At 48.8% G+C, this 144,179-nt stretch overlaps 1 protein-coding gene across 1 annotated transcript; it reads right to left on the bottom strand.

Moving 5' to 3' along the window:
• Positions 1-45,438: 45,438 nt before the first annotated feature.
• Positions 45,439-127,600, bottom strand: LOC138301577 (olfactory receptor 10A4-like). Its single transcript, XM_069242093.1, has 3 exons — positions 127,493-127,600; positions 108,738-108,799; positions 45,439-46,405 (listed from the first exon to the last, which is right to left on the bottom strand). Exons 1-3 carry the CDS (start codon positions 127,598-127,600, stop codon positions 45,439-45,441), a joined length of 1,137 nt encoding a protein of 378 aa, XP_069098194.1.
• Positions 127,601-144,179: the final 16,579 nt, after the last annotated feature.

The raw sequence follows: 144,179 nt of genomic DNA, 5'->3' as shown, positions 1-144,179 counted from the left end.
ACCCCGTATTTCTACTGTCTTCCAAAAATTCACAAAGGGATTTGCCCACCCCCGGGGCGACCCATTGTATCAGGCATCGGATCCGTTCTAGAGCCCCTTTCTGTATTCTGTGACGTTTTTCTCCAACCTCTGGTGAAAGAATCCAGTACTTATTTGAAGGACACGACTCATGTGCTCAACATTATTGAGAACATTAACCTATCTAATGAAGCAAAAGCCTTAATTACACTTGACGTAGAAGCCCTGTACACTAACATCCCACAGGACCTGACCCTACAAGTAGTGGAAACAGCCCTACTCGCTAGTACATGGACATCCTCCACCCCAGTTCATTTCATTATGCAATGTGCTACTCTAGCAATGAAAAACAACTTCTTTCAATTTGAAGACTCACTTTTTCACCAGATTCAAGGGACATCAATGGGTAGTACCTTTGCCCCCAGTCTGGCCTGCTTGTATATGTACAACTTTGAGAAGCTTTTCATACTACAAACAGCTAATCCATTTTTCAATAAAATTGCCCTATGGAAAAGGTACATTGACGATATTCTCATTATTTGGAGTGGTCCCTTTGACGAAATTGAGGCATTCACTACTTGGATCAATTCCCTTGATCCTTTTTTGAGATTCACTGCCCACTCATCCTTCTCACAAGTAACATTTTTGGATCTGGTCATTAAAATTGACAACGGCACACTTATCACCACTACTTTTCATAAAAGCACAGATCGTAATAGTCTACTTGTATACAATAGTCATCATCCAAAGGCATTGCGGGATAACCTACCATTTGGGCAATTTTTGAGGTTACGACGTAACTGCAGCACTACACAGACCTTTGACACCCAATCACGAGATTTGAAATGCAAATTACAGGACCGACATTATCCTAACAAGATTATTAATTGTGCTTACAAAAGAGCACGTAATAATCATAGGGAAGCTCTGTTAAATTCAACACCGAAAGATCCAGAAACACGTATGACGTGTGTTTCCACGTTTACTCCACTATCCAACACCATCAAGAAGTTGATCAATAAACGGTGGAGTATACTACAGAGTGGAGGGACAACAATTCCTAAACCACTGTTTGCCTTTAAGAGGTCAACTAATATACGAGACATACTGGTTCACACCGACCTCGTATGTCGAATCCGACACAAAAACAGACTACACTGTGGAATCTACCTCCAGTTACGGGTCATCACCCATGTGGCTCATGTAATGTCTGCCACCTTACTAAACATCTTGATAGCATTGATCTCAACTATTTTGGGACTTGGTACCTGAAAAAACACACAAATTGTAACACACGACAGTGTATTTATTTAATCTCCTGTCCGTGTAACTTACAATACATTGGGATGACCACCCGCCCTGTTAAGTTACGAATCAATGAACACCGGAGCAATATCAGATGTTCCCGCGTCACCACTAAGCTCAGTGCACATTTTTTGGATGCTAAACACGGTCCGGATGATATGTGGTGGATAGTACTACAAACACTAAGACATGACAGCAGCAATTCAAACCTACTGTTTAAGATTGAACAGAAATTGGTCTTCCGATTGAAAACCCATAAAGAAGGACTGAATGACGACATACCTTGGAACTTATTGACACCTTAGACTTTAGAGACAACTATGGGTCTCCGTATTCCGGTCTTATAATGTTTTTGTTCGATAGACCAATACCTATCCGTCTTCTACCTTATTGGAATGCTTCTTTTCAATACTCTTTAAAGAAGTCCCATCATTCTTGAATGTTCTCGCTCACTTACCCTAGCTCTCAATTTTCCCCCTTTTTCAATAATCCTTTCTTTGAAAATCCTTTAAAAAATATTTTTTTTATGACAATAAGCTTTTATTATTACTACTGGACCAAAGTACTGCCTCCTCTAATCCAAAACAAAGAAAGGGTAATTTTAGGAACATTTCCACCGCCCTGTGCCCCTTCTCACATATTCTTATAACCTTTTAGAAGATGGCCCCCACTATTCATTCCGTCCTTCGACGGGACTAATATTGACATTGGAAGCCTTTACCATCGACGGGCTACCCAATATGGCCGCCACAATGGTAGTCCTATGTTTATTTTTATAAACCCGGAACAACCAGCTGGTTGGATCCGGCACGATCGCGCTATCCAGCGCTTGTTTAAATAATCCCGAACCACGCTGAAACGCCGTCTACAGGCGCGCGGCAGGGGTAGGTCCCCGGACAAGCCAAGGGAGTTTCAAAAGTAAGTGTGGGCATACCGGGCTTGAGGAGCATGCACAACGGACAGTATTGCTACATTAGTAGACTTATTCCCATACAGGGTGACCTCTTTCACCTTAAAGTCTCCGCTCTCCTGGGCATTTACCTCCGTATGGACTCGACCTGTTATGGAGACTTTTTTGAGAATCTCTAGACCGTTCTTATAATATTGCATAACCAATTTGGCAGTGATATCTTTTATCATAAGAGACAGGGTCATATACCCTTTTTGCTCCTCCACAGTACTTTTATTAAATATCATAAATGAGTGGTTTTATCTTGATGTGTGTACATACGCATTTAACATTATAACTACTAATACGAGTATGAAAATTAACTTGTTCAGATAGATATCTGCAAACATCTGTTGCGATGCTTAATTATCTTATACCATTATTATTTTTATTCAGTTGACCCTCCTTGGTTGATGCTAGCGCAGACCTAAGGAGCCCAATCACTAATAAGGGATGGTAAGCATTGCATCAACTTACAAATTTGTTTGATTGACCAAACTTTACTTACATAAGTGTACATTGACCATTCACAGATTATGGGTGACCACAACTGTCATTTTCTGAAATTGTATGTGTTTTCGTGTTTCGTTTTTCGTTTTTTTGTCCACTGGCACTAACTGTTGTGTGTCTTTTTGATTATATACAGGGCGACTGTACTGACCAACTGATATAGACATACTTTGTCTCCTACTCTGTAAGTGACTATAAATGCACTTAATTAATTTCTGACACATAGGAGAAGTAGTTTAATTATTAAAGACTGTTTTTTCGTGGGTCCTGAAGAAGCGTCACGGGATCACTTTGTGACCAACCATAGACGCGAAACATGTTGACCATGTAGGATGAGGTAAACTACCTTCCCTTATTATAGAATGTTCTGGTACATTATTTCCAGTTAACATTCTGAAATCTTTGTTTTTAATCTTGGCCTGAACCCTTCCTCTATCGCATTAAAAATAATAGCTTAGGGTCAGAGCTAATTTTAAGTACTCTGTCTTGTTTTCTACACTCTCCTTACTTTATTCAGTTTTTTCAGACCCGTGTTGTTAATAACTTCACTATGGTTGAGTGCTACCCAGATTGCTGGGTTGCCCGCCAGGCATTGCAGCACCAGTCTGGCGAGGAGTAAGCCCGATGATGATATCAGTCACCCAAGTGGGTGCTTGAGGGCTCTCCTGAGAATACTCAGTACAAACATAGGTTGCCTTATATATTCTTTCACTAGTGTGGAACAGTGCACCCTGACTGATATTATAGGTACTTTAACCATACACTGCATCCTGCCCATGGGGCTACCAAGGGCCTACCTTAGGGGTGTCCTATATGTAGGAAAAGGGAAGGGTTAGGCCTGGCAAGTGGGGATACTTGCCAAGTCGACTTTACAGTTTAAAACTGCACACACAGACACTGCAGTGGCAGGTCTGAGACATGATTACAGGGCTAGTTATGTGGGTGGCACTAGTAGTATTTGATTTACAGGCCCTGTGCACCTCTAGTACACTTTACCGGTGACTTGCCAGTAAATCAAATATGCCAATCATGGATAGACCAATCAACAGTACAATTTACACAGAAAGCATATGCACTTTAGCACTGGTTAGCAGTGGTAAAGTGCTCAGAGTTTTAAGGCCAACAAAAACAGGTCAGGAAAAATAGGAGGAAGGAGGCAAAAAGTTTGGGGATGATCCTTCAAAAAGGGCCAGGTCCAACATGGGTGGAGCAATGAAGTCTGATGTACTGGGCACATTGTACTGTAGCTACGGCACACATTCCAAATGAGCTACCTAACATGGATGCTGACTAGGCAGTAAGTATGCTTCCCACAATCCAATAACCTTTTTCCAAAATGGAATTGACAGGCCATTGCAAAGGCCATGATAATGTGGAACAACTGGTTGAGCATAAAGCTTCTGTGAGCAGAAGATTGCCACTCTGTGAAATACCTGACAAGAGGTACTAAGGAGATATTGTTTCCCTCAATTTGTGATGTCTACAGTGGTGTGGACATAGTGGTGATGCTGGATGTACCATCACCAAGGGCCCACTTCCATGCCACCCTTCCCCATGGTAGGGTACTCACTCACCTGTAGATCTAGGCAATCTGTACATTGAAGATAGACAGTGACGGTGCACAGCTGTCTTTACACATCGTCCCTGTGAGTCGTTCTCCATCCTACCTAATTTGTTGAACTTTCTATTGTCCTCATGGGACTCAGCCATTTGTTTTCTCAATTGTGACTACTGCTCTGCATTGTTTTCTTTTTCATACAACCACAGTGAAATATTTATACTATAATAGATCAAACAATTTCTTATTGAAACCTAGATTGTCTTTCTGAGGGCCCCATCACTCTTTGGTGTCCTTTTATTCTGGTATATTGGCCTCCTTACTATATATTTAAAATCCTAAGGAACGCCGCCTGGCTTTTGTATCTGGACTCATTTTGTCTAGAGTCAATTTTAATGTATGTTTTTTTTATTTAATTATTTTTTAATCAGGGTTGCTACATGCCAAAGTATCTTGAAAGTCTTTTTTCATTTACTCACTGATTCCAAATGACGAAAATAATCCTACTTGGGCTGTCATTCGGCATTCCTTAAGAGGTTCTTTTGATAGTTAATAGCAAATCTTTATTTAATATCTGCTACATGCTTGGTCACTTGATCCTTGTATGCAGCAGCACATTTTGGACTTTTTATGTTCAAATATTGTAATAATTCTGATGATATGTTTTCTATGTGTGCTTACATTGTTTCCTTAATGTAGTGGTATATATTAGACATGGGTGAAATTGAAATTACATTAGTTTAATTTGCATACATTCTGGAGTTTCACCTTATATTTCTTATGTAAAATTCCCCAAATATGTCATCTTGTTACTTAACATAATTATGTGCCAGTTGTGGTAACATTTATGCTGCTGATGGCCAGCCTCACTGTACATGGATTACAACGTGGTTAAAGGGATTGGAAACCCACTCCTTCCAACCTCCGATATAGGCCAAGTGCAACAGGATGCACTGAATACTTTTCTTTTTTCTGTTTTTACAGGATTCACAAACCAAGAACCCTTCTCAATATGTATTTTATTTCCTTTTGGACCCCCCCCCCACTTGAGCCTTGGAGTTATAGTATGATAAGCATTTCATCTTATGCACTTTTTACTTTTTCTTTTCCCATCAAGGTGCTTAGTGTAGCGAGTAGTGGCATAGAGTGGAGTGGTATAGAGTGAAATAGTGAAGACTGAAGTGGCATAGAGTGGTGTACAGTGAAACACCATTGAGTGGAAAGGTGTAGAGTGGAGTGGCATAGAGTGGAGTGGCGTAGAGAGCAATAGAGTAGAGTGAAGTGGCATAAAGTGGAATAGCGTAGAGTGGAGTAGCATAGAGTGGAGTGGCAATAGAGTGAGATAATCTAGAAGCATGCAGTGGAATAGTGTAGAGTAGAGTGCAGTGGCATGCAGTGTAGTGGGGTACTTTGGAGTGGCATAGAGTGGAATAGTGTAGAGTGAAGTGGCATAGAGTGGAATAGCATAGAGTGGAGTGGCCATAGAGTGACAGAGAATCAAGAAGCATGCAGTGGAATAGTGTAGAGTGCAGTAGCTTGAAGTTGAGTGGTGTGGTGTGGAATGACATAGAGTAGAATTGTGTAAAGTGGGGGTGCATAGAGTGGAGTGGAATAGCATAGAGTGGAGTGTCATAGAGTGAAGTGGTGTGTTGTAGAGTGGAGTGTCATTGAGTGTCATAAAGTGGGGTATTCATGTCATAGAGTGGAGCTGTATTGTTTGACTGGAGTGGTGTGTCATAGATTGTAGTCACGTGTCATAGAGTGGGGAGTGACATGGAGTGATAGAGAGTAGAACTAACTGTCAGAGAGTGGAGTAGCATGTTATAAAGTAGAGTGGTGTGTCGTACCGTGGAATGGAGTAGCGTATCATGCAATTGAGTATAGTTTAAATAGACTTAGAGAGAAAATGGCTGAACTGATGTAGATTACATTTTGAAAAAAATATAGATTGTAGTTTGGAAAGGGCCCCTTTTGCTAGTAGATGTAAATTGGTTCAGTAATCTAAACGTTACAGAGCCACATTCACAAAGGTAAAATTGAACTTTTGTGTAAATGTACAATAGTTTGCTTTTAACAAAGGTATTTTATGTTTAGTATCTTTAGGGTTGCAGAGTCCCCCACATAAAAATATATGACATACTTACCTTTTTATCTGCAGAGACACCGCAAGGCTACAGATACTACTGGTAGAATGGCTTTGTGAATCGCAAACAATTGTAAACTTACACAAAAATGTAAGTTTACCATTGTAAATAAAGCTGATAATGCACAAAAATTACTGATATAGGGGGTGATTCTGTTTCTGGCGGGCGGCGGAGGCCGCCCGCCAGAATTCCGCCCCCATAATACCGCTCCGCGGTCAGAAGACCGCGGAGGGTATTATGAGTTTTTCCCTGGGCTGGCGGGCGGTCTCCAAAAGACCGCCCGCCAGCCCAGGGAAAAACTCCCTTCCCACGAGGATGCCGGCTCGTAATCGAGCCGGCGGAGTGGGAAGGTGCGACGGGTGCAGTAGCACCCGTCGCGTATTTCAGTGTCTGCAAGGCAGACACTGAAATACCTTGCGGGGCCCTCTTACGGGGGCCCCTGCCGTGCCCATGCCATTGGCATGGGCACGGCAGGGGCCCCCAGGGGCCCCGCGACCCCCCCTACCGCCATCCTGTTCATGGCGGCTTTCCCGCCATGAACAGGATGGCGGTAGGGGGGGTCAGAATCCCCCATGGCGGCGCAGCAAGCTGCGCAGCCATGGGGGATTCTGAGGGCAGCGGTAAACCGGCGGGAGACCGCCGGTTTACCCTTTCTGACTGCGGCCAAAGCGCCGCGGTCAGAATGCCCTGCGGGGCACCGCCGGCCTGTCGGCGGTGCTCCCGCCGACCCTCGCCCCGGCGGTCGAAGACCGCCGGGGTTAGAATCAGCCCCATAGTGTACTGCTGTATACCACGATAATACATCGCAATGACATAGGAGTGGATAATGAAAGCCCTTATAAAAGTAAAATGCAGCCATATTGTTTAAAACACATTGAGGGGCTGAGTACAAGTTTGGCGGTCCTGTAACCACCATGTTAGTGGCGGCAGTCTGACCACCAACAGTCTGGTAGAGTGGACTGCCATATTTGGAGTTTGGCTGTTGAGGAAATAGAAGACTGCAAGCAGTCCATTGCCACCACTGGCAGCACAGACTACCGCGTCTTCTGGAGGCACAACCAGGCCGGCGGTAACCATGTTTCTGCCAGACCTGTTTCGAGGATGCACACCACCAATGTGACCGCTGCAGTAAAACCACCATATAGCAGAAGTCCGGAGACACCATGGGGCCATTCCTGAACATCATGCTGCTGCTCCTGTTCACCGAAAGACAAGGGATTCAACGCTAACATGGACAACACCAACCGTGAGTACACACACATTACTAACATGCATATCAAATTTGCACCGGCAACAAACACATTATAGGTGGGGGGTGCCAAGGCTAGCAGCTACGCCTACTATTCCAGACACACACTCACATGCTGCAACACAGACACCCACACATTCACAACACGCACACTTCAGCCAGCACACACACACACTGAACAGCAATATCACACATACATACGGCTACACAACACAAGCTTAGGGACACTGAAGGCCACATGACATACACACACATATCAACAACTACAGAACTACTGCACATATACACATTCATTCCACAAACTCACACCCAACACTGGCCAGGGACTGGCCACAAATACAACACACATATGCATCCATCTGCCATGGCACACACACAACACCCACCATAAAACAACACTGCCATCAACACACATATCACACACACTCATAGCACAATCGACCAACAATGCCATGCCCAATGCACAAGGAGACAAATAGACAAAAGACACCAAGCGCACCACCACAATAACACCTGCACAGCTGTGATGGGAGCAACTGGACCATACTTGGAAGGGGGCTTCATTGGGACACATATCATGTTGAGCAAGGCATCAAACAACATGTGCACAACAATTGCACACAATTGAATATCAGGGACAAGCAATACCAATTCAATTGTCATGCACAGTCACACAATGGGGGAAGGGCAAGGCAACAAAGCACACACAAGTCACAATCCATGGGACATAACCCTACACCAACCAGCTGCAAAGGACCTACACCTAAATGGACACATGCACTCAAATGCAAAGCAAACTACAACAAACCAACACACTCCAGGTCTGCACTGACAAAACTCATGAACATCCACACCACAAGTAGACAATAGCCATATCAGGGGACAAGTCTTTCAACATACATGCCCACATTGTACATCACAAAAAGATACACTTACCACTACAACATAACAAAATGCAATGACACCATCATTGCAACACATATAACCATCACACAACACGCATCCTTCCCTTGGGGCACTGCACCCAAACTCACATACTTCAAAAAACACCACATGGAGCAGCATATAACTACAGACACACAACCAATGTCAGCCATGAACAACAGAACGCTAGGGAAGGAAATGCAAGACAAAGGTGTAGCCAAAATACCCATACACAACGAGAGTATGTGGGAGAGAGGGGGAAGGAAAAAGGAGAATACAACCATACTCTGCTCCCAAAATAACTACAGCAACACAAAAAGGAGTACGGGCTTCTTTTATTATAACGAGGGATATATCAATGGTGCATCAATTGTGACACCAGATCCCTTGTGGTCCTCAATTGGAGGCGGGGTATCAGTAAGCTGTGGTACTGTGTCGGTGTGGATATCTGGGTGTGTGTTTGTGGGAGTCTTGCTTATGTGTTGTAGGTGTCTGTTGGCTCTTCCCTTGTCAACCGGCCAATTCAGTCCCTCCGTGTCAGTGGTCTTGTGACCTGAGGTCCTGGCCATATGTTTCCCCACTTGGCTCGGCCACATCTCCTTTGCCTGCCGGTGCTGATGCTACCAAAAGAAGGTGGAGTAGGGTCATAACATATACATGATGACACATCAATCACAACTCTGATAGACAAGACATACCATCATGTCAAGAGGGCCACTGGATAAAGTGACAGCAAAGTGCCAGCATCATGTGCCAATACAAACCATGCACGCCATCTGGAATCTCAAAGGTAACACATGAACATATCTTGCTCTCAGGTAACTACATTAGCAAGGATGAAGTATAGCTACCACACTAACCATAATCCAACTAGGTGACCACTTCATATCAAGCTTGTGCCACATGGAACCAATAGCCAACAATTGGACACCATTGTAAGGCATCTTAGCAATTACACTCACACAAGCATATGCACATATCTAACTTGCACTAACATGATGTCTCAACAATAAGTGATGTTGGTAAGGAAGGAAAGACAGACAACACTGGTTAAAACATGTCATTCCTGAATTATTTAACATGGAAACATCCACGTCACAATGGACACCTCACAACAATGTACAACTCCAAAAGTCACACCTTTCCAAAATGAGTCAAGGAGGTAGTATCAAGGTCACCCAGATGTACACTGCATGTGGTTTTGCATGGGACAATAATGAAGTCAGGTCCCACACCTCATGGAGAGATGTCTCCAGAATAGACACATGAATGGCCCTGTTAGGCCCAGGATAATACCCCTCTAATGTCTCACACCCATCTCCATGTACATTTCTGAGTGTGGTTGTAGTAGACACCTGTACCGTGCAGGAAGAATGGGCACAGACCTTGCAATCACTATCAGGAGGAAACCAAATTGTTGTACAATGAGAATTAGCATCATTTCCCACATATAAGACATGACAAGCATGGCATCTGTCGGTGGAGGAATCCCTGACCCAAAGCACATGTCATGCAAACATCAGTGCAGGTCAATCCATGATGCATTCATACAGTCAGGGTACAATTCTCAAACAACACGAAGGTGCTGTGGACCTAAACCATCATGCCACTTCAAGGGTACAAATCATCATCCAGTGGCTCAATACCCTGCCCCTACCTGTAATGTTGATCATAGCTACTGCAGTTACACATGACAGAAGACATATTATGAGGAATAAATATTTCTGTCTGACTATATATGATGGTGACACAGTCCTGCCTGGGGCATCACAGTAACTGGACAACCATTGCAGGTGTATTATAATGACAACAGATACCCATGAACATATATATGAGTTTTCAACATCAACCATTATGCATGGCCTGCACATGCCATACATCTACTGCACATATGTATCCTAGTGGGAATGGAGCACGTGAAAACATGTTGGCATAAGGTACATTGATGACACATCACCCATGACAATGCACATTCCCCACTTACCAAGGGAAAGTAGTATGCTACAGCTGCCAAGATTTTACCATCTATGCCATGTCACATGTGTTATGAACACCCATGCATCACAGACTGCTGTGAGGCACCAACACCCAATATACAATGGAGAAAACTTGCACCTGGTTTGCAATGTCATTCTACACATATCCCCAGACATATCACAGAGGATGGTGACCAACATCCTACTTTATTTTGGAATGTAATATGTGTCAGGAGTGATCTTTTGGTGGAAACTAACAACCACCATGGCAGTTAAAACAGGATATCTGAACAATAAGCACAGTCATATGTGCTCCATGGTAGGCATTTTGATTGAGGGTTCAGCATAGTTTAGTCCTAGGTCCCAGCTCCAAAAGGACGAGCACACCAATTGGAAACACATATACTGTCCACGCCAATTTAATCCTAGAAGATATGTGACACATGACCGATGCTACATTGTCAGAGGGAGTAGTCTGTCCCTCACTCAATCACCTAAAGTTTCAATCATGATTTTCTTTGTGCTCACCCCCTTGTGGCTGCTGTGCTGGCCTGAAATGCCCATCCAAGACCGGATAGGCCACTGCCAAAATGCAGGCCATTAAGCGGGTCACTGTCCGATGGGCACCCCGTCCTCATTGGGACGACATCCCCAGATGGGCCTCTGAGGTCTTCTGGGTCTAGAGTTTCAGGTCCTCTCACCTCTTCTGACAGTGGGTGCAATGCCGGCTGTGGACGCCCAGTGTCCTCACGTTCTTGGCAATGACTCTCCAAATCCCCTTCTTCTGATGGATGCAAATGGCAAGACAGAATATTATGTCCACAAGTCCCATACAAAATGGCTGATTCACATACATGTAAGTGCACCTAGTTAATGACATCCTGTTCTGACCATCCTGTCCACCTATGGCACACAGCTTGCAACAATCCCCATTAGGGTGCAAAATACACACTCTCCAGCTCAGGTCCTGCACTGACCAGGTAGAAAAGCAGTGCTTTTGGTGGGACAAGAGCTAATCACATGACATTGACCAGGAACACTATGGAGCACATCTCACAAAGTGGCTGTTGACAGGTAAAGCACACAGCAAACAATGCACAAAAACATTCACTATCTCCAAGTCTCACCCGCTTCATAAAGTCCTGACATGTCACAGCACGCCTACATACATACCCATTGTGCTTCAACCACATTGAAGGGAGTGACATGTTGAGCACACAAAGAGGCAAGCCTGTCCATGTGTAGACATGTGCAGTTACAGATGGAGGCACCTGCTACTTCTGGTGGTGGGTGTCTATGTGTCACATCAACATTCAGGTACATGTGTGTCCACAAAACCTGTAGTACTGAAAGAGAAACCTTGCCCTGCATTGTACATGTTCTGCTTCATAATCATAACCGCAGAGTCTAATATGGCATATCAATCAACATCACACTGCCTGCAGATGTTCAATGTCCAAAATAATAGATGCCTGCACTGGACACATCTGTGCTGGATGAAAGAGACAACAGGGCTGTAAGATCAAGGGATCAAGGCTATGTGACACACATTGTCAGAGATGATATGAGCACATTAGTCACAGATTACGACCCTGTTCCCAATGTTATTTCCATAGTAATCAGTGGACATGACATCAGGAAACTGCATATTGGTAGGGAGGCGCAATTCGGCACCATCACATACTCTCCAAGGAAATTGGGAGTGGGCTCAGTGTCACACTTTTGGTGGAAAAGGGAATTGATACCAGCTCATATGTCCAGTTATGGAATGAACGACAAGATACAGACCCCCTTCTCTGCAGGCTGAGCAGACATACCTGCACAATACACCATGTCCAAATCATCTGCATCACAGTACATCGTGTAGCCCAAAGCCAATTTACTTTGACTGCCTATGTGCAGATCTGATGGGCATAGTGAGTCATCACCTGGCTTCAGAACAACAGTCCAACAAGCCCAGATGTGACCAACGATCACTGTGAAAACACAGAAAGAGCTCAAATGGTGGTCAACCAACACATACAACAACCCTCCTGCTGTTTTACAACCACATGTGACTACACATTGCCGACATCTTGTGACAACACCTTACCTAGCCATGTGCATTAAACGCAAGTTGGTACATGGAACACTCAATGCACACTCATCACATTTTCTCAGAACTATAAAACTGTCACTTGACATAGGTACATGCCCACTGACTCAACCATTAATGCACACTTGCAGCACCTTCAGGGCTTTGCAGACACAGTCATACAAACTCGTCATAAGCCTACAATGACTAAGGTGGTCATTACAACCCTGGTGGATGGTTTTAAAGCGACAGTAAGACCGCCAACAGGGCGGCGGTATAAAAATTGGAATTATGACCGTGGCGGAAACCGCTAACAAAGACAGCCACTTTAACACTTCGACCGCCACAGCGGTACAAACAAACAGCGCGGCGGTCACCGCCAACAGACAGGCGGAAGACAATGTACCGCCCACAGTATCACAACCTACCAATCTGCCACCTTTTCCGGGGTGGATTCACTTCGGATAAAAACACTGCGGAAACAGCCAATTCAAAGGGAAAACGCTCACCTCTACACACTCCACGAGGAAGGAGGGCACCATGGAGCTGGAACTCCATATTCTGCTAGCGCTAGTCTTCCTGCTCCTCTATGAGGATCATCAACGCCGGTGGCAAAGACCACAGTGAGTACTGCACCTACGACATAGGGGAGGGGGGAGGCAAAAACACAGGGACACACACAACCAACATCCCAACCCCCACCCCGACCCTCACCCACTACAACACACACACCAATGCATATCTATACATTACAGTAACAACCCCCAACCCCCCCAGAAGAATGCAAAGACAAAAGAAAATGAGTGGAACCATTGTAATATCTCAAAATACAGTAAGCAAATATATACATATATATATACACAATAAACAAAATATACACCACGATTAGTAGTGCAGGCATTGCACCATTCATAGTCTGTGGACCACTGGGCCCAAAATGCATGGGCGAGGCCCACACAAGATACCCGATCCAAATGGAGAGAACACTGCAGGGGCATCAGATCGAAATACAACAGGCGCCTCAGGGGGAAGGGAAGGGGGGGCACCTCAGCCGGATGAGTGCACCACGCCAGATCCACGAGGGGGCTCCATGCCCATAGATGTATCCTGGGGAGTGCAAAGCCACAGTCTCTCAAGTCTCACAAGTGGGTGGGTTGCCCACTGCTATATCCTGGGGAGTGCAAAGCCACAGTCTCTCAAGTCTCGCAAGTGGGTGGGTTGCCCACTGCCATATCCTGGGGAGTGCAAAGCCACAGTCTCTCAAGTCTCTACAGTGGGTGGCTTGCCCACTGTTCAATCCTGGGGAGTACAAAGCCACAGTCTCTCAAGTCTCTACAGTGGGTGGCTTGCCCACTGCCATATCCTGGGGAGTGCAAAGCCACAGTCTCTCAAGTCTCTACAGTGGGTGGGTTGCCCACTGTTCAATCCTGGGGAGTGCAAAGCCACAGTCTCTCAAGTCTATACAGTGGGTGGTTTGCCCACTGTAACATCCTGGGGAGTGCAAAGCCACAGTCTCTCAAGTGGATGCTGTTCTTCACTGGTTCTGGAGGGGGACTGGTGCCCAGAGTGCTTCATCCTGCCAAGGACAGATGGAGTGGATGCTGTTCTCCACTGGTTCTGGAGGGGGACTGGTGCCCAGAGTGCTTCATCCTGCCAAGGACAGACGGAGTGGATGCTGTTCTCCACTGGTTCTGGAGGGGGACTTGTACCCAGAGTACAGCACACACCCCGTGACGGTCCCAGTTGCGTCACTGCCCCTGCCGCTAATGGGCTAGCGGTGCTTTCCATGGCGGTCTTTTCCCTGTTCAGCGGTTCTTGGCCTGTTCAGGGGTGCTTGAGTTGCCAGTGTCAGACCTGTTCAGCTGTGCTTTCCATGGCGGTCTTTTGCCCTGTTCAGCGGTCCTTGGCCTGTTCAGCGGTGCTTGAGTTGCCAGTGTCAGACCTGTTCAGCGGTGCTTTCCATGGCGGTCTTTGCCCTATTCAGCGGTCCTTGCCAAGGCAGTCCTTTATTGCCCAGCAGGGCTGTGGCTGGCGGTCCTTCATGGGTCAGCTGGGCTGTGGCTTGCGGGGCCCTCCTTGCCAGCTGGGCTGTGGCTGGCGGTCCTTCATGGGTCAGCTGGGCTGTGGCTTGCGGGGCCCTCCTGGCCAACTGGGCTGTGGCTGGCGGTGGCCTCCTGGGCAGTGAAGATGAGGCTGGCGGTGGCCTCCTGGCCAGTGACGATGGGGCTGGCGGTGGCCTCCTGGCCAGTGACTCTGGGGCTGACGGTGGCCTCCTGGGCAGTGACGATGGGGCTGGCGGTGGCCTCCTGGCCAGTGACTCTGGGGCTGGCGGTGGCTTCCTGGGAGGTGACGATGGGGCTGGCGGTGGCCTCCTGGGCAGTGACGATGAGGCTGGCGGTGGCCTCCTGGCCAGTGACGATGGGGCTGACGGTGGCCTCCTGGCCAGTGACTCTGGGGCTGGCGGTGGCCTCCTGGGCAGTGACGATGGGGCTGGCGGTGGCTTCCTGGCCAGTGACGATGGGGCTGGCGGTGGCCTCCTGGGCAGCGGGGATGATGGCGGTCTTCTCCGCTGTGCTGCTCCTCCCAGACTTTGGAGATTTCTTCTGCCACTTCCCCACCTTGGGAGGAGTCACAGCTCCCCCCGGGACCCCTGAGAGCGGCTTTGCAGGCTGGAGTCTTCCCCCTCTCCCGCCGGGCACTGTCCAACTTTACAGGGGGGGACTGGCTGTGCTGTGACTCCGTGCCACACTGGCTGGCCTGGTGGCCGGTGCACTCCACAAACCTGTAACAACAGGCACCACAGGTCCTGGAGATTTTTTGGCTGAGATGCTAGTACGGGACCTATGAGTTGGACGGGGGGTGGTGTGAAATAGGTTAAGGGTGGACAGGAAAGGTTTTTGGGAGACACTGGGACGGGTAGCTGGAGGGGGTTTGTGAGTGGAGGAAGAGGTGGTGGTTGTAGGAGGTGTAACCTTTGTGGATTTGGGTGCAGGTGCATGGGCTGGAGGCTGTTGTGAGGTGGATGGCTGTTGGGTGGGTGTGTGTCTGCGTTTGTGTATCTTCAGAGGGGGCGTCACAGACACACTGGGAGAGGACACAGGGGACGTGGAAATGGTAGTGGGGGTGGTGACTGCACGTGAGCGGGGTGTGGTGGTGGGTGTGCTGGTGCGGGAGGTAGTGGCTGTAGTGGTAGTGCATGCAGTTGTGAGTGTAGACGAGACTGGGAGGGAGGAGGGAGACGACGAGGAGGGGGACACAGTGGAGGCAGTGGATGTTTGTGTGTCTGTATGTGTGTGATGCTTGCGTGAGGGCCTATGGGATGTATGGTGCTTATGTATGCCTGAGCTTCCCTTTTGTGGTGACGTGTGTGCAGGCTGGTCTGATGGTGTGCTTGGGATATGCTGGGGTACAGGGGATTGGGTCTGGGTGGAGGAAGTTGGAGGGGGGAGGCTAGACACAGGGACAATGGCTGCCATCAGTGCTGAGGCCAGAGTTTGCAGGGTTCGATGAAGGGCAGCCTAACCAGAATGAATGCCCTCCAGCCAGGAATGCATTTGTGTGTTGCAACTCCCTTTCTACACCCTGGATGGCATTCAAAATGGTAGACTGCCCAACAGTGAGGGACCTGAGGAGGTCAATGGCCTCCTCACTGAGAACATGAGAGGTGACAGGGGCAGGGGCTGAGGTGCCTGGGGCGAAGGTGATGCCCACCCTCCTGTGTGAGCGGGCACAGGGCACACAATCTGGGGGGCTGCTGGGAGGACGGTGCTGGTAGGGGGGTGGCGGCTGTACCTGTAGAATTGGGGGGCACAGATGTTGCCGCCACCTCAAGGGAACTCCCATCGGAGGACGAGTCCGTGTCGCTGGTTGCAGATCCTGTGACCGCCGTGGTGCTCCCCTCGCCCTCCGTCCCACTGGTGTATTCTGAGTCCCTGGTGTGGCCCTCCATGGCCAAGTGGGATGCAGCTCCCTCGTGCTCCGGTGCCACTGTACCTCCTCCTGATGATGCTAATGCACACAAGAACAGGGAGACCACAAAAAGGGGGACGACGACAAAAGAAAGACAGGTTGAGTGCATGGCTTACCGCTACCGCTGGCAGACAATACAGACACAGCAGCCCCCTGCACTACGACGCGCTGTTGGGCTCTACAGATGCAGTTCCCGGGAAATGGCCTACATGGCTATGGCCGACATCTGCACACATAGATGACACAGGGGCATGAATACCTGTACTTGGCACTCTACAGAGGTGGGCTGGGGTGCCACATGGCCTGCATTACGGAGGGGCCTAGCCTACGGAACTCGCCCTGGCCTAGGGAAACCCACAGCCCTCCTCCCCCACCCAGACACCTTCGCGCAAAGTCCGCTGAATGATAGTGTACTCACCCCCTTGTGTCTGCTGTGATGCCCTCAAGCGCCCATCCAACTCAGGGTAGGCCACCGCCAGGATCCAGAACATCAGGTGGGTCATGGTTCGACGGGCACCCCTCCCACATTGAGAGGCCATCCCCAGCTGAGCCTCCGCCGTCTTCTTGCTCCAGCGGCGAATGTCCTCCCATCTTTTCCGGCCAAATATCCTTCTTCTGGTGGGCGCTGACCTACATGACATGTACAGGGGAAGAAGAGAAGTCATTACCAACTGCACCGTCAAAGTGAGTGGCCCACATCCCTACCGTTGCCATGTGGCACATGCATTCACAGAACTTCATGCACGCAGAACTGTGCCCCCTTCCTTCTTACAACCAGCCCTCTCCACACAGGCATAGCCCATACAACATGCTCCCTGTGTACTTACCTGTTGGTCTGGAGGACCATAGAGTAGCGTGTACTGGGGGAGGACCCCATCGATGAGCTTCTCCAACTCGTCTACAGTGAAGGCAGGGGCCCTTTCCCCAGATGCACAAGCCATTGTCTCTTCCAGACTGAGGTCACAGCAGCACTTGCAGTTTAGGTCCTCTCCTGTCAAAGATCAGGTATCGAGTGATTCAACAGATAGAAAATGGCAGTCACGTCCACGGCGGTGACGTCCGCGGCGGTGCGTACCATCACCGCCAGCGTACATCATCATTGGCTCCTGGGACCCATAGGGTCCAATGTTAACCAATGCAACATTGCGCCGCGGTCTTCGGCCGACTACCACGACGGTGTACAACGCCAGCGCAGTTACCTCACATCCCATTGTCCCAGTTTAGAGGTCAGGCAGCCGCCAATTCAGGGGCCCACATAGCCTAATTACCAACTGCGTCACACATACCTAGGCCTTGTCCCACAACACAAATACAGGCCACATTTTGTGTATGAATGGTGTTCTGTGTAGACTGTGGGTACATACCTCTGAGTTGTTTGACTCTGTGGTCGCTGTTGTCCTTCATAGGCACCGTCCGCTGGGACATGTGAGGAGATGGTGGAATCCTCCGGTGTACCGACTGCTGGTGGACCTGTCAACAATGGAGGAAAGAAGTTTGATCATCACCTACAGGTTTGACTGTGCCAGAATCCAGGAACTGTGTACCCAGTTGGAGCCTGACCTGATGTCAGCAATCCGCCATCCCACAGGAATCCCCCCTCAAGTGCAGGTGCTATCAGTGCTCCATTTCCTGGCAAGTGGGTCATTTCAAACAACAGTGGCCTTGGCATCAGGGATGTCCCAGCCTATGTTTTCCAACGTGTTGTTCAGAGTGTTGTCTGCCCTTCTGAAACACATGCAGAGCTATATCGTTTTCCCTCAGGTGGAGGACTTGCCTACAGTGAAAGGTGACTTCTATGCCCTTGGACATATCCCCAACATCATAGGTGCCATTGATGGGACCCATGTAGCTCTGGTCCCCCCCACAGGAGTGAACAGGTGTACAGGAACCAGAAAAGTTATCATTCCATGAATGTACAGATGGTATGTTTGGCAGACCAGTACATCTCCCAGGTAAATGCTATGTTCCCTGGCTCTGTGCATGACGCCTACATCCTGCGGAATAGCAGCATCCCTTATGTGATGGGTCAACTCCAGAGGCACTGGGTGTGGCTATTAGGGGACTCTGGTTACCCCAACCTGTCATGGCTACTGACCCCAGTGAGGAATCCCAGGACCAGGGCAGAGGAACGCTACAATGAGGCCCATGGGCGGACTATGAGGGTGATCGAACGCACCTTCGGCCTCCTGAAGGCCAGGTTCAGGTGCCTCCATATGACAGGTGGTTCCCTATTCTACTCACCAAAGAAGGAGTGCCAGATCATCGTGGCCTGCTATATGCTTCACAACTTGGCTTTGCGACGACAGGTGCCTTTTCTGCAGGAGGATGGTCCAGATGGCGGTGTTGTGGCAGCTGTGGAGCCTGAGGACAGTGATGAGGAGGAAGCAGAGGAAGAAGACATTGACAACAGGGACTCAGTCATCCAGCAATATTTCCAGTGACACACAGGTGAGACAACATTCCTGCCTACTACAAGTACTTTAACACTTCTACCTCTATCCTGTCTGTCGATTTCAACCAGTATATGGTCACTGAGTTGTACATTTCCCTTACGGTTTCACAGGTGTGGTTTCCAACGTGTGTCATCTGCTTATATTCCTCATGGACTTGAGATGTGTTCCCCTGTGTTCCTGTGCCTCCGTCCCCTGGACCGTTTGCCCACTGCCACTGCCCCCAGGTCTCTGTTGTTGTTGGGGTGGTGGGTTATCCTGGGTTCCCTGTAGTGGTGGACACACAGCTGATTGACGTGTCCTGGGGGCGGAGGTATGGGCCCGCTGGGTAGGTGCTGTGCTGGTGTTACCAGAGGGTGGAAGGTCTGTGGTGGGATGTGCCTGTGTGAGGGGAACCGACTGTCCCGAGGCCCACGATGGTCCGGGCTGGTCATCTGGATCCAGTTGGACAGAGCTGCTGTCATCACTGTGGGCCTCTTCTGTGGGTGGGGTAGAGATGTCTGGACCCTCCTGTCTGGTGACGTTGGGTAGTGGTCCTGCAGGGGTGTAAAAGCATGAATATTGCATCTGTGTGTGTCATGGTGTGCAATGGGTTGGTGACTGTGCACCCCAGTGCTAGCATTGCTGTGTGGGGTCTTGTGTGATGATGGTTGAGCGGGGTGTTATGGGTATGTGCAGTGGGCATGCTTTAGTGATGGGTGTCCATGCTTTGCTGTGTCATGCAGGGCTTGGTGTTGGGATGTGTGGTTTGTGTTATTAGTACATTTGTGAGTAGTTGGAGTGATAGGGGAGGGGGCGAGGGTGGGGGTCTGTGATAGCATGCAGGTAGGGTGGGGGATATGATAGTTAAAGGTTTGACTTACCAGAGTCCATTCCTCCACCGACTCCTGTGAGGCCCTCAGGTTGCAGAATCGCCAAGACCTGCTCCTCCCATGTTGTTAGTTGTGGGTGAGGAGGTGGGGGTCCGCCGCCAGTCCGCTGAACCACCTGGTGGTGTCTTGAGACCACGGAACACACCTTCACCCATAGGTCGTTCCACCTCTTCCTGATGTCGTCCCGATTTCTTGGGTGCTGTCCCACTGCCTTGACCCTGTCGACTATTCTTCGCCATAGCTCCATCTTCCTAGCTATGGAGGTGTGCTGCACCTGTGATCCTAATAGCTGTGGCTCTACCCGGATGATTTCCTCCACCATGACCCTAAGCTCCTCCTCCGAGAACCTGGGGTGTCTTTGCCGTGCCATGGGGTGGTGTGGGTGATGTGTGGGGTGGTGTGTGTGGTAATAAGTGTGGTGACATGTAGTGGTGTATGGTGTTTTGTGTGTGGAAGTTGTGTGGGTGATGGTGTTGAGTGCCTGTGGATGGTGGTGTCTCTCTCTGGTCTTCTTTCAGACGTTTTTGGTAGTAGGGGTTTGTGGGTGATGTGGGTATGTGTTTTATATTGTATTGAGTGTGTGGGAGTGGTGTGTGTATGTGTATCAGGTGTGTGTATTTGGAATTGTCCAATGTGGTGGTGTTTTGTATGTGTGTGTGTATTTTGAGCGTGGCGGTGTGTACCGCCAATGGAATACCGCGGTTGAAAGACCGCCGCGTGGATTCGTGGGTCGTGATAGCATGGGCGTATTTCTGTTGGCGTGATGGTAGAGGATTTGTTTTCGCCAGTTTATCACTGACCTTTGGTGTGGCGGACTTGTCTGGGTGTCTGAATTTTGTCGGATTTCGAGATGTGGGTCGTAATAGCTGTGGCCGAATTCCGCTGCGGTGTGTTGGCGGTCCTCTGCACGGTGGTAAGCGGCTTTTACCGCCAATGTTGTAATGACCCCCTAAATAAATAAATAGAGGTACAGAGAATAGTGTGACCATGGTGCACTTACCTGTTCCTCTGGTGCACAATAGAGCTGTCTATACAGGTGTAGGACCTCCTCCACCAGCTTCTCCAGCTCTTTGGGTAAGAAGGTAGGGGCCCTATCACCTGTAGGACGTGGTATGATTCTTACCAGAGGTGGTACACAGCAGCTCAGGTTGTGGAGGTCTTGCTGGTAGCAGCGTCATGAGGCAAGTGAGACAATGAGTAGAAAATGGCAGTCACGTCCATTACATACGTGACAGTCAGCGCTGGCCGACACTGGTATTGGCCCAAGCCCCCACAAGCAGCAATTTTATCCTATGACAATGTCTGCCGTGGTAGCATCCGCCTACCAGCATGATGAGTTCCAACAGCCATCGTGGACGGTTCCTAATGTCCACTGGAGAATGTGTGGAAAACTGGAACCTTGTTGCAGTACCCCCGCTCTTTGCCTGGTTTCTGAATGCAACTTGGACTGGATTGCACTAGAATCCTGCCAACCAGGTTCCCAGTACCAGTGTTCTTTCCCTAAAATTGCAAATGTAATTGGAAGCACCTTTAGCTGCCACTATAAGAACCTAGTAAATGATACTTAGATACCCAGAGCATGGGGAATTGTGCCACGCAACCAGATGCACCCAACACTGCCATAGCAGGCTAAGTGTCCTTGTGCAAACCTAAAATACAAACTCGACATGGCAAACTGCTTGTGTGCCCTATCCACTATACTGTACACTGCATACCATTTAATTAAGTCACCCCTCTGACAGGCCTTTCAGCCCTAAGGCTATGTTGTATCTAAGGTCATAGTTGCATGAGCAATATACCCCCACTGTGTCCCTTCCAAACCTGGGCCATAGTTAGTGAACAGAGCAGCCATTTTAATATATGTGATAGACATTGGTCAACGCAAGTTTCCCAGCTACATGATGGCTACTCTGAACCCTGGGTTGTTTGGTATCAAACAACTCAGAATGATAAATCCAAACTGGTATCAGTACTGGATTTATTGTAAAATATACCCATGGGTCACCTTAGAGGTGCCCCCTCTGAAAGCTAACTAACCTGGCATGGTTTCTGACTGATTCCAGCCAGCCTGCCACCTCCAGACAGCCAATATAAAAACCTTGGGGGAGAGCCCTGTCTCTCTGGTTTGTAAAACAATGCCCTTCCTTGGTGGAGGTGCTAACAGTCCCTCCCCCAGGAATGTGCACTGCCCTGCGGGTGAGGTTCAAAGGGCTTACCTCCCTTGAAACTCAACCACCAAGCCTGCTGCTAGCAGCAGCTGGCTTTCTTCTTTACAAACGCTCCCTTTGAGCGGCAGCAAAGGTGGGAAAGCTAACAAACAGGGGAGGAGTGGCCTCACCAGGCATGTACCACCCCTAAGGTGTTGTCTGCGAGGTGGATGGAAGGAAAATAGACAATTAGGTTTAGGGCAGTGACCCTTCCAACAGGAAGTGGTCACTGTAGTCGGTGTAGCCACCCAAGGGTGAATGTCCCATTGGACACTACCAGGTTACAACTAAAATGCCCACTAAATTCAGTATTTAGTGGACATCCCTAGACCAAGAAATCAAATTTGAAAGGAAGAAGAAAAGACAGCACCAAAAAGAACCAAAGCCCGAGAACTGTGGAACTGCTTCACAAGAAAAGGCCCCAAAACCTGCCTGCTGCACTTAGGACCGGACAATCATCTCTGAAGAGTAGCTGACCACTGCACTGACCTCAACAAGCCCTGAGGACCTCCAGGCTTTGCAAATATCTCCCTTCTGAGTGGAGGTATCACTCTGCAAACCAACAAAGACCAGCAAGCCAGTGAGGGTCAGTTCACCGACTGGCTGATATCTCCCAAACCGGAAGTCACAGCTGGACCCGACAACACATCAACAACTGCCAGGTACCCTCCAGTAGCCAAGTCATGCCAATACCCCAGATACTGGTCAGTGGACATCAGACACTAAGAAAACTAGCTCTCCCAGAGTTGAAACCAGACCAGGAGAAAGCCCCAGTTGAGGCACTTCAGGAACATCTTGCACCTCCCACTAGAGTGCCCCAGTTGTCCTGTGAGCCACCCTCAGTGAGAATTACCTCCAAGACTCCATTGCGCACAGCTCCGCTGTGCTCCCAGCTGCCCTGCGTCCTGCAATAAGTAACCAGCTATGCTCCTAGGGTCCCTCACCTGTTGCAACCTCAACACCCCAAGGGGACCTTTTCCAAGTAGTCCTTTGGAGTGGCCCTGCACCTGCTCCAAGAGACATTCCAGCATTGCTCCCGCTGGAATAAGGAGCCACTTGAGCCTCATCAGCTGGCACAGTGTGCCCACTGACAACCTCAACCAACCTGCAAAAGTGGAACGTGGTAACACAATTGTGTGATTGTATATGCATTTTTAAATGTGACTGCCTATTGATTCCTAAGGTGCGTAATTATGCACAGGAAGACTAAATTTATTAAAATTAAAAAAATTAATAACTTTAAAAGTGCTTACTCAATTTTAACAATCTTGGTCTTAAAATTCATATAAAAATCTTAAGTATATTTGTAAATTAGTCTTGAGTTATTCCTGTGAGTGTGTGTGGTGCATGATTGATACTTAGCGTACAACAAATGCTTTGTATTTCTCCAAGACTAGCCTAACTGCTCGACCAAGCTACCTCACAAAATAGATGTGCGTTGGTTGCCTGGACCCCTACACAGTGTGCTTCGTTTCTACACTACATAGAGGGCCAGCCTCCTACAGTAGGTTAGGCAGATGCCATTTTAAAGGTATACAATACATTAGCCAATATATTTTGATGCATCACAAGTATATAAATGATGTCTTTGTGAATATTGAGTGGTGGCCTTTTCCTGTCATGTAGGTCAATTGTTTCCATTATAATGCAAGTATGTGGTCATGCAGATGTGACAATATCATTGGGGGTATAGCCACCACCCTCTCCCCCTTCACATGTAATCCAGGATTTGGGGCATTGAATCACAGGCACTTTATGGAGTAATTTGGATGTGATGTTGCTGTCCAGATAGAGATTTTGTACACTTATGTAGATAAGTAAGGTGTTAACGTCTCACCATTGTGCAAGTGTTAACCCTGGTGTATGTTGTGCATCATGTTTACAGAGAATCTCATGACATGACAAATTTCTTTTTTTCATTTTGGTCCACATTGTTACCCTGGGAGGAGAAGGACCAGACACCCTCCTGTGTACTGTCATCAGCAGACTTGCAGACAGTGGAGAACAGACATGTCACACAGATCGACCGCCTTGATAGGCAGACAGTCATGGATCTCTGTTGTGGGTTGGAGCCAGATCTGATGCAAGCCATATGCCATCCAAATAGCATACCACCCATAGTACAAGTCATGTAAGTGTTGCACTTCCTGGCCACAGTATCCTTCCAAAACACAGTAGACCTATCTGCTGAGATATCCCAGCCTATGTTCTGTTTGGTGCTGAAGGATGTTCTCTCAGCAATGTTGAAACACCTGGATAGCTACATTCGTTTAAATGTGAAAGCAGAGTTTTATGGTTTGGCACACATCCTATATGTCATGGGAGCCATTGATGTTACCCATGTACTCCTAGTTCCACGCCATGGCAATGAACAGTTCTATTGGAACAGGAAGAACTTCCATTCTATCAATGTCCAAGCAGTGTGTTTGGCGGACCCTTACATTTCTCAATTCTGTGCCTCGTACCCGAGTTCAGTCTGTGATGCCTTCATTTTGCAGAAAAGCGTAATTCTCCAGCTGATGACACAACTGTATCCAGAGAGGGCCTGGTTGGCTGGTAAGTAACATATGTCATGTGTGTTTGTATGCTATGACGATTGCTAGTGAGACATTGCTCTAGACTGATGGTTGCACACGTGTCACATTTACTTACAGGGGATTCTGCCTATCCAAACTGTCCAAGGTTGTTGACACCAGTGAGGAACCCAACTACACCAGGGGAAGTCTGCTTTAACAAGGGAAATGGAAGGGCTTTAGGGCCCTGCAGCATCAACAAATCAGGTGGACACCTCCTCTATTCTCCTGCAAAAGTTTGTAAGATCATTGTGGCCTCCTGCATGTTCCACATCCCTGCCCTGAGGAGAAACATCCCATACATCCCTGATGAGGGGGAGCTGACAGTGCCACTGGGTAAGCCTCCTGAAATGGCAAGTAAGGATGACAGTGATGAGAATGAAGGTGGAGGCATGCGGGCAGATCTAACCAATCACTACTTCACTTGAGTGTAAGTATGTGATGTTCGGTGATTACTGTGACTGCATGGGTTACAATAGGTGTCAGACTTTGTCGAAAAGGGTATCTCTGTCACCATGAGAAAGAACATTTCATGCTAAGCACCATACAGGCCAGGTTTGCTGGCTAAATTAGACTTGCAAATATGCCTTTCTTGAGGATCTCCTTTGATTGGGGCAGTCACATTGCACTGTCAGAGAAACAGCAGAAGTTTAAAATGACTTTTGTGTTTCATGTATGCCTTTGCCTGCCTAAACTCCTTGTTACTTTTTTCTTCCAGGTCTCTTCACCATGCCATTCTCATGTGGGCATTTCAGAGCTGTGTCATTGGCAGGTGGCTGTAGCTGGCCTGACATGTTAAGTGGACAAGGAATTGATTTAGATACTGTTTGTCGCAAATTTGGGTTGTGTGAGTTCCACGCCCAGACTGCCTGGAAAGTGGGAGGGCAGTTATCTGAGCTGCAGAATAGACCTGTTTGCTCTGGTATATTGGTCCGGTGGTTCATGTGTAAGATCATGTGGCCTTGTAACATGTCAACTGTGCAATCCATCCATTCTCCCTTCACAATAATCATGTATGCCTTGTACGTAGATGTCGATGTGTTTCCTCATTGCAGGCCATAGTGTCTGTGCCACAAAATTGACAGGTGTGTAGTATGCCACTAGATGCCTACCCATTGTAACTGTATGGGCCTCAGACTAGGGACTTCCTATTCTGTCCTCTGTCTGTGTCATGGGGTATTTTAAGTTGAATAGACCTGTTTTTTTGTATGTGATAAGGGTCAAGCTGGTGACAACATAGCCCTTTCTTCTGTGGCCAGGGTAATGGTATTTTGAGATTTGTAGCCAGAAGCAACAATGCTCACTCATCCTCGGCAATTACAGTCCAGACATATTTGCAGCCTGTGGGCTTTATAGTGTAAATAAGAATTGTGGTATGGGTGACCACTTCTGGTGTTGTGTTGCTAGTAATCCTCAGCCTGACACTGCCTATGACATATCCCTCCTTCCATTACCATCTTAGGAGCTCCTCATTTGCATCTCATGAATTTCACATTGTACATCCCACAATGATGAAAAATCAGTATTAGTCATTGATTGTGTGCTAGTTGTGTTTATTCACATGTGCTCTGAACATAAAGTTGCAAAACACAGTCATAAGCACAGAGAAATGCTCACTTTCTAGAAGTGCCATTTCTGCAATGATAATAACAAATCCACCTACACCAGTAAGCAGCATTTCTCACTATCTTTACAATCATACCGATCATGCCGACAGTACCCCTCATAAATCAGACAATACCCCCTAGACATAAGGTAGGGCATTGCCAATTCAATCCTATGAGAAGGCAGCCCTCACATTAGTGAGAAATCAAATAGGCTGTTTGCCACTACCAGGACAGGCCACACACCCAGGCACATGTCCTGCTTTCTACATACATAGTACCCTGTCCATAGGGCTAGCTAGGGTCTACCTTAGGGGTGACTTACATGTAGTAAAAGGGGAGTTCTGGGCTTGGCAAGTACATTTAGATGCCAGGTCCCAGTGGTAGTAAACTGTGCATGCAGGCCCTGCCCTAGGAGGCCTGAGACAGGTTTGAAAGGCTACTTCTGTGGGTGGCGCAAGCATCACTGGAGGCCCACTAGTAGCATTTAATGTGCAGGTCCTGGGTACAAGGATACCATTCTACAAGGGACTTACAGGTAAATTAAATGTGCCAATTAGGTATAAGCCAATCATGCAAACTTTAGAAGGGAGAACACCTGCACTTTAGCACTGATCAGCATTCATAAAGTGCTCAGAGTCTTGGAGTCAACCTCAAGAGGTCAGAAAAAATAGGAGGAAGGAGGCAAAAAGTCTGGGGATAAACCCACAAAAATGGCCAGGTCGAACAAGGGGAGACTGGTTGCCTGAGATGTTGATGCAACAGGGCTGGGAGGAGTCAATGTGGTCAGGAGGAGGCCAACAGGTGTCATCTGACCAGGTTCCCCAGATGGGCAATCGCAGCCGTCCACATCTACACATCCAGGAGTGGTATCCTCACTGAGGGCTTTATCCATGGGGGGAGCGGCAATCTCTTGACAGGTGTCTGTTTACCCAGTGGCAGGTGGACCTGTTGAAGTGAGAGACAGATTCTCCAACTCCAACAGTTTAGAGTGACATTTGATTAAGGCCATGCACACATTGGCTTTGCATTTTTCCCTTATGTGAGAGACACATCTGTTATCAACTGTATGGACCTGGCATTTGGGGTGCAGATGAAATCTATTTCAAGTCAATCGACTACAGGATGTCTGAGTATCTTGTCACTTGGATGCCTGTTCATGGACTCCTACTTTCCTAGCAGTACAGTCAAAACAGTGGCTGTGCATGATGTGTCTTAAGTCATCTCAAGACCTAATAGACTGTTATGTGGGAAGACCCGGAACCTTGTTATATATGTTAGTTGTCATCATGTCGTCAGTGCTTTGTAAATATGTGTTCTGCCACAAACTTTTAGATGATGATTCTTGGTACCTTTGAGTTGTCCTAAATTCATTGGCACATAGGTCGGCCTGTCCTTCCTGTACACATTATTTTAATCTTGGATTATCTTCTCATGATGGATCTTGTTGATTAGGTACATCACAGACTGTGCCATGATATGTATGTTGGTCCCTCCCAGGTAGATAACCTGCATTTGTCAATTAACAGACAGCATTACAATGCCATTGTGGACAGTGTCCTGGTTAAGGACTGTTCCTCCTTTAATTTACAGTCATGTTACACCAAGTACTATACACAGGATATATAAGTCATCCTCTCAGGTGAGTAGACTTTCATAGCGAGTTGATGTACACGGATGTTAGGACAGATGCACAGTAGGCGGGTGTTTTGCATTGAGTGGACAGTGCCTTCTGATGTTGGCATTGCTGTCTTTACCTGTCCTACCCTCTAACTACACAGTTTATATCCCCTTAGGTGAGTACATGGCAAAGGCTGAGTAGAGATAGAATGGTTCTAGTAGCAGTGCACACAGTCTTGGCTGAGTGGAGTGACATTGACAGTGCCTGCTGACCTTGGCATTGCTATCTTTGTATGTTCTACCCACGCTCTACACAGTTGATATCCCCATTGGTGAGTATATGGAAAAGGCTGAGTGGAGAGAGAATGGTCCTATGAGCAGAAAACACAATATTGGTTGAGTAGAGTGACATTACCAGGGCCTGCTGACCTTGGCATTGTTGACTTTGCCTGTCATACCCATACACTTTACAGTTGAAATCCCGATAGGTCAGTACATGGCAAAGGCTCAGTAGAGGGAAGAGGGTCCTAGTAGCAGAGAACACAATATTGGCTAAGTGGAGTGACCTTACCAGTGCCTGATGATCTATCATTGATGTCTTTGATGGTCCCACCCACACACTGTACAGTTTTAATCCTCTCATGTGTGAATACTCCAATGTGGAGTTGACAAAGGTGGTGATTTGGATTGGGCTACACTGTTCTGGTATTAGTGATAGTAGAACAGTGCCTACTGGGAGTTGTAGTGCTGTAAATATGTGTGACTCTACTCTAATGATTTCATCCACCATGACTCTTAACTTGTCATCTGTGAAATAGGGATGTTTTTGTAGTGACATGCTGGTGGTAAAGAAGAGATGAAAAAAATGGATTACAGGTGCTGTGTGATGAGGGGCTAATGGGGAGTAAATAGTGTGATAGGATGCAAATATGTGTGTTTGGGGTGGTGTGAGGAGGTGTGATATATGCTTTGTGAAAGATGGCTAGTTACCTATCCTATGGCTTGGTTTGCTCCGATGTTGCTCTGGTTCAGTGTTTGGCATGGGAGATGCAAAGGATTGTGGTGTGTGGTGGGGTGTTTTTTATAGTATGGTTGGTAGGTGTATTGAGTGAATGTATGACTGTCAGCTGTGTTGTTTTTAAATCTATCCAATGTCTTGTTGTGTATTATTGTGGGGATCACCGACCGCCGCGGTTCACACAGCTTTTAAAAGACTGTCATGGCAACACCCACCACCCCTTTCCCCTGTCAGAGCACCCGACGTACCTGATGTCAGGAGGTCCTCCGGCAAGGGACGGGACGGGGGGCTGCTGCCAGCAGCAGCGTCCGCCAGCAGAACACCTCCAGACCGTATCATGAGTCATGATATGGTCTGCGGCGGTCTACTGGCGTGATGCTGCTGCTGGCAGCAGTGCTACCTTACCGCTGTCTGCCAGCATGGCCACAGCCGGGGTTTCCGCCATCCTTCTGGCAGAAATCCAACTGTGGTCAAAATCCAGCTGACGGCTGGTAGCTGCAGTGATGGTTTTTTGGCGGCTGTTGCCGTGGTGATAGGCAGTTTTTACCACCAGTATCACAATGAGGGCCTGTATTTGCTAAATATAGTGTATTACAGTTTTCTAAAAAGTCTTCCTTTTTGCCCTGGTCACCCCCAAACCTTTTGGACCAATGCTGGTAGATACAGACTCTTGGCTGTGCCCTGGGTACTGCTTACCAGTTGTAGGGCCAATGCTCTGTGTAAAGTGGATATACAAATTAGGATAATTCAACCTACCTATAAGTCCCTAGTACATGGTAGGGCCTGTAGGTTTAGGGACTTCAGCATAGGTAGTGCAATCCAAAGGTGCACTGCTTAGGTGCCCAGTGTCATTTTAAAGGCAAGCCTGCCTTGCTGGACGATTTTAAACTAACGTTACATGCAAATTTGACTTTGGAATTAAAAGTATTTCTAAAGTCTTCAGCTACCTTATTTTTAAATATAAATCATGGTAGATCTGGCAGCCTTAGGGTGGTCACCCCTAACTTTTTGCCTGCCTCCCTCCAATTTTTAGACACTATTTTTACTGATTTTAAGACTCTGCACACTGTACCACTGCTAACCAGTGCATATGCTCTCTCCCTTTAAACATGGTAACATTGGATCATACCCAATTGGACTATTTAATTTACTTATAAGCCCCTAGCGGAGTGCACTATATGTGCACAGGGCCTGTAGATTAAACGCTTCTAGTTGGCCTGCAGCACTGATTGTGCCACCCACTTAAGTAGCCCCTTAACCTTCTCTCAGGCCTGCCATTGCAAGGCCTGTGTGTGCAGTTTCACTGCCAATTCGACTTGGCATTTAAAAGTACTTGTCAAGCCTATATCTGTCCTTTTTCTACATATAAGACACCCCTAAGGTATGCCCTAGGTAACCCATAGGGCAGGGTGTTGTGTAGGGAAAAGGCAGGACATGTACCTGTGTAGTTTACATGTCCTGGTAGTGTAAAACTCCTAAATGTGTTTTTACACTGCTGTGGGGCCTGCTTCCTTCATAGGCTAACATTGGGGCTGTCCTCATACATTGTTTGAGTGATAGCTGTTGATCTGAAAGGAGTAGTAAGGTTATATTTAGTATGGCCAGAATGGTGACATAAAATCCTGCTGACTGGTGAAGTCGGATTTAATATTACTATTTTTGATATGTCACTTTTAGAAAGTGAGCATTTCGCTGCACTTAAATCTTTCTGTGCCTTATAATCCACGTCTGGCTGGGTTTAGTTTATAGCTCCCTTGTGCATTAACTCAGACACACCCCAAACACAGGATACTCAGCCTCACTTGCATACATCTGCATTTTGAATGGGTCTTCCTGGGCTGGGAGGTTGGAGGGCCTGACACTTGCATGTCAAAGGACAGTAGCCTGCCCTCACACAAAGGACTGCCATACCCCCTACTGGAACCCAGGCAGACAGGATTGAACTAAAAGGGGACCTTGTGCACTTCTAAGCCACTCTTTGAGGCACACTTGGGTATTTAAACAGGGCATCTGCCCCTACCAACTCAGACACTTCCTGGAGAAGAAACTGGAACCAGAACCTGCATCCTGCCAAGATGAACTGCCTGGCTGCCCAAAGGACTCACCTGTCTGCTTTCTGTGAAGGACTGCTGCCTTGCTGTTGCCCTGCTGCCTTGCTGCTCTCTGGCTGTGGTGAAGAAGTGTCCTCCAAGGGCTTAGATAAAGCTTGCCTTCTGTTCTCTGAAGTCTCAGGACCAAAAAGACTTCATCTCTACAAGAAGGACTCCTTGTGCGGTGAAAATCGACACACGGCCCGCCAGAAACGATGCACAGCCTGCACCACGGTGAAAATTTCAACGCACGCTGAACTGGCACAACGCAGCCCGACTTCACAACGAGAAGATCAATGCAGCACCAGCGTAGCCACCAGAAATTTGATGCGCGGCCTACTGGATCGACGCACAGCAAAGCCGGACAGACGCAGCCCAACTTCCAGAGAGGAATTGACGCAGCGCCTACCATGCAGTAGAAAATTCGACTCAACGCCTAACGGATTGACGTAGCACCTGTGACTTCATCCTGCCTGTGCAGGAAATCCACGCATTGCCCCTGGGGCGTCTGAAAACCCCGCAACCCGAAGAGGATCCACGACCGAGCGCCGGAAATTGACACACAGCCGTCCCTATGTAAAAACAAAATGATGCATCGCCATGTGCGGCCCGGGAAATTGACGCACACCCCTTTGTTTCCACGCATATCCTCCTCTGCGGTTCTGTGCGGAGATGTTTCACACGAACCAGGTACTTTGTGCTTGAAAGAGATTTTGTTTCCTTTTAAAAGACGTGAACACATTATATCACTTTTCAGTGATATCTCAACATTTACTTATTGCATTTTAATCGTTTTGACCTGCATCTTATCAGATGAATATTATATATTTTTCTAAACACTGTGTGGTGTATTTTTGTGGTGCTATATTGTGTTATTGTATGATTTATTGTACAAATACTTTACACATTGCCTTCTAAGTTAAGACTGACTGCTCAGTGCCAAGCTACCAGAGGGTGGACACAGGATAATTTGGATTGTGTGTGACTTACCCTGACTAGAGTGAGGGTCCTTGCTTGGACGGGGGTAACCTAGCTGCCAAGCAAAGACCCCATTTCTAACAAGCCACTCTTACAGTGTGCCCTAAGTGCCCCTAGGGCTGCGTGCTATATAACTAGAAGCAGAGACATTATACAAATTGTTTTATAAACCCTGGTGAGGTAAAATAGCCAAATATGTTTTCCCTCACTATAGTGAATAGGCTCCCTATGCTAAAATGGGGAGACTTCATTTTATTGAACAAAGTCCCCATAAGTGCCAGATACCTTGAGTTTGGTATCAAATTAATTGTCATAATAAATCCCACAAATTACCATTGTTGGATTTATTATAACTAGTTCAGGTAAAGAGTTTTAAAACTCTACCTGAAAGTTGCCAACTTCAGCTCCGTAGTGTCCTTCTCTGACTGGCCAGCCTCTGGCAGCCTGGCCAGTCTTCCTTGATGAGGTGTGAAGTGGCTTGGGCTGAACATAAAAGATGTGCCTTAGTAGGAGATCTGCCTCAGCAGATGATGAAACTGGATGGGGGAGAGCAGCCAAGCTGGTCTTTAAAGGCAAGGAACGATATTTGAAGCAGCTCAGGATCTCCTTATTACCTGCAACTCCAGACAATTGGGTGCCCTCTTGATTAGATTAGGAAAGGGCAGGAGAGGGATGTGGTGAGGATTTTTAGCCACACCACTGGGTGGACGCAGCCATATCTAACCTCCAAAAATCAACCATGTTGGAATTTTTGAAGAATGTTGCGCCCTGGGATTAATTTGTGCCATCAAAGTGGGAATGATCCTTCCAGTGATTGGACAGTAACTCCCCTCACTTTCCACCCCAGGAGCAAGGATAAATATGGCAGAGCTGCACCCGCACCTCAGATCCCTACTCGGAACAAGAGAAAGAAGAAGAAGGACTGCCCTGCTAGACCCCCTAACCTTCACCTGGACAATGCACTCTAAAGGACTGCACCAGCTGCACACTTGGGCTTCACCACTAAAAGGACTTTGCCTGTCTTTTACCGCTTCAAGAAGGGACTCCCTGTTTGCTACAGGTACAAAGGAGCTTCTCAGATTCCCCTGCATCAAGTCCTGCAAGTAGAGACCAGCTGACCAGTGTCCAGTGGCCATTTGAGGATGCTGACCCGGTGCATTCTGGGAATTGTAGTCCCAACTCCCAAGAGCTTCTGGAACCTTGAATCAAGTTGTGGACACTTCAGGGACCCAAAAAGGACCTCTGGAAGAAGATCCAGAAGTTGGGACACGCTTGGAGCAATGCCATCAGTTGAAGAGGTGCATTGTGGGAGTTGTAGTCCCAGACCCCAAGAGGCAAACCAGAGCCTCTGAACCCTTGGCTGGTGCTGTTGGTCACTTTCCTGAATCAAGAAACACTTCTGAAAGTAAGTGTGACACAAGGTTACCTCATGTTTGGCCGGAACTCTTGACTTTGTCCCTTTCCAGTGTTACCTTTTTTAACCCTTTTGAGTGCTAGTATTTTTGTTTTTTTAAAATTCATATCACAAATTCCACTTGTCTAATTTTAATCACTTTGGTGCACTTTTAAAGATAAAAATATAATCTTCTCTTATAAATTGGGGTTGGACTTTTATTTTGTTTTGTGTTTTACTTATTTACCGTTTTGTGATTTTTAAATGCTTTGCACTCTTTTCTCCTAAGTGCGTTGTCACTCGTTGCCAAGCTACCAAGGGTTGAGCTGGGTTTAATTTATTAAGACCTCTCTGGGACTAATTGAGGGTTAGTGTAATAATTCTGGTTGAAGGTACTTACCTTTCCTTACCAATAATCCACTTTCCAACACATGGTATAAAATATTCTGTTGCCTTGGTGGAGTAACCGCCCAAGTGGACATCTCCTACATTGGAAGAACCTACCCACCAGGCTATTCCTGTAAGTACATTAAAAGGGTGGGTAGTAGCTTTGTCAACATGATGATTGGTACAGTACACTTTCAATATCTTCTTATATTTTCAAAGAAAGAATCCCCAATTCAATTTTCTTTTTTAAAATAAAAACTCTAGATTCAACTCTTGGTATTTGTCCTGCTCTGTAATCAGTTTCCACTTTTTTTTAGAAGGCTATCTAGCTGCCAGGTATGGTTGAAGTGCATGACTATAACCCTCGGGATGCCCTAGAAAGGTAAAGGAAACTTTCTAAAAGTATAGTTTTCATAATAGCTGTTAACATTCAATTTTACAATTAAATTGCATTTTGAATAATTATTAGAAGTCTGTCTTTGAACCAACTTTTTTGTCATAATTAGCATTCTTTTATGTTATTTATTAAATGCAATACTGTCACTCAGTTTTCCTATGGAACAACTTGCCTTACCACCTTGAATATAACTATTTTGTCTTTTGTATATATAAAGACATGTTTGGGGCATGAGTTGGAGTTTGGCAGAGGGTACCATCTCCACCATCCTAAAGTTCTGCCTCCATCATTTAGAGTAGGATAGAACTTAAGTATGCCACTGATAGAGACTACTCCATTATCACTCCTGAAATATTCTCCAATGGCAATAATATAGGGGAAACTAGGGATGCAGAATATATCACAGACATGTAGCATAATACACCACTTACATCCCCACAGGTGCCCCAGCCAATCTCAGCGGTGAGGCGGTGCCACAGCTACCTAGTCCCCCACCAGAAGATACACCCAGTGATGACAACAACTCTGGAGTTCTGGGTCTGGATGAACTGCCTGGCCCATCAGGGACCACTGGTCAGTCTGCTACCCCAGACCACACCCAGTCTACCACAGAGCCTCCCCCTCAGTATCCAACATTGCAGCAGCCACGAATGTCCCCAGACCTCTGTCCCCAGGACATGTCAATCAGCAGTGTACTCACCTGTACAGGGAGCCCAGTTCACACCTCACAGGCAAAACAATGAGGGTCCAGGGGTCAGTGGCAGTGGGAACACCATTCAGGGGACACAGGCACAGGGGGGAAAGGGATAGTTGGAGGACAGCTGTGTGCCAGGGGGAGAATAGGCCCAGGGAACCAACTGCCCAGGAGGCACTCACTAATGTCCAGGGGGCATATCAACAACCCCAGGACAAGATAGGCCAGGTGATAAACATCATGCATGAGAAGCAGTGGCTTATGAGGTAACACCACCAGGAAATCAAGCAGGAATTGCAGGCCCTGAACACCACCATGGTCTCCATTGCAGGGGTGCTGGCTGACATGGACAACACCATGTGGGACTACACAGCACGCCACTAGTGGGCCCCTTCCACTAGCCAGTATACTGACCAGCCCTCTACATCTTCTACAGCTAGGGGACAGGAGGCCCTGCTGCAGAACCCACAGGTCACAGCACCCCTTCCCTGAAGAAGGTGAACCATGCGCAAATGGTCCCTGCAACCCAGACAGACACCAGAGACAGTTTCCAAGACCAAGAACACCGCCAGATAAGATAAGATAAGATAATAATGTATTTTAGTCTCAGGTTTTCAGGGGTCGTGGGAGAAGTCCAGACAGACAGACAAATAGTACAAGGACCATAGGAACAGTGCTGGGAGACAGAGATCACCTGTAGCTGTGGAAGTGTTTGTAGCCAAAAAGCTTCCAAGTCCCAAATACACTTGTAACATCCAGGGGGCCATGGACCTTGCAACAACACTTGGGGGGTTAAGACTCCCACTAGCAGAGACCAGCAGCAGAAACCAGGACAGGTATAGTTGGAACTGGTCACGTGGGCAGTTATAGGAAAGTCTTCTTGTAGCTTATTGTGTCCCTGTATTTTTAGCAGGAGATTAGCCCTGTGACTTTTGGTGTCCACTTCTTTGACTGTCTGAGAGAAAGCAGATCCAAACTTCCTGTTTTTTGCAGTTCTCATAGAACAGACTCATTCTTCTTCTGACCCTTCTCTACTTCAAATAATCCCACAGCTTCCCTCTCTGCCTAAATCCAAGATGTTAAAACCTTCTCCCCTTGGACAGAGTATCCGCTCAATAGGCATAGCCATGTCAATGAGCTACCCCTCATCTGTGTTCAATGTAAACCAGTTCTAGGGGTAGCCCCCCTCCAATTTAAATTGCTACCTGACTGGTTGGTAAACAAAATAAGGGCTCTGACTAGTTGTCACTTATTATTTGGCAGTGATAGGTTAGGCCTCTTCAAAGTTAATCAAGTTCATGGGCACAGCCTGGACAGTCATTGTGGCAAAGGAACAGAAACACTTTCCCAAAACAAATCCAGCTAGGTGTAATGAAGATATTCAAAAGCTGTTGCAGCAGGGCATAGGGATAGGGATCCAGTTACAAGGAGGCCAGTTTAGACTACTGGTCCCAGGCCTAATGGGGGATGATCATCTCTATAATGTCTAATGCTTGTGTTGAGACACCATGTACCTTTTCTGCAGGAGAACGAGGCTAGAGATGGAGGTGTGACAGCAGTGGATCCTGTGGACAGTGAGGATGAGGAGGCAGGGGATGAGGATGAGGACAACAGAATAGCAGTGATCCAACAGTACTTCCAATGACACACAGGTAAGACAGTGTTACTTCACATTTCATTGACATTATTTAGATTATCTTTGGCACTGGCATGCTGTTATTTCCCACTTCTATGCACACTCACTGTACCCTTTGGCAATTCATTTTGCAGATGTTCGTGCCCCACTATCGCTCTTGGTGTGATCACTGCAGCCAACTACAGGTATGTCCTATGTGAACTTTACTGTACAGTTGAATTGCAATGTTTGAACCTGGTTAAACGAATACATACTTAAAAGATTGACATACTCCATACATTTTTTTTTTTTTTTCCAAGGGTGTTTATTAAAGTGCTAAGAAGAAGAGGGGCAAGTGCATTTGGATGGGGTGATGATGGAGGAAAGTCCAGGGTATTGTGCCAATCTATTTGGTGCACAGGTGCATTGTCCAAGGGGGCATAGGAAGCGAGCAATGGCAGTTCAAGGTGGATAGGGAGACAGGGTGGGACACAAGGGTGACAATAAGGAGAGTCTTATTTCCTGGCAGGGGTCTTGGCAATAGTCTCTGGCTTCTGCCTGGATCACAGGGACCATTTGTGGGGTGGTTCTCCTTCTGTAGAGGGAGGGGTGCTGGTGGCCTGTTGGTCCTGTGGTGGGGCCTCCTGTCCACTAGCGGCAGCAGAGGTGGAAAGCTGTTCATCGGTTTGGCTAGTGTCAGGGGCTCGCTGGTGTGCCACTGCATCCCTCATGGTGTTGGCCATGTCTGCCAGCACCCCTGCAATGGTGACCAGGGTGGTGTTGATGTCCCTCAAGTCCTCCCTGATCCCCAGGTACTGTCCCTCCTGCAGATGCTGGGTCTCCTGCAACTTGTCCAGTATCTGGCCCATTGTCTCCTGGGAATGGTGGTATGCTCCTAGGATCCTGGTGAGTGCCTCCTGGAGCATTGGTTCCCTGGGCCTGTCATCCCCCTGTCGCACAGCATTCCTCCCAGCTTCCCTGTTGTCCTGTGCCTCTGTCACCTGAACCGTGTGCCCACTGCCACTGACCCCAGATCCCTGATCGTCCTGTGTTTGTGGGGTGGCCTGGGGTCCCAGTAGTGGTGGACACACTGCTGATTGATGTATCCTGGGGACAGAGGTATGGGCCTCCTGGGTGAGTACTGCACTGATGTTTCCTGAGGGGGGAGGCTCTGTGGTGGTATGGGACTGTGCCTGGGTAACCGACTGTCTGGAGGTCCCTGATGGGCCAGGTTGGTCATCCAGATACAGGCGTCCAGAGCTGATGTCATCACTGTCGGCGTCTTCTGGAGGGGACTGGATGTTGCTGGCACCTCCTCTCCGGCGACGTTGGGTGGGGGATCTGTGCGGATATAAATGCAGTGTTATTGTTTCTGCGTGTGACATCTTGTGCATGGGTGTGCTGCTCTGTATGGTTGTTATTGCCCTGGCAGCTTTGCCTTGTGTGAGTAGCTATTTGGTGTGCTAGGTGATTCTCTCTAGTGTGCATGCTTTAGTGATGGGTGTCCATGCAGGTCTGTGATAGGTGTCCGTGCATCAGTGTTACATGCAGGGCTTGGAATTGGGAGGGGTGGGTTGTGATGGTTGGGTGTGTGTGAGGTGGTGTAGTGATGGGAGTGAGGGTAAGGGTGGGAGTTTGTGATGGCATGCAGGTAGGGGGCAGTGATAGTAATAGAGATTTGACTTACCAGAGTCCAGTCCTCCTCCTACTCCTGCCAGGCCCTCAGAATGCATGATTGCCAAGACTTGCTCCTAACATGTTGTTAGTTGTGGGAGAGGAGGTGGGGGTCCACCACCAATCTTCTGTACAGATACCTGGTGTCTTGCTGCTGCGGAACGCACCTTTCCCCGTAGTTCATTCCACCTCTTTCTGATGTCATCCCTTATTCTGGGGTGCTGTCCCACGACGTTGACCCTGTCCACGATTCTGCACCATAGCTCCATCTTCCTTGCAATGGATATATGCTGCACCTGTGATCCGAATAGCTGTGGCTCTACCCGGATGATTTCCTCCACAATGACCCTTAGGTCCTCCTCTGAGAACCTGGGGTGCCGTAGTGGTGCCAGGGTTGTAGTGTGAGTGGTGTGGGTGAGGGTGTATGGGATGATGCTTTGGGGTGTGTGATATAAGGTGCATGGATGGTGTATAGGTAATGGTGGTGTGTGGCTGTGGTCTTGTCTGTGTTCTTGATATCTCTCTTCTGGCAATTGTTTAGTCGTAAAGGGCTGTGGGTAATGTGGGAGTGTGTTTTATAGCTGTATAGGTGTGTGGGTGCTGTGTGTTTATGGGTGTCAGGTGTGTGTTATTCAAATTTTCCAATGTAGTGTTATTTTGTATGTGTGTGTAGATTTTGAGCGTGGCGGTATGTACAGCCAATGGTTTAGCGCCATTGAATGTCTGCTGCAGTGATTCGTGGGTCATAATGATGTGGGCGTAGTTCTGTTGCCGTAACGGTGTGGATTTTGATACCACCAGTTTATCACTTGTGTGTGTGGCTGTATAGTGATTGACTGCTATGTGTGTGTCATAATATGGGTAGCGGTAATCTGCTGCGGTGGCAGTGTGTTGGCGGCAGTCAGCATGGACGTCAGCATGGCAGTAAGCAGTACTTAGCATCAATGTCATAATGAGGATCATAGTCAGGTAAAGTCTGAGAGCCTTGTGATGCCTTAAATACATCTTTGCTACCAGTAATCCAGAAATAACCAAACAAGGGAAGTGAGTAACTAAACCTTCATGAAGTCAGCAGTCTAGTACTTTATAGCCTCTTCAGTTTACACTGACCCATCTGCCAGTGTTTCCTCCTCCCAAATAACATGCACATGATTGAATACCTGCTGCTAGCCTGAATCCTGATAGTCCCTCACCCACATGAGGAAAAATTGGCAACTCAATCAGTTATTTTTACTTTTTCAGGTCACTACATTTTGGGGCCAGGAATTACTCCAGTTGCATAAAGGTGTAAAGCCAAATTTGAAGCCACATTTGAGTTTCCATATACATTTACACCACTAGCTTGTCTGACTTGATTCAGATATCTGGAACAATTCTATTGTGAAATGTCTGAAGTAGGTAAGAATGATAATGAATCTAAATTGCATGTTAAAGATCATGAGTAAAGAACCTATTAATGGATGAACAATATTTCTTAAGGGAATTTGCAAAAGAAAGACATTTTATCACTTTTATTATTTTGATGTCTGAGCTAGTGATTGTTAAGTAGGGCTGTCAGCAAAATTAATCACCCAACTATAATGCTGGGGCGATTTGTTTATAAAAATCTAAATAATTGTTTTCTGTCACGGGCACTAGGTCATCCCACACAAATGAGGTATCATTTATGTTGGGAGACCTCAGGGAATGGTGGAAATAAGGAAGTTTGTGGCTCCCCTCAGATTGAAGCACTGTGCATCACAGAAATGTGAGGAAAATATGTTTCTTAGACACATTTTGAGGTTTACAAGGTATTCTAGGTATACATATGCGACAAGAGCCACACAATTCACCCCATTCTTGTATACCCTACTGTCTAGTTTACAAAAATGTCTAGGTTTCTTAGGTTTTCCTATGTTCTGGCTGAGATAGAACTCTTCATTGATTGCTAGGCACATTGAAATTAACAAGTCAGTTTTCTGAGGTAAAATCTTATGTGTGCATGCTATGTTTTGGTGCGTTTCCTGTTGTGGGCACCAGGCCTACACACGTTACGTGAGGTGTATTTTTATGGGGAGATTTTGCATAGTTATGAGTGGAAAGAAGGATGTGGCACTCCTCAGACTGCATAACTTTGCATCACACAAATGTCGGGAAAATTATTATTATTTTTTTGGACAAATTATGAGGTTTGCAAGGTATTCTGGGTAAAAAATGTGGTAAGAGCCACATAAGTCACCCCATCCTTGATTCCCCAATGTGCCTACCTTTAAAAAATGTACAGGTTTGTTAAGTTTCACTAGGTTCCAGCTGATCTAGAGGCCACAATCCACAGCTAGGCACATTGCAAAAAGACAGACAGTTTCCAGTTGAAACATGTGATTTGTCCGCGTTGTGTTTTGGGGCATTTCCTGTTGCAGGCACTAGGCATACAAACACAAATGACCTGCCATTTTTATTGGGAGACTTCAGGGAATGTTGAGTGGAAGGAAGGGTGAGACTCCTCTCAGAGTGCAGTACTTTGCATCACAGAAATGTGAGGAAAATGTGCTTTTTAGAAAAATTTCGATGTTGACAAGGGAGTCTAAGTAGACAAATGTGGTAAGAGCCACAGAAGCTACCCCATCATTGATTCGCCTATGTGTCTACTTTTCAAAAATACACAGTTTTGCTAAGTTTCATGAGGTTCTGGCTGAGCTAGAGCCCAAAATCCACAGCTTGGCATGCTGCAAAAATCCCACACCTGGGATGGTGATGGACAGCAGAGTGGTCACTTCCCTTTCCTTTGTCCAGTTTCCCACCAGAGCAGGAAGGCCTGTTTGGGCCCAGTTCCCCTATTGGATTAGGAAGTGGCCGCAAGGCCGCTTCCTGCTCTGGTGGGGAAAACAGATAGTGATGTCAGCGCACCTCGCAGTGTGCTGACGTCACAAGGGGGATAGTGGGGGTTCAGGAGGAGACACAGAAGTTTTCCATGTCTCCCGGGTTTTTTTTTTAAATAAATAAAAATTGCACCCGAGGATTTTTTAACCCCCTCTCTTATGTCGGCCACTGGTCGTGACCTGCACCAGGGAGGTAGTGTGAGCGTCGGCCAGGCGCTAACATCTACATTCTTCCTTTTGTTCATGCCCTAAAAAACTGAATTGTAAAACGTACAACTGTGCGGATGATACACAATTGCTTTTCAAATTGGACAATTCCCCTGAGTCTATTGAGCGTTTCCAATCAACTATGTTGTTTATTCAGAAGTGGATGAATAGTAATCAGTTTAAATTAAATATGGATAAAACCGAGATCATTATATCCAAAAATAGGCTTGAATATTGGACCGATTCATTTTGGCCTGCTCAGCTAGGAGATTCCATCCTCTCCAAAAGAAAGATAAAAAGCCTCAGGTTTACCATTGACTCATGTCTATACCAGAAACCTCAAATTCGTTCAGTTATATTATCTGCCTTCTTAATGCTCTGACAAATAAAGATAATTGCAAAATTTCTTAACCCTGAGGCTCTTCTCCAAGCTGTCATCACTCTGGTGTTGTCTGGGTTAGACCATGCAAATTCATTATATGCTAGTCTTTCGAAAGGCCTGATTAAAAGATTGCACGTAGTGCAGAATCAGGTGTCTCGTCTGATCTACAAACAACCTAAACACTGCAATATTACCCCGGATGAAGAATCCCCATTGGCTACCTAAAGAACTATAACGTTAGTTACATTATCTTTATATCTCCACTTCACTAGTCATTCTTCTATTCTCTTTGGAATTCCCCCACATCCTCTCGTTCTGCCCAACTTTGCTTGTTATGTGTCCCCAACTTCAAGTATAAGCATTCTGGCTGGGTCTGTTTCTCAGTGGCTGCTTCTAAATTATGGAACGTCTTTTCTTAAGGGATAAGATCTGCTAACGGTTATCAATAATTCAGGAAAACACCGAAAACCTGGCTTTTCAGGCAAGCTTATAATAAAAAATAATTTCCACTTAGTGTCTACATTTGGTTTCCTTTCAGCACCATGAAACCATTTGGGGCATGGACACTATATAAAATATTGTAACAAAACATAACAGAAAAAGCAAGGAAATTAAGCATAAACAATAAATGGGAATGTTGGTCTTAGGTATCTGTTTGAAGTAATAAAGGATGGTGGGCACTTAAAACATTTGATTATGGCCCAAAATACATTTCATTTATGCAAGCTTGTATTAGAAGAGGTTACTATAAAGAATATTAATGTCACTGTGAAACTGATACTCTGTAATAAGGATGTATGATGGAACAACGCATGCACTTACAATGCATGCCTTTACAAAGCGGTAAGTACAATGCATGGTCATTACCACGCATGCACTTACCACTAAATGTTTTTACAATGCATATGCTTTTACCACGAATGTCTTTACCACGAACACTTTGTAGTAAAGTCACTGCAATGTAAGTGATGTTTCCTATGTAATGATATCTCTGGAGCTTAGTTGTTAGCTCCTTTGACTAATCTTTGGGTACAAAAGCTATAATGGCAAGTTAAAAAACACACACCTTCTCAGGAGGAAAGGGATAGATTATCAAAATGTAATGTGTCCATTTTTATGAGCATGTAATTCTAATTTCAAGACATAAATGTGCCAGGTTGGAATATTAATCATGTTGAATGCCTTTCAAACATGAAGTATTTGGAAATATTGTAATGTCTCTTATCAGTTTTAAGTTTAACATGTATGAATGATGTACAGCCATCCTAAATTGGGTCTGTGAATAGACGTGTTTACCCTTGTCCAAGTAGGGACCACCATCGTAATCAGGGTAAGTCACAACACAACCCAAATTATCCTGTGCTCACCCTCTAGTATCTTGGCACAGAACACGCAGACTTAACTTAGAAAGAAATGTGTAAAGTACTTGTGCAATAGCTCATACAGTAACATAGTGAAAACACCACAAATATAAACCACACAGGTCTAGAAGCAATAGATAATATTTATTTGAATAAAATATGGTCAAAACAATGAAAATCCAATGTACACAAGCAAACTTATGGATTTTTAAAGATTAAATCCCACTAAAGCACATATAAACACAATAGTTCCAACTGGGGCTATCACGGTGTCGCTGATGGAGTCATTCCCAATAATCTGACACCACAGACCCCAGTCACAGAGTCTCACGGACCCCTACGCACAGTACCTTGTAAAACAAAGAAACAAAGATGTTGCATGGAGTCGTGGAGGTGATGAGTCACTGGAACCGGTACGGGGTCAGTCCCTTAAAGCATTCAGGGAGGTGAGTCGTTGGTTCGGCACTGCAAGGCAGGGGGAGGCGAGGCATCAGTTCTGTCTGGTTGCAGGACGAGCTGGTGTGGTGTCGGTGGCAAGGCATTGGTTCCTTGCGACCCGACGGGGTCGACAGATCCAGTCAGTCAAGACGTGATGTGTTGACTTCACAGTGGTACAATCACACTGTGGGACGTCAGCGGTATTGTGGCGACATCAGACTTGCATTGCAGGCCCCAGCCATTGCATGCAGCAAGGGCCACAGCCCTGGAGCAGGCAGTGTTGTGGAGTCGGGCAGCCACGTCTGTGCAGGAGTTGCTGAAGTTGGAAAACTAGCTAGAAGCTACAAGATGAAGTCTATGTTGGCCCTGAGCGTTCAGAACTGGAGGCAAACACAATCTAAGCACTTGGAGAGCACTTTTGGGGAAGGCAGAGTCCTTCTAGCAAAGTCAGAGGTCAGCAGGCAGCAGGCAGCAGGCAACAAGCAGGGCATAAGTTCTTCTAAGCAAAGCAGTCCAGATAAGTTCCTTGGGCAGCTAGACTGTTCATCTGACAGAGTTCAGGTGTAGATCCAGAAGTCAGAGACCCAGTATATATACCCAAAAAATTTCTTTCGAAGTGGGGGAAACTTCAAAGAGTTGTTTTGAAGTGAACAAGATCCACTTTCAGCCCATCCCTGTCTGCCAGGATCCCTGTAGGGGGTTGTAAGTCCTTTGTAAGTTCTTTGTTTGAGAACAGGCTATTGGCCTTTGAAGTGTAAAAAGGTGCCCCTCCACCCTTCCAGCCCAGGGAGACCCATTCAGTATGCAGATGAATGCAAATGTGACAGAGTGCCCTGTGTTTATGGCTGTCTGGGTGAAACGCACAAAGAGAGCCATCAACCATTACAGACCAGACATGGATCGGACACAGGCTGTAAGGCACAGATGGAGGTAAGTGCAGAAAAATTTCCACTTTCTAAAAGTGGCATTTCTAAAATAATAATATTATATCCAACTTCACCAGTAAGCATGAATTTCTATCACTATTCTGGTCATACTAAACATGCCAGGGCTACTCCTTCTAGATCAGAATCTATCATTTAAAAGTATATGAGGGCAGTTCTAATGCTAGCCTATGAGAGGAGCAGGCCTCACAGTAGTGGACAACGAATTTGTGAGTTTCACCCTACTAGGGCATGTAAAAACACATAAGTACATGCCGGGCCATTTACGTAATTACCACACTGCCCTATGCGATACCTACAGTCTACCTTAGGGGTAAATTATATGTAGAAAAAGGGGAGTAGATTTAAATGTCAAGATGAAGTGGCAGTGAAACTGCACACATAGGCCTTGCAATGGCAGGCCTGACACATGATTAAGGGGCTACTTATGTGAGTAGCACAATCAGCGCTGCAGGCCCACTAGTAGCATTTAATTTACAGGCCCTGGGCAGATGTAATGCACTTTACCAGAGACGTACAGGTAAATTAAATATGCTAGTTGGATAGGAATCAATGCTACCATATTTTGGGGAGAGAGCATGTGCACTTTAGCACTGGTCAACAGTGGTAAAGTGCGCAAAGTCCTAAAACTAGCAAAATTGAGGTCAGAAAAAGAGGAGGAAGGCAAAAATGTTGGTGTGACCCTTCAGAGAGGGCTATTTTCCAATGCTTATTTAATATTATACAGTTTGTATTAAAATGTTCAAAAAAATACATTAATACAAAATTGAATGCAAAAAGAGATAGCCCATTGAGCATGAACAGTACTTCCCAATAAATGCAAAAAACCAAAACACTGGCCAGTGATAAATCATAGCTTTTCGAATATTAGTTATGAACAGCTAAAATAACATGTCATGTATTCGAAGTTTCATAAAATTAAGGGAAACTATTACATAAATATAAACATTTTCTTTCCAATTTAAATGTATTTTCCTATTGCATATACTTTATTAAAAAGCTACATAGTATTTGGGGAAATGCCAGTCCTTTTGATAAGACTCTTTAAAGCATCTTTAACATCTTTATTTCTCAGACTGTATATAAGTGGGTTTAGCATGGGGGTCATCACACTATAGAGAATTGAGAGCAGTTTGTCCCGCTCTTGGGTTCCACTGTGTCTGATTCGGAAATACATGCATATTTTAGAGCCATAAAACAGAGTGACAGAAACAAGGTGAGAACTACATGTGGAAAAAGCCCTGTGTCTTCCTGCTGCACTGCTCATGCTAAGGATAGTGAAAAGAATGTTCACATAGGACAGAATAATCACTATAAAGGGGCAGATGCAGCAAACCATGGCAGCAGCAAATACTGTCACCCTATTAATGAAGGTGTCAGCAGAAGCTTGACTCAGAACTGCTGGCATGTCACAGAAGAAGTGGTTGATGATGTTAAATCCACAGTAAGGCCAACTGAAAATAAAACTGGTCAGTACTGCAGATACACTGCCACCCCACATCCATGAAACAGTCATCAATGAAACACACATTTTTGGATTCATGATCACTAGGTATCGTAATGGGTTACAGATAGCAACATGCCTGTCATATGCCATCACCACTAGCAAAATGCACTCTGTGGCTCCCAGAGAAACAAAAAGAAACATCTGCACAGCACAGTCTGCAAATGAAATAATTGAGTTGTTTGGGTTGACGCCACTTATAGCTTTTGGGAGTATGGTGGAGGTTAAACATATTTCCAAGAAAGACAGGTTTCTGAGAAAGCGATACATTGGTGTTTGGAGACCATTGGCCACTGTTACAAGTAATACAATTGTCATATTACCTATCAAAGTTGCAAGGTAGACTAACAAGAGGAGCACAAACATTGACTTCTGTAGATAGGGATTAAAGTCTGAAAATCCCAAGAGAATGAAGTCCTTAACAGAGGACTGATTGGTGCAGTTCATGGTTTTATTGCTTCCCCTGAAAAAGATAAAAAAGCACAAGATTATTAGACAATTCTCTCTGAGAAAACAAACTCGCAAAAGCTTCGGCAGAGGATTAAAACATCTATGGAAGCTTTGTGTGTACAGTCATTCACTATACTTCCTACACTACTTACAAGTTATGAGGGGTGGTATCTGCATGAGATTACAAGCCAGATTTATCAAAGTGTCACCAAATGTATTACACCAATAAAAAATGCTGCGATGCATTGCGTAACAGTGAGGGAGAAGGAGAACAGGAGATATCTACAAAGATATGGCCAGAGCTCTCCCTAATGCCAGAGCAGAATTTCAGTGCTGTGCGTCATGCACACAACTTCATGCCATAGTGCAAAGGTGTGTGTGTTTGAGTCTAGCATCTGTTTTGTGATGGAGGGGCTCCCTTCCAGTCCAAAATACTAAGCCTAGACAACTTTTAAAACTTTTCCTACTTTGTGTTTGTGCTGTACAGTGCAGCACACAAATAAAGTTAAAAAAGAAAGGCAAAATGAACACATTACACCTTTTAACACCTGCTTTCAAATTGCATTATTTTTTTATTTCTCAGTATTTTGGTAGATAGGTTTTGTTGTGATGTTATTTTAGTAGTTTTTATGGGCACGTTATTTTAGCCATAGATCTGCAGCTTGTGTCCTTTAGCCTAGTATGATTCATTTTATTTTCTGAGCAGAAGTTCTCTTCTGTGGTGATGTTTTATTTTCCTTTATCTCAAATGCTTTTAGCACAGAAACTGTTTTCATTACTGTGCTTTGCTCAAGGTTGTCTTTAATATGTTGTCAGTGCAAAGTGGAATACTGCAATCTTTGTCTCTTCACGAGAAACATACATGTTCTTACATCAGGGCAGGTTTCTCATAACACTAGCTGTTTTATTATAAAACATCCCTTTCCCCCCCTATATGTTAGCGGGAGAGTTCCTGTCAGAAAATTGCCACTGCATGCTGTCGCTTCACTGCAGCTGTCTGCTGAGACTTGGTGTCTACATTTACATAAGGGAGGACTCTCAGTAGACTAACAGCCCTCTTCACTATCATATTCAGGTATGGGAGATGGTGTCTTTCAATGAAACCTGAAAGGTGGATTAGGGCTAACTCTGCAGTGCTCTAGTAACATCTTATTGGCGTAGGTAGGAATCCTGACACTTAGCACTCTGACACTATAGTGGGACCTTTCTTCTTTTTCATTTTCCTTGTCACTGAATTGCTATTATTTGGTTTTATCATCCTAATCGTTGCAGTACATGCTATTTTATCTAGAATGCAGTTGATTCAATAAAATGCATTGCACCAATTTCAGCTTCTGTCTGTCTTTGCAAGTGTGTATGTAACTGAGAGAAAAGGATGAGATCTGTTGCACCATGATTTCCGTGAGGAATCATAGGGGGTCATTCCGACACCGGCGGGCGGCGGGCACCGCCCGCCGGACGGAAACTGCCCAAACACCGCACCGCGGTCAAATGACCGCGGCGGTGATTCTAACTTTCCCGCTGGGCCGGCGGGCGATCTCAAGAAGATCGCCCGCCGGCCCAGCGGGAAAGCCCCTGCAAAGAGGAAGCCGGCTCCGAATGGAGCCGGCGGATTTGCAGGGGTGCGACGGGTGCAGTTGCACCCGTCGCGATTTTCAGTGTCTGCAAAGCAGACACTGAAAATCATTATGGGGCCCCTGCACTACCCATGCCATTGGCATGGGCAGTGCAGGGGCCCCCAGGGGCCCCACGACACCCGTCCCCGCCAGCCTCTTCAGAACAGGCTGGCGGGAAGGGGGTCGGAATCCCCATGGCGGCGCTGCAAGCAGCACCGCCATGGAGGATTCCCTGGGCCAGGGGTAAACCGGCGGTAAACCGCCGGTTGCCCTTTTCTGACCGCGGCTTTACCGCCGCAGTCAGAATTGCCCATGAAGCACCGCCAGCCTGTTGGCGGTGCTTCCGCGGCCCTCTGCCCTGGCGGTTTCAAACCGCCAGGGTCAGAATGAGGTCCATAATGTCATGTGTACGGCTGCCATAAATCATGGCCACTTTTAGGTGCTGGTGAGGTACTGCTAGCTGGCTGAAAGGGTTAGACCGACAGTTATGATATGAAATAAGATTGCACTCAGTTCCCTTTAGCCAGACAGTGCTGCCTCCCGAATCCAGCCTCTTTTAGTATAACGAGAACCAAACACAACATGGTACCACCAATATTGGTCAGACACTGACTCGCTGTCTCACTACATGCTAAACATCGTATATATGGAGATGTCCATGATATTGAGGATGTCCTCCTTAGCTGGATATGTAGCACCTATTTTAGACTGAAAGTAGTTCAAGCTGGAACCTTAAAATAATTAACCCCTAATTGGTATCCTTTTCTCTGAACCAATATATTTACATTGGCAAAACTGCAATGGGAGGTAATTGCAGTAAACATGAGGCCCCCCACACTAATCATTTATTAAATAATGACCTCATAGCTCAGGGGATGCTGTTATATTTGTGGTTGAGGATCACCCAGCTTATAGGACAGAACTTTTTTACTCTTGGGTCAATTTTCCAGCAGTTGATGGGAACTCTAATACATTTCATCATTGTATACCTGCACAATACAGAGCATATCCATACATAGAGATATCATGATCTTTCCAAGACCACCAAAACTGTCTTGATGGTGCCCTACACCATACAATACTACATTTTAGGCTAGGGTCTCTGAGTAATGATGGTCCTACCTGGCTTCGTTTGGCCACATATACACCGCATTGTGATGCAGGCACCTTCGCGGCAGCTGAGGTTAGCCGCTTATACATTGAAATTGTAACAATACATAGGGGGTCATTACAACATTGGCGGTAAAAGGCGCTTACCGCCGTGCAGAAGACCGCCAATACACCGCACGGCCGCAGAATTCCGCCACACCTATTATGACCCACATCTCGGAATCCGCCGAAATTCAGACACCCACACAAGTCCCCCACGCCAAAGGTCAGTGCTAAACTGCCAAAAACAAATCCTCCAACTCCACGCCAACAGAAATACGCCCATGCTATCACGACCCACGAATCCACGCGGCAGTCTTTCAACCGCGGTATTCCATTGGCGGTACATACCGTCATGCTCAAAATACACACACATCTCCAAAACACTGCCACATTGGACAATTCAAAATACACAGACCTGATATACATATAAACAACACTCCCACACACCCAATACAATATAAAACACACACCCACATCACCCACAAACCCCTGTGACCACAATTCACGGACGAAGGCCACATAGACAGCACAGCAAAGACAACCCCACCATACAGAGGCACACAACATCCACACACAAAACACCACACACCACTACACATCACCACACACATCAACACTCACCCCACCCCACACATCATACACACCACCCCATGGCACGTCAAAGACACCCCCGCTTTTCCGAGGAGGAGCTCCGGGTCATGGTGGAGGAAATTGTCTGGGTAGAGCCACAGCTATTTGGTTCACAGGTGCAGCACACATCCATAGCCAGGAAGATGGAGCTATGGCGAAGAATAGTCGACAGGGTCAACGCTGTGGGACAGCACCCAAGAAATAGGGAGGACATCAGGAAGAGGTGGAACGACCTACGGGGGAAGGTGCGTTCAACGGTCTCCAGGCACAACATCACGGTTCAGCAGACTGGTGGCGGACCCCCACCTCCTCCCCCACAACTAACAACATGGGAGGAGCAAGTCTTGACCATCATGCATCCAGAGGGCCTCGGAGGAGTCGGTGGAGGATGGGACACTGGTAAGTCAAATTTTAACTATCCTATCCCCCACCCTACCTGCATGCTATCACACCCCCACCCTCCCCTATCACCCCAACTCCTCACTAATGTATTCATAACACAAACTACACATCCCAACACCAAGCCCGGCATGACACAACTAAGCATGGACACCTATCACCTAAGTATGCCCACTGCACATACCCAGAACAACCCCCTAACCATCATCACACAAGCCCCCAAACAGGAATGCTAGCACTGGGGTACAAAGACACCCACCCATTGCACACCATCACACACACACACATGCAATAATCATGCTCTTATGCCCCTGCAGGAACACGAAGGACCGTCACCACACCAGAGGGTCAAGACAACACCACTCCACCCCCAGAAGAGACCCACAGTGACGATAGCAGCTCTGCCTTACTGGATCCTGATGACCAGCCCGGACCATCGTGGGCCTCGGGACAGTCGGTTCCCCTTGCACAGGCACAGCCCAACACTGACCTTCCAGCCTCTGGTAACACCAGCACAGCACCCACCCAGCGGGCCCAAACCTCCGTACCCAGGACAGGTCAATCAGCGGTGTGTCCACCACTACAGGGAACCCAGGATAACCCACCACCCTAACAACAACAGGGACCTGGGGGTAGTGGTAGTGGGCACACGGTCCAGGGGACGGAGGCACAGGAACACAGGGGAACTGGGAGGGCTGCTGTGTGACAGGGGGCAGACAGGCCAAGGGAACCCACTCTCCCCGAGGCCCTCACCTCCATCATGGGAGCATACCACAACTCCCAGGAGACTATGGCAACGGTCCTGGTCAAGTTTCAGGAGACCCAGCGCCTGCAGGAGGACCAGTATTTGGGGTTCAGGGAGGAGCTCAGGACCATCAGCTCCGCCTTGGGCACCATCATAGGGGTGCTGAAGGACATACAGCAGACCCTGAGGGACACCGTGGCACTCCAACGGGCCCCTGACACAAGCCAGGACGATGAACTGCCCACCACCTCCGCCGGCGCTAGTGGACAGGATGTCCCGCCAGAGGACCACCACACCAGCACCCCACCCCCTGCAGACAGACAACCACCACGCAAGCGGTCCCTGAGATCCAGGGACAGGACAGAGCAAGATGGCAAGACCCCCGGCAGGAAATGAGACCACCCTGATTGTCCCCCCACTGTCCCACTTAGTTACCCTGTCCATACTTGAACTGCCCCAGCTCCACTTCCTATGCCCATATGGGCAGTGCACCTGTGAGACTAATAGACTGGATTCTGCCATGGACATTTCTCCGCCATCACCCATCACCATTTTGCCACCCCCTCCCATTTCTGAGCACTTCAATAAACACCCTTGAAACACAAAATAATCTGGAGTCAGTCTACGATTTGTTCAAATGTAATATCTATGACAGTGTCAAAATGCGTTGTGAGATGTAAAGGCAACATACCAATGTCACACATCACAAGTCCTTGAAGGATGCAAGTAGATGACACACGTTGGTAACCACACCTGTGAAACCGTAATAGAAAGAAACAACTCAATTACCAAATAATCCCATTAAATTACACACAGGATAGAGGAAGACGTGTGACAGTGAATGTAATGGTAAAAATGAAAATGTTCTCACCTGTGTGGAAATATTGCTGTATGACTGACTCCCTGTTGTCGTTGTCTTCTTCCTCAGCTTCCTCCTCATCACTGTCCACAGGCTCCACAGCTGCCACAACACCGTCATCTGGACCATCCTCCTGCAGAAAAGGCACCTGGAGTCGCAAAGCCAAGTTATGAAACATCGAGCAGGCGATGATGATCTGGCACACCTTCTTCGGTGAGTAGAATAGGGAACCACCTGTCATATGGAGGCACCTGAACCTGGCCTTAAGGAGGCCGAAGGTGCATTCGATCACCCTCATAGTCAGCCCGTGGGCCTCATTGTAGCGTTCCTCTACACTGGTCCTGGGATTCCTCACTGGGGTCAATAGCCAGGAAAGGTTGGGGTAACCAGAGTCCCCTAATAGCCATACACGGTGCCTCTGGAGTTGACCCATCATATCAGGGATGCTGCTATTCCGCAGGATGTAGGCGTCATGCACAGAGCCAGGTAACATAGCATTAACCTGGGAGATGTACTGGTCTGCCAAACAGACCATCTGTACATTCATCAAATGATAACTCTTCCGGTTCCTGTACACCTCTTCACTCCTGTGGGGGGGGACCAGAGCTACATGTGTCCCATCAATAGCACCTATGATGTTGGGGATATGTCCAAGGACATAGAAGTCACCTTTGACTGTAGCCAAATGTTCCACCTCAGGGAAAATGATGTATATCCTTACGTGTTTCAGCAGGGCAGACAACACTCTGGACAACACGTTGGAAAACATAGGCTGGGACATCCCTGATGCCATGGCCACTGTTGTCTGAAATGACCCACTTGCAAGGAAATGGAGCACTGACAGCACCTGCACGTCAGGAGGATTCCAGTGGGATGGCGGATTGGTGACATCAGGCCTGTCTCCAACTGGGTACATAGTTCCTGGATTGTGGCACGGTCAAACCTGTAGGTGACGACTAAATGTCGCTCTTCCATTGTCAACAGGTCCACCAGCGGTCGGTACACGGGAGGATTCCGCCATCTTCTCACATGTCCCAGCTGACGGCGCCTACGAAGGACAACAGCGACGATAAAGTCAATTTTCTTCCTGGTATGTACCAACAGTTACACAGAAGACTACACCAAACACAAAACCCTTCCTGTATGTGTGTTGAGTGTATGCCTAGCTATGTGTGACGCAGAAGTAAACCAAGCCATGTGGGCCCCTGAAATGGCGGCTGCCTGACCTCTAAAATGGGACAATGGGATTGTGGGGTAACTGCGCTGGCGTTGCACACCGTCGCGGTAGGTGGTCGTAGACCGAGGCGCAATGCTGCATTGGTTTACATAGGACCCTATGGGTCCCAGGAGCTAATGAACAGGTGCACCGGCGGTGATGATACGCACCGCCGCGGACGTCACCGCCGCGGACGTCACCGCCATTTTCTATCTGTTCAATCACTAGATACCTGATCTTCGACAAGAGAGGACCTACACAGCAAATGCTGGTGTGAACTCGGTCTGGAAGCGACAATGGTTGCTGCGTCTGGGGAAAGGGCCCCTGCCTTCACTGCTCAGGAGTTGGAGAAACTGGTAGACGGGGTCCTCCCCCAGTACACGCTACTCTACGGTCCTCCAGACCAACAGGTTAGTACACAGGGAGCACGTTGTATGGGCTAGGCCTGGGTGGAGAGGGCTGGTTGTAAGAGGGAAGGGGGCAGAGTTCAGGGAACATTAATGCATGTGAATGAATGGGCCACATGGCTAGAGTAGGGAGGGGGCCACTCACATCGACGGTGCAGTTGGTAATGACTTTTCATCATCCCTTGTGCATGTCATGTAGGTCAGCTCCCACCAGAAGAGGGACATTTGGCGTGCCATCGCCAAGGACGTCCGGACCCTGGGGGCCCACCAGAGACAGGGCACCCACTGCCGGAAAAGATGGGAGGACATTTGCCGCTGGAGCAAGAAGACGGCGGAGGCTCAGCTGGGGATGGCCTCCCAACGTGCGAGGGGTGCCCGTTGCACCATGACCCCCCTGATGTTCCGGATCCTGGCGGTGGTCTACCCTGAGTTGGATGGGTGCTTGAGGGCATCACAGCAGACACAAGGGGGTGAGTACAACCTCATTCTGCGGACTTTGCACGCAATGGAGGGGTCTGGGTGGGGGAGGAGGCCTGTGGGTGTACCTAGGCCAGCCAGAAATACGTAGACTAGGCCCCTCTGTAATGCAGCCCATGTGGCACTCTACACCACCGCAGTAGAGTGCCAAGTACATGTATATATGCCCCTGTGGCATCCATGTGTGCCGATGTCCACCATAGCCATGTAGGCCATATTCCAGGAATTGCATATGCATAGGCTAGGAGCACGGCATAGTGCAGGGGGCCGCTGTGACTGTCTTTTCCGCCAACGGTAGTGGTATGCCATCCACTCAACCTGTTCTTCTTCTGACTCCCCCCACCCTCTTTTTGTGCTTTCGCTGTTCTTATGTGCATCAGCATCATCAGGCGGAGGTACAGTGGCACCGGAGCACGAGGGAGCTGCATCTCACATGGCCATGGAGGGCCACACCTCGGACTCAGAATGCACCAGTGGGACGGAGGGCGAGGGGAGCTTCACGTCGGCCACCGGATCACCAAGCAGCGACACGGACTCGTCCGCCGATGGGAGCTCCCTTGTGGTGGCGGTACCATCTGTGCGCCCCACTTCTACAGGTACAGCCGCCACCTCCCCTACCAGCACTGCCCTCCCAGCAGCCCCTCAGCGTTCACCCCGTGCCCGCTCACCCAGGAGGGTGGGCATCACCTTCGCCCCAGGCACCCCAGGCCCTGCCCCAGTCACCCCTGCTGCCCTCAGTGAGGAGGCCATTGATCTCCTCAGGTCACTCACTCGTGGGCAGTCTACCATTGTGAATGCCATCCAGGGTGTAGAAAGAGAGTTGCAACACAGTAATGCATTCCTGGAGGGCATTCATTTTGGTCAGGCTGTCCTTCAGCGAACCCTGCAATCTCTGGCCTCAGCACTGATGGCAGCCATTGTCCCTGTGTCTAGCCTCCCCCCTCTAACCGCCTCCACCCAGACCCAATCCCCTGTACCCCAGCCCATCCCAAGCACACCTACAGACCAGCATGCACACAAGTCAACACACACAGGTAGCTCAAGCAAACATAGGCACCACACAATCCACAGGGACTCACGCAAGCATCACCCACATACAGACACAGCAACATCCACTGCCTCCACTGTGTCCCCCTCCTCCTCTTATCCCTCCTCCCTCCCAGTCTCGTCTACACACACACCTGAATGCACTACATCTACAGGCACCAGGACTCGCAACAGAACACCCAGCACCACTTCCCGCTCACCTGCAATCACCACCTCCACTGCCATTTACACGTCCCCTGTGTTCTCTCCCAGTGTGTCTGTGACGCCCCCTCCAAAAGTACACAAACGGGAGCACCCACACACCCAACATCCATCCACCTCACGACAGCCTCCAGTACCTGCACCCAAAACACCTAAAGTGACACCTCCTACAACCTCCTCATCTTCCTCCACTCCCAGGCCCCCTCCAACTACCCATCTCAGTGTTCGTCAGAAACTGTCCCTCTGTAAAGTTGACCTTTTTGCCCCCACCCCCCCCTCCAATTCATCAGTCCTGTCGTAGCGCCTCAGCCAAAAAGCCTCCAGTACCAGTGGTGCCTGTTCAAGGTGTGTGGAGTGCACCGGCCACCAGGGCAGGCAGTATGACCCAGAGCCAAGGCACTGGCAGCCCACCCCCTGTAAAGGCTCTGAAATTGGAATGTGGACGACGGGACCGTGTGAAGACTCCTGGAGGGAAAACAACTCACAGGGGTCCCAAGGGGATTGGAGAGTCAGCTGTGACTCCACCAAAGGTGGGGAAGGGCCAGAGGAAGTCTGCCCAGCCTGTTGTGAGTATCACAGCGGAGAAGGGCGGCATCCTTCCCGGCGGTTGAGACGCCTCCGCCTGCACCGTCGTGACTGGTCCGGAGACCACCGCCAGAGTCATTGCCCAGGAGGGCCCAAGTATCGTCACTCGTCAGGAGACCACCGCCGGAGTCATTGCCCAGGAGGGCCCAAGTATCGTCACTGGTCAGGAGACCACCGCCACCGCCGGAGTCAGTGCCCAGGAGGGCCCAAGTATCGTCACTGGTCAGGAGACCACCGCCGGAGTCATTGCCCAGGAGGGCCCAAGTATCGTCACTGGTCAGGAGACCACCGCCACCGCCGAGAGTCAGTGCCCAGGAGGGCCTAAGTATCGTCACTGGTCAGGAGACCACCGCCACCGCCGGAGTCATTGCCCAGGAGGGCCCAAGTATCGTCACTGGTCAGGAGACCACCGCCACCGCCGGAGTCAGTACCCAGGAGGGCCCCGGCTGCCACAGCCCAGGTGGGCTATGAGGGAGCGTCATGCCACACACCAATGCCCAGTCTAGGGAACGTCATGCCACACACCAATGCCCAGTCCAGGGAACGTCATGCCACACACCAATGCCCAGTCCAGGGAACGTCATGCCACACACCAATGCCCGTTCCAGACTGCCATGGCAAAGCACCGCTGAACAGTCCAGAGACCGCCATGGCAAAGCACAGCTGAACAGTCCAGAGACCGCCATGGCAAAGCACCGCTGAACAGTCCAGAGACCGCCATTGCAAAGCACCGCTGAATAGTCCAGGATCACCACGGCAAAGCACCGCTGAACAGTCCAGAACCTCTATGGCAAAGCACTGCTGAACAGGGCATGCACCGGGTAAGAATGATAAGACCACCACATCAAGCATCGTTATCCCATGTGCAGCTGGACAGTGACGGGACAGGAACTTTCACGGGGAGACTAATCCAGTCTGGGCACAAGTCCCCCTCCAGAGCCAGTGGCGGCTGTTATCTACTTGCGAAATTGTGGCTTTGCACTCCCCAGGATGTAACAGTGGGCAAACCACCCACTGTAGAGACTTGAGAGACTGTGGCTTTACACTCCCCAGGATGGAACAGTGGGCAACCCACCCACTGTATAGACTTGAGAGACTGTGGCTTTGTACTCCCCAGGATGGAACAGTGGGCAAACCACCCACTGTAGAGACTTGAGAGAATGTGGCTTTGCACTCCCCAGGATGGAACAGTGGGCAACCCACCCACTGTAGAGACTGTGGCTTTGCACTCCCCAGGATGGAACAGTGGGCAAACAACTCACTGTATAGACTTGAGAGGCTGTGGCTTTGCACTCCCCAGGATGGAACAGTGGGCAAACCACCCACTGTATAGACTTGAGAGACTGTGGCTTTGCAGTCCCCAGGATACATCAATGGGCATGGAGCCCTGTCGTGGATATGGCTTTGCAGTCATCCGGCTGAGGTGCCCCCCCTTCCCTTCCCCCTGAGGTGCCTATAGTATTTCTATCTGATGCCCCGGCAGTGTTCTCTCAGATTGTGGACAGGTATCTACTGTGGGCCTCACCCATGCATTTTTGGACTAGTGGTACACGGACATTGATATGTGCATATCTGCACTACTTCTCGTAATGTATATATTTCTGGCTGATTTTATTATATATCTGTATATTTTTGACAGACATGTATATTGCTTCATTGCAATGTTTGAACTGATTTTGCTTTGTCTTTGCATTCTTCCAGTGGGATTGTGGGTTGTTACTGTGATTTTTGTGGATGCATTGGTGTGTATGTTGTAATATGCGATGGTGGGGGTGGGGGTGTTTCGTGTGTGTCCCCTTAACCTTTGCCTCCCCCATGTCGTAGGTGCAGTACTCACCGTTGTCTTCGGCCGCGGCGGAGTTGGTCTTCGTAGATGAGTAGGAATACAAGGGCCGGTAGAATGTGTAATTCGGGCTCCATGGAGTCCTTGTTCATCGTGGGATGTGTTCAGATGAGCGTTTTCCCATTGAAGTAACTGTTTCCACCGTGTTTTTATCCACGGTGAATCCGCCCCGGAAAAGGTGGCGGATTGGCCTGTTGTAAAACTGTGGGCGGTACATTGTGTTCCGCCTGTCTGTTGGCGGTGACCGCCGCGCTGCTTGTCTGTACTGCCGTGGCGGGCGGTGTGTTAAAGTGGCAGTCTTTGTTGGCGGTTTCCGCCAGGGTCATAATTCCCTTCTTTTGTCCGCCGGCCTGTTTGCGGTATTACCGCACCTTTAACACCGTCCGCCAGGGTTGTAATGACCCCCATAGACTCTTAGTACAGGTTGTAATGGAAACATTCAATAGTAACCCAGAACGTGTTGCTCCAGCACAAATGCACACAGTCACAGCAGGCATTAACCATGCGACGGTGCATTCAATTATTGGTAAGGTACCCTCCAAATGTAAATATATTTCTTTTTAGATAAAAATAAACACCCTGGAAGCTGTGTTTCCTAATACAAGACCTCAAGATGAAGACAGGATTCACACTATGTGCTTGCCATTTGGAATGGTTCATGTATTGGATAAGTGCAACACTTGAGGCATGGTATTTGCCAAGCTATTCACTACCACATGTGGTACACCAACACTTGCCAATTTTCCGGAAAGGTTAAGTTCAAGATGAATACTGGGCTGCCTGGGCCCTGGATTTGGGTGTGTAATTAATGGGTAATTTTGCTACAGTGTCCAAATAACAGTAAGTAACCTTAAAGGGGAAGCATTAGCAGTAGCATTGTGCTTGCAACCCTGGGATGTTCCTGTACAGGATCAAGAACAGGAGCTGCCTAAAGTTATTGCCGAAACGTATTCAAGTATAGATCGGGATAGTTTGGAAGCCAGACCAAGTAAACTACAGTTACAAGCTCAATTCAATTAGGATTCTACCAAGCAATCATCTGAAGGTTCTAGAAAACCCTGGGATAAACTAAAACAAACATTTAAAAAAGACAGGGGAGAATCTCCACAATCAGAGACCCCTGCGAAATGTTACAATTTAAGAAATAGGAATAATATTAAAACTCTGGCTAGGTATCAATATACTGATACATGCCTATCTTGTTCCTTTCAGGACTCATGGGATAAACATAGTGAGAGAGGTGGGTGATTGGAGCAACGCAAGTATGTGAAACCGAAAAAAGATTCAAAGAATCTCAGCAGAAGTTTAAATTAAAACAGAAAAGAAACATCCACAACAAAACCCTAATTCAAAAAGAAGTGTCAGTTATTTCTTCATGTAATGCCACGCAAGATGAGAGCTTTATTGGAGAACAGTAACTGGGCACTGGCTCTGTTAGACAGCACAGAAGAGATCACAATAGTTCACTGGAATCGTCTAGAGCATCTGGAGGTGAAAGTAACTGATGACTTCATAGAAATCAAGACTGCGGGCATGGGCATATCCCTCCCAGTAGGATGTATAAAATGAAAATACAATTAGAGGGAGACATTGAGCACATAGTTGATTAATATTTTGGTGACAATGAATTGACATTTATGACATTATGGGCCAGATCTTCAAGAAACTGGTGCAGTATGGTGCTGTGTCAAAATCGGCAGCGGTGTGCTGTGCCAGTTTTAAATTGCAGGCATGCGCCATATTTACAAGTACACAGCTCATCCCTGCGTTTCCTCTTATGCTGGTGCTAAATTAAGAAGCTTGCACCAATGCAGGCATCCTTGCACCGTAGTGCAGGGGTGTCTGCCTCACTAGAGTGATTGTTTGCTGTGCCAGTTTTAAATTGCAGGCATGCGCCATATTTACAAGAACACAGTTCATCCCTGCGTTTCCTCTTATGCTGGTGCTAAATTAAGAAGCTTGCGCCAATGGAGGCATCCTTGCACCATGGTGCAGGGGTGTCTGCCTCAGTAGAGTGATTGTTTATGTGCAGAAAGGCATTCCTTCCTGCACATAAACAATCTACAATGGTGATTTGGAACTTCAGTATTTTTGAATGATTGTTTATGTGCAGGAAGGGACACCATCCTGCACATGAATAAGCATTCATGGCCTTTTGCTCTTTTTATGTGTGCTGTACCGCCATCCAGTAAAACTGTGGCAGTGTTAAAGCAATGAGTGATGTAGTGGAATGCCCACAGCAACACACATTGCATGCCCCTCTGACACAGAAAACTGCATCAGAGGGGCCATATTTGCAAGGCAGCATTAAGCCACAAAAAGTGGTTCAACACCACCTTGTAAATGTGATGCACTGCACAGTTCCACCAGAGCGTCACTAAAGGTGACACTTGAGTGGCACTAGGACCTTGTAAATCTGGCCCTTCTTTTGTCAAAAAGGATTGGCCAGCAGAATTTGTCTGTGAAGTCCAGCGGGGGGACAAGATCATAAAGCCTTCCTTGTCACCCCCAGTTCCTATAGAATTAGTTGATTCATACTCATTCGATTGGGCATTGGCACAGGCCCCTTAGCTGTATCACAACCATGTTGGGTGCGATAAAGATTCTCCCTACCACTTAATACGAATAAGGTCCCAACCACAACCTCAACCTCACTATCCTATTAAGTGTGAAACTAAAATACTTGTGAGTGAAATTCTCGCGCAGCTAGAGTGCCAGGGTGTAATGAAGCCTTGTGTCTCACCAATGAAAAATCCTTTATTTCCTTTTGCCAAACTGGCTCATTCATATGGAATAATCTTAGATTATAGATAGTTAAAGTGTCATACACGGACATTTGCTATTCACACAGAACATCATTCATTAACAATATAGTGTGCAAATGAAGTTGGATATTTTGGATGGTTCTTCTGCCAAATTACAGAGCCTAAAATCAGGGATCTAACAGCATTTAGCACTTTAAAATCACAGAACAAAATAAATAATTCAAGGCATCCACAGAGGTATAAAAACAGTCCTGGGCTGCTTTCAGGTTATGTGACTTCCATTTTACAGGACATCGACCCTGAGGCATTTGTCCTATGTTGATGACATCTACCTAATCTCATTCACCACCTGAAATGGATGGCCCACATTGTTGTGGAATTTGCCGAATGCGGCTACAAACTTACTTTTAAGAAAACTAAAATTTCTGTTCTCAGTGTCCTATTTTTGGTATATGAGTTGTCAGATGAAGGCTAAAACCTAGCACCCCACTTTCCAGCCAATCACCTTTAAAAATATCCAATCTTTAAATGGTTTTTAAACGTTGGCAGAATTTACATTCCAGATTATGCACAATGAATTAAACCATTATATGATTTAATATGCCCTGACGTTACAAGCAAATATTGGACACTTGTTCTCAGACGTTACCAGCAAATATTGGACATTCTCGGAGCATTACAACAAGACATGCTTGCAACAAAACATTTATATACAAGGGACAACAAGTCACATTTGGACAACAGAGTAATTGATGGTGCCATCGGTTTCACCTATGTAACATTTGATGAGGATAATACTGTCCCTATTGCATACTAATCACACATGTACTCCACAGCTGAACAATTATTCGCTTCCACAGAAAAGATTCTGGAGGTCATTACAACCCTGGCGGTCGGTGTTAAAGCGGCGGTAATACCGCAAACAGGCCGGCGGACCAAAAAAGGGAATTATGACCGTGGCGGAAACCGCCAACAAAGACAGCCACTTTAACACACCGCCCGCCACGGCGGTACAGACAAGCAGCGCGGCGGTCACCGCCAACAGACAGGCGGAAGACAATGTACCGCCCATAGTAGGGAGGAGCCCAAGTATCGTCCCTGGTCAGGAGACCACCGCCACCGCCAGAGTCAGTGTCCAATGTTAACCAATGCAGCATTGCGCCGCGGTCTATGACCGCCTACCGCGACGGTGTGCAACGGCAACGCAGTTACCCCACAATCCCATTGTCCCAGTTTAGAGGTCAGGCAGCCGCCATTTCAGGGGCCCACATGGCTTCATTTACTTCTGCGTCACACAGAGCTAGGCCTACACTCAACACACATACAGGAAGGGTTTTGTGTTTGGTGTCGTGTTCTGTGTAACTGTGGGTACATACCTGGAAAAAAGTTGACTCTGTGGTCGCTGTTGTCCTTCCTAGGCACCAGCATTTGGGACAATTGAGAAGATGGCGGAAACCTCCGGTGTACCGACCGCTGGTGGACCTGTTGACAATGGAGGAGCGACATTTAATCGTCACCTACAGGTTTGACCGTGCCACTATCCATCAACTATGTACCCAGTTGGAGCCAGACCTGATGTCACCAATCCGCCATCCCACTGGAATCCCCCCTGACGTGCAGGTGCTGTCAGTGCTCCATTTCCTTGCAAGTGGCCCTTTTCAGACAACAGTGGCCATGGCATCAGGGATGTCCCAGCCTATGTTTTCCAACGTGCTGTCCAGAGTGTTGTCTGCCCTGCTGAAACACGTAAGGATATACATCATTTTCCCTGAGGTGGAACATTTGGCTACAGTCAAAGGTGACTTCTATGCCCTTGGACATATCCCCAACATCATAGGTGCTATTGATGGGACCCATGTAGCTCTGGTCCCCCCCCACAGGAGTGAACAGGTGTACAGAAACCGGAAGAGTTATCATTCGATGAATGTACAGATGGTATGTTTGGCAGACCAGTACATCTCTCAGGTAAATGCTATGTTTCCTTGCTCAGTGCATGACGCCTACATCCTGGGGAATAGCAGCATCCCTGATATGATGGGTCAACTCCAGAGGCACCGCGTGTGGCTATTAGGAGACTCTGGTTACCCCAACCTGTCCTGGCTATTGACCCCAGTGAGGAATCCCAGGACAAGGGCAGAGGAACGCTACAATGAGGCCCATGGGCGGACTAGGAGGGTGATCGAACGCCAGGTTCAGGTGCCTCCAAATGACAGGTGGTTCCCTATTCTACTCACCGAAGAAGGTGTGCCAGATCATCATCGCCTGCTCGATGCTTCACAATCTTGCATTGCGACGCCAGGTGCCTTTTCTGCAGGAGGATGGTCCAGATGACGGTGTTGTGGCAGCAATGGAGCCTGTGGAGCCTGTGGACAGTGATGAGGAGGTAGCTGAGGAAGAAGACAACGACAACAGGGAGTCAGTCATACAGCAGTATTTCCAGTGACACACAGGTGAGAACATTTTTATTTTTACCATTACATTCACTCTCACACGTCTTCCTCTATCCTGTGTGTAATTTCATAGGATTATTTGGTAACTGAGTTGTTCCTTTCCATTGCGGTTTCACAGGTGTGCTTACCAACGTGTGTCATCTGCATGCATCCTTCAAGGACTTGTGATGTGTGACATAGGTATGTTGCCTTTACAACTAGAAACACATTTTGACACTGTCATTGATAATATATTTTACCAAATCATAGACTGACTCCAGATTGTTTTTTGGTTCAAGGGTGTTTATTTAAGTGCTCAAAAATGGAGGGGGGTTGCAAAATGCTGAACTGTCACTGGGAAACTAATCCAGTCTGGGCACCATTCCCCCTCCAGAACCAGTGGAGAGATCCATCCACTCTCTCTGTCCTTCACAGGATGAAGCAGTCTGGGCACCAGTCCCCCTCCAGAACCAGTGGAGGCTGTTATCTACTTGAGATACTGTGGCTTTTGACTCCCCAGGATGGTCCAGTGGGCAACTCACCCACCGTAGAGACTTGAGAGACTGTGGCTTTGCACTCCCCAGGATGGTCCAGTGGGCATCCCACCCACTGTAGAGACTTGAGAGACTGTGGCTTTGCACTCCCCAGGATACATCAATGGGCATGGAGCCCCGTCGTGGATCTGGCTTTGCACTCATCCGGCTGAGGTGCCCCCCCCCTTTCCCCCTGAGGTGCCTGTTGTATTTCTCTCTGATGCCCCGGCAGTGTTCTCTCCGTTTGTGGACAGGTATCTTGTGTGGGCCTCGCCCATGCTTTTTTGGACTAGTGGTGCACGGACATTGATATGTGCATATCTGCACTACTTCTCGTAATGTATATACTTTTGAATGATTTTATAATATATCTGTATATATTTGAGACATGTATATTGATACATTCCAATGTTTGAACTGATTTTGTTTTGTCTTTGCATTCTTCCGGGGGGTTGTGGGTTGTTACTGTGATGTTTGTAAATGCATTGGTGTGTGTGTTGTAATATGCGAGGGTGAGGGTGGGGGTGGGGGTGTTGCGTGTGTGTGTCCCTGACTTTTGCCTCCCCCCTACCCTATGTTGTAGGTGCAGTACTCACCGTTGTCTTCGCCGGCGCCGCCGTTGGTGGTCGTAGATGAGTAGGAAGAGAAGGGCCGGTAGGATTCGCAATTCCGGCTCCATGGTGTCCTCCTTCCTCGTGGGATGTGTTCAGGTGAGCGTTATCACATTGCGGAAACTGTTAACGCCGTGTTTTTATCCACGGTGAATCCACCCCGGAAAAGGAGGCGGATTAGCGGGTTGTGATACTATGGGCGGTACATTGTCTTCCGCCTGTCTGTTGGCGGTGACCGCCGCGCTGCTTGTCTGTACCGCCGTGGCGGGCGGTGTGTTAAAGTGGCTGTCTTTGTTGGCGGTTTCCGCCACGGTCATAATTCCCTTTTTTGGTCTGCCGGCCTGTTTGCGGTATTACCGCCGCTTTAACACCGACCGCCAGGGTTGTAATGACCCCCAGAATCTTTTCTGTGGAAGCGAATAATTGCTCAGCTGTGGAGTACATATGTGATTAGTATGCAATAGGGACAGTATTATCCTCATCAAATGTTACATAGGTGAAACCGATGGCACCAGCAATTACTCTGTTGTCCAAATGTGACTTGTTGTCCCTTGTATATAAATGTTTTGTTGCAAGCATATCCTGTTGTAATGCTCCAAGAATGTCCAATATTTGCTGGTAACGTCTGAGAACAGGTTGGAGGGGGGAGGCTAGACACAGGGACAATGACTGCCATCAGTGCTGAGGCCAGAGATTGCAGGGTTCGCTGAAGGACAGCCTGACCAGAATGAATGCCCTCCAGGAATGCATTACCGTGATGCAACTCCCTTTCTACACCCTGGATGGCATTCACAATGGTAGACTGCCCAACAGTGAGTGACCTGAGGTGGTCAATGGCCTCCTCACTGAGGGCAGCAGGGGTGACTGGGGCAGGGCCTGAGGTGCCTGGGGCGAAGGTGATGCCCACCCTCCTGGGTGAGCGGGCACGGGGCGAACGCTGAGGGGCTGCTGGGAGGGTGGTGCTGGTAGGGGAGGTGGCGGATGTACCTGTAGAAGTGGGGCGCACAGATGGTGCCGCCACCACAAGGGAGCTCCCATCGGCGGACGAGTCAGTGTCGCTGGTTGGTGATCCGGTGGCCGACGTGAAGCTCCCCTTGCCCTCCGTCCCACTGGTGCATTCTGAGTCCGTGGTGTGGCCCTCCATGGCCATGTGGGATGCAGCCCCCTCGTGCTCCGGTGCCACTGTACCTCCGCCTGATGATGCTGATGCACAAAAGAACAGGGAGAGCACAATAAGGGGGGGGAAGACAGAAGAAAGACAGGTTGAGTGCACGGCATACCGCTACCGTTGGTGGACAATACAGACACAGCAGCCCCCTGCACTACGCCGTGCTCCTGGCCTCTACAGATGCAATTTCTGGGATCTGGCCCACATGGCTATGGTGGACATCTGCACACATGGATGCCACAGGGGCATGTATACCTGCACTTGGCACTCCACTGCGGTGGGCGTGGAGTGCCACATGGCCTGCATTACGGAGGGGCCTAGCCTACGTATTTCTGCCTGGCCTAGGTACACCTCAGCCCTCCTTCCTCAGCCAGCCCCTCAACTGCGCGCCAAGTACCCAGAATGAGGTTTTACTCACCCCCTTGTGTCTGCTGTGATGCCCTCAAGCGCCCATCCAACTCCGGGTAGGCCACTGCCAGCATCCGGAACATCAGGGGGGTCATGGTGCAACGGGCACCCCTCCCACGTTGGGAGGCCATCCCCAGCTGAGCCTCCGCCGTCTTCTTGCTCCAGCGGCGAATGTCCTTCCATCTTTTCCGGCAGTGGGTTCCCCGTCTCTGGTGGACCCCCAGGGTCCGGACATCCTTGGCGATGGCACACCAAATGTCCTTCTTCTGGTGGGCGCTGACCTACATGACATGCACAAGGGAAGAAGAGAAGTCATTACCAACTGCACCGTCGATGTGAGTGTCCCCCCTCCCTACCCTAGCCATGTGGCACATTCATTCACATGCATTAATGTTCCCTGAACTCTGCCCCCTTCCCTATTACAACCAGGCCTCTCCACCCAGGCCTAGCTCATACAGCGTGCTACCTGTGTACTAACCTGTTGGTCTGGAGGACCGTAGAGTAGCATGTACTGGGGGAGGACCCCATCCACGAGTTTCTCCAACTCCTGAGCAGTGAAGGCAGGGGCCCTTTCCCCAGACGCAGAAGCCATCGTCGCTTCCAGACCGAGGTCACAGCAGCACTTGCAGTGTAGGTCCTCTCCTGTCGAAGATCAGGTATCTAGTGATTGAACAATTAGAAAATGGCGGTGACGTCCACGGCGGTGACGTCCACGGCGGTGCGTATCATCACCGGCAGCGCACTTGTTCATTGGCTCCTGGGACCCATAGGGTCCAATGTTAACCAATGCAGCATTGCGCCGCGGTCTATGACCGCCTACCGCGACGGTGTGCAACGGCAAAGCAGTTACCCCACAATCCCATTGTCCCAGTTTAGAGGTCAGGCAGCCGCCATTTCAGGGGCCCACATGGCTTCATTTACTGCTGCGTCACACAGAGCTAGGCCTTAACTCAACACACATACAGGAAGGGTTTTGTGTTTGGTGTCGTGTTCTGTGTAACTGTGGGTACATACCTGGAAAAAAGTTGACTCTGTGGTCGCTGTTGTCCTTCCTAGGCACCAGCATTTGGGACAATTGAGAAGATGGCGGAAACCTCCGGTGTACCGACTGCTGGTGGACCTGTTGACAATGGAGGAGCGACATTTAATCGTCACCTACAGGTTTGACCGTGCCACTATCCATCAACTATGTACCCAGTTGGAGCCAGACCTGATGTCACCAATCCGCCATCCCACTGGAATCCCCCCTGACGTGCAGGTGCTGTCAGTGCTCCATTTCCTTGCACGTGGCTCTTTTCAGACAACAGTGGCCATGGCATCAGGGATGTCCCAGCCTATGTTTTCCAACGTGCTGTCCAAAGTGTTGTCTGCCCTGCTGCAACACATAATGATATACATCATTTTCCCTGAGGTGGAACATTTGGCTACAGTCAAAGGTGACTTCTATGCCCTTGGACATATCCCCAACATCATAGGTGCTATTGATGGGACCCATGTAGCTCTGGTCCCCCCCCACAGGAGTGAACAGGTGTACAGGAACCGGAAGAGTTATCATTCGATGAATGTACAGATGGTATATTTGGCAGACCAGTACATCTCTCAGGTAAATGCTATGTTTCCTGGCTCAGTGCATGACGCCTACATCCTGGGGAATAGCAGCATCCCTGATATGATGGGTCAACTCCAGAGGCACTGCGTGTGGCTATTAGGAGACTCTGGTTACCCCAACCGGTCCTGGCTATTGACCCCTGTGAGGAATCCCAGGACGAGGGCAGAGAAACGCTACAATGAGGCCCATGGGCGGACTAGGAGGGTGATCGAACGCCAGGTTCAGGTGCCTCCATATGACAGGTGGTTCCCTATTCTACTCACCGAAGAAGGTGTGCCAGATCGTCATCGCCTGCTCGATGCTTCACAATCTTGCATTGCGACGCCAGGTGCCTTTTCTGCAGGAGGATGGTCCAGATGACGGTGTTGTGGCAGCTATGGAGCCTGTGGAGCCTGTGGACAGTGATGAGGAGGTAGCTGAGGAAGAAGACAACGACAACAGGGAGTCAGTCATACAGCAATATTTCCAGTGACACACAGGTGAGAACAATTTCGTTTTTACCATTACATTCACTCTCACACGTCTTCCTCTATCCTGTGTGTAATTTCATAGCATTATTTGGTAAATGAGTTGTTCCTTTCCATTACGGTTTCACAGGTATGCTTACAAACGTGTGTCATCTGTATGCATCCTTCAAGGACTTGTGATGTGTGACATACGTATGTTGCCTTTACAACTAGAAACGCATTTTGACACTGTCATTGATAATACATTTTACCAAATCATAGATTTGTTTTGTGGTTCAAGGGTGTTTATTTAAGTGCTCAAAAATGGAGGGGGGTTGCAAAATGGTGAGGGGTGATGGCGGAGGAATGTCCATGGCAGAGTCCAGTCTATTAGTCTCACAGGTGCACTGCCCATATGGGCATAGGAAGTGGAGCTGGGGCAGTTTAAGTATGGACAGGGTAACAAAGTGGGACAGTGGGAGGACAATCAGGGTGGTCTCATTTCCTGGCGGGGGTCTTGCCATCTTGCTCTGTCCTGTTCCTGGATCTCAGGGGGTGGGGTGCTGGTTTGGTCGTCCTGTGGCAGGGCGTCCTGTCCACTAGCGCCAGCGGAGGTGGTGGGCAGTTCATCATCCATGCTAGTGTCAGGGGCCCCTTGGAGTGCCACGGTGTCCCTCAAGGTCTGCTGTATGTCCTTCAGCACCCCTATGAAGGTGCCCAAGGTGGAGCTGATGGTCCTGAGCTCCTCCCTGAACCCCAAATACTGGTCCTCCTGCAGGCGCGGCGTCTCCTGAAACTTGACCAGGACCTTCGCCATCGTTTCCTGGGAGTGGTGGTATGCTCCCATGATGGAGGAGAGGGCCTTGTGGAGAGTGGGTTCCCTTGGCCTGTCCGCCCCCTGTCACACAGCAGCCCTCCCAGTTCCCCTGTGTTCCTGTGCCTCCGTCCCCTGGACCGTGTGCCCACTACCACTGCCCCCAGGTCCCTGTTGTTGTTGGGGTGGTGAGTTAACCTGGGTTCCCTGTAGTGGTGGACACACAGCTGATTGACCTGTCCTGGGTACGGAGGTTTGGGCCCGCTGGGTGGGTGCTGTGCTGGTGTTACCAGAGGGTGGAAGGTCAGTGTTGGGCTGTGCCTGTGCAAGGGGAACTGACTGTCCCAAGGCCCACGATGGTCCGGGCTGGTCTTCAGGATCCAGTAAGGCAGAGCTGCTATTGTCACTGTGGGCCTCTTCTGTGGATGGAGTGGAGTTGTCTGGACCCTCCGGTGTGGTGACGGTCCTTCGTGATCCTGCGGGGGCATAAGAGCATGATTATTGCATGTGTGTGTCATGGTGTGCAATGGGTGGGTGTGTGTGTACCCCAGTACAAGCATTCCTGTGTGGGGGCTTGTGTGATGATGGTTAAGGGTTGTTATGGGTATGTGCAGTGATCATGCTTTAGTGATGGGTGTCCATGCTTAGTTGTGTCATGCAGGGCTTGGTGTTGGGATGTGTGGTTTGTGTTCTTAGTACGTTAGTGAGGAGTTTGGGTGACAGGGGAGGGATTGAGGGTGGGGGTGTGTGATAGCATGCAGGTAGGGTGGGGGATATGATAGTTAAGATTTGACTTACCAGTGTCCATTCCTCCACCGACTCCTCCGAGGCCCTCTGCATGCATGATGGTCAAGACTTGCTCCTCCCATGTTGTTAGTTGTGGGGGAGGAGGTGGGGGTCCACCGCCAGTCCGCTGAACCACGATGTTGTGCCTGGAGACCGCTGAACGCACCTTCCGCAGTAGGTAGTTCCACCTCTTCCTGATGTCCTCCCGATTTCTTGGATGCTGTCCCACAGCGTTGACCCTGTCCACGATTCTGCGCCATAGCTCCATCTTCCTGGCTATGGATGTGTGCTGCACCTGTGAGCCAAATAGCTGTGGCTCTACCCGTAGTATTTCCTCCACCATGACCCGGAGCTCCTCCTCGGAAAAGCGGGGGTGTCTTTGGCGTGACATGGGGTGGTGTGTGTGATGTGTGGGGCGGTGTCAGTGTTGATGTGTGTGGTGATGTGTAGTGGTTTGTGGTGTTTTGTACATGGAAGTTGTGTGGGTGATAGTGTTGTGTGCCTCTGTGTGGTGGGATTGTCTATTCTGTGCTGTCTCTCTGGCCTTCGTGACTAATTTTTGGTCATAGGTGTTTGTGGGTGATGTGGGTGGGTGTTTTACATAGTGTTGGGTGTGTGGGAGTGGTGTTTGTATGTGTATCAGGTGTGTGTATTTGGAATTGTCCAATGTGGCGGTGTTTTGGAGATGTGTGTGTATTTTGAGCGCGGCGATGTGTACCACCAATGAAATACCGCGGTTGAAAGACCGCCGCGTGGATTCGTGGGTCGTAATAGTATGGGCGTGTTTCTGTTGGAGTGGAGGTGGAGGTTTTGTTTTCGCCAGTTTAACACTGACCTTTGGTGTGGTGGACTTGTGTGGGTGTCTGTATTTCGGCGGATTTCGAGATGTGTGTCATAATAGCTGTGGCGGAATTCCACGGCTGTGGTGGTGTATTGGCGGTCTTCTGCATGGCGGTAAGTGGCTTTTACCGCCAATTTTGTAATTACCCCCTCTGACTGCTGTTCAGATTGCAGTCTTTAAAGAGAGACCTCTGGCTTAGGAGAAATGCATTATTGTCATCTCTCTGATCCCAGCCCATGAGGCTGTCAAAAATGCTAGCATTCCTAATGCAAAAACATTACACCCAAGGTGGATTGAATGGGCAACATCTTTGATAGTCACTAATGTACACTAAATCGTAGATCCAATACTACAAAGCCAATAATACCTTCAATATGAAATGGAATATTCAATACCGGCAAACACTTTACCAACTGAACAATGTTAAATGATTATTTACACTGATGGATCAGCCAAACCATCCATGGGCACAAAACATCAATACTGCTCCACTTGTGCAGCTGTGAGTGGCTACATGAAAGATGGTGAATCCACAAAACACTTACACGCAGACCTTACAGGACTACACTGCACAACAAGTAGAGCTCAAGGCTCTGGTCATGGCACTGGTACATATGGATGCAGAACAACTAATGCTGATAGTACATACATTGGGAGGTCAATGTGTAGAAGTACATGTTGCAGGCAATACCTTGGGTGATGAAGCAGCCAAGTCAGCAGTAGCTATGGCTTCTGTTGCTGCAATACTCATTCACAAACAAGGTTGGATGATGAAACATTTGCTGCTGTGAAAGCTTTGGCTGATGGCAAGCCGTTATGTTGGAAATGGCCTTTCTGCAGGGTCGCCCTCAAACTTTTTGCCTTCTTCCTTCTCTTTTTCTGACCTCATTTTTGTTGGCTTTAGGACTCTGCACACTTTACCACTGCTAATCAGCTCTTCCCTTAAAACATGGTGACATTGGCTTATACCCAATTGACTTATTTAATTTACTTGTGAGTCCCTAGTCAAGTGCACTACATGTGCCCAGGGCCTGTAAATTAATGCTACTAGTGGGCTGCAGTACTGGTTGTGCCATCCACATAAGTAGCCCTCTAACCATGTCTCCGGCCTGCCATTGCAGGGCCTGTGTGAGCAGTTTCACTGCCACTTCAACTTGGCATTTAAAAGTAATTGCCAAGCCTTAAACCCCCTACATATAAGTCACCCCTAAGGTAGGACCTAGGTAGCCCATAGGCAGTGTGCTATGTAGGTAAAAGGCAGGACATGAACATGTGTGTTCTAAATGTCCTAGTAGACTAAGGGGGTCATTACAACCCTGGTGGATGGCAGAGAACCGGCGGTAAGACCCGCCAACAGGCTGGCGGTCTTACCTAGGTGAATTATGACCATGGCGGTTACCGCCATGGTCATCCGCTGGTTCTCTGTCCCGCCCGCCAGGGCGGAAACGACCACTGGGCTGGAGACCTGGGTCTCCAGCCCTGCGGCCGTCAGTAGTCCGCCGGCGGTATTTGGACCCGGCTTACTGCCGTGGATTTCCAGCGGTTTGAACCGCCATGAAATCCATGGCGGCAAGCACTATCAGTGCCAGGGAATTCCTTCCCTGGCACTGATAGGGGTCTCCCCCACCCCACACCCCACACCGACTCCCTCCCCTGGCAGGGCCCCCCTCCCCACCCTGACCCCCAACATAACATCACAGACACACACCCGACACGCATGCAGGCACCACCAACACACACACGCACACACCCCGACATACATGCCCACAGCCACACACACAGTCAGGCACGCACACCCACATTCAAACATACACGCACACATCCATACAGACATACCCACAGCCATACACACACTCATTCCCATACACACAACACCCCCGCAAGCATACACACACTCACACACCCCCTCTACATACACACACGCACACCTCCATGCACGCACACAACACACAACACCCCCCACCCCCTCCCCTAACGGACGATCGACTTACCTGTTCCGTCGATCCTCTGGGAGGGGACGAGAGCCATGGGGGCAGCTCTGCCAACACCGCCACGCCAACAGAACACCGCCACAGCGAATCACAGGACTTGATTCGCTGGGCGGTGTTCTGTTGGCGTGGCGGTGGAGCGACCTCCACTTCCCCGCCGCCCGCAAGTATGGCTGTTGGTGGTTCTCCGTCGAAATAACAACGGACAGCAGCCAACAGTCATAATACGCTGAGCGGCAAACCGCCTGCACAGGCGGTCTTCCGCATAGCGGTCCCTCAGCGGTCTTGCAAAAAGACAGCCGAGGTCGTAATGACCCCCTAAGGGCCTGATTACAACTTTGGATGAGGTGTTAAGCCGTCCCAAAAGTGACGGTAAAGTGACGGATATACCACCAGACGTATTACGAGTCCATTATATCCTATGGAACTCGTAATACGGCTGGTGGTGTATCCGTCACTTTACAGCCACTTTTGGGACGGATTAACACCTCCTCCAAAGTTGTAATCAGGCCCTATGGGGGTCATTCTAAGTTTGGTGGGCGGCGGAGCCGGCGGTGTTGCAGGGGTGCGACGGGTGCAGTTGCACCCGTCGCGATTTTCACTGTCTGCTATGCAGACAGTGAAAATCATGCTGGAGCCCTGTTAGGGGGCCCCTGCACTGCCCATGCCAGTGGCATGGGCAGTGCAGAGGCCCCCAGGGGCCCCAGGACACCCGTTCCCGCCATCCTGTTTCTGGCGGTGAAAACCGCCAGAAACAGGCTGGCGGGAAGGGGGTCGGAATCCCCATGGCAGCGCTGCTTGCAGCACCGCCATGGAGGATTCTCCCAGCTGGGGCTAATCCGGCGGAAAGCCGCCGGACCCAGCTGGGCGACCGCGGCTTTACAGCCGCGGTCAAAATACCACATGAAGCAACGTCAGCCTGTTGGCAGTGCTTCCGTGTACAGCCACCCTGGTGGTCTATGACCGCCAGGGTTGGAATGAGGGCCTAAGTCTTTTGGGCCCTGAAACCTCTGAAAATAAGAGGCAAGTTCAATCTAAACCCTTGGAGGGCACTTTTGGAAAAGGTAGAGTCCTTCTCAGCAAAATCAGAGGTCAGTAGGGCAGCAGGGCAACAGCAGAGCAGCAGTTCTTCTCAGCAACGCAGTCCTGATGAGTCCTTTGGGCAGCCAGGCAGCACCTCTGGAAGGGTGCAGGTGTAGTTCCAGAAGTGTCTGAGTTGGTGGGGTCAGAGACCCAGTTTATATGCCCAAAAATGCCTTTTAAGTGGGGGAGATTTCAAAGAATGAGTTTGAAGTGCACAAGTTCCCCTTTTAGTCCAGTACTGTCTTCAAGGGTCCAGGTGAGGGGTTGATCAGTCTATTGTGTGAGGGCAGGCCACTGGCCTTTGAAATGTAAGTGTCAGGCCCTCCACCCTTCAAGCACATGAAGACCCCTTCAATATACAGATGAATGCAGATGAGACTGAGGCCCTCATTATGACATTGGCGGTAAATCCCGCTTACTGCAGCAGTGACAGCCACCAACATATCGACGCGTGGTGACTATCCATTCACCATATTATGACACACCAATACAACGGAAAACACCCACATACAAAAATCTGCCAGCCCAAAAGTCAGTGATAAAGTGGTGGTCCCACCACCCATACCATTACGCCATCAAAACAACGCCCAACACATTATGACCCATGAATTACCATGGGAGACTCTCAACAGTGGTAAACCATTGGCGGTATATACCGCTGCGCTCAGAATGGACACCCACATACAAAACAACACTACATTGGCCAATATGGAAAACACACACCTGACACCCACACACACACCAAACCCACCCACCAATAGCACTATATAAAACACACACCCACAGTACCCACAACCCTTTAAAAACAACAATTACTGCCAGGAGATTGACACAAACAGCACAGAGACAACTAGACCCACACACCACTTACAACCATACATCCCTTATGCCCCCTACGCCAGACACCCCACCACATTACTCAACATACTCTCACGACACACACACCACACAATGCCCATGTCCCCACAAAAGCACCCCCATTTCACTGATGAGGAGTTAAGGGTCATGGTGGAGGAAAATGTTAGGGTAGAGCCACATCTGTTTGGTGCACAGGTACAGCAGCTATCTATTGCAAGGAAGATGGAGCTATGATGAAGATTCGTAGACAGGGTGAACGCTGTGGGACAGCGCCCAAGAACAAGGGATGACATTAGGAAGAGTTGGAACGACCTACGTGGAAGGTACGTTCCATAGCAGCAAGGCACAAGCTCATCAGACAGAGGACTAGCAGTGGACCCCCACCTCTTCCCCCACAGCTCACATCATGGGAGGAGCAAGTCTTGGCATGACTGCATCCCGAGGGACTCTATGGAGTAGCCGGAGGACTGGACACTGGTCAGACAACATTTACTATGTATCACCCCTATACATGCATGCCATCTCACACCCTCACCCTCACTCTAAGGTGGCAGGGCAACAGCAACGATAGAGGGGAAGCCATGGATGTACAATATGTCACAGACCTGAAGCATAACACATCACTTACATACCCACAGGTGCCCCAACCAATCGCAGTGGAGAGGAGGTACCATGACTATCCAGTCACCCAACAGAAGATACCACCAGTGATGACAGTAACTCTGGACTTCAGGATCTGGACCAACAACCTAGCCCATCAGGGACCACTGAACCCAAGCCCACTCACAGTCCACCACAGAGCCTCCCCCATCAGTATCCAACACTACAGCACCCTGCCAGCATACCCACACCACTGTTCCCAGGACACGTCAATCAGCAGTGTGCCCACCTGTACAGGGACCCCTGGCCACACCTCATACCCAATACAATCAGGGAACTGGGGGTCAGTGGCAGTGGGCACACCGTTTAGGGGACAGAGGCACAGGCCAACAGGGACAATGGGAGGACCACTGTGAGCCAGGGGGCGGACAGGACCAGGGAACCGACTCTCCAGGAGGCACTCTCTGAGATCCTGGGAGCCTGCCAACATTCCCAGGACACAATGGGCCAGATCCTTGACAACATGCAAGAGAACAGGCGGCTGCAGGAAGGACAGTATCAGGGGATCAAGGAGGACTTGCAGGGAATTAACACCACCCTGATCTCCATAGAAGGGGTTCTGGCAGACATGGCCAACATCATGAGGGAGGCAACAGCACAGCAGCGGGCCCCTAACACTAGCCAGTCCATTGACCAGCCCTCCACCTCCACTGCAGCTATTGGGCAGGAGACCCCGCCACAGGACCCACAGGCCACCAGCACCACTCCCCCTGTAGAAGGTGAACCATCCCGCAAATGTTCCCTATGAACCACACAGAAACCAGAGACACTTGCCACGACAGCTGCCAGGAAATGAGACTTTCCTGATTGTCCCCCTTGTGTCCCACCCTGTCACCTTGTCCACTTTGACCTGCCTTTGTTCCCTTCCTATGGCCCCTTGGCCACTGGACCTGTGCTACAAACAAACCGGAACAATACCCTGGATCTTCCTCCATCATCGCCCCATTCCATTGCACTTTTCTCTCAATTTCATAGCACTACAATAAACACCCCTGAACACAACATGACTACTAGTATTTTATGTTTTTAAAATGTGCATTTATGGAAATGGTCACATCTAGTGCAAATGATATGAACACAATGAGAGCATAGAAATAAGGACCTGTAGCTGTTTGTAGTCAGCAGATCAGTACACAGTTGTTATATCACCAGCAACTGTAAAATGACAAGCCATAGTTGACAGTAAGTTAAAATGCAAAGGAAGTTAATGCCATCATGCTATAGCCACACAGAATACACCAATAGCCATAGTAATGGTCAGTGTCACTGTCTCACCTGTGTGTCATTGGAAGTATTGGTGGATCACTGATGTTCTGTTGTCCTCCTCCTTATCCTCAGCCTCTTCATTCTCACTGTCCTCAGTGTTCACTGCTGCCACAGGGGAATCTCAAGTCTCGTCCTCCTGCAAAAAGGACACATGCCGTCTGAGGGCCAGTTTGTGCAACATGCAACATGCCACTACTATCTGGCAGACCTCCCTGGGTGAGTAGCACAGGGATCCACCTGTCAGATGGAGACACCTGAACCTGGCCTTCCAAATGCCAAAGGTCCTCTCGATGATCAATCTGGTGCACCACGTGTCTCATTATAATGTTCCTCTGCCCCTGTCCTGGCATTCCTCATATGACTCAGCAGCCACAATAGGTTTTGGCAGCCAGAGTCACCTGCAAGTATTTAGGGATAACATTTAGCCTCACACAATGCTATAGGGATGACACCTGAAGGCATATAGTAATATACAGTGGGTGGGACCAAGGCTCACCTATTAACCACACCCTGTGCCTCTGTAGTTGGGCCATCACATTTGGGATGCTGTTATTTCTCAGAACAAAGGCATCATGCACCGACCCAGGATACTTAGTATTGACTTTTGCACATTCAGTGAGTGGAAACTCTTACGATTCCTGAACACCTGTTCATTCTGGTGGGGGGGAGGGTCAAGCGCAATATGTGTCCCATCAGTTGCCTCAATAATATTGGGGATATGCCCCATTGCATAGAATCTGGCCGTCACAGTGGCCAAATCTTCCACCTGGGAAAAGAAATGTATCTGCGCATTTGTTTTACCAGGGAAGACAAGACACTTGCCAGCACGATTGAAAACATTGGCTGTGACATTCCTGCTGCCAAGCCCACTGTCACTTGGAAACAACCTGTTGCCAGGAAATAGAGCTCTGATACCACTTGCTTAAGAGGGGGGATACCAGTGGGATGACGGATAGAAGATTTCAGGTTTGGCTCCAATTGGGCACACAGCTTAGTTATTGTGGCCCTGTCCAGTCCATAGGTGAGGATAATAGGCATGTCATTCAGTTTAGCCAAGTAAACAAGGGGTCTGTGCAAGGGGGTATGTCACCACCTCCTATTCATCTGCAGCAGTAGGTATCTAGGGGACACAAGAGTGAGTAGGCTGTCACAATTTGAACAATGGAACCACAACTTCTGTGAACATAGTGCATTTATGTTATGGGACAGTGGGAATGGCGAGGTATGTGCTAATCTAGTCTGTGACGCAGTTAATGTCGATTTGGTCGTTGTCCTTCCCCATGAAATGGCGACCGCCTGTCCTGTATGTAGGGACAGGTGAAAGCGAGGTAATTCCACCAACGTTGAGAGTTGTGGCAGAAGGCGGTCTTGCACTGCCGTGCAATTCCTCATTGGATAATATGGGGCTCTATGGAGTACACTGGCCAAAGGGGATTTGCGTTGGCGATGACAGTGTACACTGACGCAGACGTGACCACCATTTTCTATCTGATTCCTCACTTGTTTCCTGACCTTCAACAGGAGGACACCTATACTGCGTATGCCTCTGTAACATGTGTCTGGAACCTACCACGGCCCATGTGACCGGGGAAAGGGCCCCTGCTTTCACTTCGGAGGAGTTGGAGCGATTGGTGGATGGGGTCCTACCCCAGTACGGACCGCTGAATGGGCCTCCATACCAACAGGTGAGTACACTTTGGGCAAAATGCATGTGGGAAGGATGCATGGAGATGTGTGTGTGTGCAAGCATCGTGTCATAGGGGAGATGTCTTGTGGTGGTGTACCTGGTGTGCGCCAGCAATGTGTGTGCCAATGGTGATTGAAACAGGATTGTTGGGCCATATGTGTGACAGGCTAGATTGTATGGTTAATGGTGTTCTCCTGTCTGTATTAAATCTGCAGGTTGGCGCCCATCAAAAGAAGGGATTATGGCATGCCATCACCAAGGACGTGAGGACCCTGGGGGTCTTTGGCAGGCGGAGGACCCACTTTCTGAAATGGTGGGAAGACTTGAGACTGCTGGGCACAGAAGACCACAGAGGCCCAGCTGGGGATGGCCAACCAATGAGGAAGGGGTGCCCATCGGAACCTGATCCCCTGATGGCATGCATACTGGCGGTGGCCTACCCATAGCTAGATGGCCGCTTGAGGGAATCACAGCAGCCACAAGGAGGTGAGTACAATGGCCATTATTAAAAGATTTGGCAGGTGTGATGAGATCCGGGTAGCGATGTGAGTTAGTGGGTGTCCGTAAGGCCAGGCCAGACAAATGCAGGTAACCTAGCTTGTCAGCATTCCATTTCAGTCAGGGTTTTGTGGGTACCAGGAGGGTTGCTGGTGGAGGAGTAAGGGCACCAGCAAAAGAGGGAACTGCTTTGCACAGGACCCTGGAGGCAGAGTCCACCAACGCTGAGGGAACCAGTGGGCGGAGTGCAAGGGGAGCACGACAGCGGAGACAGGAGGTGACAACACAGACTCAGCTAACTCCTCCGATGGAAGCTCCCTGGTGGTGGCCGAAAGCTCTGTGACCACCCCAGTATTAGGTACATCCGCCACTCCCGTACCAGCCCTGCCCTCCCAGTAGCCCTTCAGCGAGTTCACCATGCCCTCTCACCCAGGAGAGAGGGCATCTCTTTCGCCCCAGGCACCTCAGGCCCTACCCCAGTGAGCCCTGCTGCCCTGAGTGAGGAGGCTATTGACCTCTTGAGATCCATCTCTTTAGGACAGTCAACCATTGTGAATGCTATCCAGGGGCTGGCATCCCAGATGCAGCAATGCAATGCATTCCTGGAGGGCATCCACGGTGGATTGCGAGCCCAATAGAGATTGATAGAGGCTCTGGCCTCCTCTCTGATGGCAGCCGTTGTACCAGTTTCTACAGTTCCCCCCTCCAACTACCACTTCCCAGGCCAAGTCTCCTCAACCCAACCCATCCCATGCACACATGCAGACGGGTATGCACTCAAGACAACCCCCAAGAGTGGCACAGGCATACACAGGCACCACACTTCATCCACAAGCACTCACGCAAACACCAGACATTTGCAGACACAACCACATCCACTGCCTCCACTGTCTCCCCTCCTCTTCCTCCTCTACCTCCCTCCCTCCCTGTCACATCCACACTCACATCTGCATGCACTGCATCAACATACACCACCAACATCCCCACAAAGCAGCATACACACCTCACTAGTAGACACCTCCACAACAACCATGCATGCTTCCCTGTGTCCTTTCCCACCCTGTCTGTCCCTCCCTCCTAAAGGACACAAAGGCAAGCACTCACACACCCAACAGCTATCTACCTCACATCAGCATACTGCCCAAGCACCCAAATCCAGCAGACATACACATCACACAACCACTTCCTCAACCTCCACTCCCATCCCTCCTCCCGCCCCACCGTCCCTAAAAAGCTTTTCCTTGCCCAGTTTGACCTCCATCCCTATCCCCACCCCATCCTCCCCATAAGAGCAGGGTCCCAACAATGCTGCCCAGCTGTCCATGCGGACAGTTATGGCACCACCTACTCATGGTAGCAAGTCAGTAAAGGATCCCACTCCACCAGTCAAGAAGGGGAGGATCCCCTACCTCCTGCATGAAGGGGAAGGAGCCTGCATCTCCTACTTTGAAGGGGAAGAAGCCCTCGACTCCTCCCAGATAGGCTAAGGAACACGTACAACCTGCCATGAAGCGGAAGAAGCCCTCAACCCCTGCTAGGAATGGTAAGGATTCCACGGTTCATGCCATGAAGGAAAAGAAGCCCTAGACTCCAGCGGAGGCTGTCAGGGTGACACCTCCACCACCACCAGTGGTCCCGGGGCCCCCACCACCAGCTGAGGAAGTGCATCCCTCACCACCAGCAAAGGTTGCTCAGGAGGCACCTCCATCTGCCACCATAGATCAGCCCTCGCCATCAGCAGAGGCTGCCCAGGAGGCACCTCCATCTGCCACCACAGTACAGCCCTCGCCACCAGCAGAGGCAACCCAGGAGACACCTACATCTGCCACCACAGTGCAGCCCTCGCGACCAGCAGAGGCTGCCCAGAAGGCTCCTCCATCTGCCACCACAGTGCAGCCATCACCACCAGCGGAAGCCATGTAGGCCACCCTTCAGGGGCTGCTGTAGGAGGGGCACCCTCCGGAACCAGTTGGAAAGTCACCCAATAAAGAGACTGTGGCCTTGCACTCCCAAGGACAGAGAAATGGGCATGGAACCCCCTCCAGAACCAGTGCGAAAGTCACTCACTCCAGAGACTGTGGCCTTGCACTCCCCAGGACAGAGGAATGGGCATGGACCCCCTCCAGAACCAGTGAGAAAGTAACCCACTACAGAGACTGTGGCCTTGCACTCCCCAGGACAGAGAAATGGGAATGGAGCCCCTTCCAGAACTAGTGGACTTTTTCACATATTCGGCTGAGGTGTCCCCCATCCCCATCCCCCTGAGGTGCCTGTCCACTTGCAAACTGATGTCCCCGAAGAGTTCTATCCGGATGAAGTCAGGATTCAAGTTGGGCCTTGGACTGTGCCCCTTTGGCCATGTGGGCCCTTAGATTATTGGACTGGGCAGTGCCCTTTGTGTATATTTGTGTTTCACGTACAATTGGATTATTTATTAGCTGTTGATATCAATAAATTCAATTTAGTGCATTCTTGTTGACCTTGAATTATTCTGCCATGTATCATGTGCCATTGTTTTTCATGTGCAGCTGGTCATGTGTATGGTGTGTATGTGTTGTGCGTGTGTGTGTGTCACTCTCGTTTTCCTCCCTTCCTCCCTTGTGTGCTAGGCGGCTGTACTCACAGTCGTCGTCTTCATCGGCGTTGGTGTTCCAGGTGGAGCATGACGTAGAAAATCATAGGAAAGACTTGCAGTTTGGGTTCCATGTCAGTGTTGTTCTTCGCTGTGTCCTTTCTCTTCTGTGATGCGTTTCCGCCAGGCTTTTGATGGCGTTGGTCCTGGAAAATGTGGCAGATTGATGTGTCAAAATATGGTGGGCAGTACTTTGTCTTCTGTCTGGCTGTTTGCGGCTACCGCCGTGGTGTGTGTTATTTCCGCCTTGGCAGTTGGTGTGGTAAATTGGCTGTCTATGGGGGTTATCACTGCCATGGTCATAATTTGGCGTTAATTACCACCAGCCCGGTGGCGGTATTACCAGCACTTTATCACTCACCACCAGAGACATAATGAGGTCCAGAGTGTCCTCTGTTTGTGGTTGTCTGAGTGAAATGCACAAGGAAGATGTCAACCAGCCCAGATCAGACATGGATTGGAGACAGGCTGTAAGGCACAGATGGTATTGAGTGAAGAGAAATGCTCACTTTCTAAAAGTGGCATTTCTAAAATAGTAATATAAAATCCAATCTCAATAATAAGCAGGATTCTCTATTACCATTCTGGCCATACTAAACATGACCTGGTATATTAGGGAAGTCCTAATGCTAGCCTATGAAAGTAGGAGGCCTCACAGTTTAGGGAAAACAAATTTAGGAGTTTTTTACTACCAGGACATATAAAACACATATGTACATGTCCTGCCTTTTACCTACATTGCACCCTGCCCTATGGATTACATATGGTCTACCTATGGGGTGACTTACATGTAGAAAAAGGGGAGTTTAAGGCTTGGCAAGTACTTTTAAATGCCAAGTCAAAGTGGCAGTGAAACACAGGCCTTGTAAAGGCAGGCCTGAGACATGGTTAAGGGGCCATTTATGTGTGTGGCACAATCAGTGCTGCAGGCCCACTCACAGCATTTAATTTACAGGCCCTGGGCACATGAGGTGCACTTTACTTGGACTTACAAGTAAATTAAATATGCCTGTTGGGTATGAGACAATGTAACCATGTTTTTAGGGAGAGTACACATGTACTTTAGCACTGGTTAGCAGTTAAAGCCCACAACAATGAGGTCCAAAAATGAAGAGGAGAAAGGCAACATTTTTGGTATGACCCTTCAGGGAGGCCATTTCCAACAAGCAACAAGTCTCATTCACATACAGGCAAAGAAAGAGATGCACTGAAGGTTTTATTAACAAGACTGTAATCTACTTTAGAAATGAAGGAGCTGCAATGATTAAGATAATGAACAGTGGAAGAAACAGAATTGTGAAGATGAGAGTTGTGAATACAAAGACCCCCACCATCTTGCAAGAACATAAGATGTATTTTAGGCCCTAATACCCTAGCATGATGAACCTATTCTCTAACCTAAGGAGAGCTATGTGAGATAAACCTAATCTGCCAGTACCATGCCCTTGTTACCTTGGAATGAGGCCTCTAGGTCAGACTCCTTGGGGACACGAAGGCTAGGTCTGCATCAAGGTGACGTGTAGCATAGATAGAATTGATGGCATCTGGAAGGAATCTCTCGCATAGCCTTGTCTGTGTGAGATGTAGTTATATAGATCTTGTAGGACCCCTGACGCAGGTATGTTCCCAAACACTGTTCCCAAAAACTAGATAAGGAAGCATTCTTGGGACTGAAATGACAAAAACAGGTCCCTCCAAAACTACATTATGTTCCTGTCACACGTAAGTGGGAAAGGGACATGATGTGAATATCTACGTATGTCACCTGTCTTTGATGCTGATAATGACTCCTTCACAGAGTGGCACTGATCACATGAAATCAAAACATCTTCCTAACTATAAACATAGCAGCCATTATGGAAGAAATGATTAAAAAAATGTGCTAAAATGGAGCAAGCTAAGTAGGTTAAAAGTCACTAACTCCTGATTCCCAAAAACACTAAATAGCTGGACCCTCCCCATTGCTGGAACAAGTATGACGCCATAATGATGGTGCCAGAGAAGGTGCATGAAGCCAGACTAAAATGCTCTGAACTAAAACAAGCTAAAAATTGTATTAAAAATTAGTTAAAAAATAGCTCAAACATAACTAGAGGAAACTAGAGGAAAAAATGTCGACCATGCCAAGCACAGCAGTCCAAAGTTAATTTAAGCAAAAGGCAATTGTAGCATACCTTTGAAACTTTAGAATAAAGTCAATGGTCATTTTTTTTCTCCAATAATTGTGATCTTGAAGAATCAAAAGTCTCTGAAGTAATCAAAATGAAGAGCATCAAGGAACTAATCTACATCATCATGTCAGATTGGCAGTCAGATCCACAGAGCAGAAGTGTCCAGAAGCCTCAAGCACATGATCACCCACAAAGTCAGTACCATCCAAGATGCCTGAAGTAGCCTGATAGTACACAAGGGGTGGCTCACAGGTTACCTCACAAATCAGCCTCAGTCTCATGGGGCATGACTGTAGATGAACCCTCATCAGGAGCACCAGTAGCTCTTGGTCCACAGGAGGCACCAGTGGCACAGCAAGGCACACCAAAGGTAGACACTCAAAGAGGCACCAGGTGGAATGAAAGACAGGTTGCACGCACAATAGGATCATTTGGAATGACAATGGTGAATCATGCTTCAAGTCCTCCAGCAACAGATTACCAAAGAACTGCACCATGCGATCATGGCACAGCTGGGCTTGTGGAAGTAACTACATCACTCTGCTTATACGAGAAGGCACAACCACTGTGCATCAGGAACAGCAGCAGCAGTAGCCAGCACTATCAATGCCAAAGCCACAGGAAAGACCACCAAACACACTTGAAAACAGTGAATGGTTAGCTGAAGGAATGACTCTGAAGGCAGTCTGGAAGATAGACATGAATCCAGACATGGCAGCCTTAATGAAGTGCACAACCCCCCTAGTGCTTGAAGCATTGAGTATTCTGGATACCAGCACTCCAAAGTTCTTTGGGAAGTTGGTATTTAATAAGATTGTATCTCGGCTGATGATCTTGTTATCTTGGGAGCATACTTCTCTCTAGCCAATGTCAACACAACTTGCTTCTGAAACAGTAGCACTTTTAGTCTACTCAGCTTGCCATAATGTTAATTAATAGCATCAATGTGAAGCCACATTTCTGCTACTCTTATCTCTTGTGTGGGTGGAATAAGAAATTAGCGTATGCAATTCCTATTCTCATACTGCAACAGCTCTGTTCGTTCAGGACTATGGCCCTCATTCTGACCTTGGCGGTCGGCGGAGAGACGGCGGTCGGACCGCGAACAGACCGGCGGTATTAAAAATGGCATTCTGACCGCGGCGGTCACCGCCGCGACCGACCGCCACTTCCCCACTCCGACAGCCACGGCGGTCATGACCGACGGGCTGGAGTCTGCGCACTCCGGTCCGGCGGTCGACCCAAGACCGCCAACGGTATCATGACCCTGCTTACCGCCGCGGTTTCTGGCGGTCGGGAACCGCCATGCGAACCATGGCGGTAGGCACTATCGGGGCCAGGGAATTCCTTCCCTGGCACTGATAGGGGTCTCCCCCACCCCCCACTGCCCCCCCGAGTCCTCCCCCCACACCCTCCACCCCCCTGCCACCCCCCAGAGGTGGTACGAACCCCCTCCCCACCCCCACCCCGACATGCACATACACGCACCCCGACATGCACACACCCCCTACATGCACATATACACACCCCCTATACACACACATACACAACGGGAACACATACCCGCACACATACATGCAGACATGCGCACCCGCCGAACTACACACATTGCCCATAGGCACAGCAGCACTCCCCGCCCGCATGCACGCACTCACACACCCCCTCTACACACTCCCACGCACACCCCCATGCACGCACACATCACACAACACCCCCCCACCCCCTCCCCTCACGGACGATCAACTTACCTTGTGCGTTGGTCCTCCGGGAGGTGACAGGAGCCATGGGGAGGTGACCGCCAACAGAAGACCACCAACAGAAGACCGCCACACAGAAATGTGGGTCGTAATTCTGTGGGCGGTGTTCTGCTGGCGTGGCGGTGGAGGTTGACCAGTCTCCACTTTCCCGCCGACCGCCAGTGTGGCTGCTGGCGGTTTTCCGGCGGAACGCTCCCAGCGGTCAGAATGCGCACAGCGGCATACCGCCGCGGTCGGCGGTCTTCACCGCGGCGGTAACTCGGCGGTCTTGCGAAAAGACCGCCAAGGTCAGAATGAGGGCCTATATAACTTAAATTCAAAAATATATGAAATGCTGGACGAATAAAAGGGACGGAGTACCCTTCAGAAAACAGGCCAAGTTCACGACCCCGGCATTGCAAAGGCCATGAAGGGACACCTATTTGCAAATCATAAAATGACTAACACTTGTCTCACATTTGCTTCAGCTGAGAAAGACCTCTGTTTTGCCATTCAGACATTTATATTCAAAGGGCAACTACCACTCCTTTTTAACATAGCAATTTCCTAGTTGCTTGTATCTGCCCACAGAAAGATGTTTCAAGCGTTTCATAAAAAACAAAAGGTGGAAATGTGTAGATTTTTTAATGCCATGTACGAGCTATACTGTTGATGGACTTTCTGGAACTATGAAAGGCAGCTTTTCTAACAGGTCATTCTGAATGATGTCAGTCTCAGGTGACACTATGTTATTAAGGGAGTATATTCTGTTGGAATGAGTATTCATGCCATCAGGTTAAGCCTTTTCCAAGTTTTCCTTATGTATCTGCCTTAAACATGCAGCTGCTTCTATTTGTGAAAGCTTCCAGATTTTATTGTATACGGCATACAGGAATCGTTTAGAGAGTGGCTTTCTGGGATCTAACAAGAAAGTTTGTAAGTCTATTTCTTTAGACAGTGTTTTAAGATGTTCTTTAACTGCTGCTAAGGTGTTAGTCTGTAACCATTGTTAGCACAGTTTGCCCACCCTCTATGTGGTAACTATGCCCGAGTGTTGGCCTGAGACAAAGCGAGGGTCCGGCTGGCTAATTTTGAAAGGAAATACCAAAACACGCCTGGCGCCCATTAATGTCTATTCGCCACACTCACCACCCAGCGGGACAGGAAAGTGAAAATGTATAGGTATCAGCCAGAACCTTTGCTTCTTATTCTTCCTCGGTGACATTTAGGAAGAATAGTCGATTGGTGAATTTGGCTGGTGGGTGGATACTGGGCGCACTCATTTCTTTAATTTTTGCTAACTCTAGGCAGGATGTCTGTTGAATTGTATCATTTAAAAATATAGGCCCTCATTACAACCCTGGCGGTCGGTGATAAAGCGGCGGTAATACCACCAACAGGCCGGCGGTAAAAAAACATGGAATCACGACCATGGCGGAAACCGCCAACACAGACAGCCACTTTAATACTACGACCGCCACGGCGGTAGAAACAAACACCACGGCGGTAACCGCCAAAAGACAGGTGGAAGACAATGTACCGCCCACACTATTACAAGGCAGCAATTCGCCAGCTTTTCCGGGGCGGTACCAACACCATTAAAAGCATGGCAGAAACAGTCTTTGGAACAGAAACCACTCACCTCTCGACACCCAACGAGGAACCAGGACGCCATGGAGCCCGAGTTACAGGTCCTGTCCATGTTGGTTTACCTCCTCATCTACCAGGAACATCAAAGTTGGCGGCGACGACGGTGAGTACTGCACCTAGTACACAGGGGAGGGGGGGAGGAAAAAGAGAGTGACACACATATGCAACACGCAACTCCCCCACCCACAACAACATACACACACACATCCAATAACATCACAGATGCACCCCATCACCCCCTGGAAGAACGCAAGGACCAAATGAAATGTGTTCAACTAGTGTAATAATTGTACATTCAAATAGCCCAAGATAACTTTAAATCATCAGTATATACAAATATTTACAGCAAGTACACAAGTCCGTATACTGTCCCATGAAATGTCCGTGGACCAGTGGTCCCAAAAAGCATAGGCGAAGCCCACACATGACACCTGTCTCAAAACGGAGAGAACACTGCAGGGGCATCAGTTCGAAAAAAACACAGGCACCTAAGGGGGATGGGGAAGGGGGGCACCTCAGCCGGATGATGGGACGACGCCACTGCTCCTCGAGGGGCCTCCATGCCCACTGCTTGGTCCTGGGGAGTGCAAAGCCACAGTCTCTCAAGTGGGTGATTTGCCCACTGCTAGGTCCTGGGGAGTACAAAGCCACAGTCTCTCAAGAGGGTGGTTTTCCCACTGCTTGGTCCTGGGGAGTGCAAAGCTACAGTCTCTCAAGTGGGTGGTTTGCCCACTGCTAGGTCTCGGGGAGTGCAAAACCACAGCCTCTCACGTGGGTGGTTTGCCCACTGCTTGGTCTTGGGGAGTGCAAAGCCACAGTCTCTTAAGTGGGTGGTTTGCCCACTGCTTGGTCTCTCAAGCAGATGCCTTCTTCCACTGGTTCTGGAGGGGGTGTTATGCCCAGTGTGCTGCATCCTGCCAAGTATAGGGTGAGTGGATGCCTTTCTCCACTGGTTCTGGAGGGGACTTTGTGCCCAGTGATGCAGCACTTGGGGGTTGCTAGGTCACAGTCCCTCACCTGGGTGTAAAAGCTACGAGATTTGCAGTGACCAGGATGCATGATAGTCCATGGAGGCAGGGCTACAGTCCATCCACCGGCGGCTACGGCTGCACAGTGGCGGTAGTGCTGGTGCTGGTGGGTGTGCTGCCAGTGGTGGGGGAGGCTCCAGCCCTTCCCCTTCAGCTTCGGACGGCTGCCCACTGGGGCTGCTGCTGCGGGCAGTGGTGCTACTGTCAGCAGTGCAGGTGGCGGTGCTTGCGGCGTGGCTTGCGGCAGTGCTTGCAGCAGTGCAGGTGGAGGTGCTGCCTGCGGTGCAAGTGCTGGTGCTGCCTGTGGTGGGGGTAGGCTCCAGCCCTTCTCCTGCAGCCTCAGAAAGCTGTCCACTGGGGCTACTGCTGCTGACAGTAGTGGTGGTTGCGGCGGTGCCAGTGGTGGGGCTTGTGGTGGGACTTGCGGGGGTGCAGGTGGCGGTGCTGGCCGCAGTGCAGGTGCCAGTGCTGGCGGTTGTGCTGGTAGCCACCAGGCCTCCACCTGCAGGCTCAGACAGCTGAAGTGCCTTGACTGGTGTTTTTGTGCCCCTTTCTGACCTTGGCAGATGGTGCTGTCACCTTAGGTCTGGCAGCTGGTGTCTTTGAGGTGGCCTTGCTGAGTGGTTGTGGCTCCTTCCCCTTGCTGGATGCTGTCCCATTCTTCACCTTGGCAGGTGGCAGAATGTTCTTAGCCTTGGCAGGGGTTGGTGCCACACTGGCTGGGCTGACAGGTGCCCCCTTTGAGCCTCTGACTGCTGCAGAAACCACAGGGGATGTGGACTTGGTGGCTGAGGTGCTGGGTTGGGTTTTGGCCACCCTGGCCTGAGGTGAAGGATGGGGGAGGGGTAGGGAACAGGTCAATGTTTGCTAGGAAAAGCTTCTTAGAGACATTGGGGTGGGAGGAGGGTGAAGGTTGGGGAGTGGAGGAAGAGGGAGTGCTTGTAGGAGGTGTCAGTCTGCTGTGTTTGGGTGCAGGTGCATGAGCTGGATGCTGTTGTGAGGTGTATGGCTGTTGTGTGGTTGTGTGCTTGCATTTGTGTACTTTGGGAGGAGGGGTCACAGACACAGTGGGAGAGGACATAGGGGATGTGCGGATGGATGTGGGGGTGGTGACTGCCAGTGAGGGGTGTGTAGTGATGGGCGTACTGATGATGGAGTTAGTGGGTGAGGATGTACTGCATGCAGGTGTGAGTGAAGACGCTACTGGGTGGGAGGTGGACGACAAGGAGGAGGGGGACACAGTAGAGGCAGTGGATGTTGGAGTGTCTACTTCTGGATGGTGCTTGTGTGAGTGCCTGTGGAATGATGTGTGGTGCTTGTGTTTGCCTGAGCCACTCCTGTGTGTTTATTTGGGTGAATGCTGGTCTGAAGGTGTGCTTGTGATAGGTTGGGGTTGAGGGGATTGGGACTGGGTAGAGGAATTTGGAGGGGGAGGCTAGAAACAGGGACAATGGCTGCCATCAGTGCTGAGGCCAGAGCCTGAAATGCTCTCTGTTGGGCCCCCAGACCAGAGTGAATGCCCTCCAGGTATGCATTTGTTTGTTGCAAATGCCTCTCAACACCCCGGATGGCATTCAGAATAGTTAACTGCCCAACAGTGAGGGATCTCAGGAGGTCAATAGCCTCCTCACTGAGGGCAGCAGGGCTGACTAGGGCAGGGCTTGAGGTGCCTGGGGCGAAGGAGTTGCCCACCCTCCTGGGTGAGCAGGCACTGGAAACACACTGAGGGGCTTCTGGGAGGGTGGTGCTGGTAGGAGGGGTGGCTGTACCTGTTGTTCGGGTGGGCACAGAGGTGTTCGCCACCGCCAGGGAGCTTCCATCAAAGGAGGACTCGCTGTCTGTGATGTCCCCTCCTGTCCCCATCGTGGTGCTCCCCTTGTCCTCATTCCCACTGGTGCTCTCACCGTTGGTGGATTCAGCCTCCAGACCCATGTGGGATAGAGCTCCTTCCGTTTCCGGTGCATCTGCTCCTCCGCCAGATGATGCTAATGCACGCAAGGACAAGGTGACAAAACAAAAAGGGGGGGAGAGACAGAGGATACACTTGGTCAATGTCAGCAACAACACAACCGTTGGCGTACACAACACACAGGGAGCAGCCCTATGCACTAGGCCATGCACTACCAGTTACAAAGATAGTCACCAGGCCATGGGGTACATTGCCTACCGCCATTAGCTGCACACCTGAAACCCACAGGACCCTGCCCAGTAGTAGATGCCCACTAACACTATTGAGGTAGGAGTGCTTCAGAACATGCCCAACAAGGGACCTACACTGCCATGTTCATCCTGGCCTAGGGGCACCCACAGCCCACATCCTCCACCCAGGTAAACCTTAACACGCACAAAATCATGAGTCTGAAACTGTACTCACCCCCTTGTGGCAGCTGTGATGCCTTCAAGCGCCCATCCAACTCCAGATACGCCACCTCCAGGATGCGGAACATCAGAGGGGTCAGGGTACGACAGACACCCCTTCCTCGTTGGGAGGCCAGCCCCAGCTGGGCCTCCGCCGTCTTCCTTGCCAAGCGGCTCAGGTCCTCCCACCATTTGCGGCAGTGGGTGCTCCGCCTGTCAAAGACCCCCAGGGTCCACACCTCCTTGGCGATGGCACACCAAATACCCTTTTTCTCATTGGTGCTGACCTGCAGAAAGAATACAGCAGAAAAGGGATTAGTCATACTGTTCTGACTGTTACACTCAAGTCCTTACGCACAGACATTGACCACCAAACATGCAGCACTCTACCCAAGACCCCTCAGCCCTCCCTACATGAGGCATACACACACAGCACTCCATACATACATGGCCCACGCATCATGCCCAAAGTGTACTCACCTGTTTGTCTGGAGGACCATAGAGTGAAGTATACTGGGGTAGGACCCCATCCACCAGTCTCTCCAACTCCTCTGAAGTGAAGGCAGGGGCCCTTTTCCCAGTACCATGAGCCATTGTGGCTTCTGGGCACAGGTCACAGAAGCACTTGCAGTGTAGGTCCTCTCCTGTTGAAGGTCAGGTAGCAAGTGAGTGAATAGATAGAAAATGGCGGTCACGTCCATGGTGGTGCGTACTGTCATCACCGGCGTACATCGCCATTGGCTCCTGGAACCCATAGGGCCTAATTGTAGGAAAGTACCATCTTGCTTGGAATGGTACCCCCATTTTTACTTGTGTGTCAGTTTGTTTTTGCCTGTCTCACTGGGATCCTGCCAGCCAGGACCTCAGTGCTCATAGTTTGTGGCCTGAATGTGAGTCCCTGTGTAGTGACTAACTGTGTCACTGAGGCTCTGCTAATCAGAACCTCAGTGCTTATGCTCTCTCTGCCTTTAAAATTGTCACTGTAGGCTAGAGACCATTTTCACCAATTCTAATTGGGACACTGGAACACCCTTATAATTCCCTAGTATATGGTACCTAGGTACCCAGGGTTTTGGGGTTACAGGAGATCCCTATGGGCTGCAGCATTTCTTTTGTCACCCATAGGGAGCTCACACAATTCTTACATAGGAATGCCACTGCAGCCTGAGTGAAATAACGTCCATGTTATTTCACAGCCATTTTACCCTGCAATTAAGTAACTTATAAGTCACCTATATGTCTAACCCTCACTTGGTGAAGGTTAGGTGTACATTTACTAAGTGTGAGGGCACCCTGGCACTAGCCAAGGTGCCCCCACATAGTTCAGGGCAATTTCCCAGGACTTTGTGAGTGCAGGAACACCATTACATGCCTGCACTACATATAAGTCAATACCTATATGTAGCTTCACAATGGTAACTCTGAATATGGCCATGTAACATGTCTAAGATCATGGAATTGTCCCCCATGCCAAATCTGGTATTGGGTGCCAACCACATGCATCCCCGGAGCTCCAGCATGGACCCTGGGTACTGCCAGACCAGATCTCTGGGGTTTTCACTGCAGCTCCCGCTGCTGCCAACCCACAGACAGGGTTCTGCCCTCCTGGTGTCTGGGCAGCCCAGTCCCAGAAAGAGCAGACAAGGGATTTCCTCTGAGATAGGGTGTTACACATTTCCCTTTGGAAATAGGTGTTAAGGGCCTGAGAGGAGTAGCCTCTCCTGGTCTCTGGAAATGCTTTGAAAGGCACAGATGGTGCCCTCCTTGCATAAACCAGTCTACACTGGTTCGGGGACACCCCAGCCCTGGCTCTGACATGAAACTGGACAAAGGAAAGGGGAGTGACCACTCCCAGTCCATCACCACCCCATGGGTGGTGCCCAGAGCTCCTCCAGTGTGTCCCAGACCTCTGCCATCTTGAATGCAGAGATGTGAGGGCACAATGGAGGCCTCTGAGTGGCCAGTGCCAGCAGGTGACGTCAGAGACCCCTCCTGATAGGTGCTTACCTGACTAGGTGGCCAATCCTCCTCTGAGGGCTATTTAGGGTCTCTCCTGTGGGCTTTCCCTCAGATAACGAATACAAGAGCTCACCAGAGCTCCTCTGCATCTCCCTCTTCGACTTCTGCCAAGGATTGACCGCTGACTGCTCCAGGACGCCTGCAAAACTGCAACAAAGTAGCAAGAAGACTACCAGTGACATTGTAGCGCCTAATCCTGCCATCTTTCTTGACTGTTTCCTGGTGGTGCATGCTCTGGGGGCTGTCTGCCTTCACCCTGCACTGGAAGCCAAGAAGAAATCTCCTATGGGTAGACGGAATCTTCCCCCTGCTAACGCAGGCACCAAACCTCTGCTTCACTTGTCCTCTGGGCTCATTCTCATCGTGACGAGCGTGGTCCCTGGAACAATATGTCCAAATTTGGCAGAGGTAAGTCCTTGCCTCCCCTCGCCAGAGAGTAATCCTGTGTACTGCGTGAACTGCAGCTGCTAGGGCTTCTGTGCACTTTTGCAAGGAATCCTTCATGCACAGCACAGCCCTGGTCCCCAGCACTCCGTCCTGCATTGCTCAACTTGCTGAGTTGAGCACCGGCTTCGTGGGACCCTCCTTTGTAGTGTTGAGATGACTGCTGTGCTCAGTTTACTTGAACGCATGTTCAAGTACTTCTGTGGGTGCTGCCTTCTTTTGTGTGGGCTCTGAGTGTTGCTGAGGGCCCCTCTGTCTCCTCTTCCAAGTGGCGACCTCTTGATCCTTCCTGAGCCCGGGCAGCACCCTTTTTCTTCAACTGCAACCTTTGCAGCTAGCAAGGCTTGTTTGTGGTTTTTCTGCAGAGAAACAACTCTGCGTCCTCCAGCATTCTGTGGGACATCTTCTGTGCAAAGGAGAGGTTCCTGGCATCTTCCATTGTTGCAGAATCTTCAGCTTCTTCCACCCGGAGGCAGCCATTTTGCACCTTCACCGGGGGTTTAGTGGGCTCCTGCCCCCTCCAGACTCTTTCGTGTCTCTTGGACTTGGTCCCCTTCCTTTACAGGTCCTCAGGTCCAGGAATCCGTCATCAGTGCTTTGCAGTCAGTTGTGGTCTTTGCAGAATCTCCTATCACAACTTTAGTGTGTTTCTGGGGAAGTAGGGTAACTTTACTCTTACTTTTCGGGGTCTTGGGCTGGGGTATCTTCGACACCCGTAGTGTTTTCTTACACTCCCAGCAACCCTCTACACACTACACTAGGCCTGGGGTTCCTAAGTGGTTCGCATTCCACTTTCTTAGTTTATGGTTTGTGGTGCACCTAGAACTATTGCATCCTATTGTATTCTACATTGTTTGCACTACTTTTCTAACTGTTTATTTACCTGATTTTGGTTAGTGTTCATATTTTGTGTATTTTACTTACCTCCTAAGGGAGTATATCCTCTGAGATATTTTTGGCACATTCTCACTAAAATAAAGTACCTTTATTTTTAGTAACTCTGAATATTATGATTCTTGTGATATAGGTGGTCATTACAACCCTGGCGGACGGTGTTAAAGCTGCGGTAATGCCGCAAACAGGCCGGCGGACAAAAAAAGGGAATTATGACCGTGGCAGAAACCACCAACAAAGACAGCCACTTTAACACTCCGACCGCCACGGCGGTACAGACAAGCAGCGCGGCGGTCACTGCCAACAGACAGGCGGAAGACAATGTACCTCCCACAGTATCACAACCCGCCAATCCGCCACCTTTTCCGGGGCGGACTCACCGTGGATAAAAACACGGCGGAAACAGCTTTTACAATGGGAAAACGCTCACCTTAACACACTCCACGACGAAGGAGCCCACCATGGAGCCTGAACTACAAATACTCCCTGCGCTTCTCTACCTGCTCTTCTACGATCACCAGCAACGTAGGCACCTACGACATAGGGGAGGGGGGAGGCAAAAGTCAGGAACACACACAAGCAACACCCCCACCCCAAACCGACCCTCACCCACTACAACACACACACCAATGCATTTCCGAACATCACAGTAACAACCCCCAACCCCCCCGGATAAATGCTAAAACAAAAGGAAATGAGTTCAAACATTGTAATGTATCAAAAATCAGTAAGTACATATATACATCAATATATACACATTCCAAATATATACATCACGAATAGTAGTACAGGTATGCACATTTCAATGTCCGTGGACCACTGGGGCCAAAATGCATGGGCGAGGCCCACACACGATACCTGTCCTGGAACAGAGAGATCACTGCAGGGGCATCAGATAGAAATACAACAGGCACCTCAGGGGGAAGGGAAGGGGGCACCTCAGCCGGATGACAGCACCACGCCAGATCCACGATGGGGCTCCATGCCCATTGATGTGTCCTGGGGAGTGCAAAGCCACAGACTCTCAAGTCTCTACAGTGTGTGGCTTGCCCACTGTACCATCCTGGGGAGTGCAAAGCCACAGTCTCTCAAGTCTCTACAGTGGGGGGGTTGCCCACTGTACCATCCTAGGGAGTGCAAAGCCACAGTCTCTCAAGTCTCTACAGTGTGTGGCTTTCCCACTGTACCATCCTGGGGAGTGCAAAGCCACAGTCTCTCAAGTGGATGCATGTCCCCACTGGTTCTGGAGGGGGACTGGTGCCCAGAGTGCTTCATCCTGTGAAGGACAGACAGAGTGGATGCAGGTCTCCACTGGTTCTGGAGGGGGAATGGTGCCCAGAGTGCTTCATCCTGTGAAGGACAGACAGAGTGGATGCAGGTCTCCACTGGTTCTGGAGGGGGACTGGTGCCCAGAGTGCTTCATCCTGTGAAGGACAGACAGAGTGGATGCAGGTCTCCACTGGTTCTGGAGGGGGAATGGTGCCCAGAGTGCTTCATCCTGTGAAGGACAGACAGAGTGGATGCAGGTCTCCACTGGTTCTGGAGGGGGAATGGTGCTCAGAGTGCATCATGCTCCCCGTGACGGTCCCAGTTCCGTCACTGTCCCAGCTTAACATGGGCTAACGATGCTTGATTTGGAGGTGCTTTGCCCTGTTCAGCGGTCTTCACCATGGCAGTGCTTTGCCCTGTTCAGCGGTGCTTGCCTTTGCTGTCTCTGACCTGTTCAGCGGTGCTTTGCCCTGTTCAGCGGTGCTTGCCTTTGCTGGCTCTGACCTGTTCAGCGGTGCTTTGCCCTGTTCAGCGGTCTTCACCATGGCGGAGCTTTGCCCTGTTCAGCGGTGCTTTGCCCTGTTCAGCGGTCTTTACCATGGCGGTGCTTTGCCCTGTTCAGCGGTGCTTGCCTTTGCTGTCTCTGACCTGTTCAGCGGTGCTTTGCCCTGTTCAGCGGTCTTCACCATGGTGGTCTTTGCCCTGTTCAGCGGTGCTTTGCGCTGTTCAGCGGTCTTCACGATGGCGGTGCTTTGCCCTGTTCAGCGGTGCTTGCCTTTGCTGTCTCTGACCTGTTCAGCGGTGCTTTGCCCTGTTCAGCGGTCTTCACCATGGCGGTGCTTTGCCCTGTTCAGCAGTGCTTTGCCCTGTTCAGCGGTTTTCACCATTGCAGTGCTTTGCCCTGTTCAGCAGTGCTTGTCTTTGCTGTCTCTGACCTGTTCAGCGGTGCTTTGCCATGTTCAGCGGTCTTCACCATGGCGGTGCTTTGCCCTGTTCAGCGGTGCTTTGCCCTGTTCAGCGGTCTTCACCATGGCGGTGCTTTGCCCTGTTCAGCGGTCTTCACCATAGCGGTGCTTTGCCCTGTTCAGCGGTGCTTTGCCCTGTTCAGCGGTCTACACCATGGCGGTGCTTTGCCCTGTTCAGCGGTGCTTTTCCCTGTTCAGCGGTCTTCACCATGGTGGTCTTTGCCCTGTTCAGCGGTGTGTGGCATTATGGTCCCTCAGTGCCCAGCGTGGCTATGGCTGCCGAGGGCCTCCAGGTCACTGACGCTGGTGGTGGTCTCCTGACCAGTGACGATAGTGGTGCCCTCCAGAGCACTGACTCTGGCGGTGGTCTCCGGACCAGTGACGATACTGCTGCCCTCCAGGGCACTGACTGGCGGTGGTCTCCTGACCAGCGATGATAGTGGTGCCCTCCAGGGCACTGACTCTGGCGGTGGTCTCAGGACCAGTGACGATACTGCTGCCCTCCAGGGCACTGACTCTGGCGGTGGTCTCCTGACCATTGACAATAGTGGTGCCCTCCAGGGCACTGACTCTGGCGGTGGTCTCCGGACCAGTGACGATACTGCTGGCGGTGGCGTCCCGGCCGGCGGGTAGGATGGCGGACTTCTCCGCGGTGCTGTTCTTCCCAGACTTTGGAGACTTCTTCAGCCCCTTCACCACCTTGGGTTGAGTCACAGCTGACTTAGCACTCCCCCCGGGACCCTAGTGAGCTGTTTTGCCGGCAGGAGTCTTCACCCTCTCCCGTCGGCCACTTTCCAACTTAAGGTGCTTTACAGGGGGTGGACTGGCAGTGCTTTGGCTCCATGTCACACTGGCTGCCCTGGTGGCCGGTGCACTCCACACACCTTTAACACGCACCACTGGTACCAGACTTTTTTTGGCTGAGGTGCTTCTACGGGACCTATGAATTGGAGGGGTGGGGGTGGTGGTAAAGAGGTCAACGTTGCTCAGGAAGAGTTTCTTAGGAACACTGGGACGGGTAGCTGGAGGGGGTCTGGGAGTGGAGGAAGAGGAGGTGGTTGTAGGAGGTGTAACTTTAGGTGATTTGGGTGCAGGTGCAGGTACTGAAGGCTGTCATGAGGTGGATGGATGTTGAGTGTGTGGGTGCCTGCATTTGTGTACTTTGGGAGGGGGTGTCACAGACACACTGGGAGTGGACACAGGGGACGTGTAAATGGTAGTGGGGGTGGTGAGTGCAGGTGAGCGGGGTGTGGTGCTGGGTGTTCTGGTGCGAGTCCTAGTGCCTGTAGATGTAGTGCAAGCAGGTGAGAGTGTAGACGACACTGGGAGGGAAGAGGGAGACGACGAGGAGGGGGACACAGTGGAAGCAGTGGATGTTGGTGTGTCTGTATGTGGGTGATGCTTGTGTGAGTGCCTGTGGGTTGTGTGCTGCTTATGTTTGCCTGAGCTACTTTTGTGTTTTGAGGTGTGTGCAAGCTTGTCTGATGGTGTGCTTGGGATGGGCTTGGGTACAGGGGACTGGGTATGGGTGGAGCAAGTTGGAGGGGGGAGGCTAGACACCGGGACAATGGCTGCCATCAGTGCTGAGTCCAGAAATTGCAGGGTTCGATGAAGGGCAGACTGACCAGAATGAATGCCCTCCAGGAATGCATTACCGTGTTGCAACTCCCTTTCTACACCCTGGATGGCATTCACAATGGTAGACTGCCCAACAGTGAGTGACCTGAGGAGGTCAATGGCCTCCTCACTGAGGGCAGCAGGGGTGAAAGGGGCAGGGGCTGAGGTGCCTGGGGCGAAGGTGATGCCCACCCTCCTGGGTGAGCGGGCACGGGGCGAAGGCTGAGGGGCTGCTGGGAGGGCGGTGCTGGTAGGGGGGGTGGCGGCTGTACCTGTAGAAGTGGGGGGCACAGATGGTGCCGCCACCACAAGGGAGCTTCCATTGGCGGACGAGTCAGTGTCGCTGTTTGGTGATCCGGTGACCGACGTGAAGCTCCCCTCGCCCTCCGTCCCACTGGTGTATTCAGAGTCCGTGGTGTTGCCCTCCACGGCCATGTGGGATGCAGCTCCCTCGTGCTCCGGTGCCACTGTACCTCCGCCTGATGATGCCGATGCACAAAAGAACAGGGGGAGCACAAAAAGGGGGGACGGACGACAGAAGAAAGACAGGTTGAGTGCATGGCTTACCGCTACCATTGGCGGACAATACAGACACAGCAGCCCCCTGCACTACGCCGTGCTCTTGGCCTCTACAGATGCAATTCCTGGGATCTGGCCTACATGGCTATGGTGGACATCTGCACACATAGATGACACAGGTGCATGTATACCTGTACTTGGCACTCTACAGAGGTGGGGTGGAGTGCCACATGGCCTGCATTCCAGAGGGGCCTAGCCTACGTAACTCGCCCTGGCCTAGGGAAACCCACAGCCCTACTCCCCCACCCAGACCCCTCAACCTCGCGCAAAGTCTGCTGAATGATGTTGTACTCACCCCCTTGTGTCTGCTGTGATGCCCTCAAGCGCCCATCCAACTCCAGGTAGTCCACCGCCAGGATCCGGAACATCAGGGGGGTCATGGTGCGACGGGCACCCCTCCCATTTTGGGAGGCCATCCCCAGCTGAGCCTCCGTCGTCTTCTTGCTCCAGCGGCGAATGTCCTCCCATCTTTTACGGCAGTGGGTGCCCCGTCTCTGGTGGACCCCCAGGGTCCGGACGTCCTTGACGATGGCACGCCAAATGTCCTTCTTCTGGTGGGCGCTGACCTGCATGACATGTACAGGGGAAGAAGAGAAGTCATTACCAACTGCACCGTCGAAGTGAGTAGCCCCCATCTCTACCCTTGCCATGTGGCACATGCATTCACACTCCTTCATGCTCGCTGAACTCTGCCCCCTTCCTTCTCACAACCAGCCCTCTCCACACAGGCATAGCCCATACAAGGTGCTCCCTGTGTACTTACCTGTTGGTCTGGAGGACCGTAGAGTAGCGTGTAATGGGGGAGGACCCCGTCGACTAGCTTCTCCAACTCCTGAGCAGTGAAGGCAGGGGCCCTTTCCCCAGACGCAGCAGCCATTGTCTCTTCCAGACCGAGGTCACAGCAGCACTTGCAGTGTAGGTCCTCTCCTGTCGAAGATCAGGTATTGAGTGATTGAACAGATAGAAAATGGCGGTCACGTCCGCGGCGGTGACGTCCGCAGCAGTGCGTATCATCCCCACCAGCGCACTTCATCATTGGCTCCTGGGACCCATAGGGTCCAATGTTAACCAATGCACCATTGCGCCGCGGTCTACGACCGCCTACCGCGACGGTGTACAACCCCAGCGCAAATACCTCACATCTCAATTTCCCAGTTTAGAGGTCAGGCAGCCGCCATTTCAGGGGACCACATGGCTTCATTTACTACTGCATCACACATACCTAGGCCTACACTCAACACACATACAGGAAGAGTTTTGTATTTGGTGTTGTGTTCTGTGTAGCTGTGGGTACATACCTGGGAATTTGTTGACTCTGTAGTCGCTGTTGTCCTTCTTAGGCACCGTCAGCTGGGACATTTGAGGAGATGGTGGAATCCTCCGGTGTACCGACCGCTGGTGGACCTGTTAACAATGAAGGAGCGACATTTGATCATCACCTACAGGTTTGACCGTGCCACAATCCAGGAACTGTGTACCCAGTTGGAGCCAGACCTGATCTCACCAATCCACCATCCCACAGGAATACCCCCTGAAGTGCAGGTGCTATCAGTGCTCCATTTCCTTGCAAGTGGGTCATTTCAGACAACAGTGGCCATGGCATCAGGGATGTCCCAGCCTATGTTTTCCAACGTGTTGTCCAGAGTGTTGTCTGTCCTGCTGAAACACGTAAGGAGCTACATCGTTTTCCCTCAGGTGGAGGATTTGGCTACAGTGAAAGGTGACTTCTATGCCCTGGGACATATCCCCAACATCATTGGTGCCATTGATGAGACACATGTGGCATTTGTCCCCCCCGCAGGAATGAACAGGTGTACAGAAACCGGAAGAGCTACCATTCAATGAATGTGCAGATGGTGTGTTTGGCAGACCAGTACATGTCCCATGTCAATGCCAAGTATCCTGGCTCTGATCATGACGCTTACATTTTGAGGAATAGCAGCATCTCTTATTGGTGGGGCAACTCCAGAGGCACTGTGTGTGGCTAATAGGTGAGGTCAAGGTCCCGATACAGTTGACATAGGTGTCTGGGTATGGGGCTGTACCTAAGGGTTAGTGTGTGTCTAACAGTTGTCCCTCGACATTTGCAGGTGCTGGTTACCCCAACCCGTCATGGCTACTGACCCCAGTGAGGAATCCCAGGACAAGGGCAGAGGAACACTACAATGAGGCACATGGGCGAACTAGGAGGGTGATCGAGCGCACCTTCGGCCTCCTGAAGGCCAGATTTCGCTGCCTCCATCTGACAGGTGGATCCCTCTACTACTCCCCGAAGAAGGTGTGCCAGATAATCGTGGCCTGCTGTATGCTGCACAACCTGGCTTTGCGACGCCAGGTGCCTTTTCTGCAGGAGGATGGGCCAGATGGTGGTCTTGTGGCAACTGTCGAGCCTGTGGACAGTGAAGAAGAGGAGGGAGAAGAAGAGGATATCGACAACCGTAACAACATCATCAGGCAATACTTCCAGTGAGACACAGGTAAGAAGATGCCACTTCTTCCCACATCTCATTTTATTGTTAGAACTAGCATAAGTGTGTCATTTTCATTTAGTGTATGGACCCTGACTTGTCACTTTGACTTTCCATTTCACAGATTTGGGTACCACGTTGTGCCCTCTGCTATGTTTACTGCTGGCCCACAGCTGTGTTACATTGGTATGTGAACAAGTAAATTGACATTGCTATATTCCATAGTTGTTGCAATTACACATTTGTGAAAGCACAGACTGACTCCAGATTGCTTTGTGATTGAAGTGTGTTTATTCCTGTGCAAATAAGTGGAGGGGGTTGTAAAATGGGCTAGGGGGATGGTGGAGGAATGTCCATGGCAGAGTCCAGTCGATTTGTTTCACAGGTGCATTGTCCAAAGGGGCATAGAAAGTGGAGCAATGGCAGTATAAGTATGGACAGGGGGACATAGTGGGACAGAAGGGTGACATTCAGAGGGGTCTCATTTCATGGCAGGGGTCTTGGCATTATTCTCTGTCTTGTTCCTGGATCTCTGGGACCGTTTGCGGGGTGGTTCTTCATCTGCAGGAGGTGGGCTGCTGGTGTCCTGTTGTTCCTGTGGCGGTGCCTCCTGTCCACTAGCGCCAGCGAAGGTGGAGGGCTGTTCATCGTCCAGGCTAGTGTCAGGGGCCCCTTGTTGTGCCACTGTGTCACTCCTGGTGTTTGCGAGGTCTGCTAGCACCCCTGCAATGGTGACCAGGGTGGTGTTAATGGACTTCAAGTCCTCCCTGATCCCAAGGTAGTGTTCCTCCTGCAGATGCTGGGTCTCCTGAAACTTGTGAGTACTGTTGCCGTCGTCTCCTGGGAATGATGGTAAGCTCCCATTATGTTGGAGAGTGCCATGTGGAGAGTGGGTTCCTTGGGCCTGTCCTCCTCCTGTCGCACAGCAGTTCTCCCAGTTTCCCTGTTATCCTGTGCCTCTGTCCCCGGAACCGTGTGCCCACTGCCACTGCTCCCAGGTCCATGATTTTCTTAGGTTGGTGGATTTGTCTGGGTTCCCTGTAATGGTGGACAAACTGCTGATTGACGTGTCCTGGGGACAGAGGGATGGGCCCGCTGGGTGGGTACTGTGGTGGTGCTTCCTGAGGGGAGGCTCTGTGGTGGCGTGAGACTGTGCCTGGGTAACTGACTGTACGGAGGTCCCTGATGGGCCAGGTTGGTCATCCAGATCCAGGCAACCAGAGCTGCTGCCATCACTGTGGGCTTCTTATGTGGGCGGACTGGATGTGGCTGGCACCTCTTCACCTGTGACATTGGCTGGGTTACTTGTGGGGATGTAAATGCAGTGTTATTGTTTCTGTGTGTGGCATATTGTGCATGGGTGTGTTGCCCTCTTTGGTTGGATTGGCCCTGGCAGTTTTTCCTTGTGTGAGTTGTTATTTGGTGGGCTAGGTGATTCTTTCTCGTATGCATGCTGTGGTGATAGGTGTCCATGCAGGTCTGTGAGGGGTGTCCATGCATTGGTGTTGCATGTAAGGCTTGGCATTGGAATGACTGGGTTGTGATGGTGGGATGTATGAGAGGTGGGGAAGTGAGGGTGGGGTATGTAATTGCATGCATGAAGGGGGGTGGTAGTAATAGGGAATTAACTTACCAGAGTCCAGTACTCCTGCTACTCCTGCCAGGCCCTCAGGATGCATGATTGCAAAGACTTGCTCCTCCCATGTTGTTAGTTGTGGGAGAGGAGGTGGGGGTCCACCGCAAGTCCTCTGTACAGCGAGTTGGTGTCTTGCTGCTATGGAACGTACCTTCCCCCTAAGTCGTTCTACCTCTTCCTGATGTCATACCTTGTTCTGAGGTGCTGTCCCACGGCGTTGACCCTGTTCACGATCCTCTGCCATAACTCCATCTTCCTAGCAATGGATATCTGCTGCATCTGTGATCCAAATAGCTGTGGCTCTACCCGGATGATTTCCTCCACCATGACCCTGAGCTCCTCCTCAGAGAACCTGTGGTGTCGTTGTGGTGACATGGGTGTGGTGTGAGTGGTGTGGGTGAGGGTGTGTAGGGTGATGTATTGGGGTGTGTGTTGTGAGATGCCTGGGTGGTGTATAGGTGATGGTGGTATGTGGCTCTGGTTGTGTGGATGCTCTTGCTGTCCCTCTCTGTTGGCAATGGTTTGTAATCGTAAAGGGTTGCGGGTGTGTGTTTTATAGTGGTGTGGGTGTGTGTGTGGGTGGTGTGTGTATGGGTGTCAGGTGTATGTTTTTTAAATTGACCAATGTGGTGTTGTTTTGTATGTGTGTGTGTGTATTTTGAGCGCAGCGGTATGTACCGCCAATGGTTTACCGCCATTGAATGGCCGCCGCGGTGATTCGTGGGTCATAATGTTGTGGGCAGTGTTCTGTTGGCGTAACGGTGTGGGTTTGGATGCCACCAGTTTATCATTGACCTTTGGACTGGCGTACTTGTGTGTGTGGCTGTATAGTGACGGATTGGTATGTGTGTGTCATAATATGTGTGGGAAAGTACCATCTTGCCTGGCATGTTACCCCCATTTTTTACTTGTGTGTCAGTTTGTTTTTGCCTGTCTCACTGGGATCCTGCTAGCCAGGACCCCAGTGCTCATAGTTGTGGCCTGAATGTGTTCCCTGTGTGGTGCCTAACTGTCACTGAGGCTCTGCTAACCAGAACCTCAGTTCTTATGCTCTCTCTGTCTTTAAAATTGTCACTGCAGGTTAGTGACCATTTATACCAATTCTGATTGGCACAATGGAACACCCTTATAAATCCCTAGTATATGGTACCTAGGTACCCAGCGAATTGGGGTTCCAGGAGATCCCTATGGGCTGCAGCATTACTTTTGCCATCCATAGGGAGCTCAGACAATTCTTACACAGGACTGCCACTGCAGCCTGAGTGAAATAACGTCCACGTTATCTCACAGCCATTTTACACTGCACTTAAGTAACTTATAAGTCACCTATATGTCTAACCCTCACTTACTGAAGGTTAGGTGCAAATTTACTTAGTGTGAAGGCACCCTGGCACTAGCCAAGGTGCCCCCACATAGTTCAGGGCAATTTATCTGTACGATGGATGGGGGTTAATGCATGGAGTGCTGTGTGTGAAGGGCTCATGTGGGGGGTTGGTAGATGGGCCCTGGGCGGCGTTTAGCGTTTATGGTGGGCCATGTCTGTGCTAATGGGGATGGGAAGGGGCATGGTGGGCCATGAGTGTAACACGCAGGACGGTCAGACTAATATCGTTCCCTGTGTCTATTTCTCTGCAGGTCAGTGCTAATCAAAAGAAGGATATATGGCGTGCCATCATCAGGGACATGCGAACCCTGGGGGTCTATGTCAGGAGGAGCACCCACTGTCGAAGACGGTGGGAGGACCAGAGACGCTGGGCACGGAAGACAGCGGAGGTCCAGATGGGGATGGCCTCCCAATGAGGAAGGGGTGCCCACCCCCCTGATGGCCCGAATACTGGTGGTGGCCTATCCGGAGCTAGATGGGTGCTTGGCGGCATCACCGCAGCCACAAAGGGGTGAGTACAGTAGCCTAATTTACAAATTACACATGGTGGCGTGGTATCGTGGTGGGGGATGTGGGCCCTGAGGGTGCCCCTAGGCCAGACCTAGCATTGCAGAGTAGGTCCCATGTTGCGCAGGATTCTGATGTGGAAGTCCTCCAACCAAGCTAGTAGGCATCCACTACTGGGCAGGGGTCTGTGAGTCTCAGGTGTGCTGCATTTTGTGTTAGATGTCACTATCCATGGGCTGGTGACTAGCATTGTGACTGGTAATGCATTGCCTAATGCGTAGGGGTGTTCCCTGTGTGTGAGTGTGTTGTGTACGCCAACAGTGGTGTTGTTGCTGCCATTGACCAAGTGTATCCTTTGTCTCCCCCCCTTTTTGTTTTGTCACTCTGTCCTTATGTGCATTAGCATCATCTGACAGAGGAGCAGAGGCACCAGCGACGGAGGGAGCTGCATCCCACAGGACCCAGGAGAATGAATCCACCGACACTGAGGGTAACAGTGAGACGGAGGACGAGGTGAGCACCATGCGGTGACTGGAAGGGAGAGTTGGACACGGATTCCTCCTCCGATGGAAGCTCCCTGGTGGTGGTGGACACCTCTGTGCCCACCCCATTTACAGGGACAGCCGCCACCCCGTACCAGCACCGCCCTCCTAGCAGCCCCTCAGCGAGTTTCCAGTGCCCGCTCTCCCAGGAGGGTGGGCATATCCTTTGCCCAGGCACCTCAGGCCCTGCCCTTGTTAGTCCTGCTGCCCTGAGTAAGGAGGCTACTGACCTCCTGTGATCCTTCTCTGTTGGGCAGTCAACCATTGTGAATGCCATCCAGGGGCTGGCAGGCCGAATGCAACAGTCCAATGCATTTCTGGAGGGCATTCACACTGGCGTGGCGGCCCAGCAGTGATCAATCCAGGCTCTGGCCTCATCTCTGATGGCAGCCATTGTCCCTCTTTCCACCCTTCCCCCTCCAACTTCCTTCAGCTAATCCCATTCCCCTCAACCCCAACCTATCCCAAGCACACAGGCAGATGAGCAGGCACCCAGGTCAACACACAAGAGTGGATATGCACCACACTTCATCCCAGAGGCACTCACACAAACAACATCCAGATGAAGACATACCAACATCCACTGCCTCCACTGTGTCCCCCTCCTCCTCATCCTCCACCTCCCTCCCAGTTGCATCTACACTCACACCTGCATGCACCACATCCTCATCCATTCCCACCATCACCAGCACACCTATCAGTACACCCACCTCACTGGCAGTTACCACCCCCACATCCATGCACACGTCCCCTGTGTCCTCTCCCACTGTGTCTGTGTCGCCTCCTCCCAAAGTACACAAATGTAGGCACTCAGACAGCCAACAGCCATCCACCTCACAACAGCATATAGCCCATGCACCTGTACCCAAACACAGCAGACTGACACATCCTACAACCACTCCCTCCTCATCCACTCCCAAACCATCTCCCTCTTCCCAACTCAATGTCCCTAAGAAGCTTTTCCTCGCCAACATTGACATCTTATCTAGCCCTCCCCCAGTCCCTCATGTCAGTCCAGGGTGGTCAAAACCCAGACAAGCACCTCAGCCACCCAGTCCCAGGGTACAGTAGTGTCCCCAGCTACTCCAGGTGGGAAAGGATCCCAGCTACCAGCCAGCCAGATGGAAAGGGTGCCTGCCCAAAGTGTGTCAAGGGTGCCTGCCCCAGCTGCAGCAAGGAAGGGCAAGTAGGCCGCCCCAGCTGCAGGAAGGAAGGGCAAGGAGGCAGCCCCAGCAGCAGGAAGGAAGGGCAAGGGGCCTGCAACAGCATGCAGTAGAGACAAGGGGCATGGTGCTGGGACTCAGTCAGAGCCCCCACCACCAACCATGGTGCTCCCCCCCACCACTGCCAGCACCACCACCAGCAGCAGCAGCCCCAAAGGACAGCCGTCCGAGGCTGCAGGGGATGGGCTGGAGCCTCCCCCACCACTGCCAGCTCCACCAGCAGCACCACCAATGCCACCACTGCCACCACTGAACAGCTGTCACCGCTGGCGGACAGTGTGTAGTCCTGCGTCCATTGGCTGTTGTGGGGCCAATCTCCTGAAAATTCTGTGGGTCTGACACACAGGTGAGAGACTGTGACCTTGAACTCCTCAAGATCTGCATCACAGGGCACGATGCCCCCTCCAGAACCAGTGGAGAAGCCATCCACTCACCCCATCCTCCACAGGATGAAGCTCACAGGGCACAATGCCCCCTCCAGAACCAGTGGAGAAGCCATCCACTCACCCCATCCTCCACAGGATGAAGCTCACAGGACACAATGCCCCCTGCAGAGCATGTGGGCAAGTCACCCACTTGAGAGACTTTAGCCTTGCGCTCCCCAGGACCAAACACAGGACATTTTGCCCCTCCAGAGAATGTGGGCAAGTCACCCACTTGAGAGACTGTGGCCTTGCACTCCCCAGAACAGAGTAATGGGAATGTTGCCCCCTCCAGACCATTTGGGCAAGTCACCCACTTGAGAGACTGTGGCCGTGCACTCCCCAGGTCAGAGTGATGGGCATGTTGCTCCCTCCAGGACCAGTGGCTTTGTACCATCTTCTGGCTAACGTGCCCCCCCATTCCCGTACCCCTGAGGTGCCTGGCTAGTTTCGACCTGAGCCCCTGCAGTGTTATCACTGTGTTGTTGCAGGAGTGAGGTGGGGCCTTGGACTTTGTGATGTGGCCCTGTGGCCCAAGAACATTTGAGAACTGGGCAGTGTCCCTTGTTTTGTGAATATGAATATACTTTTTTATTTGGATGCACGTATTACTACTATATTTATCTTAGACTCTTTTTACTCTATTGTAGGTGTCCTTGCATTATTCCTGAGGTATACGTGGTGAATATGTAATGTTACTGCATCTGCTTGTGTGCATGGTGTTGGGGGTGGGGGTATTGCGTGTTGCGTTTGTGTGTCACTCTCTTTTTCCTCCACCCTCCCCTGTGTGCTAGGCAGCAGTACTCACCGTGGTCGTCTTCACCGGCGTTGGTGTTCGTAGTGGAGTAGAATGTAGAAGAGCCTGGGGAACACATGCAACTCAGCTCCATGGCGGCGTGGTTCTTCCTTGAGTCTCCAGAGGTGAGTCGTTTTCCTTATGTGCAGTGTTTCCGCCAGGCTGTTGATGTCTATGTTACCACCCCTGAAAAGGTGTCAGATTGGTGTGTCATTATACAGTGGGCAGAACATTGTCTTCAGCCTGGCTGTAGGCGGTTCCCGCTTTGGCACCTGTTGATTTCACCCTGGCGGTTGGTGTGTTAAAGTGGCTGTCTGTCTGAGCGGTTTCGCCCGTGTTCACAATTTCATAGATATTACCCTCGGCCTGTTGGTGGTATTACCACCACTATATCACCGACCGCCAGGGTTGTAATGAGGGCCTTAGAGCCATATGTACGAACACATTTTCCCATAGACACAGAATGGTTAAAACCCTTTGCTACATCTGGCCCTTAATCTCTTCAGGAAGCTCATTGTGCAGCAAAACTCGACACACCACCTGCCGAAATTGACATGTAGCTTGCATTGCGACTGATCAATCACTGCACAGCCAACCAGAATGACGCAGCACTGACTTCCCAACTGGAAATTCCTGGACCCTGGCAGACCGTACTGGACTGAAAGGGGAACTTGTGCACTTCAAACTCACCCTTTGAAGTCTCCCCCACTTAAAAGACATTTTGGAGCATATAAACTGGGTCTCTGACCCTACCAACTCAGACACTTCTGGACCTACACCTGCACCCTTCAAGAGGTGCTGCCTGGAAGCCCAAAGGACTCATCTGGACTGCTTTGCTGAGGAGAACTGTTGCCCTGCTGTTGTCCTGCTGCCCTGCTGGCCTCTGTCCTTGCTGAGAAGGGCTATCCCTTCTCCAAAAGTGCCCTCCAGGGGTTTGGATTGAGCTTGCCTCCTGTTTTCTGAAGTTTCAGGGCCAAAAAGACTTCATCTCTTCAGGAAACTCCTTGTGCAGCAAAAATCGATGCACCGCCTGCCGAAAAAGTGAAGCCTGCATTGCAACCAAGGAATCGCTGCATAGTCGACCAGAATGAGGCAGCACTGACTTCCCGACTGGAAATTTGATGACTGCCTTATGAAGGAAAATTCAACACATCACCTACTTGATCGATGCAGCACCCGTGCCTTCTTCATGAGTATCAAGGATTTTCCCCACATTGTCCCTAGGCGTCAAAATATTGCTGCACCGCATCGAGGAACTAAGACTGAGCACTGAAAAATGAGGCAAAAACCTTGCAGTGTGGAAAGAAATGACACATCGTCTGTGCTGCATTGGAAAATATGAAGCAACACCCTATTTTTCCACGTATCTCCTCCTCTGCTGTCTCTGTGCATCGTTATTTTTTACGCATACCGGGTACTGTGTGTAACAAAAACAACTGTTCATTTCTAAGCATTCAGACTCTTTTAAACCTTTTAAAAGTGATATTATAACTTGTGCTTATTGGATGTTTGTTGTTTTGACCTTATTTTATTCAGAAAAAATATCTATTTTTTGTAAACCTGTGTGGTGTATTTTTGTGGTGTTTAAACTCTGCTATTGTATGATTTTTTGCACACATTCTTTACACATTGTCTTCTAAGTTAAGCCTGACTCCTCAGTGCCAAGCTACCAGAGGGTAGGCACAGGATAGTTTGGATTGTATGAGACTTATCTTGACTAATATTCTGGTTCCTACTTGGACATCTGTATATTCCTGTGCTAACTAGAGATCTAATTTCTTACATTGGTCATGTGAGAAAAGGGTACTCTCTGTTTAACCACAACTCCCCTGAGCTTTCGCACTCTAGAGTCCTTGCATAAGGACTGCCAGAAATTACCTTTTACTGTTTGGGTTTTTGGTGAGGTACTGCTTGTGAAATGGGAGGGTTGGGCCGACAGTTGCAACTTGTGGGATTGGCTTAGTCACCTACAAACAAAAGTGCTGTCTAAACCAGCAGTCTTGCCAAGAGCAAGAGTCCAACTACAACAATGGTTGTCATGATCATTTTGTAAACTCTATGGGTGTTTTTGAGAGTACAGACCAGACCCTCGCTGTGTGTCTTCAGAACATTCTGGTATCAGGAGCAGCTTGCGGCAAGTAGAAGGGGCAGGGATGGTGCACGGGGGAAGGTGCAGGGGGAATTAAAATAAAATAAAATATATATATATATTTTTTAAAACACCTCAACATTACGCGCCGCTCTGCTCCTGCTTCTCCTTGCTGCAGGCACAGGCTGCCAGCCTGCCCAGGGGCCAATCTTGATGCTGTGTTGCTGGACTGGTAAGAGCCTACAGTGCATGTGTGTTTGCCTGGCCTGAGACAGCTGGCCAAACATACCTGCGCTCTGAGGGGTAGTGCTGTGCACTCCCCTCACTGCTCGTCACTGCCGTGGACCCGCTCTATTACCAAACAATGATATTAAACATAGCTTATTATCATTGTTTGGTAAACCTTTTGCAGCTGTTGCTGCTGGCGAGGGGCGAATCTCCTCTGCCCTCATGGAGGAGGCGCCCGTCTGTTACTATGACAACATATAGTGTGGGAAAATTATGCCAGAAATGGTCAACAAGTTCCTCACTAGATGCTGTAAAAAAAACACCTCAGTCTCCTGCCTAATAACACAGATTTACAAGACTTTCTGTTAGGCCCCAGAAGACAACGTAAAAAACGCTTCTTATATGCAAGTTTCAATGAAATTTAGAAACTTTCAAAAGAGGAAGCCACATCGCAGTTAAGACATATGGATCAATAAACTTTACAGAAAGCAATAGCTGTTGTAGATAATGGGATTAACACCTTGTCTGACTGCATCTATTCAAAAACAACATTTCTTCTGCAGTTGATGATATTATGCAAACAGACATGTCATCTCTAAAACATGGACAGAGTCAACTTAGTTCCATTACGCGGTTAGGTTGGACACTTTCCATGACAAATGGTCACGTTCCATTACATTATATGAAGGCTGAGGACCCGTTTACCGCATTTAATTTGACACAACAACAAACAATGGCTAAGAGAGAGGCAACTTATATTAGGTTGAACATCAAACAATTACAGATATTGCCTTTTAATGTGGCAGAAATATCATCTGCTGCTGGGTGCCTTGGACGCAACGGTTGCATACTGGGCAGCACCGCTAGGGTTACCAGGACATAACCGTTACATCCAAGTAGGGGCCATCGAGGAAGTGCTAATGCTCCTTCCAGGGGCCTCACACCCCCTCCTCTGGACAGGGATGAAAGGGGAATTGCTTCCCCTTTCACCCCCACCCCCATTGATCCCCCTGTGGCATCTGATGACGTGCACTGACGTTCACAAGACCTAGACACATCTGAAAACTAAACATCTGGGTGAGTCCAGGGTGATGTGCTTCACATGCACCCCACACCTTTTTCTTACCCACAATGCCCTGCAAACCTCCAACTTTGCTGGAAATCACACATTTCTTCCACATTTTTGTGATGGAACCATCCGGAATCTGCAGGAATCCATAACATTCCTAGCACCCAGCATTGTCTCATTTATACCGCAAACAGTTCTGCCACACTTGTCAGCCTCAATTGTTTTTTCAAACAGCCCTTTTGGATCCGCTTTGGTTCCCCCTTAATTTAGGCATGTTTTTGGCTCTTCCCTGTCACAGGCACTTGGCCCACCTACACAAGTAAGGTATTGTTTTTACCTGGAGACTGAAGGAACGTTGAATGGTATGAAATTTGTCCCGGTGTGGTGATCCCACACAGAAATGTGGGAAAAATGTGATTTTTCTGCAAAACTTGAGGTTTGCTGAGGATTCTGGGTAAGAAAATACTGTGGGATCCACCAAGTCACACCTCTCTGGATTCCCCCAGGTGTCTAGTTTTCAGAAATGTGTGGGTTTTATAGGTTTCCCTGCATGGCTGCTGAGCCCAGGACCAAAAACACAGGTGCCCTCCCCCACAAAAACAGGTAGTTTAGTATTTGTTAATTTTGATTTCTTTGGGAAAATGTGATGTGTCAATGTTGTATTTTGGGGCATTTCCTGTCGCGGGCGCTAGGCCTAACCAAACAAGTGAGGTACCATTTTTATCGAGAGACTTGTTGAAACACTGGGCGGAAGGAAATTTGTGGCTCCTCTCAGATTCCAGAACTTTCTGTCACACAATGTGAGGAAAAAGTGTTTTTTGGCCAAATTTTCAGGTTTGCAAAGCATTCTGGGTAACAGAACCTTGTGAGAGCCCCACAAGTCACTCCATCCTAGATTCCCCTAGGTGTCTGGTTCTCAAAAATGCACAGGTTTGGTAGGTTTCTCTAGGTGCCAGCTGAGCTAGAGGCCACAATCTACAGCTAAGGACTTTGCAAAAAACACGTCAGATTTTATTGTGAAAATGTGATGTGTGCATGTTGCATTTCCTGTTGCGAGCATTAAGCCTACCCACGCAAGTGAGGTACCATTGTAATCAGTAGACTTGGGGGAACACCGAATGGCAAAACAAGTGTTATTGCCCCTTGTCTTTATCTACATTTTTGTCTTCCAAATGTAAGACAGTGTATAAAAAAAAGTCTATTTGAGAAATGCCCTGTAATTCACATGCTAGTATGGGCACCCCGGAATTCAAAGATGTGCAGATAAGTACTGCTTCTCAACACCTTATCATGTGCCCATTTTGAAAATACAAAGGTTTTCTTGATACTTATTTTTCACTTTTTATATTTCAGCAAATTAATTGCTGTATACCCGGTACAGAATGAAAACCCATTGCAAGGTGCAGCTCATTTATTGGCTCTGGGTACCTAGGGTTCTTGATGAACCTAGAATCCCTAAATATTTCAACAACCAGAAGAGTCTAGTGGATGTAACAGTATATTGCTTTAAACAATCTGAGATTGCAGAAAAAAGTTACAGATTAAAACGTGGAAAAATGGCTGTTTTGTTCATCTCAATTTCAATAATTATTTATTTAAGCTGTTATTTTCTGTAGGAAACCCTTGTAAGATCTACACAAATTAACCCTTGCTGAATTCAGAATTGTATTTACTTTTCAGAAATGTTTAGCTTTCTGGGATTCAGCATTGGTTTCACACCCATTTCTGTCACTAACTGGAAGGAGGCTGAAAGGACAAAAAATAGTAAAATTGGGGTATATCTCAGTAAAATGCCAAAACTGTGTTGAAACATGTGTTTTCTGATTCAAGTCTGCCTGTTCCTAAAATGTGGGAAGATGGTGGTTTTAGCACTGCAAACCCTTTTTTGATGCCATTTTCAGGGGAAAAAACACAAGCCTGTTTCTGCACCCCTTTTTTCCAATTGTTTAAAAAAAAAAAAAAAATTCTCACTGTATTTTGGCTAATTTCTTGGTCTCCTTTAGGGTAACCCCCAAACTCTGGGTACTTCTAGAATCCCTAGGATGTTGGAAAAAAAAGGCGCAAATTTGGCGTGGGTAGCTTATGTAGACAAAAAGTTATGAGGGCCTAAGTGTGAACTGCCCCAAATAGACAAAAAAAGGCCTGGCACCTGAGGGGAAAATGCCTTGCAACGAAGGGGTTAATATTCCTTTTTCAACACTTCAGTTCACATCCTGCTTGAAGCACATTACTGTAGGCAGATATGAAATGCTGGGAGATAGTTATGTTAGTGAGGTGTGGGAGCTGCCCTTTTCGTACACATGTTTCAATGGCATGAAAGAGGTCTCTCTCAGCCGCAGAAAAGGCAAGACTTCTGTGAGTCATTCAATGGTTTGCAAATAATTTTTCTTGCATGGAGCATGTAATACTTCAGAAGCAAATTTGACCTTTAATCTGAAGGGAGTCCTGCCCCCTTGATTTCATCAGTGTTCCAGGTGCTCTCAAATCAAAGGTATGTACTTCTAAACAGCAGGAACTGTTGTGGAATGTGAGCCAAAATTGCTCACAAAGTTCTGGTCTCTCAAATTATAATTTGTTACGGTAACATCCTCTTTCCCACTAAGCAAAGGACCAAAGTAGAACACATCTGGTCTATAATGCAAATTTTGATAAGCTGAGCAGTCTAAAAGCTCTGTTGTTTCAAAAACATGTAGCGCTGACAGTTGAATTTGAAGGTACTCTTTTTCCTCAAACACAGGGTACCTCTATGGGGAGTACCTTCACCCCAAGTGTGGCAGAGTGAGTATAATTTAGAGAAGAGAAGCATTTTCCATAAGACTAACAAGTACTGGAACACCATTTTAACTAGGAAGAAGTAAATAGGTGTAATTTTTGTGATTTGGAGAGGGAATTTACAGACCGCCCTCAACTTCATTCTTTGGCTCCATAACCAGGATAGGAATCTTAAATTTACACACACCATAAGTAAGGAACCACTAACATTCCTGGATGTGGATATTCTCCCAGAGGGAGGGACCCTGACAACAAACATCCAGTAGAAACCCACTGCTAAAAACAATGTTACATTTTGCCAGTTTTAAACCAAGTCTATTATGGGGACACCTCCCAGGTGGCCAATCTCTCCACCTGCAGTGGAACTGTAGCCACCTAGTTGACATTTGACAACAAGCTTACTGTATGTCAGACACATCAAGGGTGCCAAATTATCCTGAGAATACCATTCAGAAGACAAGGAAACATGTGTGAAGCCAGACTGTGATGCCCTACTGGAAACACCACCAAGAGAAAAAACTGAACCTCCTCCTGTATGTGTCACCACATATAACTGCTTCAAATTGTGTCAAAGAGATCATTAAGTGTAATTGATGCATTTTAAATACAGGGTTCAGACTGTGGGACAACCCTCTCTAAACAGCTAAAATCTTGTGAAATATACTGGTAAACACCAGGCCTCAAGCCATTGTAAAATGAGCAAACACAATCCACGGGACACTAGGCCTCCAAGAGGAAACATGCATCTGCCATTTGACCACACCTATGAAGGAAATTAACCTAGGGTTACATACTTTGTGGCAATTAAAATACCACACTAATTGCAACATCAAACAAGTGATATTTCTGATAACTTGTCTTTACAAGCTTAGGTATGCAGGTATGACGACCTGAAGGGTCAGTACAAGAGTCTGCAAACACAGGAGAAACATCAGATATGGACTTAACACCATAAAAATAGCAGAACACTACATCACTATTGGACACTCAGTTAACTACTCGCATGCCTTGGACGAGGTCACCTCGTCCAAGGCAGCGGTTCCCGTGTGCCTTGGATGAGGTCACCTCGTCCAAGGCACGGGAAATGGGGGGAGCGCTAGCCCTCCCGCCATGTGCAAAGACGGGGATGGAAGGGGAAGCCCTTCCCCTTCCACCCGTGACCCCCCCGGCAATCTGATGACATCAGCGCACACACAGCGCGCCAACTTCATCAAGTGTTGCCAGGACGCGCTGGAAGCCATTTGCTTCCAGCGCGTCGAGGGAAGAGGACTTCTATCGGCAAGTCCTTCCCTTTTTGGGGGTCTTGGGGGGGGGGAAACAGACACGGGGGAAAGGAAAGGGTTTTTCCTTTCCCCCTGTGCCTGTTTTCACTGGATGCCTGCTCCACGATCGTGGGCAGGGCCCACCATTGTGGAGCAGGAATCTCCACTAGACACCAGGGATTTTTTGATTCCGGAACTTTCTGTCACCAAAATGTGAGGAAAACATGTTGTTTTAACCAAATTTTGAGGTTTCCAAAGGATTCTGGGTAACAGAACCTGGTTAGAGCCCCACAAGTCACCCCATCTTGGATTCCCCTAGGTCTCTAGTTTTCAAAAATGCACAGGTTTGGTAGGTTTCCCTACGTGCCGGCTGAGCTAGAGGCCAAAATCTACAGTTAGGCACTTTGCAAAAAACACCTCTGTTTTCTTCAAAAAAATGTGATGTGTCTAAGTTACGTTTTGGGGCATTTCCTGTCGCGGGCGCTAGGCCTACCCACTCAAGTGTGGTATCATTTTTATCGGGAGACTTTGGGGAACGCTGGGTGGAAGGAAATTTGTGGCTCCTCTCTGATTCCAGAACTTTCTGTCACCAAAATGTGAGGAAACTGTGTTTTTTAGCCTAATTTTGAGGTTTGCAAAGGATTCTGGGTAACAGAACCTGGCCAGAGCCCCACAAGTCACCCCATCTTGGATTCCCCTAGGTCTTTAGTTTTCAAAAATGCACAGGTTTGGCAGGTTTCCCTAGGTGCCGGCTGAGCTAAAGGCCAAAACCTACAGGTAGGCACCTTGCAAAAAACACCTCTGTTTTCTTTAAAAAAATGTGATGTGTCAATGTTGTATTTTGGAGCATTTCCTCTCGCGGGCGCTAGGCCTAACCAAACAAGTGAGGTACCATTTTTATCGAGAGACTTGTTGAAACACTGGGCGGAAGGAAATTTGTGGCTCCTCTCAGATTCCAGAACTTTCTGTCACACAATGTGAGGAAAAAGTGTTTTTTGGCCAAATTTTCAGGTTTGCAAAGCATTCTGGGTAACAGAACCTTGTGAGAGCCCCACAAGTCACTCCATCCTAGATTCCCCTAGGTGTCTGGTTCTCAAAAATGCACAGGTTTGGTAGGTTTCTCTAGGTGCCAGCTGAGCTAGAGGCCACAATCTACAGCTAAGGACTTTGCAAAAAACACGTCAGATTTTATTGTGAAAATGTGATGTGTGCATGTTGCATTTCCTGTTGCGAGCATTAAGCCTACCCACGCAAGTGAGGTACCATTGTAATCAGTAGACTTGGGGGAACACCGAATGGCAAAACAAGTGTTATTGCCCCTTGTCTTTATCTACATTTTTGTCTTCCAAATGTAAGACAGTGTATAAAAAAAAGTCTATTTGAGAAATGCCCTGTAATTCACATGCTAGTATGGGCACCCAGGAATTCAAAGATGTGCAGATAAGTACTGCTTCTCAACACCTTATCATGTGCCCATTTTGAAAATACAAAGGTTTTCTTGATACTTATTTTTCACTTTTTATATTTCAGCAAATTAATTGCTGTATACCCGGTACAGAATGAAAACCCATTGCAAGGTGCAGCTCATTTATTGGCTCTGGGTACCTAGGGTTCTTGATGAACCTAGAATCCCTATATATTTCCACAACCAGAAGAGTCTAGTGGATGTAACAGTATATTGCTTTAAACAATCTGAGATTGCAGAAAAAAGTTACAGATTAAAACGTGGAAAAATGGCTGTTTTGTTCATCTCAATTTCAATAATTATTTATTTAAGCTGTTATTTTCTGTAGGAAACCCTTGTAAGATCTACACAAATTACCCCTTGCTGTATTCAGAATTGTATTTACTTTTCAGAAATGTTTAGCTTTCTGGGATTCAGCATTGGTTTCACACCCATTTCTGTCACTAACTGAAAGGAGGCTGAAAGGACAAAAAATAGTAAAAATGGGGTATATCTCAGTAAAATCCCAAAACTCTGTTGAAACATGTGTTTTCTGATTCAAGTCTGCCTGTTCCTAAAATGTGGGAAGATGGTGGTTTTAGCACTGCAAACCCTTTTTTGATGCCATTTTCAGGGGAAAAAACACAAGCCTGTTTCTGCATCCCTTTTTTCCAATTGTTTAAAAAAATAATAATAATTCTCACTGTATTTTGGCTAATTTCTTGGTCTCCTTTAGGGTAACCCCCAAACTCTGGGTACTTCTAGAATCCCTAGGATGTTGGAAAAAAAAGGCGCAAATTTGGCGTGGGTAGCTTATGTAGACAAAAAGTTATGAGGGCCTAAGTGTGAACTGCCCCAAATAGACAAAAAAAGGCCTGGCACCTGAGGGGAAAAGGCCTTGCAACGAAGGGGTTAATATTCCTTTTTCAACACTTCAGTTCACATCCTGCTTGAAGCACATTACTGTAGGCAGATATGAAATGCTGGGAGATAGTTATGTTAGTGAGGTGTGGGAGCTGCCCTTTTCGTACACATGTTTCAATGGCATGAAAGAGGTCTCTCTCAGCCGCAGAAAAGGCAAGACTTCTGTGAGTCATTCAATGGTTTGCAAATAATTTTTCTTGCATGGAGCATGTAATACTTCAGAAGCAAATTTGACCTTTAATCTGAAGGGAGTCCTGCCCCCTTGATTTCATCAGTGTTCCAGGTGCTCTCAAATCAAAGGTATGTACTTCTAAACAGCAGGAACTGTTGTGGAATGTGAGCCAAAATTGCTCACAAAGTTCTGGTCTCTCAAATTATAATTTGTTACGGTAACATCCTCTTTCCCACTAAGCAAAGGACCAAAGTAGAACACATCTGGTCTATAATGCAAATTTTGATAAGCTGAGCAGTCTAAAAGCTCTGTTGTTTCAAAAACATGTAGCGCTGACAGTTGAATTTGAAGGTACTCTTTTTCCTCAAACACAGGGTACCTCTATGGGGAGTACCTTCAACCCAAGTGTGGCAGAGTGAGTATAATTTAGAGAAGAGAAGCATTTTCCATAAGACTAACAAGTACTGGAACACCATTTTAACTAGGAAGAAGTAAATAGGTGTAATTTTTGTGATTTGGAGAGGGAATTTACAGACCGCCCTCAACTTCATTCTTTGGCTCCATAACCAGGATAGGAATCTTAAATTTACACACACCATAAGTAAGGAACCACTAACATTCCTGGATGTGGATATTCTCCCAGAGGGAGGGACCCTGACAACAAACATCCAGTAGAAACCCACTGCTAAAAACAATGTTACATTTTGCCAGTTTTAAACCAAGTCTATTATGGGGACACCTCCCAGGTGGCCAATCTCTCCACCTGCAGTGGAACTGTAGCCACCTAGTTGACATTTGACAACAAGCTTACTGTATGTCAGACACATCAAGGGTGCCAAATTATCCTGAGAATACCATTCAGAAGACAAGGAAACATGTGTGAAGCCAGACTGTGATGCCCTACTGGAAACACCACCAAGAGAAAAAACTGAACCTCCTCCTGTATGTGTCACCACATATAACTGCTTCAAATTGTGTCAAAGAGATCATTAAGTGTAATTGATGCATTTTAAATACAGGGTTCAGACTGTGGGACAACCCTCTCTAAACAGCTAAAATCTTGTGAAATATACTGGTAAACACCAGGCCTCAAGCCATTGTAAAATGAGCAAACACAATCCACGGGACACTAGGCCTCCAAGAGGAAACATGCATCTGCCATTTGACCACACCTATGAAGGAAATTAACCTAGGGTTACATACTTTGTGGCAATTAAAATACCACACTAATTGCAACATCAAACAAGTGATATTTCTGATAACTTGTCTTTACAAGCTTAGGTATGCAGGTATGACGACCTGAAGGGTCAGTACAAGAGTCTGCAAACACAGGAGAAACATCAGATATGGACTTAACACCATAAAAATAGCAGAACACTACATCACTATTGGACACTCAGTTAACTACTCGCATGCCTTGGACGAGGTCACCTCGTCCAAGGCAGCGGTTCCCGTGTGCCTTGGATGAGGTCACCTCGTCCAAGGCACGGGAAATGGGGGGAGCGCTAGCCCTCCCGCCATGTGCAAAGACGGGGATGGAAGGGGAAGCCCTTCCCCTTCCACCCGTGACCCCCCCCCCGGCAATCTGATGACGTCAGCGCACGCACAGCGCGCCGACTTCATCAAGTGTTGCCAGGACGCGCTGGAAGCCATTTGCTTCCAGCGCGTCGAGGGAAGAGGACTTCTATCGGCAAGTCCTTCCCTTTTTGGGGGTCTTGGGGGGGGGAAACAGACACGGGGGAAAGGAAAGGGTTTTTCCTTTCCCCCTGTGCCTGTTTTCACTGGATGCCTGCTCCACGATCGTGGGCAGGGCCCGCCATTGTGGAGCAGGAATCTCCACTAGACACCAGGGATTTTTTGGGGTATGTTTATTTTGGGGGCGACCCCTTGGGGGGCTATTTTATTTATTATTTGCCCCCCCCCCCCGGGGGCAGATCGCCGATTTTTCGGTCGATCTTCCCCCGGGGGGGGGGGGGGTGAAATCCACTAGACACCAAGGATTTACTTTTATATGTTTATTTTGGGGGCAAACCCTTGGGCAAGGGTCGGTCCACTGGGGGGCTATTTTTTTTCTTCTGTTTTGCCCCCCGAGGGCAGATCAGTCATGTTTTTGGACGATCTGGCCCCCGGGGGGGGTCGAAGCACACTAGGCGCCAGGGATTGTGTGGTGTGTGTGGTGTGTGTTTGGGGGCATCCCTTGGGCAAGGGTCACCCCCCAAAGTAGGGAAAGTTCGTATTGGCCATCTCTGCCCCCTTTGGGGGCAGATGGGCCTATTTTTGTAGTCCCGTCGGCCCCCAAGGAGGGCAGAAACCACCAATATGCCAGGGATTTATTTTTTTTGTTCCCCTTTTTTTGTTTTGTGCTGGGGGTGCCCCCTTTGGGAAGGGTCGCCCCCTAAAGGGGGCACAGAGCTATTGCCCATTTCTGCCCCCCTTGGGGGCAGATCGGCCAATTTTTTTTACGCCCTTCTGCCCCCAATATTGTGAAAATGTGATGTGTGCATGTTGCATTTCCTGTTGCGAGCATTAAGCCTACCCACGCAAGTGAGGTACCATTGTAATCAGTAGACTTGGGGGAACACCGAATGGCAAAACAAGTGTTATTGCCCCTTGTCTTTATCTACATTTTTGTCTTCCAAATGTAAGACAGTGTATAAAAAAAAGTCTATTTGAGAAATGCCCTGTAATTCACATGCTAGTATGGGCACCCCGGAATTCAAAGATGTGCAGATAAGTACTGCTTCTCAACACCTTATCATGTGCCCATTTTGAAAATACAAAGGTTTTCTTGATACTTATTTTTCACTTTTTATATTTCAGCAAATTAATTGCTGTATACCCGGTACAGAATGAAAACCCATTGCAAGGTGCAGCTCATTTATTGGCTCTGGGTACCTAGGGTTCTTGATGAACCTAGAATCCCTATATATTTCCACAACCAGAAGAGTCTAGTGGATGTAACAGTATATTGCTTTAAACAATCTGAGATTGCAGAAAAAAGTTACAGATTAAAACGTGGAAAAATGGCTGTTTTGTTCATCTCAATTTCAATAATTATTTATTTAAGCTGTTATTTTCTGTAGGAAACCCTTGTAAGATCTACACAAATTACCCCTTGCTGAATTCAGAATTGTATTTACTTTTCAGAAATGTTTAGCTTTCTGGGATTCAGCATTGGTTTCACACCCATTTCTGTCACTAACTGGAAGGAGGCTGAAAGGACAAAAAATAGTAAAAATGGGGTATATCTCAGTAAAATGCCAAAACTGTGTTGAAACATGTGTTTTCTGATTCAAGTCTGCCTGTTCCTAAAATGTGGGAAGATGGTGGTTTTAGCACTGCAAACCCTTTTTTGATGCCATTTTCAGGGGAAAAAACACAAGCCTGTTTCTGCATCCCTTTTTTCCAATTGTTTAAAAAAAAAAAAAAAATTCTCACTGTATTTTGGCTAATTTCTTGGTCTCCTTTAGGGTAACCCCCAAACTCTGGGTACTTCTAGAATCCCTAGGATGTTGGAAAAAAAAGGCGCAAATTTGGCGTGGGTAGCTTATGTAGACAAAAAGTTATGAGGGCCTAAGTGTGAACTGCCCCAAATAGACAAAAAAAGGCCTGGCACCTGAGGGGAAAAGGCCTTGCAACGAAGGGGTTAATATTCCTTTTTCAACACTTCAGTTCACATCCTGCTTGAAGCACATTACTGTAGGCAGATATGAAATGCTGGGAGATAGTTATGTTAGTGAGGTGTGGGAGCTGCCCTTTTCGTACACATGTTTCAATGGCATGAAAGAGGTCTCTCAGCCGCAGAAAAGGCAAGACTTCTGTGAGTCATTCAATGGTTTGCAAATAATTTTTCTTTCATGGAGCATGTAATACTTCAGAAGCAAATTTGACCTTTAATCTGAAGGGAGTCCTGCCCCCTTGATTTCATCAGTGTTCCAGGTGCTCTCAAATCAAAGGTATGTACTTCTAAACAGCAGGAACTGTTGTGGAATGTGAGCCAAAATTGCTCACAAAGTTCTGGTCTCTCAAATTATAATTTGTTACGGTAACATCCTCTTTCCCACTAAGCAAAGGACCAAAGTAGAACACATCTGGTCTATAATGCAAATTTTGATAAGCTGAGCAGTCTAAAAGCTCTGTTGTTTCAAAAACATGTAGCGCTGACAGTTGAATTTGAAGGTACTCTTTTTCCTCAAACACAGGGTACCTCTATGGGGAGTACCTTCACCCCAAGTGTGGCAGAGTGAGTATAATTTAGAGAAGAGAAGCATTTTCCATAAGACTAACAAGTACTGGAACACCATTTTAACTAGGAAGAAGTAAATAGGTGTAATTTTTGTGATTTGGAGAGGGAATTTACAGACCGCCCTCAACTTCATTCTTTGGCTCCATAACCAGGATAGGAATCTTAAATTTACACACACCATAAGTAAGGAACCACTAACATTCCTGGATGTGGATATTCTCCCAGAGGGAGGGACCCTGACAACAAACATCCAGTAGAAACCCACTGCTAAAAACAATGTTACATATTGCCAGTTTTAAACCAAGTCTATTATGGGGACACCTCCCAGGTGGCCAATCTCTCCACCTGCAGTGGAACTGTAGCCACCTAGTTGACATTTGACAACAAGCTTACTGTATGTCAGACACATCAAGGGTGCCAAATTATCCTGAGAATACCATTCAGAAGACAAGGAAACATGTGTGAAGCCAGACTGTGATGCCCTACTGGAAACACCACCAAGAGAAAAAACTGAACCTCCTCCTGTATGTGTCACCACATATAACTGCTTGGTTGGTGGGTGAGGGGTCTTTTTCACATAACCTAAGTGCGTTTCTTTTCACAATTTTAGTGTTTGGCACATCACAGACGTATTTGGACACATCAAAATGATATATTACAAAACTACCTGTGTTTGGGGGGAGGGACCACCTATGTTTTTGGTCCTGGGTGCGGCCTTCATCTAGGGAAACCTACAAAACCCAGATATTTTTTTAAACTAGACACCCCAAGGAGTGCAGGAAGATGTCACTTGCGTGGATCCCCCAACATTTTCTTACCCAGGAACTTCTGCAAAACGCAAAATTTGCTTAAGAAAGCATATTTTCATGACTTTTGTTTGTGCGATCACCGCTGCAGCACAACATTCCTACTCCCCAGCGTTCCCCTCAGTCTCCCAAGTAAAATGACACCTCACTTGTGTGGGTCCCCAAAGCAGAGTCAGCCTAAAGATGTATAAAAGAAGAATATGTCCTTATCAGCTCGCTGTGCTATCCCCTCTGTCTCTACAAGTTTTTGACCTTATTCTGTTGGAGGCACCTGGCCCACCTACACAAGCGAGGTATCATTTTTATCGGGAGACTTGGGGGAACGCTGTGTGGAAGGAAATTTGTGGCTCCTCTCTGATTCCGGAACTTTCTGTCACCAAAATGTGAGGAAAATGTGTTTTTTTTTTAGCCAAATTATGAGGTTTGCAAAGGATTCTGGGTAACAGAACCTGGTCAGAGCCCCACAAGTCACCCCATCTTGGATTCCCCCAGGTCTCTAGTTTTCAAAAATGCACAGGTTTGGTAGGTTTCCCTAGGTGCCGGCTGAGCTAGAGGACAAAATCTACAGGTAGGCACTTTGCAAAAAACACCTCTGTTTTCTTTAAAAAAATGTGATGTGTCCACGTTGCGTTTTGGGGCATTTCCTGTCGCGGGCGCTAGGCCTACCCACACAAGTGAGGTATCATTTTTATCAGGAGACTTGGGGGAACGTTGGGTGGAATGAAATTTGTGGCTCCTCTCTGATTCCGGAACTTTCTGTCACCAAAATGTGAGGAAAACATGTTGTTTTAACCAAATTTTGAGGTTTGCAAAGGATTGTGGGTAACAGAACCTGGTTAGAGCCCCACAAGTCACCCCATCTTGGATTCCCCTAGGTCTCTAGTTTTCAAAAATGCACAGGTTTGGTAGGTTTCCCTACGTGCCGGCTGAGTCTAGGCCAAAATCTACAGTTAGGCACTTTGCAAAAAACACCTCTGTTTTCTTCAAAAAAATGTGATGTGTCTAAGTTACGTTTTGGGGCATTTCCTGTCGCGGGCGCTAGGCCTACCCACACAAGTGTGGTATCATTTTTATCGGGAGACTTTGGGGAACGCTGGGTGGAAGGAAATTTGTGGCTCCTCTCTGATTCCAGATCTTTCTGTCACCAAAATGTGAGGAAAACGTGTTTTTTTAGCCTAATTTTGAGGTTTGCAAAGGATTCTGGGTAACAGAACCTGGCCAGAGCCCCACAAGTCACCCCATCTTGGATTCCCCTAGGTCTTTAGTTTTCAAAAATGCACAGGTTTGGCAGGTTTCCCTAGGTGCCGGCTGAGCTAAAGGCCAAAACCTACAGGTAGGCACCTTGCAAAAAACACCTCTGTTTTCTTTCAAAAAATGTGATGTGTCAATGTTGTATTTTGGGGCATTTCCTGTCGCGGGCGCTAGGCCTACCCACACAAGTGAGGTATCATTTTTATCGGAAGACTTGGGGGAACAGTGGGTGGAAGGAAATTTGTGGCTCCTGTCTGATTCCAGAACTTTCTGTCACCAAAATTTGAGGAAAATTTGTTTTTTTAGCCACATGTTGAGGTTTGCAAAGGATTTTGGGTAACAGAACCTGGTCAGAGCCCCACAAGTCACCCCATCCTGGATTCCCCTAGGTCTCTAGTTTTAAAAAATGCACAGGTTTGGTAGGTTTCCCTAGGTGCCGGCTGAGCTAGAGGCCAAAATCTACAGGTAGGCAGGTAGGCACTTTGCAAAAAACACCTCTGTTTTCTTAAAAAAAATGTGGTGTCCGCGTTGCGTTTTGGGGCGTTTCCTGTCGCGGGCGCTAGGCCTACCCACACAAGTGAGGTATCATTTTTAACGGGAGACTTAGGGGAACATAGATTAGCAAAACAAGTGTTATTGCCTCTTGTCTTTCTCTACATTTTTTCCGTCCAAATATAAGAGAGAGTGTAAAAAAGACATCTATTTGAGAAATGCCTTGTAATTTACATGCTAGTTTGGTCACCCCGGAATTCAGAGATGTGCAAATAACCACTGCTCCTCAACACCTTATCTTGTGCCCATTTTGGAAATACAAAGGTTTTCTTGATAGCTATTTTTTACTCTTTATATTTCAGCAAATGAATTGCTGTATACCCGGTATAGAATGAAAACGCACTGCAGGGTGCAGCTCATTTATTGGCTCTGGGTACCTAGGGTTCTTGATGAAACTACAAGCCCTATATATCCCCGCAACCAGAGGAGTCCCGCAGACGTAACAGTATATTGCTTTTGAAAATCTGACATTGCAGGAAAAAGTTACAGAGTAAAACGTAGAGAAAAATGTATGTTTTTTTCACCTCAATTTCAATATTTTTCTTTTTCAGTTGTTATTTTCTGTAGGAAACCCTTGTAGGATCTACACAAGTGACCCCTTGCTAAATTCAGAATTTTGTCTACTTTTCAGAAAAGCATTGGTTTCATGCCCATATCTGTCACTGACTGGAAGGAGACTGAAAGCACAAAAAATTGTAAAAATGGGGTATGTCTCAGTAAAATGCCAAATTTGTGTTGAAAAATTGGGTTTTCTGATTCCAGTCTGCCTGTTCCTGAAAGCTGGGAAGCTGGTGATTTTAGCACCGCAAACCCTTTGTTGATGCCATTTTCAGGGAAAAGACCACAAGCCTTCTTCTGCAGCCACTTTTTCCCATTTAAAAAAAAAATGAAATTTTCATTGTATTTTGGCTAATTTCTTGGCCTCCTTCAGGGGAACCCACAAAGTCTGGTTACCCTAGAATCCCTAGGATGTTGGAAAAAAAGGACGCAAATTTGGCTTGGCTTGCTTATGTGGACAAAAAGTTATGAGGGCCTAAGCATGAACTGATCCAAATAGCCAAAAAAAGGCCTGGCACAGGAGGGGGAAAAGGCCTGGCAGCGAAGGGGTTAAAGACCTTAAATGGGTGATCTTGAACATATTGCAGAAGAGACAGGATTTATCAGCTATCCAAGCAGAAGAAGGGACTGAATTATGATATCCCCTGGTGCAATGTACTATAGTACAAAAAACAGACAATAAGATCTTTAGCTTGCTGCCCTGCAGCTTATATTATTGAATATGGACTGCTTTTTGTCACTAAGGCCCTCATTACAACCCTGGTGGTCGGTGCTAAAGCGGCGGTAACACCACCAACAGGCCAGTAGTAAAAAAATGGAATCAAAATCACGCCGGAAACCACCAACACATACAGCCACTTCAACACTCCGATCGCCACGGCGGTAGCAACAAACACCGCAGCAGTAACCGCCAACAGCCAGGCAGAAGACAATGTACCGCCCACTCCATTACAACCCGCCCATCTGTCAGATTTTCCAGCGCGGTACCAATGCCATCAAAAGCATGGTGAAAACAGTACTGTGAAGGGAAACGACTCACCTCCCTCAGGAGACACTCAAGGAAGAACCAGGACGCCATGGAGCCCGAGCTCCATGTGTTACCCATGCTGGTGCATCTTCTCATATACCAGGAGCATGTACGCCAGTGAAGATGACCATGATGAGTACTGCACCTAGCACACAGGGGAGGGGGGAGGAAAAAGAGAGTGACACATACACGCAACATGCAACACCTCCACCCCCACCCTCACTCACAACACTATACACACAAACACATGCAACAACATTACATATACACCCGTAACACTCAGGAATAACGCAAGGACAAAAGGAAGAGTGTCAAATGAGTGTAATATTAGTAATACTTAGAAATACATTCATAAAGAAAAATCAGTATGTACAATATATACAATATATACAAAAGGCGGGACAATGCCCGCTCAAAAATTGTCCGTGGCCCACCGTGCCAAAACACATAGGCCACGGCCACACTTGACTCCTGCCTCAGTACGGAGAGAACACTGCAGGGGCATCAGGTCGAAAACACACAGGCACCTCAGGGAGATGGGGAATGGGATTGCACCTCAGCCGGAAGATGGTTCAATGCCACTGCTCCTGGAGGGGGCTCCATGCCCACTGCTTGGTCCTGGGGAGTGCAAGGCCACAGTCTCTTAAGTGGGTGGTTTGGAGTACAAAGCCACAGTCTCTCAAGTGGGTGGTTTGCCCACTGCTTGGTCCTGGGGAGTGCAAGGCCACAGTCTCTCATGAGGTGGTTTGCCCACTGCTTGGTCCTGGAGAGTGCAAAGCCACAGTATCTCAAGTGGGTGGTTTGACCACTGCTTGGTCCTGGAGAGTGCAAAGCCACAGTCTCTCAAGTGGGTGCTTTGTCCACTGCTTGGTCCTGGGGAGTGCAAGGCCACAGTCTTTCAAGTGGGTGGTTTGCCCACTGCTTGGTCCTGGGAGTGCAAGGCCACAGTCTCTCAAGTGGGTGGTTTGACCACTGCTTGGTCCTGGAGAGTGCAAAGCCACAGTCTCTCAAGTGTGTGGTTTGCCCACTGCCTGGTCCTGGGAAGTGTAAGGCCACAGTCTCTCAAGTGGATGCCTTCTTCCACTGGTTCTGGAGGGGGCATTGTGCCCAGTGTGCTTCATCCTGGCAAGGAGAGGCTGAGTGGATGGCTTCTTCTACTGGTTCTGGAGGAGGCATTGCGCCCTGTGATGCAGATGTTTTGAAGAGCAAGGTCACAGTCTCTCACCTGGGTGTCACAACCACAGCTTTTGTAGGTGCCAGGACGCACTGCAGCCCATGTAGTCACCACTACACATTGCTCTCCGGCGGTGACGGCTGCTCAGTGAATCGCAGTTGAGCTGCAGGTGGCGGTGCTGGCAGTAGTGGTGGTAGCCTCCAGGCCTTCACCTGCAGCGTCGGACAGCTGCCCACTGGGGCTGCTGCTGCTGGCAGTGGTGCTGCTTGCGGCGGGGCAGGTGGCGGTGCTGGCTGCGGTGTTGGTGGCGGAGGTCAACAGCCTCCTCACCGAGGGCAGCAGGGATGATTGGGGCAGGGCCTAAGGTGCCTTGGGCGATGGAGATGCCCACCCTCCTGGGTGAGCGGGCATGGGAAACACACTGAGGGGCTGCTGGGAGGGCAGTGCTGGTACGGGGGTAGCAGCTGTACCTGTTGTTGTGGTGGGCACAGAGGTGTCCAACACCGCCAGGGAGCTTCCATCGGAGGAGGAGTCGCTGTTGGTAGTGTCCCCTCCTGTCTCTGTCGCAGAGCTCCCCTCCCCTCCGTCCCACTGCTGCTCTTACCGTCAGTGGATTCGGCCTCCACCCCATGTGGGATGCAGCTCCCTACATTGATGGTGCCTCTGCTCCTCCACCAGATGATGCTAATGCACACAAGGACAGGGTGAAAAAACAAAAAGGGGGGGGAGACGGAGGATACACTTGGTCAATGCCAGCAACAACACTACCGTTGGAGTACACAACATACAGTGATCAGCCCTATGCACTAGGCCATGCACTACCAGTTACAAAACTAGTTACCAGCCCATGGGGTACATTGCCCAATGCCATTTGCTGAACACCTGAAACCCACAGGACACTGCCCACTAGTAGATGCCCATTAACACTATTGGGGTTGGAGTGCTTCAGAGCCCTCCCAACAAGGGACCTACCCTGCCATGTTTGCCCTGGCCTAGGGGCACCCACATCCCACATCCCTCTCCCGGGTAAAACCTTAACACGTGCAAAGTCATGATTCTGAATCTGTACACGCCCCCTTGTGGCTGCTGTGATGCCTTCAAACGCCCATCCAACTCTGGATAGGCCACCACCAGGATCCAGAACATCAGGGGAGTCAGGGTACGACGGGCACTCCTTCCTTGTTGGGAGGCCAGCCCCAGCTGGGCCGCTGCCATCTTCCTTACCCAGCGTGGCAGGTACTCCCACTGTGTGCGGTAGTGGGTGCTCCGCCAGTCAAAAACCCCCAGGGTACGCACCTCCTTGGGTATGGCACACCAAATACCCTTTTTCTGATGGGCGCTGACCTGCAGAAATATATGCATAGAAAAAGGGATTAGTCATACCGTCCAGACTGTTACACTCATGGCCCACAATATCTCTCCCATCCCATTACACACAGACAATGACCACCATACATGCAGCACTCTGCCCAGGACCCCTCAGCCCCCCCAACACAAGGCTTACACACACAGCAATCCCTACATTCATGGCCTATGCATCATGCTCACAGTGTACTCACCTGTTTGTCGTGAGGATCGTAGACTAAAGTGTACTGGGGTAGGACCCCATCCACCAGTTTCTCCAACTCCTCTGACGTGAAGGCAGGGTCTCTTTCCCCTCGAGCCATTGTCGCTTCCAGACACAGTTCACAGCAGCACTTGCAGTGTAGGTCCTCTCCTGTTGAAGGTCAGGTAGCAAGTGAGAGAACAGATAGAAAATGGCGGTCACGTCTGCGGCGGTGCATACCGTCACCGCTGGCTTACATCGCCATTGGCTCCTGGAACCCTTAGGTCCCAATGATAACCAATGCGAAGTTGTGCAACAGTCATCAACCACTGACCGCAACGGCACACAACGCCAGGGGAATTACCTCACTTCCACTTGTCCTTCCTCACAGGTCAGGCAGCCGTCATTTCAGGGGGGCACAGGCCCTGGCACCTAACTGTGTCACAGCAGACGTTGGCACATCAACTGACTCTCAGATTCACATACTGTTTCTGTAAAGGAAGAAGTGCATTTTTTTTTTCACATATGTGTGACTATGACCCTCTGCTCACCGTTTTTCACTCTATAGTTCAACCGCTAAGGATGAATAGGAGATGGAGACATCCCCCCCATGTGCAGACCCCTGGTAGACCTGGTGACAATGGAGGACAGGCACATTATCCTGATTTACAGACTTGATAGGGCCTCAATCCTAGAACTGTGTGCCCAATTGGAGCCAGACCTGATTTCAGCTATCTGCCACCCCACAGGTATCCCCCTCTAGTGCAGGTCCTGTCAGTGCTCCATTTCCTGGTAAGTGGTTCCTTCCAAGCGGCAGTGGCCATGGCATCAGGGATGTCTCAGCCAATATTCTCCAACGTGCTAACCAGAGTGCTGTCTGCCCTGCTGAAACACATGTGCAGCTACATCGTATTCCCCCAGGTGGAGGATTGGCCACAGTGAAGGCTGACTTTTATGTTCTGGGACATATCCCCAACATCATTGTTGCCATTGATGGTATACATATTGCATTTGTTGTCCCCCACGGAGAAATTAAAAAGAGTTCAGGAATAGAAAAAGCTTTCACTCTCTGAATGTGTAGCTGGTGTGTTTGGCGGACCAGTACATCTCCCATGTGAATGCCAAGTATCCTGGCTCTATGCATGATGCCTTTATCTTGAGGAAAAGCAGCATTCCATATGTGATGTCTCAACTCCAGAGACACCGGGTGTGGCTAATAGCTGAGCCCATGGTCCCCACCCAGTTGATGTAGGTATATGCGTGTGGGTTTGGCTCTAGGGGTGAGAGTGTGGCTAACAGGTATCCCTCGATATTTTCAGGTGACTCTGGTTACCCCAACCTCGCATGGCTACTGACTCCAGTGAGGAATGCCAGGACAAGGGCAGAGGAACGGTACAATGAGGCACATGGGCGAACAAGGAGGATAATTGAGATAACCTTTGGCCTCCTGAAGGCCAGATTCCGGTGCCTCCATCTGACAGGTGGATCCCTGTACTATTCACCCAAGAAGGTGTGCCAGATCATTGTTGGATGTTGCACAACCTGGTCTTGAGGCACCAGGTGCCTTTTCTACAGGAGGATGAGCCCGGTGATGGTTGCGTGCAGCGGAGGAGCCTGTGGACAGTGACGAAGAGGAGGAAGAGGAAGAAGATGTGGACAACAGAAGTACACTCATTCAACAGTACTTCCAGTGACACACAGAAAAGACACTGTAACTTCACCTTCCATTGCAGTTTTGTGTTTGACATTGAACATGGCAGCCTGATTTCCCTATGTCTATGGCTACTTACTGTACCCTATGGCATCTCTATTTTCAGATCTCTGTGTCCCACTCTGGCTCCTGGTGTGTTTACTGCTGCCCACTACAGGTCATACCTATTTTAATGCTACTGTAGATTAAAAATGCAATGTTTACAGTTTGTGAAACTAATACATGTGTCCTATAATCCACAGACTCCATACTTGAATTTGTTCAAAGGGTGTTTATTGTGGTGCTAAGAAGTGGAGGGGGTATTGCAATGGGCTGGGTTGCTGATGGAGGAAAGTCCAGGGTAGAGTCCAGTCTATTTTCTATCACAGGTGCATTGTCCAAGGGGACATAGGAAGGGGAACAATGGCAGTTCAAGGTGGACAGGGTGACAGAGTGGGACAGAAGGCTGACAATCAGGAGAGTCATTTCCTGGTGGGGGTCTTGGCAATGTTCTCTGGGTTCTGCCTGGATCACAGAGACCATTTGCAGGGTGGTTCTCCTTCTGCATGTGGTGGGGTGCTGGTGGCCTGTTGGTCCTGTGGCGGGGTCTCCTGTCCACTAGCGCCAGCAGAGGTGGAGGGCTGTTCTTCAGTGTGGTTAGTGTCAGGGGCCCGTTGGTGTGCCACTGCCTCCCTCATGGTGTTGGGCATGTCTGCCAGCACCCCTTCAATGGTGGCCAGGGTGTTGTGGATGTCTTTCAGGTCCTCCCTAATCCCCAGGTACTGTACCTCCTGCAGCCGCTGGGTCTCCTGCAATTTATACAGTATCTGGCCCATGGTCTCGTGGGAATGGTGGTAAGCTCCCAGGATCCCTTCAAGTGCCTCGTGGAGAGTGGGTTCCCTGGGCCTATCCTCCTCCTGTCACAAAGCAGTCCTCCCAGCCTCCCTGTTGTCCTGTGCCTCTGTCCCCAGAACCGTGTGCCCACTGCCACTGACCTCAGGTCTCTGATCGTTCTGTATTTGTGTGGTTGCATAGGGTCTCTGTAGTGGTGGATACACTGCTTATTGACGTGTTCTGGGGATAGAGGTATGGGCCCATTGAGTGGGTGCTGTGCTGGTTTTTCCTGAGGGGGGAAGCTCTGTGGTGGTTTGGGACTAGCGCAGGGTCAACAACTGTCTAGAGGTCCCTGATGGGCCAGGTTGGTCATCGTGATCCAGGCATGCAAAGCTGCTGTCATCACTGTGGGCCTCTTCTGTGGGGTACTGGATGTGGATGGCACCTCCTCTCCAGTGACATTGAGTGGGGGTCCTGTGGGGATGTAAATGCAGTGTTATTGTATCTGCGTTTGCCATCTTGTGCATGGATATGTTTCTCTCTATGGCTGTTATTAGCAAGGCAGCTTTGACTTGTGTGAGTTGTGCTTGGTTTGGCTAAGTGATTGTCACTAGTGTGCATGCTGTGGTGATGGGTTCCCATGCAGGTCTGTGATGGAGGTCCATGCATTGGTGTTGGATGCAGGCCTTAGTATTGGGATGGATGGGTTGTGATGGTGAGGTATATGTGAGGAGGTGGAGTGATAGGGGTGAGGGTAGGGGTAGGAGTTTATGATGGCATGCAGGTAGGGTGGGTGATATATTAGTGAAGATTTGACTTACCAGAGTCCAGTCCTCCTGCTACTCCTGATTGGCCTTCAGGATGCATGATCGCCAAGACTTTCTCCTCCCATGTTGTTAGTTGTGGGGGAGGAAGTGAGGGTCCACCCCCAGTCCTCTGTTCAGCTACCTGGTATCTTTCTACCATGGAATGCTCCTTCCCCTGTAGGTCATTCCACCTCTTCCTGATGTCATCCCTTGTTCTGGGGTGTTGTCCCACGGCACTTGACCCTGTCCACAACTCTCCACCATAGCTCCATCTTCCTTGCAATGGACGTCTGCTGCATCTGTGATCCAAATAGCTGTGGCTCTACCTGCATAATTTCCTCTACCATGACCCTTAGCTCCTCCTCTGAGAACCTGGGGTATCTTTGTGGTGCCATGGGTGAGTGGTATGCTGTGAGGTGTGTGGATGGTTAATGGTGTTATGTGGCTCAGATTCAGTGGGTGCTCCTGGCTTGTGTCTCTCAGTTGGCAATATTTCTTTCATTGTAATTTGTTGTGGTTATTGTGGGTGGGTGTTTTATATTGGTGTGGGTGTGTGGGTGTGGTGTGTGTATGTGTGTCAGGTGTGTATAGTTTGAATTGTCCAATGTGGTGTTGTTTTGTTTGTGTGTGTGTGTATTTTGACCGCGGCCGTGTGTACCGCCAATAGTTTACTGCGGTGATTCGTGGGTCTGGATGCTGTGGGCGCATTTCTGTTGGTGTAACGGTGTGGGTTTTAGTACTACCAGTTTATCACTGACATTTGGGCTGGTGGACTTGTGTCGGTGTCTCTATAGTGGCTGATTTCTCTGTGTGGATCATAATATCCGTAACAGTAGACCGCCGCGGTCACGGTATGTTGACGGCCGTCTCCACGGAGGTAGGTGGCATTTAGCGCCAATGTTGTAATGAGGGCCTAAGTGTGGGCATATCATGAATATCTTCACAATACCACACATTTCACTGCATCTAGAAATTGTCTCTTTTTCATTTTAATGTTTAGAAAATAATTGTTATATATTCTTACTTTTTCATAGTATTTGTTCATATAAAAAATCTCTCTGAGATGGACCTTTTTTTGGTTGCATTTTTTTGCCCCACATTTAGTAGTTCCCTTGCAATTGGATAGGAGACTCCTTTTTCCAGATTAGACCCCCTTTCAACCAATAGGGTTCTTAGGGGGTGGGACCAAAATAGGGTTCTTAGGAGGTGGGACCAGAATTCCCAATTTCCCCTCCCCATCTGACCCCCCCCCCAATAGCCAATAGGAAACATAATCTTCTTACTGGGATATGACCGCTATCACATGACTTAAGTATCTCTTCCTAGTGCTGCTTAAAAGACAGCCTGATGCAGGGCAGCATCAGAGGAGTCCGGGGTGCCAAATAGGTGATTAGGCAGAAGATATCCCTTGGTGTAGTAAGTGCGGGGCTACCATGACATTCAAGTTCCTTCCTCTTGGAATGATTAGATAAACATTATTTTTTCTATCTCTACAGCGAGTGAGTACAGGGATTGTCCCCACCCCCCACTGCCTAACAAAGCCTGAATTCTTAAGAGTTATGTAGGTGTCGTAGACATGACGCATGGTTTCATTTACACTAGCGTGTGAATGATTGATACTATTGGCTTTTTATTATTTTTTCATGCATATTATATTTTCACATATGTGTTTATGTGCATATGTATGTTGAGCCTATCATCTAGGGAAAGTCATGTGACTGCATGCTTTGTTTTGCACAGAAAGAATTGCAGTGTGCATGAGCATGAGATTACTACATGAAAGGGGTTAGAAATTACCCTTTAACAATAAGTTTTTGAGTTTTTGTGTTTCACAGACCATTCATTGGAAAAGGTCCTATATGGTATGTATTATTGCATGCTTCCTGTTTAGCATACTGTGTAGACCAGCATTAGGAACTGGAACATGTTATAGTATGTAGAATTTACACAGATGTAGTTGATACAGAGGAAAGCCTTCTGACCCTGAGTGGCACTTGAGATAGGCTGAAAGATGTTGACCTTAATAAATTATAGATGTTAGGGGTCATTGCACCCTTTACACTGTTTTTATCCCAGCCAAAGGATTATCTTTATGTCTGCAGTCGGGTGGAATCTCCATACTCTGGCAGAATCTTTGCCTCGAGTTTGGAAATTCCTCTCCACACCTGGAGTGTAATCTCCACACCGGGAATGTACTCTCCGCACCTGGAGTAGAATTTCTGCACTTGGGGCAGATCTCTGCTCCGAGTGCAGATATTCCTTCCGAGTGCAGACGTAAAGATACTGCTTACCTACCTTTGTGAATACCGAAAAGTTGTAAACTTAGACTTTTGGTCTAAACCTAGACTGGCCACAGGGGCATAAAAGGCTCCCACCATCTTTAACCCGCACCTGGACCCAGCCTTAGTGAGTCCTGAATCCCAAAGTGGTGTCCCAATAGTCCTGGATCCATGGACTACAATGACTAGTTTATTGGCCTCCTGTTCAGAACCGCAGGAACATAAAAAACTTCCACCATTTTTAACACACACCTGGACCCAGTCTGATTGAGTTCTGAATCCCCAAATGGTGTCCCACTAGTCCTGGACCATTGATTGTGGTGCTAAATGTGTCCAGAAATCCAAAATGTAGGACCTGAAACGTTTTTGACTAAAAACTGCTCTGAGAACCAAGAGAAGACCAGGACCAACCTGCGTGTCAATCCACCCAAGGTGCACCTCAGGCCAGCCTGACTTCCCAGCTGCCACCACTACATTCTTCTCCGTGGCAGCAAATTCTGTTCAGAGGTCCCTAAAGGGGTATCCAAGCCCCAGTAACTATCTTTCTTCATACTGCTGGAGATTTTCATTTTCCAAAAAAGTCATCAAGTTCGAATGTAGAACTCTTCACTGCGACTTCACCTAGAGGTTCCCTGATGGGGACACCCCTTCTGAGGACACTGCCTGTAACTTTGCCCCATTGAAATTTATCTTCTCACAACATTTGTGAAAATTCTTCTATGCTCAAAGGTAAGTGCCAACTGTGTCCAATCCACTTATTGTATCTGAACCCCAAGCCATTGCGGCCTGCAACAGTTTTTTTTACTTTGACCAGATCTCGCACGACTAGATGTCTGTAGTTGGCGTTTTAATCATTTAATCGCAAGTTTTTACTAAAAACCTTTAAAATTCCGAACTGTGGTTCTACTGATTGGATTTATGTTTTTTTGGCGTCAAATAATTTGTTGTACTTTACTCATTTTTTTCTAAATTGGTGTGGGATTTTTCTTGAGTTGTGTTACTACTGTTTGTTTGCTGCATAAAATCTGTACACATTGCATCTGAGTGAAGCCTGACTGTTTTGTGTGCCAAGCTACACAGGGTTAAGCACGTGTTGATTTAGTGACGTTTTTGTGGTTCGTCCTGCCAGAGATTGTGGCTGTGCTTCATCAGGGCTCACGTTCCAGGCAACGCAAACCCCAATTTCTCACACATATTATTTTTATTTTTATCCATATTTGTGCAGCTTGCTTTTGTTATGTTTTTTAGACAATGAGTGTTCCGGTCACAGTTCAATGCTTCAGACTTGCTGTCATATCACGGGACTCTTTACTCTGTGACAGAGACTTGATCAAGTCTTTAATTTCGAGTTTTGAAAGTTTACAGAGCTTCTTTTCCCGCTTTTATGGGCAGCAAATGTGGAGCTTTACCAAGCCACAAACACCTAATAAAATGTTAGTGCAACCTGACATCACGGAATGACAAGTCACATCAGTGTCTGAATTGCCTTGCTGCATGCATTCTAAACTCACCTTTCCCATCTTGCCACATGGATGGGTGTGGAGAGTCATATTTGCTTATCTAATCCCATTCTGTGACAATATGAGAAAGGCTGGAGTAATTGCAGCTAAGTGACACTGACTTGTATAGTCTTGACTGGAAATTAAAATACCTGAGGCTGCTTAATATCCGCACTCTCGGGGTAGGAGAGGCATATCACCAGCACTGTAAGGGAACGGAAAGGCTGTGTGTAGGTAGGCACTGTAGTTGCGGTGGGCCATGTGAAATACCTGACCCTCACTGTAGGAAAGTACCATCTTGCCTGGTATGTTACCCCCATATTTCACTGTATATATGTTGTTTTAGTTGTATGTGTCACTGGGATCCTGCCAGCCAGGGCCCCAGTGCTCATAAGTGTGCTACCTGTATGTGTTACCTGTGTGATGACTAACTGTCTCACTGAGGCTCTGCTAATCAGAACCTCAGTGGTTATGCTCTCTCATTTCTTTCAAATTGTCACTAACAGGCTAGTGACCAATTTTACCAATTTAAATTGGCATACTGGAACACCCTTATAATTCCCTAGTATATGGTACTGAGGTACCCAGGGTATTGGGGTTCCAGGAGATCCCTATGGGCTGCAGCATTTCTTTTGCCACCCATAGGGATCTCTGACAATTCTTACACAGGCCTGCCACTGCAGCCTGAGTGAAATAACGTTCATGTTATTTCACAGCCATTTTACACTGCACTTAAGTAACTTATAAGTCACCTATATGTCTAACCTTTACCTGGTAAAGGTTGGGTGCTAAGTTACTTAGTGTGTGGGCACCCTGGCACTAGCCAAGGTGCCCCCACATTGTTCAGGGCCAATTCCCCGGACTTTGTGAGTGCGGGGACACCATTACACGTGTGCACTACATATAGGTCACTACCTATGTGTAGCTTCACAATGGTAACTCCGAATATGGCCATGTAATTTGTCTAAGATGATGGAATTGCCCCCTCTATGCCATCCTGGCATTGTTGGTACAATCCCATGATCCCACGGGTCTGTAGCACAGACCCGGGTACTGCCAAACTGCCTTTGCCGGGGTTTCACTGCAGCTGCTGCTGCTGCCAACCTCTCAGACAGGTTTCTACCCTCCTGGGGTCCAGCCAGGCTTGGCCCAGGAAGGCAGAACAAAGGACTTCCTCAGAGAGAGGGTGTTACACCCTCTCCCTTTGGAAAATGGTGTGAAGGCAGGGGAGGAGTAGCCTCCCTCAGCCTTTGGAAATGCTTTCATGGGCACACATGGTGCCCATTTCTGCATAAGCCAGTCTACACTGGTTCAGGGACCCCTCAGCCCTGCTCTGGCGCGAAACTGGACAAAGGAAAGGGGAGTGACCACTCCCCTGACCTGCACCTCCCCTGGGAGGTGCCCAGAGCTCCTCCAGTGTGCTCCAGACCTCTGCCATCTTGGAAACAGAGGTGCTGCTGGCACATTGGACTGCTTTGAGTGGCCAGTGCCAGCAGGTGACGTCAGAGACTCCTTCTGATAGGCTCCTTCAGGTGTTGCTAGCCTATCTTCTCTCCTAAGTAGCCAAACCCTCTTTTCTGGCTATTTAGGGTCTCTGCTTTGGGGATTTCCTTAGATAACGAATGCAAGAGCTCATCAGAGTTCCTCTGCATCTCTCTCTTCACCTTCTGCCAAGGAATCGACTGCTGACCGCGCTGGAAGCCTGCAAAACTGCAACAAAGTAGCGAAGACGACTACTGCAACTCTGTAACGCTGATCCTGCCGCCTTCTCGACTGCTTTCCTGGTGGTGCATGCTGTGGGGGTAGTCTGCCTCCTCTCTGCACTAGATGCTCTGAAGAAATCTCCTGTGGGTCTACGGAATCGTCCCCCTGCAACCGCAGGCACCAAAGAACTGCATCACTGGTCCCCTGGGTCTCCTCTCAGCACGATGAGCGAGGTCCCTTGAATCCAGCAACTCTGTCCAAGTGACTCCCACAGTCCAGTGACTCTTCGGTCCAAGTTTGGTGGAGGTAAGTCCTTGCCTCCTAACACCAGACTGCATTGCTGGGAACCGCGACTTTTGCAGCTACTCCGGCCTCTGTGCACTTCCGGTAGAAATCCTTTGTGCACAGCCAAGCCTGGGTCCACAGCACTCTAACCTGCATTGCACGACCTCCTGAGTTGTCCTCCGGCGACGTGGGACTCCTTTGTGTAACTTCGGGTGAGCACTGTTTCACTCCTCTTTGTAGTGCCTGTTCTGGCACTTCTGCGGGTGCTGCCTGCTTTTGAGAGGGCTCCTCGTCTTGCTGGGCGCTCCTTCTGTCCCCTGACGCAATTGGTGACATCCTGGTCCCTCCTGGGCCACAGCAGCATCCAAAAACCCTAACTGCACCACTTGCAACTAGCAAGGCTTGTTTGCGGTCTTTCTTCAGGAAAACACTTCTGCACGACTCTCCACGGCGTGTGGCATCCATCCTCCAAAGGGGAAGTTTCTAGCCCTTGTCGTTCCTGCAGAATCCTCAGCTTCTACTATCCAGTAGCAGCTTCTTAGCACCCACAGCTGGCATTTCCTGGGCATCTGCCCATCTCCGACTTGCTTGTGACTTTTGTACTTGGTCCCCTTGTTCCACAGGTACCCTCGTTTGGAAATCCATCGTTGTTGCATTGCTGGTTCGTGTCTTTCCTGCAGAATTCCCCTATCACGACTTCTGTGCTCTTTGGGGAACTTTAGTGCACTTTGCACTCACTTTTCAGGGTCTTGGGGTGGGCTATTTTTCTAACCCTCACTGTTTTCTTACAGTCCCAGCGACCCTCTACAAGGTCACATAGGTTTGGGGTCCATTTGTGGTTCGCATTCCACTTTTGGAGTATATGGTTTGTGTTGCCCCTATCCCTATGTGTCCCCATTGCATCCTATTGTAACTATACATTGTTTGCACTGTTTTCTAATACTATACTGCATATTTTTGGTATTGTGTACATATATCTTGTTTATATTTGCTATCCTCATACTGAGGGTACTCACTGAGATACTTTTGGCATATTGTCATAAAAATAAAGTACCTTTATTTTTAGTATATCTGTGTATTGTGTTTTCTTATGATATTGTGCATATGACACTAGTGGTACTGTAGGAGCTTCACTCGTCTCCTAGTTCAGCCTAAGCTGCTCTGCTAAGCTACCATTATCTATCAGCCTAAGCTGCTAGACACCCTATACACTAATAAGGGATACCTGGGCCTGGTGCAAGGTGTAAGTACCCCTTGGTACTCACTACAAGCCAGTCCAGCCTCCTACACTCACTCAAAAAGAAAGTCAAACAGTAAGCCATCAATTAATGGTTTTATTTGAAATAATGTAAACGTTTACATATAGAAGTTACAAAAGGGGTGGGTCGGAGTCCTAGTACCCTTATGATTCATCTGCCAGTGGCAAACGTGCTTGATGAGCATTTTTATGTATTTAGTTTTTCTTGAAATCAGTACGAAAGTGATTATGGTTGACTAAGTAGATATACTAGGAGGCTCTCATGCGTCCTAAAAAGGAAACCATGGGATGCACAGCACTGCACATATAAACTTCATATAGTCCTGATGCTGCCTATTCATTTGCATCCCTGCAGAAGCATTCCAGGGGATCGATCAGCACTCAAAGTGGTGTGAGGACATACACTACTGGAGCTGAGGTGTAGCAACCAGGTGCAGTGACACTAGGCCCCAATACCCTGGGGGGCACATTAACCTCTGATAACACTTGTATTTACTACCTGCAGGTAGTAAAAGCTGCAATTTTCCTTACTTGCACTGAGGTCCATGGCATCCTTGCTACGCTATTGTACTTAGGCTATGATGGGTAAAGAGTTACCAATATTCTGTATTATAGTAGGGCTGTGACCGGAGGGCAGAGAGGCCCTTGAAATGTGACTAAGAATAAAATACTCTTTAGTCTAAAACTATGCATGAAGACAATGCCAATGGGCAAGAAGAAACCTGGGTTTACAGTCTATCCACTAATCTAAGGATGCTGTCTTTCTGTTAGGTTGTAAGAGCTCATGATGCAAGATTCTCTTTTTCTCTTGAAAACAGGTCATCGATTTGTCCAAAGAGTTCAGTTATTCCTTAAAGATACATTTCATTCAAACACTATACCTGAACTTGTTTTTCTGTTAACACTCAAGACACTGACCTTATTCGTGGAAATTCTTCTCCTGTAGGAACGATGTTGATCCCAATACCCACTTCTGCCTATTGCAACCCGCGTGATTCGAGCACAGTGGTGTGAATACGCAGATGAGGGTTAAGAGAATGAGAAGAGAGAAACTGAGTTTAAAGGTTTCATTCGTCTGCTGTCTTTCGCCCCTTCAATATACCTCTGCTTTTACAATATGCGGTCCGAGGACGTGCAAGATGGGACGAATTGGAGATTGCCCTGGTGAAACAAGGTCGCATCACAGACAAATTGAATACTGTATGACCCTGCATGAACAACAGTCTAAACTCCTTGGCAATCAGTTAAACACGAGAAACAAATACTTGCTTTGCATTGTGAGACTAGGTAATTAGTTTAGCATATGGAGACATGAGCGTACTACAGCATTTAAAGACAGACACATTAGCAGTCAGATGCTCCACACCAAGTACCTGTAAACATAAATTAATGTTCACGTGTAACATATATGACTACTGGTTCCGTTGGCTTTAGGGCATACCAGCTGACTTAGTTCACAATGTTACAGTTTAGGTTCACAGTTGCATTGGTTTGTGCACAATATGAAAGATAGGTAATGTACTGAATTGACAGGTAATGTAAGACAGGTAAAGACTGGTGTACAACAGTGTCAATGACACCATTTGCAATTCCCAAACGGGGTCTCAAATGACCTATCTCATAAATATTGATGAGGTGGGTCGCAATTTGCTACCCCATTGGAAATGGCCGCACTCACAGGGATGAAGTCAGCAGACCACCATGTTTGTGACTTCTTTTAAATAAAGCAGTGTTTTTTTTTAAATTCCGCCTGTTTTTCTTTTAGGAAAACAGGCTGCATTTAAAAAGAAAAGTTTTCTTTTCATTGTTTCAGAGCAGGCAGTGGTCTGTGGGACCACTGCCTGCACGGCAAAAATATTTTCACTTCCATTCACAAAGGGGAAGGAGTCCCGTGGGGAGTCCTCCCAGTTTGTGAATGGGTAAGCATCAATTTTAAATTGGTGCTTACTGCAATTGTTTTGTGACCGCATTCAGGTCACACATCAATCATACATTTTACTGCGACTCGCAATTAGGAAAGGAATGCCCCTTCCTAATTGTGACTTGGAAACCCTTTTTTAGGTTTGTGCATTGCAAAATGCTTTTCTCTTTTCGCAAACGGCCTGATTCTGTGAATCCTGACATTTTCAACAAGAAAAAAGATTTGTACATCTAGCTCTAACAGTCTAATCTGTACTTTCAAGTTGTATTTGCATGGAGGTGTTGTGTAGCGCTGTGGAATCAGAAAGATAAGATCTGTAGTGTTATGCGATGAATTGACCATGTATCATGTTAGTGATCTGTTGTGTAGCTCTGTTCGTTTTGTTTTGGTACAAAATATAGTGTTCAGATGTCTCTGCATGGCACAGAAAAATTACTTCCGAAATCAAGCCTATAGTGGATTTCAAGAATGCAGGATTGCAAGAAGAATAAGAATTGCAAAGCAATGGGTTTCGCATTTACTCGAGTTAAAGCTATTAGCTTTGTAAACTCCTAACCAGACTTTTCTTGACACATAGGGGGTCATTACAACCCTGGCGGACGGTTTTAAAGTGGCGGTAATACCGCAAACAGGGCGGCGAAAAAAAAAAGGGAACTATGACCGTGGCGGAAACCGCCAACATAGACAGCCACTTTAACACTCCGACCGCCACGACGGTACAGACAAGCAGCGCGGCGGTCACCGCCAACAGACAGGTGGAAGACAAAGTACCGCCCACAGTATTACAACAGGCCAATTCGCCACCTTTTCCGGGGCGGATTCACCGTGGATAAAAAACACGGTGGAAACATCCATTTCAATGGGAAAACGCTCACCTTAACACACTCCACGAGGAAGGAGGGCACCATGGAGCCGGAACTCCAAATACTCCCTGCGATAGTCTTCCTGCTCCTCTACGAACATCAGCAACGCCGGCGCCGAACAGAACGGTGAGTACTGCACCTACGACATAGGGGAGGCAAAAGTCAGGGACACACACACGCAACACCCCCACCACCCCACCACCCCGACCCTCGTACACTACAACACACACACCAATGCATTTCCAAACATCACAGTAACAACCCCCCCGGATAAATGCTAAGACAAAAGGAAATGAGTTCAAACATTGTAAAGTATCAAAAATCAGTAAGTACATATATACATCAATATATACACATTCCAAATATATACATCACAATAGTAGGACAGGTATGCACATTTCAATGGGTGAGGCCCACACACGATACCTGTCCTGGAACGGAGAGAACACTGCAGGGGCATCAGATAGAAATACAACAGGCACCTCAGGGGGAAGGGAAGGGGGGGCACCTCAGCCGGATGACAGCACCACGACGGGGCTCCATGGCCATTGATGTATCCTGGGGAGTGCTAAGCCACAGTCTCACAAGTCTTTGCAGTGGGTGGTTTGCCCACTGTACCATCCTGGGGAGTGCAAAGCCACAGTCTCACAAGTCTTTGCAGTGGGTGGTTTGCCCACTGTACCATCCTGGAGAGTGCAAAGCCACAGTCTCACAAGTCTTTGCAGTGGGTGGTTTGCCCACTGTACCATCCTGGGGAGTACAAAGCCACAGTCTCACAAGTCTTTGCAGAGGGTGGTTTGCCCACTGTACCATCCTGGGGAGTGCAAAGCCACAGACTCTCAAGTGGATAACAGTCTCCACTGGTTCTGGAGGGGGACTGGTGCCCAGAGTGCTTCATCCTGTTAAGCACTGAGGTAGTGGATGCTGTTCTCCACTGGTTCTGGAAGGGGACTAGTGCCCAGAGTGCATCACTCTCCCCGTGACGGTCCCAGTTCCGTCACTGCCCCTGCCGCACATGGGCAAGTGATGCTTGAGTTGGCGGTGCTTGCCCTGTTCAGCAGTGCTTGCCATGGCGGTCTTTGCCCTGTTCAGCGGTGTTTGCCCTGTTCAGCGGTGTTTGCCATGGCGGTCTTTGCCCTGTTCAGCGGTGCTTGACTTTGCAGTTTCTAACCTGTTCAGCGGTGCTTGCCATGGCTGTCTTTGCCCTGTTCAGCGGTGCTTGCCCTGTTCAGCGGTGCTTGCCATGGCGGTCTTTGCCCTGTTCAGCGGTGCTTGACTTTGCCGTTTCTAACCTGTTCAGCGGTGCTTGCCATGGCGGTCTTTGCCCTGTTCAGCGGTGCTTGCCCTGTTCAGCGGTGTTTGCCATGGCGGTCTTTGCCCTGTTAAGCAGTGCTTGACTTTGCAGTTTCTAACCTGTTCAGCGGTGCTTGCCATGGCGGTCTTTGCCCTGTTCAGCGGTGCTTGCCCTGTTCAGCGGTGCTTGCCATGGCGGTCTTTGCCCTGTTCAGCGGTGCCTGCCATGGCGGTCTTTGCCCTGTTCAGCGGTGCTTGACTTTGCTGTTTCTGACTTATGCAGCGGTGTGTGCCATGGTGGTCCCTCATTGCCCAGCGGGGCTGTGGCTGCCGGGGCCCTCCTGGGCACTGACTCTGGCGGTGGTCTCCTGACCAGTGATGACTGTGCTGCCCTCCTGGGCACTGACTCTGGCGGTTGTCTTCTGACCGGTGACGATTGTGCTGCCCTCCTGGGCACTGACTCTGGCGGTGGTTTCCTGACCAGTGACGATGGGGCTGGTGGTGGCGTCCTGGGCAGCGGGGATGATGGCGGCCTTCTCCGCGTTTCTGCTCTTCCCAGACTTTGGTGCTTTCTTCTGCCCCTTCCCCACCTTGGGAGGAGTCGCAGCTGACTGGACACTCCCCCCGGGACCCTTGTGAGCACCTTTGCCGGCAGGAGTCTTCACCCTCTCCCGTCGGGCACTGTCCAACTTCTGGTGCTTCACAGGGGGGGGACTGGATGTGCTTTGGCTCCGTGTCACACTGGCTGCCCTGGTGCCCGGTGCACTCCACATACCTCTAACAGGCAGCCCTGGTACCGGAGATTTTTTGGCTGAGGTGCTACTACGGGACCTATGAATTGGAGGGGGGGTGGAAAAGAGGTCAACGTTGCTCAGGAAAAGTTTCTGACGAACACTGGGACGGGTAGCTGGAGGGGGTCTGGGAATGGAGGAAGAGGAGGTGGTTGTAGGAGGTGTAACTTTTGATGATTTGGGTGCAGGTGCATGTTCTGGAGGCTGTCATGAGGTGGATGGATGTTGGGTGTGTGTGTGCCCGCGTTTGTGTACTTTGGGAGGGGGCGTCACAGACACACTGGGAGAGGACACAGGGGATGTGTAAATGGTAGTGGGGGTGGTGAGTGCAGGTGAGCGGGGTGTGGTGCTGGGTGTTCTGGTGCGAGTCCTAGTGGCTGTAGTGGTAGTGCATGCAGTTGAGAGTGTAGACAAGACTGGGAGGGAGGAGGGAGATGACGAGGAAAGGGACACAGTGGAGGCAGTGGATGTTGCTGTGTCTGTATGTGGGTGATGCTTGTGTGAGTGCCTGTGGGATGTGTGGTGCCTATGTTTGCCTGAGCTGCCCTTGTGTGTTGAGGTGTGTGCAGGCTGGTCTGATGGTGTGCTTGGGATAGGCTGAGGTACAGGGGATTGGGTCTGGGTGGAGGAAGTTGAAGGGGAGGCTAGACACAGGGACAATGGCTGCCATCAGAGCTGAGGCCAGAGATTGCAGGGTTAGATGATGGGTAGCCTGACCATAATGAATGCCCTCTAGGAATGCATTAGTGTGTTGCAACTCCCTTTCTACACCCTGGATGACATTCACAATGGTAGACTGCCCAACAGTGAGTGACCTGAGGAGGTCAATGGCCTCCTCACTGAGGGCAGCAGGGGTGACAGGGGCAGGGGCTGAGGTCAAATCACAACAAGAGAGAATGAGGGAGCGAGGGGAAATGAAAAAAAATAGAACTAAACCATACTCTGATTCCAAAATCACTACAAAATCACGAAAGGGAGTACGGGGTTCTTTAAATGTAACAAGGGACGAATCAATGGTGTACCAATTGCAACACCAGAACCCTCGTGTTCCTCTGTTAGAGGTAAAGTATCAGTTGATAAGGTGCTGTGAAAAGTCTGGAGGACACGGTGGGGAATTTCCTTTACGGACTAGGTGGTCTCACACACTATATAGTGTCATGCTTCATCATATGACCACCTAGCCCCACCCAGGTAGGACAGTGCCACCTGGGCGGACTCGACCTCACTGTTAAAGGAACAGGAGGGAGTGCGTAAATTAATTCTGGTTCTGGAAATAGAGGGATCCAGCTAAACTAATGAATAAAAACATCTAAACAGATACCTGTGTGATTATTTAATAAAAGGTTCTGTTTGATGTGGTTAAAAAAGTGGAGATTGGGACAGCTCTGTGAGAACAAGGACACACAGGGTCACCTATCTAGGAGGAAGGAGCCGACATGTTTCTGCCCTCAGTGGTGAGCTCTGGAAGGTCTCGGGC

Source organism: Pleurodeles waltl, chromosome 6 (genome assembly GCF_031143425.1).
Source record: "Pleurodeles waltl isolate 20211129_DDA chromosome 6, aPleWal1.hap1.20221129, whole genome shotgun sequence".
NCBI classification, from domain to species: domain Eukaryota; kingdom Metazoa; phylum Chordata; class Amphibia; order Caudata; family Salamandridae; genus Pleurodeles; species Pleurodeles waltl.
Note: the sequence above shows the minus strand (reverse complement) of the source record. Positions and strands in the feature narration are given on the sequence as shown.

Coding starts and splice junctions, on each gene's coding strand:
- LOC138301577 (XM_069242093.1), bottom strand. CDS start 127,600: ATGGCTCGAGGGGAAAGAGACCCTGCCTTCACGTCAGAGGAGTTGGAG. Junction 108,800..127,492: donor ACGATCCTCACGACAAACAG/GTGAGTACACTG, acceptor GTTTGGTAATAG/AGCGGGTCCACGGCAGTGAC. Junction 46,406..108,737: donor CACTACCCCTCAGAGCGCAG/GTATGTTTGGCC, acceptor TATCTTTTTCAG/GGGAAGCAATAAAACCATGA.